Consider the following 101417-nt stretch of genomic DNA (forward strand, 5'->3'; position numbering starts at 1 on the left):
ATGTTTCCTTACCAGATATTTTCTTTTCTCTGGTTTGTCTGCCACTCCTACTGTAGGGTTTCTGTCTCCATGGAGACAAGGGGCTGACTCAGACGCGAGTCACTCCACAGCTCATGCCCGTGACTTGGCTACTTGGAAGTCTGCCAGGTGTAGTCAGGCCAACCCTGAAATAGCTGCGAGTGCTTCATAGCAAACAAGCGCCACTAACATACTTTTTAAAAGATCCTGTAACGAGAACGGGATATTCCAAAAGAGGAAATATTGAAATGAACTGCAGGCCTGAACTCACAAAGAGCTGGAGAAGTCACATTGTCAGGCTGTAAAGTTCAGTGCAGGGGCCTTGTCTTCATAACTGTCTCCATGCTGAAGATAATGAGATATGGACCTTGCCCCAAAGAGCAATGAAGGATCTAGGCATGAGGTGAAAGAGAAGAGCAAACAGCAAAAGCAATGTACTTGGAGAGAGAGAGAGAGAGGTCATGCATATGTCTTACTGGCTCCACTAACGTGTGTGCGGGGGGAAAGTGTATGTACTGTATGTGCAATTGACAGAGAGGCTGGGCACATAGATTATAGCTTTTTCAGTAGGGTAAGAGGGTTGGTGTGGGTGAGTGAGCAGGCTCAGGTTTATAGAAGCTGGGAATGGATCACTTGATTACCTGTTCATTCCCTCTGGGGCACCTGGCATTGGCCGCTGTCAGACGACAGGATACTGGGCTAAATGGACCTTTGGTCTGACCCAGTATGGCCATTCTTATGTTCTTAAATAGGTTTCCCTGGCAAACTAAGTGCATTTTTAGGTGGGATTTGATGGGCTAGAACAGAGGGGAGCACATGCTGCCTATAGGGCAGAATGGACAGAGGCCTGAATGAGAGTGGGAAAGCTATGTGATGGGGGCTGTTAGGTGGCTTCTGTGCAGCAAAGATGGCAACAAAAAGAAGTGAGAACAGAAAGACAGGCAGAAGCCAGAGTATGTAGGCAAGGGGAAAATGCTCTTTCTTCTACTTTATTCATGTCTGACAATACTGATTTTGGAACAGGGAGGTAAAGTTATGTCAAGGCTAGTCATATGTGTGGGAAATGTATTTCCAGGTGGGAGGATTATATGCAATTGTGATAAATGAAGGGGAAGAGAGGGGGAGTAGCTCCCTTTTATGGATCCAGCCAGCCAGTTAGCTCTAAAATCCCTCTTAGTAGCTGTTCTCTACTTGCTTTACCTGTATAGGATTAAAAAATCTCCCTGCATAGGTAAAAGAAAGGAAGTGGGCACCTGACCAAAAGAGCTAATGGGAAGGCTAGGACTTTTTTAAAATTGGGAAAAAAACTTCCCCTTTCTCTGTGTGTGTTGTTCTCGGGGAGAAGCAGAGACAGGTCTGGAACTATGCTGTAAGAAGCTTGGGGCCAGGTATGAAAAATCATCTGAATCATACCTAGAAACTACTCACTTGAAACCCTCCCAATATGTAAATAGCTCAGGAAATGTCCAGGAAGACACACGTAGATTGATTTATTTTTATTTCTTTATGGCTTGTGGACTCCTCTGTGCTAACCCCAACTGCTTTTGTTTTGCTTGTAACCTTTGAGATGGACCTCAAGAAGGGTATTCTTGATGCTGAATTTTTGTAAGTGGGTTTTTTAAATCTAGCAATAGCCTGAGTTTTCAATGTATTGTCTTTTTTTGTTTTTAATAAAACTTACCTTTTTTAAGAACAGGATTGGATTTTGTGTACTAAGAGATTTGTGCATATTGTTTAATTAGCTCGTGGCAACAGTTGATTTCCTTTGTTTTTTTTCTCAACTCTTCCCCAGTGGGGTGGGGAGTGAAAGGGCTTTAGGGTACCCCACAGGAAGGAGTATGATTCTAAGTGCACCTTCTGGGGTCCTCAAAGGGGTTTTGCACTTGGGTGGTGGCAGCATCAACCCATCCAAAGTCAGAGAGAAGCTGTAACTTTGGGAGTTTGATACCAGCCTGGAGTGGCCAGTATTCCTTTTTAGAATCCTTGGGGGCCCCCACCTTCTGCACTCACAGTGCCAGAGCAGGGAATCGGCCTTGACAGCAATGCTTTTAAAATAGAGTAGGCGTTTAGACTCATTAGAATTGCCGATGTACTACTGCTTGTGACAGGTTCATTGGAAGAACAGACCTCAGGTGTGTATTATCTTAAAAAGTGATGGACACAGAACTGCTTATGGCTTATGGGCTCCTTCATAAAGGGTAATTGGAGTTTAGTTCAAGACAGCTATTGACTCAGTGGCATGCACTTTCCTCGAAGGTTGTCTTTTGCCTTCCAATATCATGTCTCAACTACATGCTACGGATGACTTGGAAGCCTTCTTCCCTTTGACTGCAAGGTGACAGGGTAGGTTTCCGCTGCAGCTGGGAGTGAGTCTTCCAGCCTGGATAGACAAACTCGCACTAGCTCAGCCCAAGCTAGCACCGTTAAAACAGCTGTGTGGACGCTGTGGCACAGGTGGAGGCTTGGGCTAGGCACCCAGTAGGCACCCAAGCTCAGACCCACCTGACCCCCTGGCTCCAAGCTTGGGTGGCTAGCCCAAGTCTCTGCTGCTGCCACAATGGTGTCACTGCTATTTTTAGTGTGCTAGCTCAGTCCAAGCCAGTGCAAGGCTGGCTACCCACTCACTCTCAGCTGTAGTGGAGACATACCCAAGCAAAACAAACGAGGAAGTTGGCTTCCTGAAGTCTTTTGTCTTGACAGCTGAGCCCTGGATATCAAAAACAAATTCCTCTAGGCTTTTTTCTGTCAGAGCAAATGTTAGTAGTCAGTTAGTTAGTCAGAGGCACATAGTGCTTTAGTGTAGGGTTGTTTGCACACACAGTGGTAAAAAGTCCATATTAGTTAGGTGAAACATTTTCAAGGGACTATTACCAATAAATTCTTTTGTTAAATACAGTTTTAAAAATATTAGCTCTTTTCACCATAACATTGCTCGAGTGTTAAAATTCTTCCTGGCTGCAGGGTAAGTGCATTGCTTAATACTAAGTTCCTGTTAAAACAATTTAAAAGGAAAAAGCCAATTTTCCGGACCGGGAATCTTAAGGCTCCAGTTTTGTAAATAAAGCCATATACCATTTTACTGTCATATGTTTTCCCAAGACAATTCAATTTCTTTGGAATTTGATTTGTTGCATTTCTTTGCACTGCAGTATAGTCCACTGAAAAGGCTTTGAGTGGAAGCCAGTGCATTTCTCTTTTATGTTATGTTACGCAGTAAAACAACACTAAAGCTTAGTACACTTAGCTGTTAAAAGATAGGAAAGTAATAGCTTTTAGGAGCTGAGCCAAAGTCCACTGAAATCAACAGGCTGTGAATCAGGGCTTTCATGAAGATACCAATACAGTCTTCTAACACTGCACTACTGAGCACTGCTATATTTTTTAAGGCTACTGTTGCGACTGGCTCAGTTGACCTTGCATAGTTCACTGTAGGCTTGAAGGTGGCACGTTTGATATGGGGACTCATTTTTGCCTCAGTGGAAAAAAGCCCAACGTGCTGGTTTGGAAAAGCACTTAATCTTCTGGACATGCTACAAAAGCAATGTATTTGCCAAGATTTTGGGGGAAGTTTGAGGCTGTGTTCCTGACGAGGGCAAGAGAGTCTGTTTTGTTCCTTTGGTTTATTGGCTGTTCAGCAGCATTAAATAATCCTGTATAAATTAACTTGGATAGCCAGGTGATTGCAAGTGCAATTAATTATTTGGGCATGGAAAGCTTCTGTATGGGTGTGGTTTTTAAAAATTTAAATCTAAAATAAAATTATGATGATGTATTTTGAGTGAGCACTGGCTTTTGAGGTAGCTGCATGATGCTCTTAGTACCAATACCAAGAATGATTAAGGAAAAATGGGATATCTGATTACTAGTCTAATTAACCAAAGGCTTACACTGTCATGGGCTAGATATTTTAGTTTGGTTATCCTAATTTGAGCACTTCCAAAGATGTCTGTACTGTACAAAATATTACATGACTCCCTGCCTGAAGAGTTTCAGTCCAAAGATGTCCTGTTCCAATCCTACAGTCTATAAACTCCTGAAACTATTTTTAAACAAAAACAATGTATTAAAGGGCTTGTCTACGTGGTGCATTAGTGTGCCCCAACAGAGGTGTAAATTCTAGTGTTCACAAGCCTGTCCCACACTAACTTGTGTGGACTCTATTGGCTCACACTAGAGTTTCCCTAGTGTGCACAGACATAGTGCTGTTTCAAACAATGCGACAACACTGTACATCAGGGAATTTTTAGCATGCACCAGCAGGGATCACACAGATAGCTCATGCACAACATGCTGGTGCGCACTAACGCATCCTGTAGACAAGCCCCCAGTTGTACAGACAAAATATGCACTTATATATTTGTAAGTTAGCCAGTGGAAAGTTAAAGATCGTGCACACAATAATCCAGTTTTGCAAGTGCAGCTAAAGTCCTTTATAAAAATATGCACCTCCTCATGTCAAACGAATCAGAATGTAGCGTGAATACAAAAAAAATTTAATTCTGTACATACACTCCTCAGTTCAGAATTTTTTTTTTAATATATAAAAAGATACAACAGGCACTTATTGTACCTCTAAGCTTCATAAATATCCAGATTTCAAAGTTGGTAGGAAGTAGTGCAATCATGACCCTACATGGGTGCTTTTGAAAAATTTCACCCAAAATGCCTAATGTAGTTAGGTACTCAATTTCTATTGAAAGTGAATGGGAATTGGGTACTTAACTCCTTTAGTGACTTCTGAAAATTTCACCCTCCCTTGATTCATATTTATAATTTAATAAAATATAGGATGCATTACCACATTCTAGACCTACAGTAGTTGCAATAAATAAATACACAAGTGTAACATATGCATTTATTTTGACAACTGACTTTCAATAATGCAATATGAAAAATTTACAGATATATGAAATGCAAATCTAGTATAATTGATCAGATGTGTATTTTAATTGAGCATTTACTTCTCTGAACACAACTGTAGCTTTAATAGGCTGCTTTTAGATAAACAGTGTAAGAATAATACATTTCTATGTTTTTTACATTCAAACTTTTAGTTACATACAATGCTATAGGATTGAAATTTGCTTGCTATTTTGCACAGTGTAGGTTCTTTAAAGAACTACCCAATTCCTGCTGTGTTGTAGCGGTGGCACCAAAGTGCACACAAAAGTCTTGACACACCCAAAAGAGCAATCCAACAACAAACTTGGGTACAGATAGTGTATATGCTTAAAATAAATATCCAATTTATTCATCAAGAATAAAATGAGCAACTTAATGGATGAAAAGATCCTTCAGAGCAACATTTAAATACAGTAAATTCAACTTCATTGCTTCCATACAGAATTCATACTTTAGAAATAAGCTAACAAAACCACTAGTGAATGTACTACATATACAGTCAACCCTCTTTATGGCCCTGATCCTGAACGTGTGGAAATTCAGCACCTTGTAGGATTGAGCTCAATATCATCACTCTTCATAGAATGCTTATATCAATAGATAAAGCCCTCCCAAGCTCTGGGTATTTAAAACTAGAGATGGAGTTCCCCGTCATGAACTCTAGCAAAGGGTGAAACCACCAGAGAGACTTGAACATGCCATTAAAATTAAGCTGCAAACACACAGTGAATATGAATATAGCGACCTATTGTCAGCTCATTTAAAATAACACACAAAAGACCCTGGGAAATAGACAAAGTTGTTGCTTTTTTGCGGGCATTATTTAGCGAATCACCAACATTCTGCACTATTCCAGGTGACCACACACACAACACACCCCTTGTAATTGGACCACTGAATTTCAATAGTATACTCTTTATTTAATTAGTTTTCAGTGAGCAAGAAGTAAAAGGCCTTTAGTTTAAAAAAAAATAGTCTGAAAGCAGAAAAGTTTAATTTGCATTATGTAGTAACGTTTAGCAGCACAAAATAAAACAACAGAACAGAGGCTGTCTACAGATCTACTGTAGTATACACACTTTTATAGAATTCCTCCAAGTTCCTCATTTTATTATTTCCTTCCCCTCCCAAGATCCAACAAGTAAATATTTTGGACACTAGCAACTAGAAAGTCATCTTATTTTGTCAGCTTTGCTACCATTAGCATCCTGAGTGGTAGGGTATCTTCTACCCATTTGTTTGGCGAGCTCATCATTCTCTCCCATAGGGTGGTTTCATCTAAAGTGGAGTCCATCCAGTCCACTGCAGTACCATAGCTTTTGCCTTGGAAAAACATAAGGAAACATTATGCACTTTTTAAAAACCTGCCACCACAGTTAAGAGTAGATTCTAGGGCAAATCTCCACACATGAGCAAAAATCAGCAATTTCCCCCCGATTCTGAAAGCTTTAGACCTACCCTACAGAGTTAGCTGACAATTTTCTATACATGTACAACTCCCATCAAACCCAATTAATGGGAGTTGTGCCTACATAGGAACTACATAATATCTCAGTATTCTCATGTGTTTGATTATTCTTGATTGCTATTTATTAGCTCATCTTGTCAGGATCCCTAGTAAATAAGAAAGTCAGTCAGTCAAGATTTTCCAACTTTGGTTCCTAAAGTTCAGCATCTAAATCAGTGGCCTTATTTTCCCATTGTCAGAAGCTGTGGTTGCTCAGTACCTCCTGGGAGGAAAAAAAAATTAGCATCAGGTCACTGATTCAGATACCAAAATGTTAGATTAGCTGCTTAATTTCAGGAGCCAAGTTTGAAATTTGTGACCTCAATTTATGTTTATTTTTAAATTTGCTTTTGACTATTATAAACCTAATGTGCTAAGAAGACTCTTCTCTGGGAGAAGTCACTTTTCCTTGAGCTTGCTAGAGAGACTTTAAACACTTTTTACTTGTTGTCTTCAGTTTGGGGAAAGACGACATTTCCTGTCCACAGGCTGAATTATCATTTTGCTGTAAGATGGTTTCACTATGAAAGTGAAAAAGAGTATCGGGGCTGGGGGAGGGGGGGAGAATCAAGTTCACTTTTACTTGGGAAACATTCATATTTTATTTTTTAAAATGTTGTTTATTTTCAACACACACAATTTTTACTATCAAGAAAGGCGGCCAAATTTCTCCTTGAAACAAAACCTTGAGTATTTGGGAACACATTTTAGCAAAATTGATCACTTCACACACCTCTAATGAAAGGGTCTATTCTCAACACCAGAAGCATGTACAGCTATACTTATTTATCACACACTGATGTTGAGCTTACTGCCTTAGTGTCTAGCTGCCCCACAATTTTAAAAACACCAAGACTTCCAGACATAACTTTCAGTTAACTTTAGTAGGCATGACATAGGAGCATTGGGAATTAAGTATTTACTCAAGTTTAGTGTTACTACAGATCTTATTTTTAGACTGGAGTTTTTCACATGTGCTCCAGTTGTCCTTCTTTTAATTTATACTCTGAACATCATACTTCAGTTGCCATAGGCACACTATTTGCCATACTAGATCAGACCTTTAGTCCCATCAAGTCTGGCTTCTGTGAGAACCAAATACAAAGTAATTCAGAGGCTGGTAAGCCGTGCCACAATGTACCTAGTCCATGGTGCATGTTATATATGGATGTAGATGATGGCAATTTACTTCATGATTCTGCAACGTTTGATTTGATTATTCCTATCTTAGCATGTGTCACTAATAATTTCAAGATTATCTAGCCATAGTATTAATGTTCAAAGATAGATTTACCAAATGGGGTACACCTCAAGGAAAATAAATGTATTTTTGAAAACTTAGAAAGATTTAGCAATAACCTTTATAAGATCTCACTTAACTGGGTTTCCACAGGGGGGGGAAAAAAAAAATCTATCATGCCAAGGGGTGCACACAAGAAAAGAATGAAACACACACCTCAGAAATTGGGGTTTTCTGCTTTACATTTATTGTATGCTAAATTCTTCTTTTGCTGCTCTGGTCACATCACTCCTCTGAGTCCCTTCTCTGACTTCCTGTTTTTATACTGCCTCATATTCAGCATCTACAAACCCCATATTCCAGGCCCCCTCCAAGCCTGCCTCAACATGTATCTGCATTTTTATTTCCTTCTTTCCCCACCTCCATTTTTACCAATCTCTATCATCTTCTGTCCACCAAACTTCATTCTGACGTTGCCCCTTCTGCCGAAAGACTCTTCACATTTCTCCCATATGCACCCCTTCTCTTCCTCAATTCCCTTCTTTAAACCCCCTTCTTCCATAAATCCCTCCTCCCAGCACTGGCATCTTCACATCATGGCTGTGTGTCTGAATCAGTTCATAAATTGATAGCAAGTTTTTTGGTTCAGAGTGTGTATTTTGTGCTTTGTAAAGTCCTATGTACATTTATGGAAAGAGAGACAATTTCTAATCTAATCTGAGATCTTCTCTAACTTGCCTGTACCCCTTAACATGACCCTATTCCTGCTCTGTAACTGTGTACTGTATTTCGGGATCCCCGCTGCATGAAAGGTGACTTTCTAAATGAAGCCTAATGCCAGCAAGTTTGCTCAGTGATATTTTGCACACAGAAGGGAAAAAATGGAGAGGCAAGACAAGTAAATGGAGATCCAGGTTGTATTTTGCAAGTTAAGGATTAATTTAATAAATGATCAGTACCTGTTCCCATTCCTATCCTGAGACCTCCCAGAAAGTGATTGGCTAGTTTGTGGTGGTCCCAGACTGTAAGTTCTACACATGCTTCTTTCAAATCATCAGTTCTAAAGCCATCGTAAACCATGGTGTGGTTGAACACCGGGTTTGTAGTTTTCGCCACTGCTCTTGTTTTCTGGCGGCTTTTCCTACTGGTATCTGGAAGAATGGTACTTTGGAACGAGAAAATACTGTCAGATTATATTAAAACATTGAGGGCTACGTTAACATTCTCTTTTATACGAATGTATCTACAGGTTAACATTCTCATTAATATACTATGGGCTCTGAGACTGGGGGGAAGAGGAAACATGTGCCCACCCTCTTCAGAGAACCTGAGGTCAGGGCTGGCAGGGCTAATCACCCCCACACCTCCGAAGATAGAAGAGATAGGTGGATGGGGCAGGGAGGAGGCTTAGGAGAACTCAGTTATTGGTTTCCAGCCAGTGAGTGCCCTGCTTGTCTTGCTGCTGCCAGAGATTCCCCAGCCACTTGTCTCTAATGCCCTCCCTATGGTGTTATAATCCCTTGCCAGGAGGAAGGGAGAGAAGACAGGACAGTTTTCCCCCCTTTCCCACCTACTGCATGGCTTCCCTCCAAGACAGACATCCATCCTCCCATCCCAACCTGGTTTGTTTAAAATGCACAATAAATAAAGCTAGTTGCTCTTAAGTTAGCCCCTGGTTGATGGAAATGGTAGTCAGTTTTCACTAGCCAGTCAGTCAACCAGGAAGTCAGGGCATAAAGTGCAAGGTTGGAACTCGCCATATACATTGTGTCCGATGGGTGGGTGAAATGTATCAGCCTCACAGGGCATCTTGCAAGGCAGCATCTGGGAAGTCTCTCACTCTCACGAATTAAGGGAGGATTAATTAGCATAATTTTATTCATCCTGCTATTGTGGTTACCATTTAACAAAAGAGTTGAGCTTGTTGCCCCTCAGGAGAGGGAGGTCGTTGCATTCCTTCACCCAGATGTGGACCTCTCCAGTGGACGGGGTCTTGTTACCTTTGGAAGAGACAAATAGGAAAGCAACATTCACTCCCTTTAGAAATTAAATGTGAGAGGCAAAAGGAGGGAAGTAGTCAGAGAAGGTGACTGTACAAATTTGGGAGGAAATAAATTCACAGCCATCATACCAAACAAAGGCATGTCTCCATCATTGCATTTGTATCATATGTATGCCAAACAAATCCCGAGGAAAGCAGACAGAAGAAGGACAAAACAATGCATTCCCCTGTTGTTTCAATAGGATGAGGTTATCCTAGACTTCCTGTCCCAAATCCTCATGTTGTTGTACTGTGCCACATTCCTCCTCAGAAATGGCAAAATTTCAATGGTGGGTGAGGTGACTCCTGTCCTCTAATATTTCCCTCTCTTTTGTAGGCAGGCACTGGGAAATAGTAAATAGGTGCACAATTTGCTTATTTTGCATACACAGTGGCACAGCTGGGGCCAGCTTTACCTGCATGCAGCTGGCGTGAACTAATACTTAATGAGCACCCAAAAATCAGATTTAAGTGTACATTGCCAAAGCATCTAAATGGTCACTGATTTGCTCTTGAGAGGATTCGTCTACTCTTCTTATTACTTCCCAAATGCCTCCACCATGCCCAACTCAGCTACCGAAGCTGCTGACAGGAAGGAGTGAATTTGTTCCTTATTGGCCAACTTGTTAAATTAAAAGTCCTTTGCTTCACTGCCAGCCCATCCCAGCCAATTATTAATTGTCAGATAACAACTGACTCAGATCATCGTCACTATTATAAACTAGGTACTAAGGAATTCTTGTTCTTTCCCACATCCGCTGCCTTCTGAGCTCAGTGCCCTGCTACTGTTTGCTTAGCATGCGGGTGTTTGCCTGACTGTTAATGACCACTACGGTAACTAGTGGCGAAGCAGGATCTCATTCCTTGTGCTCTATTAGGTATGTAATCCAGCTAGTCGCTAAAAGCCCATGCTGTCATCCAGGTGTAATTCCTAACGTCATGTGTATAAAAAAAAGCTGAAAATAGCTGAGAACTTAAACTGAATGGTAACAGACGGAATCCCAGTGATGACTGAGCCTGATGATATTGTAAAACAAAAAGACAACAACCCTGCTTACAGTGGTTTCCATCCCTTCATTCTGATTCAGGCATTCTAGATTTTGGAGCGACAATCTTGGAATCTTACTACATAGATTTATATAACAAGAACGTCTTTGCTTCCTTAATAAAAAAAACACTGAATAAGTCATGGTCCTGAAGTGAGTTCATGGTCAGGTTAGCCTGATTCTATAGAAAAATGTCTACTTTTTACAAAAAAGGTAGTTGAACTTTGTGAAATATATTCCCAAGAGGCTATCAAAACTAAAAAAACCAGCCAAGCAAACAAAAAAATAAAGAATGAGCACATACCCCCGACAGGCTGCGGGACATACTGAAGGGCTAGTTTAATCTCTCCTCTGTTTTCTAGTTCAAGAGCTGCTGCTGGAGTCTGAAAATTAAAACACAATACCCCTTTTTATAGCATTCCTTGTGTGTCTCACTTATAATGAGGCAATGCCAGCAAGCAGGAAATTCTGCTTTGATATTTATTAGAAATTCTACTTCACACATGGGTAGCCATTATAGATTACATGTACAAATTGCTCTGCAAAAGTTTTCTACAGGAGTGATAGGTTTTACTGAATTATGACATGAAGCAGAATTTCTCTTTTGCCAACTGAAGATTTTCTTGCATTCTTACCTTTAGATCTTCCTCAGTTTGCAGGCAAACAGGAGAGTTTATGGGAGGAGTTTAACCCCTGGAATGCGCCTTCAGATGTAGATAGGTGCCTCTTTTGCTAAAGTACTGATAAAGACCTATGATTGTAGCTCATTCTCAAAAGAGATTTCTCCACAGTTTTGCTGCCCTCCTACCCTTCACTGGGTCATGTCTAAAATTAGAACATATGCTCTTTGGAGCAGTAGCCTTTTCTTATGTGCATTGGGAAGCACCTAGCACACTCTTAAGCACTGTAAAAAGTAACATACAGACTAAAATACCAAAGCAACTTTCAAAAATAGGTAGGCTCTAAGCAGATAGGATGCTTGTTACTATCCTGTAGAACTACTTTAATTAGAAGACCACTTGCCACCTCTTTGGCTTTTGGCTAAGGCCTTACCCACTTACTTGCTGAAAATTTTAAACCAGTTTAGTTAAAGTAATGCAAAAAGGCTGTATGGACACATTTTGATTTAGAAGTAGTGGTTTATTTAAAATTTAGCTAGAATTGACTTAAGCCCATTGTAAACCAAGTTGTAAACCACACAGCCTTTAGCTAATCCAGTACGACGTTCTCTGGAAGACGTGTCCTTGGATCAAGTGTAGCATCGTTTTAATATGTATCCTGTATATACAAATGACTATCTGCAAGGGGATGCAATTGATGGTCTATGCCTCCAGTGATATTATGTAGCCACACAGGCCACAAAGGCTGGAAGTTCAATTTGGGATTCCCACTCCTCAGGTTGGTTGAGAGAACAGAGTCAGACTCCTGGGGGTACAAGCTGCTTCTCTCTGAAAGCACCTCAATTGGCCAGCCACTCACTGGCACAAGGAAAGGTCTCAAAATTGTATGTCTTATCTGCTTGCCTGCAAGAAGCATTTCTATAACTGTAGCCACAACAAAAATGCTCAAGCAGGAAAAAATGAGAGGATATAAAGATGGGCAGAAGCCTGTGACTGGATAGAGATCACATCTCATTCGTACATACCACAAACACCTAAGAACTTACCCTAGGCTTAAGTGGGAACCAATTCATCTGCTTATTCTGTTTGTCATTCCAGTCCCATGTTCCCAAATCAAGTTCCACCTCACCAAGGAAACTATTGCGCCCAAAGGTGTCATTGTGCCAGACAGAGAGATTCAGTCTCTGGGTCTTTACCAGTGCCGTGTCAATTTTATACTGCAAGAAGGGTGAAGCAAAAGAATGACAATTTAAACAAGGCAGCAGAGGAGCTGGAACAATTGGTACAGTGGAGGTGCGGAGAGCCATTGAACCAAACTGTAAACCCAGTATATAATGGAAAACACTTAAAGCCAGGGGGTGCAGCAGCACATATGCAAGGGACTGTTTCATTAACACTCAAGAATCCAGGAGTGACTGAGATTAGGAGAAGGCCAGTTGTACTGGGAAATCCATTCAACAGCCCATTTAGGTCCACCAGAGACATGTAGAAAATGATGGCTACTGTACATATTTGAGACTTTAGTTCAAACAGTTTAAATTCATGTTCATCTCACATTTGTTAGTAAGAATTACAGAAAAATCAGTACATCTAATTCAGTATATCCAAACATACTGAATACTACTTGGCCAGCTATCTTAAAATATCTGTACATACAGTTATTTAAACTTCACCACACTCCTTTGAGCTAGCAAAATATTATCCCCATTTTGCAGATGGAGAAGTTAAGCTACTTGCTGAGGTTACACAAGTCAATGGTGAGTTTAGAACAGAACTCAGGAGTGTCTGATCTCCATCCTGTGCTCAGACCACACTTCCTTCCATACCTGTTTTCAGAAACCAAGTCACTCTATCCAATGTAGTTGAGGAAATACATGTATAAGTGAAAGGAAAGGATACACTGGGTATCACAGAGTATCTAGTCCCACCTGTGCCATAATAAGTTAGCTGCTTTCCAGCCTATTCAGATCAAGTGATAGCTTAATGGACAACTGGGAGTTACAGAAGGACAGAGAGCTCAGGCTGGGTTGGAACCACAGGGAACAAAAAAGCTGCTGTGGCAGACCCTGAGCCAGAGTCTGCAGGAGGCCAGATACTCCAAGGGAACCAGCCTGGAGGCCAGTGCTCTATATGGCAGCTGAGGAAAGAGGCATAGGTAGCCCAGAAAAGGGCTGAGAACAGGGCCTAGAGAGCCCACTGAAGAGAATCCATAAAGGACAGGAAAACCTTTTTGTTTATTGGGACTTTCAGTTGGACTTTTGGGTTACATTTGTTTGTGATTTGGACAGAGGGCCGAGCTACATCTCTAGCATGGACCAGTGAGCGGAGAGCCAAGGAGACCCATCTTGGGGAAGGAAACTGAGGGAGGGAGTGCTAGTAGGGCCATTCTTGAACACAAGGGGGCACACTGGAGGCAGCCGCATCCTACAATACTGTGCAATAAGAAAGGGCATAGTACGGAGTAGTATCTATAGTTGGGCTGGGCCCTCAAGAAATTTTTGCCATTGACTTGCTCTGTGCTTCTGTTGCCCTTATCTGTGAAATGAAAGCAATAGCCTTGCTTTGAAAAGTGTTTTGCAATCTGTGCACCTAGTAATATTAAATAAGTACCCGCAATATTTCATTAAAGACTGGATTCAATGTTTTCTTTTTCACAGAGGTCTTCCTTTTCCCCAGCTTGTATTTCTCTGGAAGCAGGTAAGTCTTTACATACCTAAAAATTTAAACAAACAGACTGATAAGGGCAGCAAGATATTGTGTAAAGCTGCAAGACATGAAATTTTTTTCTCCCCCAAATACACAAATCCAAAAATGAAATACAAGTTTTACAGAAGATAAAGTTGGTTAGCAATGCAGTTGTTGTAATGTACACTTTTCAGTTAGTGATTTCTAAGTCATTCAGTACTTACCATTTCAGTAGGTCTGAGTTTTCGATAAGTAATCACCTTAAGAATGAACATTAATGGTTTCTACAGTATTGATCAAAAGTAAAAGCCCTCTTTAGAATCACAGAAATTAGAGATAGAAGACCTGTTGGATCATCTTGTCCCCCGCCCTTGCCGAGACAGAATGTCTAGACCAGCGGTCCCCAACCTTTCAGAAGACGCTGGCAGGCGCCAGACACCCCGCCGCCAAAATGCCACCGCCGAAAAGTGGCAGAAGAAGCAGCACCACCGCCAAAATGCCGCCGAGAAACGGCAACACTTCTCAGCGGCATTTCGGCAGTGGGGTGTCCTGTGGGCGCAAAAAAATGCCCCGGCGGGCGCCATGGCACCCACAGGCACCATGTTGAGGACCCCTGGTCTAGACTTTTTGCTGGGATATCCAAATCTCATATTTAGATGTGCCAATCTAAATCTGGACGCACAAAATGGGGAATTTACCAAGCAGATTATTAATTTGATCATCAAAATATAGAATTTGAAGTTCCTAATAAATTGGGTTTCCTATATCATTCTTTGCTATGGAAGTAAATGCACACACATGTACAGCCTATGTGATTTCTGATATGTGTAACAGTTATATCTTTATGCTCTCTACAAATGAGCCTTAAAATCTCTAGGAACTGCTATCTGCAAAGCCAGTCAGCCATTTACATTCAATTCAGTGCAAGGAATCAAGGTGCCACATACTTCACTTACGTATTTTCTCTTTTTTTGTTTTCTTTTTTGAAGACAAAGATAATTGTGACTGAAAGGCTCTGCCTGCACTTCTTGTGCGTGGAAAAATAACTTCTGTTAGGAAAAACTGTGCAACCCTAATTACACTTACGGGTCTGAATGTTGTTTCTTAACATCTGCAATTGCCAAGTCTTTACACTGGGAAACAAAAATATGGAGCTCCTTCAGCTGTTCTACATAATCAATGGCAAACTGAATGTGGCCTTTAACATCCACATTGCCAAAGTCTCCACTGTAGACGCTCATTACACTTCCGCTCACCTGTACACATGAAAAGGGAAAAAAACATTCTTTTAGTCTATGCTTCTGGTCAGACATATATGTTATTAGAATGGGAAATATTTAAGAAATTCATCTACACTCAATTCAGAGACAGTAAAGACACCAACTGTACTCCACTTAGATGTACTTTTGAAACAGTTTTCTTTGAAAAAAGATTGTAATCCATCCAATGAGAAATATTTACATTTCACTAGCTTTTATTATAAGATGGTTGTACGCCTCCAAAAACTCAAGTGAAAGGTGCTATGTAGAAGCGCAAAGTATTATTTACTGCCTAATATACAAGACACAAAGTAAAGAGCACACCATATATACAGCATACTCCAATCAGAGTCTTCAGATATTATTCTCATGTCTCTATATTTTCTTTCCCACAGAAAATGGGGCCTCAATACTCTGATGACAGGTACTCTATAAACACCCAAAAGAGATTAGGGGTAACACTTTCAAGAATACCTAAGTGACCTAGTCACTTTTGAAAGTTTCACCCTAGGTGGATTGGAAGAAGAGTAAGACAGATATAGAGGTGGATGGCTTTTTATTCTCATTGTCCCCCTTCAAATCCCTCAAAACTCTCCTTTGTCATGATGCCTGCAAAGAAAACTTGGCAATGGTTTAGGCCCCTGCCCATCATGCAGACTACTATTGTCTCATGGTTTCCTTGTACTCCCCGGTCTGTCAGTATCCATCTGTTGCCTCTATTCTTCTACTTGGATTATAAGCTTCTTGAGGCAGGGACTGCTTTTTTGGTCTGTATTTGTACAGCGCCAGCACAATGGGGTCCTGATCCATGTCTGGGGTCCTATCCACTATGATAATATAAATAAATCTGTTGTAGTAATTAAAGGCATTTGTAATGGCACCAATCCTTTGATTGGTGAAAATAAAATAAAGAAAAGAAAAATAGTTCAGTTTGTTACATTCATATACTAAGGTCAAGAAAATGGAGCATTAGACAACTTTACATAAACTCTGATACTATAGTGATGAAGTCTAGAGAGAAATAGATACAAAGGACGGGGAACGACACAAAGGTTTAGCAAAAGCAGAGTGCCATTAAAACAAGCTTTGGTTTACATACAGAAGACAAGGATGCCATGCCAGAAGAGCCGCTAAGATTGGTTAGAGAGCTGGGGCTCTTCTTGATTCTGCCATGATGATAACTGCTTTCTGATGTTGTATCAGTGTCTCTGTCATCACTCTACAAGACATCACACAAAGAAATCCAGCATGGGCATTTAGAAATCACAAGGAACACAGTTAAAAGTTGTCCTAATTTTAAAAAGCAGACTTGTAAAGATTGGAGCTCTGTGGATATTGGGAGCCACATTCCACAGTAGTGCAGTGCAAGCAATTAATTCCTTAAATTAGATCATGCTTCTGCTTTGCATGTGGGAAGTTAGTTGTGCTAAAAAAAACAAAAAAAGTTATAGGGAAACGCCACACATTTTAGAATTTGCTACCTGCGTTACAAGTTGAAATCTTGATCTAAAATGTACTTTTACTCCTTTTGTGCAGTGATTAGTTTAATTAGGCTCATTAGTTTCACTTTCTCATGCATTAGCTCAGTATAATAATGCAATTTCTAATGCTAAAATCTTTAACCACTCTGATCAATACAAGTTGTTTAGTTAAAGGAGAATGTTCCTGGTAGAGGAGCATACAAGGAAATAAATGGCTTTTGGAGGATACTTTAGCAATTACATCAGAAGACTTGGGTTCGGTGTTACTCAGCCAGACACACGCCTGCGGAAACATCTGTCCATCCACCTGTTTGTTGCTATGAGAAGCACACTGTCTATCCTATTAAAAAAAACCCATCAAACAGGTGCTTTTGGAGCATGCCCAGAAGGTCACCAAATTCAGGATATTTTGGACTGGGGGTGGGGCCAAATTTCAGACTGATGCCATAAACAGAACACCCTGTCAGCTGTCTCCTCTCTTTTACAGTGAAGGGAACCAGCTCAGGCACCCCATGCTGACTGCAACTGAGGCAGCATGGCATGGGGAGAGAGATGATCCTGCAGGTAGCAATGTGGGTGCTCATTTTTAGGACATCTGTGTCTTAAATCATTGCTGTTCTGGCATCCACTAATGCGACTCCACCAGCGATAGTAGCAGTTGGAGCTATAGTGTAGACAGGGCTAGGCGATTTTTAGATGACAACATAGAATCATAGAATATCACGGTTGGAAGGGACCTCAGGAGGTCATCTAGTCCAACCCCCTGCTCAAAGCAGGACCAATCCCCAACTAAATCATCCCAGCCAGGGCTTTGTCAAGCCTGACCTTGAAAAACTCTAATGAAGGAGATTCCACCACCTCCCTAAGTAACCCATTCCAGTGCTTCACCACCTTCCTAGTGAAAAAGTTTTTCCTAATATCCAACCTAAACCTCCCCCACTGCAGCTTCAGACCATTACTCCTCGTTCTTTCATCTGGTACCACTGAGAACAGTCTGGATCCATCCTGTTTGGAACCCCCTTTCAGGTAGGTGAAAGCCACTATCAAATCCCCCCTCATTCTTCTCTTCTGCAGACTCAACAAGCCCAGTTCCCTCAGCGTCTCCTCATAAGTTATGTGTTCCAGTCCCCTAATCATTTTTGTTGCCCTCCTCTGGACTCTTTCCAATTTTTCCACATCTTTCTTGTAGTGCGGGGCCCAAAACTGGACACAGTACTCCAGATGAGGCCTCACCAATGTCGAATAGAGGGGAACAATCACATCCCTCGATCTGCTGGCAATGCCCCTACCTATAAATCCCAAAATGCCATTGGCCTTCTTGGCAACAAGGGCACATTGTTGACTCATATCCAGCTTCTCGTCCACTGTCACCCCTAGGTTCTTTTCAGCAGAACTACTGCCTAGCCGCTCCGTCCCTATTCTGTAGTAGTGCATGGGATTCTTTCGTCCTAAGTGCAGGACTCTGCACTTGTCCTTGTCGAACCTCAGATTTCTTTTGTCCCAATCCTCTAATTTGTCTAGAGCACTCTGTATCCTATCCCTACCTTCCAGCGTATATACCACTCCTCCCAGTTTAGTGTCATCTGCACACTTGCTGAGGGTGCAATCCACGCCATCTTCCAGATCGTTAATGAAGATATTGAACAAAACCGGCCCCAGGATCGACCCTTGGGGCACTCCGCTTGATACCGGCTGCCAACTAGACATGGAGCCATTGATCACTACCCGTTGAGCCCGATGATCTAGCCAGCTTTCTATCCACCTTATAGTCCATTCATCTAGCCCATACTTCTTTAACTTGCTGGCAACCCTGGTCAACTACAGGTTTTGTTTTTGGCATGCACAGATGAGGCCCAAAGGGTTCACTCTAGGGCCCATCAACAACTGCTTCTTAAGAAGCCAGAGGACTTTCAACTAGCTCAGATGCTTTACCCACAAGAGCAGAGCATGCTGTCTGCAACACTGAGCATCTGTTGATTCAGGGACTGAGACAGATTTCTAACTGAACCCCAGTCTCAGACAGGCTACCAAGCTGATCTCCCCAGCATACTGTTTTGGGAGAATTCACCAGGTGGTACTATTACACATCTTCTTACAAGCTCTCTTTCTTAGCATGTGAGCAGTGTACAGTCTGAAAAAAATACTGTATTGTTAGATGGAGACTTTTTAAGGGAAGCTGTTGAAACAGCAAGAGAGTTTGCTCTGTCTTAATTGCTCAAACTAGCATCAGTTCTTGATGGAGAGTTGCATCCCAGGAACTGAGCATTGCTACTTGGGCTGAGATATCTGAAAGAGGGAATTGCCTACATGCTGTTTGTGGCCACCTCTCTTCAAGTTCTGGTGTACATGTAGTGTAAATTACACTGAGAAGAAATCCCAGCTCCAGACCACTGATTCAAAAGTAAGCTGACCTGGAAGGCCCCAAAAACGAATACATTAAATTACTCCTCTTTATACTATTTTTTTAAAATCAGATACTTGCCTCTTCCTGTAGAAATGCTGGTACTGACTTGCTCAGTCTTTTGAGTTTTTCAGGATTTGAAAACTGGTTATCGGGGTCTGAAGGCACTGTGGAGACTAAAAGAGCAGCAATTCAAGTTTTAAAAATATCCTGCCTTCTGACATTAACCGAACTTGGTCCTAATAAGCAGAGATTGGGATAGACTACTTTGGACAAAAATACATTTACATGCACATGCTGTATCCATGTGTAACTTGTATGCAAGATATTTCATAGATTCATCAATTTTAAGGGCAGAAGGGACCATTATAGTCATCTAGTCTGACTTGTGCAACAGGCTAGAGAACCTTGATTCACTATGTTGTGCTGTACATAAAATATAATTTTTACATATAATTATATAATACACTAACCCAGGTGCTGCATGAAAGTTTTGACCACAAATTTAAAGATTAACTTTAAAAAACCTTTTACCTGCCAACGCTTAAGGTTTCTGATTTCCTCCTAGAACAGAAGGCGGAACCGTGCTTTTTGGACATGAACAATGTCACTAAATGTAGCTGAGATAACAGAACTATGGCTCTTGATCAGTAAATAAAGGCCAAGCCCTGCTCTCCTTACTCATGCAACTAGTCTCATTCATGTCAATGGGATTATACGTTAAATGAGCAGGGTTTAGTCCCAGAAGAGGAAGTCATTTTCAAATATTCTGATTTGGTTACATAATGTATTAACAGATATAATGTATTCTGTTAATGATTCAGTATCTAAAGCATGTCTGTTCACCTTCAAAAGTGTTTTCATTGAATTACATTGCCAAATTCTTAATTTAATACATTGATCATAGCAACAGTGCAGAAGCTAGCCTTGCAAGTAATGATTTATATCAAACCAATGGTTCTCAACCTTGTACTATAGCATGATCTTTTCCATCCCAGGAGTCCAGCCCCATTTAGGAATATGGGAAAGGTAAGGTGACACCCTCCCCCCTAACACCTGTTCAAAGCCTCCGGGTTGAGGATTCGGCACTATACATGATGTTTGCAAAACTGCACTAACTGCTTTTGCTACAATGTCATGCACTATCATTTCCCATGACAGACAAGGAGTACCAATTTGGCAGCATGCCAGATACAACCAAGGTTAAGTATGCGTGCAAATGTTGTAGTAACCATGTACAATTCCTCCCCAGATGTCACACACGTGCATCCCAAAGAAACTTGGTACAAGACAAGGTCTCTCAGTCCAATTACCCCAAAACTGAAATTGTACCTCAAGGTTACACTGAAAATACACAAGGCATTGTTGTCACGCAGTTAGCTTTGTGAGCTGCAGCATTTAGTAACAAAAACAAAGTCCAGACTTATTAGTTAGTTGATATTAAATTAAAGGGATTTGAAACTAAATCAGTGGAGAGTTATATCCACTGGTTGATTGAAAGATCCTGTTACTCACTTCCTTGTACATTTTCATTTGTCTCTTGTTGCTGATCGGTTTTCTGATCTGCTCAGATGGGCAACATTGAGAACAATACATTGTCATTCAGTAGTAAAGATATCAGGTTTGTATAAACGAGGAGTCCTTGTGGGACCTTAGAGACTAACATTTATTTGGGCATAGCTTTTGTGAGCTAAAACCCACTTCATCAGATGCATGTAGTGGAAAACACAGAGGTAGGTATAAATACACAGCACATGAAAAGATGGGAGTTGCCTTACAAAGTGGGGGGTCAGTGCTAGCAAGCCAATTCGATTAAGGTGGAAGTGGGCTATTCTCAACAGTTGACAAGAAGGGGTGAATACCAAGGGAGGAAAAATCACTTTTGTAGTGTTAATGAGGCCACTGTAATCAAGGTGGCCCAGCAGGGGGAAGTTAGTTGTTGTAGTGACCCATCCACTCCCAATCTTTATTCAGGCCTAATTTGATGGTGTCCAGTTTGCAAATTAATTCCAGTTCTGCAGTTTCTCGTTGGAGTCTGTTTTTGAAGTTTTTTTGTTGAAGAATTACCACTTTTAAATCTGTTATTGAGGGTCCAGGAAGACTGAAGTGTTCTCCTACTGGTTTTTGAATGTTATAATTCTTGACGTCTGATTTGTGTCCATTTATTCTTTTGCGTAGAGACTGTCCAATGTACATGGCAGAGGGGCATTGCTGGCACATGATAGCATATATCACATTGGTAGATGTGCAGGTGAACGAGCCCCTGATGGTGTGGCTGATGTGGTTAGGTCCTACGATGGTGTCCCTTGACTAGATATGCGGACAAAGTTGGCAACGGGTTCTGTTACAGGGACTGGTTCCTGGGTTACTGTTTTTGTTGTGTGGTGTGTAGTTGCTGGTGAATATTTCCTTCAGGTTGGGGGGCTGTATGTAAGTGAGCACTGGCCTGTCTCCCAAGGTCTGAGAGAGTGAGGGATCGTCCTTCAGGATAGGTTGTAGATCCTTGATGATGCGCTGGAGAAGTTTTAGTTGGGGGCTGTAGGTGACGGCTAGTGGTGTTCTGTTACTTTCTTTGTTGGGCCTGTCCTGTAGTAGGTGACTTCTGGGTACCCTTCTGGCTCTGTCAATCAGTTTCTTCACTTCCCCAGGTGAGTACTGTAGTTTTAAGAACACTTGATAGAGATCCTGTAGGTGTTTGTCTCTGTCTGAGGGATTGGAGCAAATGCGATTGTATCAGAGCTTGGCTGTAGACAATGGATCGTGTGATGTGGTCTGGATGAAAGCTGGAGGCATGTAAGTAAGTATAGCGGGCTGTAGGTTTCTGGTATAGGGTGGTGTTTATGTAATCATCGTTTATTTGCATTGTAGTGTCCAGGAAGTGGATCTCTTGTGTGGACTGGTCCAGGCTGAGGATGATGGTGGCGTGGAAATTGTTGAAATCCTGGTGGAATTCCTCAAGGGCCTCCTTCCCATGGGTCCAGATGATGATGATGCCATCAATGTAGCGGAAGTAGAGTAGGGGCATTAGGGACGAGAGCTGAGGAAGCGTTGTTCTCAGTCAGCCATAAAAACGTTGGCATACTGTGGGGCCATGCGGGTACCCATAGCAGTGCCGCTGATTTGAAGGTATAAATTGTACAAAATCAGACATCAAGAATTATAACATTCAGAAACCAGTAGAACACTTCAATCTCCCTGGACACTCAACAACAGACTTAAAAGTGGCAATTCTTCAACAAAAAAACCTTCAAAAACAGACTCCAACGAGAAACTGCAGAACTGGAATTAATTTGCAAACTGGACAACATCAAATTAGGCCTGAATAAAGACTGGGAGTGGATAGGTCACTACAAAACTAAATTTCCCCCTGCTGGGCCACCTTGATTACACTTATGCCCAAATAAATTTGTTAGTCGCTAAGGTTCCACAAGGACTCCTCATTGTTTTTGGTGATACAGACTAATACGGCTACCACTCTGAAACCTGTCACCAGGTTTATATAGTGATTGTAGAACCAGACACTTTACGTCAACCTGAAGATCGATCATCTTTCGTTCTCTTTCACAATCATCATTGGCCTGGATTTCCAAGACCCGTTTCATCCCTCACTGTACATTTGGGGCATTTTCCTTTTTTTCACAGTCTGGAGTGCAACCAATGCAACAGGACCTATCAGCAAGTGAAGTCCAAGCATTAAAGGCGAGATTTTCAAAATTGCTTCAGTACTGGCCTGAGGCTGCTCCCTCTGAAATCAACATTTGACCAAGTACTGAGCACTTTGGAAACTCCCACCCTAAATTTGCCAGGGTAGATATTTGTGTCAGTCTTTACCATGACTGACTCGAGCACAAAAATAATCTGGCTGCTTGAAAAGACAAAAAACCTACCCTTTCAGCTCAATTATACGTACACATGTCATATATATTTTCACTGAAATCCACAGCTATGTCCCCAGTTCAGGGAAATGCTTATGTACATGCTTAAAGGCCCACTGATTACTCTCTGCACCATGCAATGGACAGCAGTATAGGCCCAAGTGCACTATGATCAGACTACAGACTAACTACAAAACACAATGAAGCCTCTAAAAGAGTCAGTAATAAATACAACTAAATGTGACTAGTTTTAGAATTCTGGTGCCACTGGATAGCACTTAAAAGGAAGTAAAAATGTGTTCTATACCACCATATTCAGTGTCACTTGCTCAGTGTAACCTAGTAATTTTTGGTTTTGTTTTAAATTCAGAATCTTTTAGTCCATGTTTACAAACACTCACTCAATGACATCAATGGGAGATTTGTGCACATATATGATGGAGAGTTTGGCCCATGCAATATACCAGATGAATTTATAAGTGCACTAGTTGATCATCAGTATCAAGAGTCGGCAAGCCAGTGGCTTATCCATTATCTCAGAGCAAGCAAATCCACTTGTGTCTTAAGTCTTTGCTTTGCTGGATAGAACCATTTTACAGTGCAACAAATTAGCATTCTAATTTGATATTTTAGCAGCCCAATTCTTCACTGAGTCAATACCCAAAGCTCTCATTGACTTCAGTGGCCATGACACATGTGGAATGCCTGAAGGATCAAGCCCAGATGAAACACTGTGACATAAACAAAGTTGTTTACAATAATAGTCGGATATAACAATACTAATATATTGTTTAGAAATAAAAGCAAAGGTGGAGAAATGCTACCCAAGTATTTAAACCATGCTGAAATTAACTAATTAAATTACCATACAGCAGTGATACAATTCTGAAATTCACCAACTCTTTGGCTGGTGAGTGGAGAGAACACTGAAAAAAATACTATGTTCATACACACACAAATAAGATATTTACCATCTTCAGCACTAAGTACTAACTCTTCTTTTGGGATATCTACTTTTCCTTTATCTGTGCAGGAAAAAGTAACAGTTAGTAAAGTTTGCTGTTCAGGAAGGTAGTATGGATTATAGTGCCAGCCACAGAGTTTATAAGAAATAAGGTCAAAAATCAGCAGAGCCACAGCCCAGGTTAAATGCATAAACCACAAGGTTAAATGCTGTCCATAAAACACTTTCTACCTGGATTACAAAATTCAACTAGTTTGCTCTAAAGGGAGCTCTCATGTCATTGTTTAATGCAGTTTACATCAGTACAGTGCTGTACTGATGCCTGAGGTCCTACAGTCAGTTACAAATAAGCAACAGCACATTAAAAATAAAGAGAATGAAGAGTTCTTATGTCTGTATTTTAAACTAGTGTAAGATGCCTGAACTGGCCAGCTCCTTCCAAAACCCAAAGCTCTATTCATGAATATCTACATGCATGAAGTTTCACACATTTTCCCCATTATGCACAGCAATCAATAAGATATTGAAAAATACACAACAATGAACATAGGTGTAAGTGAAATTTTGAACACAAGCATATTTGATTGCATAATTTAAATAGGAACTCAGAGCCAAATTTACTGCTGGTGTAAGTAGGTGCAATTCTACTGAAGTCAATGCAGTTGTCTCACTTGCACCACTCATTAATTTGGTCCATATCCATTTGTAGGTGAAAGTTGGTATTTGTATATTGCTCCTTTGGGTGCTTGCACATCCCCTTATTGTATAACAAGCATAAAGCCCACTACTGAGCAAAGCCAGGCTGATTAAGATCAATTCAATGCATAGTTCTCGGAAGAAGTCTGCTGAGTAGATAAATTTACATGAACACTCCTGTGTAAACTCCATGCAAGTTATTTATAAATAGAGCTGGCCCACAAGAGAAAACTATAACCATGGAGAGCATTTCAGGAGACTCAAGGCCGATCTGGCTTTAAAAAAACCCAAAACAAAACAACAACAAAAACCCATGCAAATGGGAGGACAGGATTAAATGTTTTCTCAGTCACAACCCGGACATTTACAGATTTACAGCTAGTAAACCTTTAAAACTTGCTAGTGGAATTAGGAATGGACATGGCAGTTGCATCCTTGCCAGCCTATTTCCTGCCACTGCAAGTATAAACATTGTTACGAAGATGGCTATCTGAATGGAATGTAAGAGGAGATGAAAGAAGGGGTTGAAAAAGCATGTCTTAATTAAGCGTGCAAAAAAGAAGCCTATTTTATATTCAGCTGTGACTGAGAATGAAATACAGGAGTAAGTGTTCAAAATGAGCATGCAGTATTGAAATCAAAACCTGGTCAAAAGCACCATTTAGACTAGAGCACTGCTCCTTACTTCTTATTCAGAAGTCAAATTATAAAGTATGGTGGTTATTTATTTACTTATTTTGGATGCTCATTCTGAGGACAGTTTTCCTGCCAAAACCCATGGTTGGAATATTAGAGAGTGTCAGTTGGTGAAGATGTGTGGAAGGATAGTATATAAGTATTTTTAAGATTAGCTGGGGGCATGGAAGACAGCAGACAAGCTTTGTGCTCACTTGATGTGGCTGATGGAATGTCCTCTAGACTTTTGGAAGGCCTTTGCCTATCTGCACTCCTTTTCAGAGCCTTCAAAATAGGATCTAATTCTTCTTCTGAACCTGTCACGGGACAAAATACATGAACACTGCACAGACAGACAGACATGCCTTTTTAAATGAGAGCCACTTTAGAAATCAATGGCTATTTTTAACTAATGAGATATTTTTAACCCTTAGCAAAACATTAAAAATTCTAGTTTTCACAACTATGAAAGACCAAAGGAAAAATTAGGGAAAGGTGCAGATGTTTAGTCATGGATTTGGAGACATAATGGAATTCTAAATTACTAGGTAAAAATACGTGCACTACCAAAGACCAGCAGGATCAATAGTCACTGAATTCAATAGCTTAAATTACTTGGACACAGGCTTTCAGGAATACATATTTTAGAAGTGATTTAACTGTAAACTGCCATGGCAGCATTGTATTGACTTGGGGGAAAAAAGGAAATTTAACATTAATTTTAAGAGTTATGGAGCAAAAATTTACCCCGCTGGTGTGTTTGTATAGGTCTCCTACTGATCAACAGATGTGGCACATGGTCATTTGGCCTATTGTTTTGTCTACATACACACATACTAGAGGTAGGCAAACTAATTCATACTTGTTGCTTGAGATGGACTCAGAGTGACTCAGCTGTATCTACAAATAAGGAGTCTAGCTAGAAACCCAAACCCTGTTGTAGAACTGCTTCCTGATGGAGAATATGGGGGTTATTTTAATAATGGGGACGTGTTTCTATTTGAATTACAAAAAAAAAAACAGAGGCAACAATTCATGTCATGTAGTCCAAACAGCAGCCATAGGAAAACTCAACTTCTACCACCATAGGACAGATTCAGATCTTAGAAGTTAATGGTCTCATCTGTCCCAGTTGGCAGTCCCATGTGCCATCTCATCCCTTCAAAAATCCCTTTCTGCCGCCTTCCTCCATCCTCCTCATGAGCAAAAAAGTGACCCAAAATGCTTCACTTTAGCTATGGCGCAAAGCCTGAAGCCCTTGCTCAAGTTTTACTCGTTCTTCACTTAGGCCAGAAGTCCCATTGGCTTCAATTGTGTTTTGCCCAAGTTAAGAGTGAGGAATTAAGGATAAGACCACTGGCAGCCCCTGCAAATTTCACAGGTTTCTCAAAAAGAGAAGGAGTACTTGTGGCACCTTAGAGACTAACCAATTTATTTGAGCATAAGCTTTCGTGAACTACAGCTCACTTCATTGGATGCATGAGCTGTAGCTCACGAAAGCTTATGCTCAAATAAATTGGTTAGTCTCTAAGGTGCCACAAGTACTCCTGTTCTTTTTGCGAATACAGACTAACACGGCTGTTACTCTGAAACAGGTTTCTCAGCGTCTTCAGTTAAGGGGAACAATCCTGATTTCTCAGAACAAATATTAAATTAACCCCTCATCTGAAGCAACTCCAATAGTTTAATTGCATGGGCACTGCCTACCACCATCCTGTACAGGAGACCAGAGCCACTCCAGTGTTGCCATCTCTTCTAGATGCACCTCTATTTGAATACTAACTTTTCAGTGGACGATAACACTAAGTGAACATAGCCCCATGTTCTGATGCAACAGGCTGCAGCAATGAATTGATTAGACAGGGGTGGGCCTTCTCCTTTGCACATGGTGGTATAAGTACAGATGGCAAAGCAAAAGCAAATATCTGGTTTAGCCAGATATCCCTTGCTAACAGGGCCCCTTTCTTACATCAGCCTGTGAAACATTGTTTAAAAAAAAAAAAAAAAGCAGCTCTAAAGCCCAAAGTTTAAATAATAGAACTCACGGTTCCCACACTGAACAAAAACTGCCACAAGGGGAAGAAACAGATGTGGCAAGCCTGACTCTCTCTCTATAGGCATGCAGTAGGGTTATTCCAGCCCAACTCCCCGGCCTGCAAGCCACACTGCATGCATGTCTTTTCAAAACATCTGCTGACTAGGTATTAAAAAAGTTCATTAGAAAAGATGCCTGGATCGTTCAGTTAAGAAAATGAATGAGAATCTCAGTCAGGCTTTTGGTTCCCCATTCTTAAGGTAGGTTATCAAAAAATTCTAGCCATATTTCTTAAAGAATAATAATAAATAATAAATAATCCATAACCATTGATTTAAGAATTCAAAAATGCTCACAAGTTGAACCTGAAAGATCAGAGCCAAAACTTATGGTGTCATCTTGATCATCATAAGGAGATGCTAGGAGCAGCTCCACTTTACTTATTTTGGAGGAGCGATCATCATCTTTAAGTGGCGTGCTTGCTCTCCTGAATACAGATGTTGCCTCACTGTCATCTGCTAAGGAAACGCTTTTATCAACCTCCTTTCCTGCTGCTTCCTCTCTTTTATTTTCATTTTTTATCTCCATCTTATGTGTCTTGATAACAGCCGCACCGTTCTCTCTTTCCTTGGGAAGGGCTTCAGTTGATGCCAGGTTAGTCTGTACTGTTTTCTCAAATGCTACATTTATTTCAGGGAGAGCAGAACCTCTCACTTCATTTACCACATGATCTTCCTTTACGGCTTTGTCATTTTGTTTCAAAGTCTCTCTCTTGATTGGTATCTTAAACTCTGTGCGATAGCCACTTGAAGCACTTGGACCAGAGAGTGGCATTTTAATGGCTAGACTTTCCTTTTCTGCTTGAGACACAGAGTCATTGGGTCTTTCCTGTTTTCCCATCTTCGTTGGCAGCTGAGATGAAACGTCAGATGCTTCTTTAAGAAGTTTTTTTAAGCAGATATTCAATTCACTGCATTCTGCTTTTGTTGGAGCAACAGTTTTTTCTACAGTTTCTTTTATTTCTTGAGCATGGTCCATCTCTTGTTGGAAAGGGGAATACGCACTCAGATTAGGCTGTGTCCTACCCTGTATTACACTATCCAAGCTTTTCAGCTTAAGAGGTGGCGTTTCAGAGGCTTCCCTAAGCAGTTTCTGCAAACTAGCATTAAAGTCTCCAAGCTCAGATTTGGAAGGAGCAACAGCTTTTGCTATGGTTTCATTTACTTCTTGAGGATGGTCAGTATCTTGCTGATAAGTTAAGTCTACGCTCTGATTAGGCTGTACCCCCATACTCTTCTGCATTGCATTCTCCATGCTTTTCAGTTTAGGAGTTTGCATTTCAGAGACTTCCTTCAGCAGTTTCTCTAACCCAGAATTAAATTCACTGAGTTCCGATTTGGAAGGAGCAACGGCTTTTGCTATGGTTTCCTTTACTTCTTGAGGATGGTCAATATCTTGTTGGTAAGTGCAGTTCACACTCTGATTAGGCTGTATCCTAACGTGCATCTCATTGTCAAAGCTTTTCTGGTCAGACGGTGGCATTTCAGAAGCTTCCTTGAGCAGTTTCTGCAAACTAGCATTAAATTCACGGAGTTCAGGTTTTGGCTGAACTGTTTTTACTAGTATTTCAGTCACTTCATGATGGTTACCAGGAGATATAGGATGATCAGTTTGATCCTCTGGCTGAGAGCTTACATTTTCTCCACTTTTTGCATGTAAAGGTAACAGCACTTTAGCTGCCTCTTCATCTGGTTTCTCCAAGCATGTATCGATTGGGCTAACATTATCCTGATATGGAACTGTAGTTCTCTCTACAGTCCCAATTTCATCTGGAGTCCCAACCCTTTGTTGGGCAGCAACAGAAGTACCCTGGTCAGTCTCTGTGACCTGCTTATAAAATCTTTGCCCATCTTCTTCAGGCACACTCTCAGGCGCTCCTTGTTTACTGTTATCTATACTGTACGATGAAAATGAGATTTTGGATGCTTCCTTAAGTAGTTTCTTTAAACCAGCATCCAGATCACAGAATTCAGTTTTAGGTGGAACCGTGGTTTTTTCTACAGTCTCTGAGACTGCCTCTCCAGGAGGCTGTGCTTCATTCTGGGTCATGACATAAGCAGCTATGCCAGGATGCATTGCCTTTGGGGAAGAGCTTGGAATGGCTTCTGCATAAGAACTCTCTCTCTGGATACCCTCGTCCGCATCTGCTGCCTGATGTAATGGACAGGAAGCGTCAGATTCCTTAAGCAGCTTCCCTAGACCAATTTTTAGTTCATGAAGTTCATCTTTGGGTGGAATGACGGTTTTTTCCATAGTTTCTTTTACTTCTTGAGGAAGCGCTTCCTCTTTTTGATATCTAGGATAAGTGTTGTGACTCCGTTCTATCACCTTTTCAAAAAATCTTCTCTGCCCAGGCCAAGAAACTGTCTCTTCGGAAGTATTTTCTGTTACGTTCTGACTAGAAGAAGAGGATGGTATTTGGGAGGTTTCCTTTAGCAGTTTCTCTAGCCCAGCATTAAATGCATTGAGTTCAGCCTTTGATGGAGCAACAGTTTTGTCTACAGTCTCTGCAACCTCCTCTTTAGGAGATTCTGCTTTTTCCTTGGAGTCTGTGGGAGCAGCCTTGCTCTGCATTGTTTTTACAGAAACAATTAGCTGTTCATCAATTCCCAATTCTTCTCTTGGAGAACCTTTATCACCAGCTGGTTGGAATGATGGCAAGGGTGCCTCAGACATTTCTTTAAGCAGTTTCTGTAAGCCACTGTTAAATGTGCTGTGCTGCACTTTTGGTGGAACAATCCTTTTTTCTATATATTCTTTAACTTCTTGCTCTAGAAGATCCACCTTTTCTTCAGGTTTTGAGATCACTGACTTTCCTACATTTTTTCCCACTATTTGGACAGATTCTGCATTTTCTGTCCGTGTCAGATTCACTGACCAAGGAATGGGCTGCCCTTCCTGTCTAGGTGACTCAGGTACTTTGAAGTTTATTTTCTTTGTTCTCTCTCTCAAGGGAAGTTGATTTTGCTGTTGAACCATCACCTCTTCTTCGCTCATCTCTGCTCTGCTTTCTTTAAGTTCCTTTGACTCTCTTTGGTAAGTTGCTGAACTAATATTACCTGGGGAAGTGGTTTCATTTTCCACATGTGATTTAGCTCCAATATCCCAAAAACTTCTCAAACTCTGAAAATGCAATGGGTTGGAAATTTGATTCTTAGACTCCTCATCTATTTTTTCCTTCAAAGACAAAATCTTAAAGTTTGGCTTCTGTTGTGTAGAAGCGGGATTTCGGTCATTTTCTGGAGATACTTGTTTCCAATCTTCACATTTGTTTGATGAAGCAGGAGTAAAATCAATTCTTGGTTGCAAATGATTTGCTTTTGGCAATTTTGTAAATTCATTAACCTTACCATCAGATTGGAGTATTTTTCTGGACTTCTCAACATTATGGTTTGCTTTGGATTTCTCCATTATATCTGGCCCAGTCTTTGAAGACTTCAGAAATTTATCTTTAGATGCCTCATCATCACTTAATTCAACTCTGACAGTAACCAAACTATGCTTGTTTTGAACTTTTGATTCACTTGATAAGGATGCTGCAGAATCAGTGGGTTTTACTGTTCTACTTCCTTTATTGATGTATTGTGCTGTGCTACTAGCTGATGGGGTAGTACTTAAAATGCCTTCCTTATTTGTAAGTCTGGGTCCAGTTTTGTCCCTTTCCCAGAAGGCCCTAATATCCCTTACTCTTCTCTTTTGTTCTGTCTCCTCATCTGAGATTTGTACCTGAGATGGCTGTTTGGATTCATGCTGAGGCAAGACGGGTAGTTTTGTCCTAGAACTACTTGGATCTAGTTGCATACTTCCTTGATCAAGTAAACCAGGTTCTTTTCTCTCTATTCCTCTATCATCAAATCCAGTCTGTGACTGAACATGGTCTTCTTCCAAGAGAGAATTGATAGTGCATATTTTCTCTTCCTCTTTCTGAATTCCTGTTTGCACATTAGTTTTCAATAGTGAACCTTCATTTAGCTTTTCAGGAGAACTGAAACTCTTTGAACCTGGTTTGCCTTTTCCATCTTTAAGAAACGTTGGTTCTTTATATGCTGCACTTTCATCTTCTGGTTTGTATAACATTTTGCCTTCTGCAGCCGATTTTTTAAGAATATTTGTTTCATCTAATTTAGTATCTGGAAGATCAGTGACCTGTAAATGTATCTTCTCTCTACCACTTTTGCTCTTTCCAAGTACAATAGGTCCTTTGTTATAGTCTGTTCCTTGAATCTCTTGACTTTGATTTTCTTTTTTTCCTACTTTTAATATCTGTATGTCTTCTGCATCAACTGCTGCAGGTTTCAAAACATTGCTTGGTTTCCCATGGTTTCCAAATGACAAGTCAATCAGTGGTGTATTTTCATCTGTGCTTGGTCCACTATCTTTTGTAGTTATAACTCTTGCCCTGGATGATAAGTACAGTTCTTCTTTGGACTCTCTCCTTTGGGAAGTTACCGATGGAGTATTCTCATCGCCAGTACTGGAGCTTCTTTTAAACCAATCTAATACTTTTGATATGGACTCATCAGCTGCCTTCATGAACTCAGCAGCATGTTTGTCAGGCTTGGAAGTGGTTTTAGCACTTTGATTCTCAACAAGAACAGGCTTACCTTGTTGAAGGTCTGCAGTGCTGGCATTTGGAACCTGAGTAGATTTTGTCTTAGCAGAAAGTGGCTGCTGATCTGTAACATAAAATCACCTTTCAAGATAAGGAGTCAACAAACGTGATTTTGCTGAAACACATTTTCCACCTTGATTAAAAGAAAAATCTAGTAGTGCTTATCATAGCTTGTTTCCCCTTCCCATTGCTCCTTGTTATTTTAAGAACAACTGTTTACGTGAAAACAGCAATCAAAGCCAAAATAAAGAGCAATAGGATGGGGAGAAGGTGTGGCTCTTGGGAGCCTATCAAAGTTTACCACCAATTTGGAAGAAGGGTTGGAGTGGTCTTCCTGCCTTTGGCAGGGATGAGTTAGCAGTATCCCCGATACGGGGCAAAATCCACAGGATTTCTTCTTGGGGTGCATAAAAATAGTTAGAGATACTTTTGGCTTTCAAAACGCATTATGCTGCAGGCAAGGTATTTATTAAAGAATAATTAGTGGATTAAGAGACTCCTCTAGACATCAATATGCTTGGATGCTTCATTTTCCACCGAGTCCCCACTACAAGTTATACAAGCTAAAACACAGATATATCCCATATGTTTGTTCTTTTAGCTTGAAAAAAATATTTCAAGGGAAGAATATTGATATACTGGCAGCACAGCAATGAAAATAGGCTTGTAGAACAGAACTGGAGCAATTTATGAACGAGTAAAGTCTTAGTCCAAATTACAACCTTACAAAAAGTTCACTATGCAGAAACACTTCTGTTTGCTTATAATTATGGCACTTTGATTCTTACTCAGAAGTGGATTTTTCATTATTTAACTGCCATGTTTTTTATTTAATCACACATGTTAAAAAAAACCCCAAATTATAGTTCCATTACCACCAATAACAGACAATAGTGGACCAATTTCTTCAGTCCTTATGCGGGCAAAGCTACCATTAACTTCAAAAACAGGAGTTTTGCCTGAGCAAGGATATGTTTGGCCCACCAGTGTCTCTCTCTTGTTGTCATAAATATGAGTATCCACACTTTAGCCTGGACATGTTATTAACCAGTTTCTGTTTAAAAAAAAAAAAAAAAAACCCAATCAATGATTAGAGCATATTCCCAAATACTGAATGGTCAGACAATCATTAGAATGTTAGAAAATACTTAAGTGGTTTAGTGTGTGAAACTGGTAAATTAGTATGCAAGCAGAAATATTCTGGATAATACAGAAAGCTCTCTCTCTCTCATGATTGGAATATTAATGGACAGCGGTTTTTATGCCTGTTTTCAAAATTATTATTTACCCTTCTCAGTATTAACCCATTTGACTTGTGTTGTGTTGTTCTCTTACCAATAGTGTGTTTGGATGACTCCAAGTCAGGATTCGGGGACCGTTTGGATATGTTTTGAGACAATGTTTCGTCAACAGTTTGCACTTCCTGGACGTTTGGTGAGATATTACTGGAGGATTTTCTTGGAGTTACAGGTTCCATAGGAAGACTTGTCTTAAAATGTAAAGTTTCATTAACTGGTAGGCTTGACCTGTTAGCATCAGAAGAATATGGTGCTGATGTGTCTTCTTGGGAGGCATCTCTGTCTGTTGCATTAACAGATGAAGCAGAGGATTGGGAGCGTGGAGGTTTTACAGGGAGGGTTTGTTCATTTTGAAGTGCATCAAACCTACTAGTGTCATTTTCCAGTAAGTCAAACTCTCCTATATCTTTGCCACATTGCAGCTGGGGGCTCTGAAGAGGTTGTTTTGTACCTGTCCTGGAAGAGAACCTCACCTGTTTTAGTCTTTCCAGTGAATTTTGAGAGGGGTCTTCTGCAGGAGGATTTGTCTCAGCTACTCTTTCAAGAACAGTTGAAGACGGCAAACCAGTCTTACTCTGATGGTCAAAGATCTGATTAACACGAAGAACTTCTGAATCAGTGGAACTTGAACTTGAACTGCGTTTCAGAATGCCCCTAGGTGGTGTACCAGCACCACTAACCCGATCAGTCCTTTTAGCAGGTTTGGGAAAAGAACCATCTTTCTCCAATATGGGATCTGTTATTCTGTAGATGACTTTTCTAGCTTTTGGTACAGGAGGCTGATCTGCAATTCTCTGTGATTCATCAGTTTGTTCTCCAGAAGCCTGCCTATGTTCCTCTGACCTGTTGTTTAGTAGGTTTCTCTTGGATTGGCTCTCCTTTGAAGGTGACAGTGTGTCTGCAAGACAAGACATGCACACAAGGGAAAGGGTAAAAACATACTGCAATATAGATCTCAAGCTTAAGAACATGCATTTAGTCAAAACATCAGGTGTTCTACACAGGAAAGAGAAGGTGAAGACATTCTTGCAGCTCTAGGGTGCAATGCAAAAAAAGACAAGACAACGTTAACAGTCAAAGCATTCAGCAGTATAAAAAGTACGCACTCTTGAAACAAGTATATTGGAAAACTGAGAGATTATCGAACTTTATATTATATTTAACTTGTTTGTATTATAGAGTGCTGACTGATAGAACATTCCTATGGCAAAGAAACAAACGAGTCAAAATTAGAGCACAGTAAACCTTTAATCAGAGTTCTTATACAGCTCAATTATATTATTGTGTCTTGTGTTTGTGCTTCTATCCATTTCTGTAAACTGTTTTCAGGGTCAGATGGAACTAAGTAAAACTTTTCCACTCTGGACAAGTATTTTTTAAAAATGCAAGTAATATACACTTGTCCTTTCCCTGCCCCCCCACCCCACCCCACCCCACCAGCATGCATCATGGTAGAAAGCAGATCAGTAATTTTCATGCCTGGGTTGGCAAAGTCTCATTACAATTTTGCAAGACTGGATTAAGGTACATCATTTTCTAGCTCCTGTTTGGTTAGGAAGGATATTTTGGGGAAAGGTAGGAATCTAAAAAACAGAACTAAAGAAACAAGATTGGCAAAGATCCTGGGGGGTTTTCGCCTTCCTCTGCAGCATGCGGCACGGGTCACTTGCAGGTTAAAAACTAGTGTAAATGGTGGATTCTCTGTAACTTGAAGTCTTTAAATCATGATTTGAGGACTTCAGTAACTCAACCACAGATTAGTGGTCTGTTATAGAAGTGGCTGGGTGAGGTTCTGCGACCCGCAATGTGCAGGAGGTCAGACTAGATGATCATGATGGTCCTTTCTGACCTTAAAGTCTATGCGTCTAAGAAACAACAGGGGAAGAGATCAAATGTTGGGAGCCCAGCTCGATCCCCTGCTGCTGAGCCAATAGCAGCAATGATTGGGACTGCTGCAAAGGCAGAAAAGAGAATATCAAACTGTTCTTAACTGCTGAGTCACCAAGAGGGCTGTAATATAGAAGCAGCCCTTCTCAGCTAGATGGCTACTGGTATGTCTACACTGCAGACAGACACCTGCGGGTGGCCTGGGTCAGCTAACTTGGGCTAAGGGTCTTAACTGCAGTGTAGACATTCGGGCTTAAACATTAGGGTCCTACAGCTTGGGCGCCAGCCCAAATGTCTATACCAGCATTTCCCAAACTGTGTTCCACGGAACACTGGTGTTCTGCACGATGTGAATAGGTATTCCATGAAAGAATCGTAATTAAAAAAAAGTGTCTTGCACTTGATTTTTGTACTACTTTATATGTGCTTTCCAGTTAGAAACTGTTAGTTCAAGTTATTGTAAATTTGTATTTTTGCTTTGTTTTATAAAATAAAATATATTTGAGCATAAACACCACAATTTTTTATTTGAAAACTAAACGACTACAAAATAATATTAGAAGTGTTCCATAAATATATACCAGGTGTTCCGTGGCCAAAAAAGTTTGGGAAACGCTGGTCTATACTATAGTTAAACAGCCCCACAGCCTGAGCCCCATGAGTCCAAGTCAGCTGACCTGAGCCAGCTGTGGGTTTTTAATTGCAGCATAGATCTACTCTCGATGACCTAATGCAGGTTTAGGGTTGGGGTGTGGGCAGAGGGTAAGGAGTAGACAGATCAGATTATTTGGGTGAAACATCGTTTTCTTAATATCTTCAGGGGTTCATATTTTATACATGCAGATTTAAAATGAACAGCTTGAAGAACAGGCTGGAGACAGGCTCATAAAACAATAGGTAAAATTATGCCATGTCCCGCTTTATCACAGGATTTTAAAAAGGTTTTTCCCCCCTAGAAAATGTATTGTGTGAGGAAAGCGACAGTTAACTTGGTCACAATACCCCAAAGAATTTCAGAGTCCACAGAGGACATGTAAATTAAAAAAAAATTATTTACCCTCATTTGGCATCTGAGATAGGCCAGTTGTTCCACTTTCCGAGTCCCTACTTTTTATGTTCTGTTCTGGTGCAATGAAGTCATTAAATGGATTTTTCCTTTGCTAGAAAAGAATGGACATATAATTTATGTCATATGTTTAACGGTGATAACAGAAACATGAAAACGCAGTCATTTCACCCCTGCAGAATAAGGTTTAAGCAGGCCTTTTATAAGACAGACGGAGGATATGGCAAAATAGTGAAGATAAAGGATTGTCAGAAGTGCTTGGCCTAACTCTGTTCCCTTTGAAGTCAGCAGGAACAGACTTAGGGCATTTGAAAACTCCACCTTTCTGAACTAGGCTACATCTATACTTAAAACGCCACAGCAGCACAGATGCGGCGCACTTCACTAGAGACACTACAGCAGCGGGCGGGATTCTCCTGCTGTTGTGGTTAATCACCTCCCCTCAAGACGATAGTTAGCTCGACACAACAATTCTTTCATCAACCTAGCACTGTCTACACTGGGGTTTAGGCCAACTTAACTACGTCTCTCGGAGTGAGGGGTGGATTTTTCACACCCTGAGACATTGCTATGCTGATGTACGTTTCCAGCAAGGACCAGCCCTTAGGGCCTGTCTACACTACCACTTAAGTCAAATTTAATTGGTTGTATTAATTTAGTAACTTAGGGCATTTACTTTATACTAACTATTTTAAAACTCTGCTATGTGGTAATAAGGAAAGCCCATGTTTCAAATATTAGTTAGTGGTTAGGATTAGAAGCAGAGTCTGCATTTTTGTTGCTTGGCAACTATATCTTTAAAAAAGTTAGTTTGTTGTTTGCTCTTTTCCTACTACAGATGTAACTTATGTCACTCAGGGGTGTGAACCCCCCTTCCCTGCCCCCAAGCATCATAAGTTTACATCGACTTAAAGTGCTGTCTGCGCTGTGCTATGTGGGTGGGAGACGCTCTCCTGCGTCTTCACTAGATGCTCTACATCGACACAGCTGCACCAATGTAGCTCAGTAGTGAAGACAAGCCCTTTGATAGCTTCATTTCTGCTACTGTGACTCCCAAAAGGGATTCAGACCTATGCAGAGGTGAAAGTAAGCCAGTAGAGCTGGCACTTTAAAGGGCCCAGGGCTCCCCGCAGAGGCCGGAACCCCTGGCCCTTTAAAGGGCCCCCCGAGCCCCGCTGCCGGAGCCCCAGGGTACCGGCGGCAGGGCTCCGGTGGTGATTTAAAGGGCCCAGCGCTCCACTGCGGTTGGAACTTGGGGCCCTTTAAATCGCCCCTGAGCTCCGGGGCTCCCAGCCGCCTCTGCCTCTGGTAGCTCTGGGAGTGATTTAAAGGCCCCAGAGCTCCCAGCCACAGCTGGAGCTCTGGGGCCTTTAAATCTTGATTTAAAGGGCCCGGCCCGCCTCTTCCAGTTGAGGCCACGCCCCCCCTGCCCAGGACTCCGGAGTACCCATAAGTCCTTTAAGTTACTTTCACCCCTGGACCTATGAGAAGGTTCAAGTGAAACTGGAACAAACCAAAATGGAGGCAATTTTCTCAGGAGGGTGAAGATGTTGATATTTGCTACATATAGGTAAGGGATGAAGATTTTCTCTCTGCCACACAAACATACTGAACAGGAATCAATCCATCATTTTATACCTCATGCAACATCCTCAAGTTTTTATTCTTCTGTCCAAATACTTCCTGGTTTTTAGTGGAGCGGCGAAGTGGCAAGAGAATAGCTTTAAAAAGTCATCCTTAGCATACCAATGCTGAACCTACCTTTCCTGGTGACACGGCTACCTTCTTTGAGCTTTCCTGTGGTATGTCTAAGGTTGCGTCCAGTGCATTAGAACTGCAAGATAACAACAGCAAGTTACTTAGTGTGAAACCAGCACGTTGCTTTAAGGCTGTAGAAGTGAAAATTAAGCTGCCATATGCTTATAAAAAAACAACATCAGAATGTGAGGTTCTTCTGTTCAATCTGTTCTCTTTGTTTATGGAAGACTGCCACTCTTGGCATAGAGGCTGTTTACCATCCCTACAACCGTTTATGTGCCTCATCTACTACATTTGAAGTCTTCCTTTCAGATAAAATATTACAGAATACCGTTTTCAGAGCCAAAATAAATTCATTAAACATGCTCGAGTGGTTGGTTGCACTATAGCTAAGGAGAAATTAAACAGCAAGGGATGGGAGAGGGGATTGTTTTTAAGTAGTAATTTTTGAAGATTTTTTTTAAAAATTAAGTTTATCATCCCATTCTGAGGTTATGTAATCAGGCCAGGGATAAGAAGCAGCAGCTATTTTCAATAGGCGGAAGCCATCATAGATAAAGAGCTGTCTGCAGGGAGGTTTTGGGGCTGGCTCCCACTCACCACCCTGAGAGTGCACACAGTCCAGGTGCCCCTGCACGCACAGGGAGTGGAGGGGGGATCCCAAAGCAAGGGCCAGAGAGTGGAGTGGGGACTAAGTGGCTGCCCTGCAGGGAGAGGGAGCAGCAGAGCTTCCAGCTCAGCACGGCCAGGGGAGGGATGACCCCCAACATCATGGCAGTCGGGAGCAGCTTCCCACCTGTCAGCTTTGCTCCCTGCTCCAGGCAAGTTCCACACAGCAGCAAGGAGAAGCTGCTGCTGTGAGAGGAGCAGGAAGGGTGAGCACCACCAGGCAGTAATGGCGCTTCTGGCTGCTGCGATGGTTGCCTGCCTACAGCCCAGTTCCTCTGGGGGTGGGAACTCAGATAGATCCGGCGGACTGCAGGGACCTGAGTCAACCAGGGCCACATGCACACAGAAAAGCAACAGAACTCAGACCCAAGGTCCCAGCTTAACACAGGCCTGGACCCTCCAACCCTTCAGGATGCAGGGACCCTAGGTCTGAGCCCTAGGTGAACACATTGGGTGTGGACGCAAGGGGGTTATGTTTGAGCCCAGGCTTACACTGCTGTGTAGATATACCCACAGAAAGCTAGGGACAGTGCTGGGTGGAGCAAGAGTCCAGCTCCCCTGCTAGAATCAATGTACCAAGTCATTTTGGTAACACGCTTAGGTAACGCTATGGCAGTGGTCACCAACCAGTTGAACACGATTGACTGGTCGGTCCTGGAGACTCCCAATCGATCGCAATCTCTGGCAGCTAAAAGTCTGGCAGTGCAGCGGGGCTGCTGCTAAGGTAGGCTCCCTGCCTGTTCCAGCCCCCCGCTGCTCCCGGAAGCGGGCAGCATATCCCCGCGGCCCCAGTGGAAAGGAGGGCAGGGGTCTCTGCACGCTGTTTCTGTCTGCAAGCACCGCCCCAACAGCTCCCATTGGCCAGGAATGGGGAACTGTGGCCAATGGGAGTTGCAGGGGCAGTGCCTGCAGAGAGGGGCAGCACATGGAGCCATGTGCCCTGCACCCCAGGGGCCACAGCAGCACACTGGCCCCTTCCAGGAGTGGTGTGGGGCCGGTGCAGGCAGGGAGCCTCTCTTAGCCCCGCTGTGCAGCCAACCAGGAGCTGCCCGAGGTAAGTGCCACCAGGCAGGAACCCGCACCCCAACTCCCAGCCCTAAGCCCCCTCCCAGAGCCAGCACCCCGTATCCCCTCCTGAACCCCAACACTCTGCCCCAGCTCGGAGCCCCCTCCGGCACCCAAACTCCCTCCCAGAGCTTGAACCTCTCATCCCCCCCTGCACCCCAACTCCCTACCCCAGGCTCAGCCCAGAGCCCCCTCCCACACTGCAAACCCCTTGGCCCCAGCCCAGAGGCCGCTCCCCCTCCCCAACCCCCTGCCCCAGCCTGATGAAAGTGAGTGAGGGTGGGGGAGAGTGAGCGACGGAGAGAGGGGGGAATGGAGTGAGTGGGGCAGGGCTCCAGGGAAGAGACGGGGCAGATCCTGGGTTGCATTTAAATTCAAAAAGTGGTCTTGTGTGTAGAAAGGTTGGAGACCACTGCGCTATGGTAACAGCAATAAAATGCCTACAAATGGAGAGCAGAGGAAGAGAGAAGGCGCTTATAAGGGGAAGGTTATAAGAGGAAAAGATTTCCTTATTCCATGTGATTTTGTAACTCCTCCTTAGAGGAGACCCTAAGGAGACAGAAGTGGGACTTAGTCACAGAAGATGGACAAAGATTTGGAAAACAGGTTGTAGGGCACAATCCTATATTGGCAGGAGATTGACTAGACAACCTTGTTAGGAGGTCTTTTCCCATCTTTAAACTTCTATGAATCTATGGCAATAGCTCAAATCCAACCCAGGTCAGTAACAAGTATGTTCAGCAGCCTGTGAATTAGTCCCTGTCACCCTCACAAGAAACATCCCAGAATTGGGGTGCCCCTTGCTGGCAGGCTCAGCCAATAGGTCAAGGATTGAGAGGGCACAAAGCGAACTCATCTGACCTTAGAGGTGAGTCCTCCAAAATCAGGGATAGGCCACAATGGCAAGTGTATGTGGGGAAGTCTCTGCTGCTGCTGCTCATGCCGTACCTGTTAAGTGGATAAGCAGGAGATCTAGCCCCTTTTGTACATACTAAAGCTCATCTGCATTTTAAGAGTAAGTTTTGGGGCAGCTGATTTGAACATAAGAGACTCTAGGATTAGTGTTCGCAGACAGTGTAATTTATCAGCCCAGAGAGCCTTTTCAGGATTAAGAAACTGATTTTTTTACACGATTCAGAACATAGAAGAGAGAACCTGAACTCTGCCCTTCCTTATGTGGCATATTTTACACTCTCAATCTAGAGATGGAATGTTTCGTCAGACAGAGAAAATATTGACAGATTGAGTCATTCTGTTGAAATTCCTTCTGTAGAAGGTTACACCCCCAAAAACACACTTCACACACCCAGCTCACAAAGGTTATGATATGCAAGAGAAAGTATCATGGGAATTTAAACACCAAGACAAGCACTGGTTACAGCTTGGTTATTGGAGTTAGTCATTAAAGAGGGGAAAAAAAGGAGCACCACCCTACAGCATCAGTGTCCAAACCTAAAGATCCATATTTTGCTCTTATTAAGTCCAGACTAGACCCGAAGTAATGCCACTGACCCTGATGTGTTCACTAGTCAGAGCAGAATTTGGCCCTCGGTCCTTATCCAGGGAGTTCTCCCAATGAAAAGGATTGATCCTTCCTAAGTCATTCATGGTCATAAGTGCAGTTTGTCTCAATAACAGTAACCAAAAATAAGGTTTAGGGATTTGATTTTACATTTCCTACCTACATCTCCCCCAGAAATGCTCAGGGCCAGATCCTGAAGTCAACCATTGTTTTGCCTATGTAAACACTGAAGACTGGGCCTGTAGCCTGCACCATTCTCTACCCAAAAAATGGTGATTGCCATCATTAAAAAGTAGCAGTTCAAATTTATCATTTATCAAAGTAGGTTTTGGGACATGATATAAATTTATCAAATTTATCATAAATTATTTTCAAAAGCACCCTAGCAACTGAGGAGCCTAAGTCCCATTGGCTGTCGGTCACACTTTAGCTAAATGCCGAATCTACTTTTGAAAATGGCTCTGGTGTTTTTGAAACATTTACCCTATTATCCTGCAAAGAGATTCCAGAATTACACTAGGTTCACATTTTTGATTACAGCCATGTCTGAGAGACCAACAGTCAGTTGCCCCTTCCTTCCATTCTGAAATACGTAAGGAGAACACTTCAAGGATCTACTGTCTTTGAAGACTGAACCGAATGCTTCCAATATACAGGTTTACCCCTCCTAGCACCCTATGTAGGCTGTTAATCTCTCATCACACTAATCCAGCAGCCCTGGAACTGGCTTTTCCTTGCTGCTATTGATCAACTGTTGCGATTAGGAGTGGGCACACAGTTATGTCAGAACAGTACTTCAGAAGAAATCCACCCTACAGGAGACAGAAGAAAAGGCCATTTTTAAAGAGTTGGTCTCTCCCTGCATTTTTCCCCAATTCAGTGTTCTGTGCGCTTGCCTCATATATAGAAAAAATAAAAGCCTGGGTGATAAAACTGCACTATATCACTTAAACTATCACTGCTACTTTCCCTTGCTTTAGCTGCACATTCTGGAGGGCAGGAGTTGGTGTTTGCATCTACGTTACATAAATGTGAAATTAAATACTGGGCTTCGGCCTACATATTGCAATTCATTCTCTGGGTTCGGTCTCCAAACACTTCCATTAACCATTCTGTACTGTATAAGTTTTCTGTAGAAGTGGCATCATGATGTGGGAGCTAGAAAACCTTGAATTCTAGTCCAGTCTCTGAAATCAGCTGTAATACACAACAATTGAAAAATGGAAGGTGCTATTTAAGTGCCGAGTATTATAACTAGTTCAACTGCTGTGTGAATTGGACAGCTCTCTAGCCAGTGGAATTGCAGTGTAAATAGGAATTACAGGCCTATGTTTCCCACTGAAGGACACAGGGCAAAGGCAAGTTCCTTTACTCTGAACGTGTCTAAAACAGAATGACATTTTCTGACATGGCTGGAGCAGTAAACGATACGGGTTGTAAAATTTATTCAGCTTCATACTAGTTTGGAACTAGGACCTGAAATAAAAAAGTCATTAAGATCTTCCCCTACCCCCTACAGAAAAACAACTCTACAATATGTGAACTAGTTACAGCTGCTTTTAGAACTAGCCCTTTACATCCATACAGAAAGAAAACTAAATACCATAGGTTGTTGCAGTGAGCATTTAGGGAATAACCAATAGCTTTTAAAAAATGTTGAGATAGCAGCTTACTTGCTTAAAAAAGAAAAAAAAATAGTTAAGTTTGACATATCACCAAATATTGTTAGAGGTTCTCCTGGCAGTTTCTTGCCAAAACTTGTCCTTTCAATCAGTCCCATAGCAGGTACCTGACCAACAAGTGATCCACATTGTGATGGTACAAGTAGTAATGCACAAGGCTTTTGTTAGTTTCAGAATATAGTTTTGCTTTCCATGATGACTGTACAATTAACAGAAGTGGGCTACACAGGTTAGCATTTGAGAAGTTGTGGAATAAGCTTTTATGGTTAAACAACATGAAAAGGAAAAGCAGCAGCTATCCAGTACTCTCCATAAGTGATAAATAATTTGTTATTCATCTTTTAATGCTAAGAACCAACTGAAGAAAACTAAGTACAGTAGCTAACAATGTCAATTTTAGCAGCAACCTTCAATACGTCTCTTATTAAGATGGTCTGTGGAGCAGATACCTATCACCGCTGTTAAACTTAATTATTGGGGGAGAATTGCAGTGACAAAGCAGCTCTGGCATTATCATTCCTCAAATTTATTTGACCCTTTTCAGTCTGGTTTTAGGTCTGGGTATGACACAGACTATTCTGGTTTCACTGGACAATGATCTCCTTTTGGAGACAGGCAACGATCAGGTATCCGTGATGAATTTGTTAGACCCGTCAGTAACCTTTGATGCCACTGACCACTTGGGCCGACACCATATCTGCAGGCTATGAAAGTGGGAGATGGAGCTGCACTTGAACAACTGTTCTTTTCAGAATTCTATTCTGTAATCTCTCTTCTTTAATCTGTAGCCGAGGCTGCTAGCAGATACAGATGGCGTGGGCTGTAGAGTCATCAGCAGACAGATATTCAGCTTTACATATTTTTCCATTGGACCTAGTCAGTGCAATCGCTCAGTTGGCCCACTCTCTTGGATTTAAAATAACTGTTTGAAGATCAACCCAGAGTAGATTAAGTTAACATTGACAGACTGAGAGAAAACATTCAGAAGAATTATTGTTTGTATTATGGTAGCACCCCCAACCTAGATGAGGGCTGCATTATGCTGTGCACAATACAAATTTGTAGCAGGCTTTGTCTGTTACAATGAGCTTAATCAATACAAGGCAGATAAGAGCTTGGAGGGGAAACATACAGAGATAAAATTGCTTGCTCATTGTGACAACTGGTCAACGGTATAACCAGGAATAGAATGCAGGTCTCCTGAGTCTCAAGTCCAGCATCCTACCCACCAAGCCATGCTGGAGGTAATAGCTGCCCTTTCAATTGACAGATTACGCTCACCTTTGGTTACTTTGGCTCCCAGTCTAGAGGTTTTGTTGGTTCCTCAGCTGTTTCTGGAGGATCAATGTACAAGTGGCAGGTAAGAGCAATTTTTTGTTTGTGTTTAGCTTCAAGATTGTCACCTTTCTTTTCAAATGGAGACCTCTATAGCAAAGGTCCCCAAACTTTTTACCTCACATCCCCACTTACCCCGTCTGCCCTCCCACCCCCTGGAACTGGGAGCAGAGCCACAGACGGGGTAAGGGAGCCAAGCCCACAGCTGGTGGTGGGGGCAGGAGTGGAGCTGGATGGCACTCCTCTCTGCCCCCCCGGGGGCTGGCCCAGGCCCCAGTCAAATACGCCCTGAACATTCCTCTGCACCCCCCTTGGGGGACGCCCCACCATTTGGGGACCTCTGTGCTACAGCTTTCCATGTTCCTGTCACCTCTGAACTAGATTACTGCATTCTGTGGGTGTCTCACAAAGAGAGTATATTTCACTTTCACTCTAATGATCATTCCAATTCATTTCCAGCTATCAATGGAATAGGTAGAGATGATTTAAAAAAAAAACAAAAACAAAAAAAAAAAAAAAAACAACAACAACAAAAACCAAAAAAACTGACAAGTCCTCTATACCTCTATAGGTCAGGTCCTGGGCACCTCCGAGCCCACCTCTCTCCAGGCTTTACCACGACAGTTGAAATTATCGGGGATTCTCAACCTGTCTAATTTTGTGAATGTCTTGGACAGGATGTTCTCAATGGAAAAAACTCTATCCTGGGAATTGCTTCACCATTGGTCCAGAAGTCTCAGGGTGCTGGCATCAGATTGAGTATTCTATACTCCTGATCTAGTCCCAAATCTGCTCACAGTCATGCTAGCAGCACCAAAGTAACAGGAAACTGCTCTCAATTAAGCCACCTCCTACTATCTGTTACACTCAATGGAAAAATCCAGTGGCTCTTACCCTGCTATTTGTGGCTGCCAGGACCTTGGCACCTCAGTTTGGCCCATTATCCTAACTGGAGAATGGAAGATCCCTGAGTCACTTCTGGAAATCAACCCAGACTGCATACATCCAAGGCAGCTTCCAGTCTCCACCTGTCCTATGGTGTGTGTTTATGTGAACACGTGTGAGACTGTGTTTTATAAACCCCTGGCTTGTCTCCTCAGAGTGAAAGTTGCTAAAGATGGCAGTCATGGTGCTTCCAGGAACATCTGAATGCACAAACCATGACATGTCAAGCTACTGCAGATGTGAATTTCCAGGCCAGTCTGAGTAAGTGTTGGCAGACCACTGCAATTTGATGACAATGTGATGTTTTCAGCGCTTGAAAGTCCCCTTACATTAAATGCCAGAAATATTTATGTGAAATGCTGAAAAAGGAAACACATGAGTCACAAATTATACGCGGCCCTAATTAATACACAAAAAGTCAAGTTACTGACTCCATCTCAGAGAACACTTTCTTACCTTTGATTGGATTTCACATCCCCTTCTTCTCTCTCTTCCCTGATACCAGATAGCTCTGCTGGGACAGAAACTTCCTTATTGACATTGTTCACCCAACTGTTCTTTGTTTTGTCTGATTTGTTCTGACTCTGCTCAGCTAAAATAGGGAACAAGACCAAAGTTATCTCTCATGTTCATGCAGGTTTCCACTGCAGGTAAATACAGGCAAGTAGTTCCAATAGGTTTTAAAATTATTTCACAAACACATTGTACTAGGATTACAGGTAAGGGTACATTGAGACATCTAGAGTAAATAAGTGTGTGGGGTTCTCATTTTAACATCCCCAATTGTAATATCCACTTACCAAGAGTCCTAAATGTTAAAGCAATTCTAATTGGTAAAATATCCTGCAACCAATGAATTAGTAGCGGTGTTCTTGTATTTCTTACAGCAGCTAAATGCTCATTGAATGTAATGTCAGTACAATGAGGAGTCTTAACCGCACAATATTTGGTGGTCAAATGAAAAGGAGGGTTCTGTAAAACATGGGTTCTCAATGAACATGAGTCAAGGTGGTAGGACCACTTTGCCCCCTTCCTATATTGCTAAATTGGAGGGGGGTCCTGGAACCCCAGCTAATTGGTGTATTTGGGAGGGGCAGGAAGGAGGTTGTCCCTGGATGGAACCTACAGAGAACCACTGCAGTAGAAGAAATACAAACTAGTATGTGAAAACTTGAACGGTGATCATACAATTGAGTTTGGTTGGGCTTTTTTTTCTTTTGGGGGGGGGGGGGGGGAGGAGAAATCCTACTTTGCTGAAGTCACAAAGCATTCCATGAAGTTTTAGGAACATTTTTATATGGCCTTCTGTTGCCTTCTGTACTTCTGCAGTACTCCTGAAAACAAGATTAATTCTCAGTGTGCAGAAATAGAAGTGCCACATTCAAGTGTACATTTTCACAGAGCATTGCTGTGGGGGAAATTGTTTAATCACTTTATGAGTCATTGGAGCTAAACAATTCCTTGTAGTTTATAAGTCAGATTTAAGCCAGTTTTGAATGTCCTAATACGTAACCTTGCCGATTCAAGTAATTGCATGCTTGAGAATAAATGATTGCTCCTTCAAGATGCATGGTGGCCGACACAGAACTTTATGTTAGACATAGAGAAACTCTTTACCTAGAGCTTAAACACACAATCTGAAATGTTATGGACTATCAGTTCTAAATGAGAAAGAATGCAAAGAGGTTTCTTCTTGCCCGTTTCTGGCCCCCTGTATTTCTCCTTGTTTTAGGCCTTCTCTTGTTCACACAGACAGACAAGAGTACTTTTCAAAGTGATCAGGCTACCGCTAACCAAACATGATCTCCATATTTGATTCTACACTTGCACTAAGGACAGGCAAATCAGTTTAATAAGAATTAAGGCAGGATAATCTCAGTTCAGAGACAGGGATGAGTTTTAGTTATGCAAACCTTACAATTTGCTACTTTAAGTCTATCCATGGAACTGACATGAGTAAATTTTCTAGCAAAGCAAATGACTTTACGTAGCACACAGACTAATCATAAATAGGGTCCATGCTAACAATAAGGGTCACAAGTTTCATCAAACACTGACAACAAAAGTACCTTATTTTTACAGGTTCTCTCAAAACCAGAAAGAACTAAACTCAATTAATTAAAGAAATAAACTTCCAATGATCAGAGCTGCTTTCATCATAAAAACTACATGAGAAAAGATATTAAGTTTAGAGAAAAGAATATATCCTTATACCTACATTAATAATGAATAATGATTTTTGAGACTTACATTGCATGATCAGATGACCATAAGCCACCTTACTAACACCTTAATTAATAGCACAGTACTTCCTTTTGCCACAGGGATGTTATCCCCATGAATAGATGAGCAATCAGATACTGAATTCCAGTTGAAGCACCTCTGATTACCTACCACAAAAAAAAGCACCAGACTTCAGGGGTCGCAAGTTGAACACCCAAAAGCTGGGGCATCCCAAATCAGGGGTCGTTTGAGCCCTTGTGATATGCTCAGGGTCACACAAGGAGCCATCAGCAGAGCTAGGAACAGAACCCCAGTGAAAGGGTCCAATTCTGTAAGCATAAGACAATCCTTCCCATCCACATTTCTAGTTAGTATTAACAGGATGTATTGAAAGAAGAATGTACTTCACACAATAAACAGCAAACATACCTCTTCTACCCCAATTCTTGCTCAGGAGAAGATTGCATTATTTTTGTACAGCACCTTCAAAGATGCAAAATATCTTCGGTGCGCTAACTAAGCGGATCGTCACTATACCAGGATCCCTGAAGTAAACTTACCTATTGTTGTGGGTTTCCTTCTTATCGATGCTCTAATGATATCTGCTCCGTGTATTTTATCTCTGTGCCTCTTTGACTTTGCTTCATAAAACCACTGCCCGCTCATATTCTTTAGCTGATTGTCATTCTTAATTTTTTCTGGTAAATGCCTGCAAAAGGGGAAAAGATTGCGCTTATTTGTGTGAATAAAATAATGTCAGGCACAGTAGCTATGGATAGGAAATACTAGGTCAGATAAGAATGACCAAAAAGGGAAGGAAGGAAGGAAAAAGGGGCCACTGGCTCTCTTCAGTACTGAAGGCTATATAACAGATGGGGAAAATATACAGCAGTGGTATTAAAAAGCTAACAGTCAGTTTTCCTGCTGCTTCATCCTTCTTCCTACTCCTACTAGATTAGGCAGAACGTCTGCTTTAAAAATGCAGTCGTCATAGATCCACTCATGAAATCCTTACTCAGTCTTTCGTCAAGCAGAACTCCCACTGAAGTGAGCTGGGCCCTGGGTAGAGCTGGGCAAATTTTCTGGACAAATAGTTTATTCGACCAAAGCTATTCATAAATTTGGGTCAAATTCAGCAAACTGTTTCAGCCAGAGGGAGAAAAAAAAACCCAAAAAGGAGTCAAAATGTTTTGTTTCAACATTGAAGTGTTTCAAAATGTAGCTAGATTTCAACAAGTTTAAACGTGAAATTAATAAAAATAAAACAATTTGCCTAGATTTAACCCCATTTTATATTGGAGTACTTGGTTGATTTAAACAATTAATTATTTATTTATATAGTGCCAAAAAGCATACACAGAAACTAAGAAGAGAGGTCCCTGCCCAAGCAGCTCACAGTGTAAATGCATCACTTTAAACCCTTCAATAGTCTGTTCAGAAAAGAGTTTTGGATAAGTCTTGAAAGCAAGCAATTCAACTTTACATGCTGCATAGCGCATCACGCTTCTTTATTGGAGAGTGCACATTTCAGTTTGAACTCATCTGAATACTTTTCATAGCAGTCTTACAAGTACTACTATCCCTTACACATTCTTAAGAACTAGATCATTTTTGTCCCCAAGCTGAATAGACACTATGTACAGACAGGGGCCTGATTTTCACATTGGACATGTACTTTCACAGGGGCAATTTTGCACAACAAATCAAAGAAAAGCATGAATAAAATCTTAGAAGGGAACTCACTGTGGGAATACAATTAATGAGAATTGGGCATTCAGCTCCCCTAAGTAAACATGAAAAATCCCGCCTTTCATTCTCTGTTGAAGAAATTTGGTTCATGAAGATACTTAAGCACTTTCATTTTAGCAAACAGCCTACACAACATATAAACGGTCCTCAAATTCACCTGAAGCCTTCTCTAAACAGTCCAGTTAACTAAATTTCAGAGATCATGGTTTACGTGTTTGCTACTCTCCAAAAGTGCTCTCAAGCATAAACTTTGATCATGTTCTGTGATCCTTTCCCAAAACATGCATGACATGTGATCATGGTGCCTTACTATTCTCTTGAGCTTCAATCATGCCACTAGGTTACTTTGTGAACTCAAAGGCTTATTTAATTTGAAAGTCAATGGTGTCTGAATTTCTGGCATCTGGGCATGGTAGTTGGAGTGGGATGTTTTTGTTGTCTAACTATCAGACTGGTGATAGCCAGGTTCCTTTAAATGGTGTGTTTGAACCCCAGCAGGGTCAACGCAGTCCTTAAACTTTCCAAGATAAAGAACCAGAATTTATAGGTTAAAAGTCTTGTGGACAAGGCCTTACCCTCATCTGTTTTATACCTACTTAAGAGTTTTCATGTCACTCTTCTCATGAAGAGAGATGGCCTCAGTGCCCTGGCCAAGACATTTCTTCTCTTTCACTTCTGAGCACTGTGCTAAGTGTCAGTTCACCTGGCTGCTGCCCACTGCTAGAGAGATGATGGCCTTTCAGTAGTGGGTGCAGTGAGGAGTGTATATACACAATAGTATAGGTTAGGTGCTTGACCTTTTCATTTATACAGTGCCCCATCTTTGTATTCTCTGACTAGTTACCTTCCCCTCATTAATTGTAATAGGAGTCTACAATGGCATTGCAGCCATGGTCAACACAGAATAGGCTAATTCAACTCTTCACAAATGTGTGTGATCATGATAAAATTTTCAAGCAAAAACAGAGAGACCAGGAACCAGATTGGTGTTGCATCTGGAGCTTCCCACCAGCCAAGCCACAGCAAGACATTTTGAGGCCCCCTGTGAAAGAACGTAGGCGGGCCCCTTTAATTAATAATATTCCATTACCAATTTAATCAAAGTATGCAAACTACATACATAAATTCACAAATAGCAACTGGCTGCAAATACCTTCAAAGCTAAACAAATAAGTAAATAACTAGCCCGTTGTGTTTAACCCTTGTCAGGTCTCTAAGTGATGCTTTGCATCCCTTGGAGTCATACAACCCAGGTATTTGAAGTGCTCAACACACTCCAGTGTCTCCTCAGATTTGGGTAGGAATATCTTCGCTTTTTCAACGGACCTAGATGACACCATTGTCTGTCTTTTCATGTTATATCTTTAGATCTAAATTCTCACCTTCCACCACTATTTGCACCTTCTCTTGTGACAATCTGTTTAAGCTTCATCAGGGGAAGGTTAAGCCTCAAGACTGAGGTATCCAGATCTAGTTTGGATTACCCTGATATTTGACATGGACTGCCTGTTTGGACTATAACTTGATGAACTGATTCTGGAAAGGACTTTTTTCAATTCAGCAGCTCACCATTTCTACTATGAAACTGACCTGGGAAACTTTATTCAGATCTGTAGGTATAATGACCTTTTAACCACAATACTCTCTCTTTTCTTTTAAGAAGTCTTAGTTTCGTTCATAAGAATTGGCTATCAGAGTGTACTTGGGTACGATCTGAAATATTCATTGACCTGGTGGGTAATGTGCCTGATCCCTTGGGATGGGTAGAACTTGATACATGGTGAATACGATTTTAAATCATCCTCACTCTATTTGTCTTGGATGATCTGGGTGGAAGCCCAAGGCTGGATTGCTTTAAGGGAGCTGTTTTTTTTGGGTTCTGGGTAAACAGCAAAGTATTGTAGAAGCTGTTTTGTTGCTGGCTTGGTGAATCTAATTATTAGAATAACTACAGTTTTGGCGATAGTTGCCCCATTCTTTGCAGTTTGCCCTGATCGAGCAATCTCAGTGAAGCTCCCCCTTGTGACCCTGGTCACAAGACCCTAGAGAAATACTGCAGTGCATCGTCTTGAAGAGAATTGTGTCCACGAGAGAGAACTTTCTGGCTGAAGAATAAGCCAGTTTTAGACCCAAAAGAGGTATAGTGGAGCAAATATTCCATCTGCATGTGTTAAGTGAGAAAGTGCTGGAGAATAATGGGAAAGTGGTCCATATTTTTATGGATTTAACTAGACATTTGACAGCTCATGGCACAAACTTCTCTGGGCACTCCTGCAGCTGGTTGGAGTGATGAAAAGTGATGAGGCTGACAAATGCTAGTATCCATCTAAAAACTGCTTTCCTTTTAAGCGTTTATCCTGAAAATCACAATTTCACAGAGAGACAGGACATTGAGGCAGAACACTCAACCATATAGCAAACCCCAGTTTCAAGGAATTCTCCACAATATTCTGGTCCTGTTTTTTTGTGGACTGAGGTGTTAGGCACTACTGCATGGTTCACTATTACAGATGATCCTGCACATGAGAACAAAGTGAGCAGTAACAGGCCTTTGTACTTATATAGCACCATTCACTTCCAAACCCCTCAGTCTCTGTCTTAACTCATCCCCTTCACCCCACTACTGCCCTCACAGTATTAAAAACAATCACAGAACTAACAAGATATGTGACAACCACCACACTGATCACCTGGCTTGTATTCTTTATCCCCTCTACCCTCACCTGCCTTAAACTTCAGACAGGGGCTGTTGCTTTCTATCAGTTTGTATCATGCTTAGCACATTTTGGGAGCTCTTGCAACAATAAATATTTATATATAAACAGCTGTTTGACCCAAAAAGGGTTCACCATTAAAAAGTGAACATGTGTCACTAATGTGTTCTGTTCTAGGCACAGGAAGAAAGCGTGTGGTAACTGCTGGTAAATGCTGGCTTTTTAAATAGCAACCACTTTTTCTAGAAATACCTGTCAGAATCTCTCTCCTGCAACAGCAGTACCAAACAGAGACACAGGGTGAAATTTTCAAAAGCACTCAAGTCCCATTGTCAAGTGATTTAGGCACATGGGAGTGTAAATCAATGGGATTTACGTGCCAGGGTGAAATCACTTGTGAAAATGGGAATTATGAGTCTAAAACACATAGGCACTTGCAAAAATGTTACCCTAGTCTGTGGGACCAAAATAATTCAAGAACAGAAGATGAGGATGTCAGAGGCAGGGGATCAAATGACATGTCAGCCAACAACGTGAAGATAGTTATACCTATTAAGAATATTTTTGTACCTTCAGCAATAAACCTTTAAGGCAGAAGACAGCTACGAACATTTGCAAAGCACATGAATAACTGTTTAAACATTAAGCTGTGCATGAACATTCCTCTTCAGTCTGCATAAGTTTATATAACCTGTATAAACAGCTACTTCTTTGGGACTGCATTTGTAGCTAAGCCCAAAGGTTTTATGATCAGTACTCAAGGCTCCAGATCAGGGATTGTATGTAACCTCTCTGCAAACAGAGTCCTTGAGACTCAGTTTCCATTTGGCTGGTGCAAATGAGATAGCCCTGTGATTTTGACAAGGTAAAGAAACTGTTTCTGTGCTTGTTTCATTTAAATTAAGATAGTTAAAATAAGCATTTTTCTACTGCATAGTAAAGTTTAAAACTGTGTTAAGTCAAGGTTCAGTTGTAAACTTTTTAAACAAAACAACCATAATATTTTGTTCAGAGTTACAAACATTTCAGAGTCACCAACAACCTCCATTCCCAAGGTGTTCATAATTCTGAGGTTCTACTGTATTTCATTTTAGCCTCATTGTTCAATGTATGGCCCTAGGCCTCATTTACTGCGCACTATTTAAATCCTGAAGACAGAATTATTAATTTCCTCATAGGCTTTTCTACGGCACTCATCACTATGGTATCTGAGTGCTTCACAAACAAATGAATTTATTTTCACAGATGCTCTTTCAATGGCTGTGTTCCTGGGCAAACCCCACCCTGAACACTCCAATCCCTTGTAATAAGGTTTTCATTCCAAATCCCTACTTTTCCTTCCCCCCACAGAGGCATGCATCATGCAAAACCACCCCAGGATTACAGCTGATGTTTCTAAAGCATAGATAGAGAAACAAGGGTGCCCTGTAATATGAGGGGAGTGGTATTATCCCCATTTTACAGATGGGGAATGAAGGCTGAGAGATTAAGTATCCACTAATTTTGGGTGCTCAATCTGAGACACCTAGAACCATTTTTGTGGGGTTTTTTTTTTTTTGTTTTGTTTTGTTTTTTAGAGAATAAATAGCATTATATAGGACTACTTCATATGTTCAAATCACAGACCCCATGGACCTCAGTTGCTGCGGTGTGTGCTCAGTGCCAGGATCTCAAGTTGGGCACCCACAAAATGAGACACACCCAGTTTGTGGCTACCTGTGAACATTGTGATTTGTCATTCAAAGCTATCTCTGCCCGCTGTGCAGCATGCAATGTATCCCTTAAACACTGCCATCCATATCCCAAATGTGACTGCATTTCAATTGTACTGTATGTATTTCATTTGTCAAAAGCTTAGGGATCTATTAGGATGGAAGTTGCATGTGCACATTAATTTCTAGCACATTACAATGTACAACTGGCTGTTAACTTAGTGCAGTACACAAAGTGCAGTTCAGTCTTTCACTAGGCAGCAGGGTGGATAAAAATCAATGATTTAAAAAAAAATCCGATTTTTTTAATTTAAATCAGATTTTTTTGATAAAATGTTTTTGAGGAAAAAAGCAATCTAAAGATAGTTTTAATTAAGATACATTATAGCTCAAAGATATCTCCTCACGGAATAGAGATTATAAATCCTAATTCTATAGTATGAGACAATATATTCATGTAATGTTTAAGAAAAGTTTTGTAAATGAGTTCCAATAGTTCATGGATTAGGGACCCAATCTTATGGGGCTCCAGGGGATTCTGTAGGTTAATCTTTCTATCTACCCAATGGGACTCAGTGCTCAGTCTAGAAGATACCATCAGAGATGCTTAGTTTTGCAGTCCTCAAACTGTGGATTTGTGCATCCAGAGATACATGCTTGTTAACAGCAAAAATGTTTTTAAATAAATAAAATAGACGTGAGAAACAACAGACCTCAACACTATTGTCCCTCTGTCAATCCCTTACCTCTCTCTAAGAGTGCAAAGTTTCAAAACGTTCAATGAATTGAAGATTGTTAGGGGCGGAATAGATCTGGACAAGGAGAAGAAGTCTAGAGATAAATGTGAGTAGGGAGGGACAGGCAGTAGAAACAAAAGTGAAACTGTTTGAGCAGCATATTCCAGAAGTCTTGAGGTCTTTCTGAGTGTAGCCTTCATTGATTTGAGATCTACCATACCATTCTCTCACTAGAAGGGAAAACCTATAATGGCAGCAGGCCATAAAAGAAACCCAGTTTGGGAATATTTTAATGAAGTTCCTCTACCTGTGGGTAAGACAGGCATGCATGCAAAATGCAAACAGTTCCACAAAGAAATGCAAGGCCTGGTTGCCCGAATGAAACAACATCATGAGAAGTGTTCCTTCTCAGGAGGAACCGGTGTTGAAGATGATGAAAGGAACATGTACCAACCTGAAGATCCTGCATGTTCAGACATTTTTTTATTTCACGCTTTTCTTAAGGATTGCCTGTCTTCCTTCTTGACTATTCTTGAATTCTCATGTTTGAGCAAAAAATATAGTTGTTACTCTATGGTACTATCATTTTAGATGCAGTTGTGATAAAAAAATAAACAGCTGAAATAGGCAGACCTTCCTTTTACAATTTCACCTTTAAAGTAGTACTGAGTGTCGGTGAAGGCAATGAGTAATACTAAATACGCAGTATAGTAATAATAATTAAATAACTGCATTGACTTTTGTTTAGGAGAATCCATCCTCAACATACAGGATTCTGAAGACTATCCACCTTCAAGATCACCATCATTTTCTATAGTTTCAGAGTTATCTGCCAATTATTGTGTGTCAGTCACATCATGTATGTCACATAGCCACAGTATATCACCTGTAGCAAAAAAAAAAAAAAACTCCATCATCCAGAGACAACCATAGATAAGTTTGTGATAAGAACCAGCAGATTACAAAAAGAGGTAATTGATGAAAAAATTGCCCCGTTTGTTTATGCAACAAACTCTCCTTTCCGTATTATTGAGAACCCACACTTCATTAACATGGTTCAGTTATTAAGACCAGGACACAGTCCACCCAACAGAGCAGATGTCGCAGGCAAATTGCTGGATAAAGTGTATGAAAGAGAAATTGAGCAATGTGCAAAAGGTCTAGGGGGTAAAATTGTTAACCTGAGTCTTGATGGGTGGAGCAATGTCCACAATGATCCTGTGGTATGTGCTTGTGTGACAACAGAAGAAGGGAATGTCTTCCATACAGAAACAATTGATACATCAGGAAAATGCACATAGCAGAATACTTACAAGAAGCAGCAGTAAAAGCTATAACAAACTGTGAAAAAAAAAAATTCAAATGTCCAGTACGCAGCTTGGTCACAGACAATGCTACAAATGGATTCAAGATAAGAAATTATTTAGAAGAAAGTGAAGAGAGTCCCAAGCTAATAGCATACAGTTGCATTGCTCATACGATGCACCTCCTAGCCAAAGACTTCAGCGTTCCAGAAATAAAGGCTAATGTTGTTGAAATTGCAAAATACTTCCGTAACAACCACTTTGCAGCAGCTGCTCTGAAAAACGTGGGAAGAACCAAGCTAACTCTCCCGTAAGACGTGCTATGGAACTCAGTATTGGACGGTTTTGAGCACTAGATCAAGAACTGGCCTAATCTGATGAGAGTTTGTGAACAAAACCGTGAAAAAAATAGATGGCACTGTCAGAGCCAAAGTTCTCAACATTGGGCTTAAGAGAAATGTTGAACACATGCCGAATACCTGAAGCCTATTTCTGTAGCCTTGAACAAAATGCAGGGAAATAGCAGTTTTATTGCTGACGCTGTTGAAATTTGGATGGACCTGAGTGAGATCTTAAAAAGAGAAATATGCGATGACAGAGTTAAATTACAAGCACTAAAAAAAACAAATGGAGACAAGCAGTATCTCCAGCTCATTTTCTTGCAAATATTCTCAATACTTGGCACCAAGGTCAAACCATAACTGCTGAAGAAGAGGAGTTGGCTATGACGTGGACACCCAGCAATCATCCCTCCATAATGCCAACTATAATAAACTTCAGAGCTAAGGGTGAACCATTCAAGAAATATATGTTTGCTGATTATGTTTTAAAGAAAGTCACACCAGTGAACTGGGGGAAGTCACTTAAGCACTTGGATTCGGAGACCGTTGAAGTGATAATCTCACTTTTAATAGCAGTAGTTTCTTCTGCCGGTGTAGAAATAATTTTTTTTTCCTTTGGACTAATTCATTCCAAATTGAGAAATCGTTTAGGACCTGAAAAAAGCAGGAAAGCTTGCTTTTCTTTTCCAGATTATGAACAGGAAAATGAAGGTGAAGACGACTGAGTTACCTGCAGAAGCCAATATTTTAAGGTTTCTCATGTTGACCTGGCTGACACAGTCAATTTAATTTTTGGTTTTTAAAAAAAATATTTCATTTAAACTATTTTAGTTAAACAATTTTAACAAAAACAAACCTGATTTTAAAAAACTTGAATGTTTAACTGAATTAAAAAATTCTTATGATTGTTTTGTTAAAATATTAGATGTTTGCTGTTGAAGAAAAAAAAATCCAGACTACATAACATTATTGTTTTAGTTAAATAAAACAATGTAAATGTCTGTCTGGTGATGTTCTCCTCCTAATACACCATGACAAGAAAATCCTCCAAATATTAATGATTAACCTGTTGAACTGGAGATAGTTCACCTCCCAATGACTTCATAAATATCTGCTTCAATTACCTTTAGTAAATGAAATAACCAAACAATCATTCATATTTTCTGATACAGCTGTAAAACTAAATCTGAAAAGTTTTCAAAATAAATCACTTAAAAAATGTTTGGTGTTTACCTTCTAAAAATGAAACCTACATCTATCTCTGAGTTGTGAAGAATGCACTTTTATGTAGAAATCCATGATTAAATCGAGTCTTCCTCACTAGTGATTTAAAACAATTTGATTTAAATCAAATCCACCCTGCTAGTCAGCACTCCACATACGCTCTCCCGCCCCCCACCCCCGCAACCCTGAGATTTCAGTACAAAGAATCTAACCTGTTGGAGCAATGGAATGAAAAGTCAGTCACGGGAAGTCTGGGATAAAAAACCCAATCCTACAAGGTTCTGAGCATGATTAACCTGCACTGAAAGTTATGGGAGAGTTGAGATTGCGAGGTACTTGACAGAATCAGGCCCACAGTTGGGGTTGGGTTTGTTAGTTCTTTGTTTGTTTTTGGTCCTTATGATATAAGAGTCCTTAGGATTGTACCACACCAAGATAAATATTAATGGACTTGGCCCTGGCACACTGTGCAATGGGTGGTGGTTGCAGACCGAGCTCCTGTCACATCAGAATTTCCATATCATTAGCCTCCCTCTCAATTTACAGAAGTAGTAAACAAATGAGAGCAAAAGCCAACATCTCCTGCGATTCCAAGGGCTTCTGCTGGGGAGGACGGGCACATAGCCACACAGTGTATCCCAACGTGAAAGCAGTCACATTTTGCTGCTCCAGACACCATGGTGCCAGCGGTCAGTCACTCTACCACAGATGACCTCATCAAATCACAGTCTAGAACTTAGGACATCAGCATATTTTTGTATGTTACAATCTACTGAACGATCCCTATGCTGTATTTATGCTGAACCACAAAATAGTAAGGAGCAGTTAGGGGTCATGCAGCAGCCAATCCAGAGCTCTGTCCTTAACCCCCTTTACTGTCAGACATGGCAGCTCACACTGTGTGGCAACTACACTGGCCCTGTGAAGATCGCTTTCCCTATCCCTAGCCAGAACAGGGAACAGCAGAGACAGATTTCAAATTTCACTCCCAATTTTGTTTCTTATGGGGGGAGGGTTAATTTTCTTAGCTTCCTTCTTCCCCTCCCTCCTGTAATAGTATATTTAGGGAAGTAGTGTCGAGTCTTTGGACAGTTCTCCATTAGGAGCTCTCACTCAGCTCGCAACTCCATGCTCCTGGCTCGCTCCCAACCATGGTGGCATAAATGTGCCTGTGCCCCAGCCCCAAATGGGGTGATGGGGGGAGGGGGAACATCTCGCACACACACACAGACAAGGTGAAAACTTTCTACCTCCCAAAGCTCAGACCCCATGTGGGAGAAAGACCTCCACCCTCCCTTTTGGCTCTGCAGGGGAGACAACCACCCCGTCTTCCTGCCCCACACATACCTTGCTTCAGAAAGGGCATGGGGGAGAGGGGCTGAAAGCACCTACTCCACTCTCAACTCTTTGGTGTGTTTCCAGCCAGCTGAGGAAGAGCTGCAGGTGGGGCTCTAGTGGTACTGTGGCACAGTGCTGGCTGGGGGAATGTTACCCAGAGGTTCAGGAGTATAGGCAGGTAGTCCACGTGCACTGAACACATGGGAGGTGGGAAGGAATGATGAGGAAAGCATGGGTCAGCCTGCTAGTCACCACCTTATTATTTTCCCTGGGCATCTTCACAGCTCCAGGCCAGCAACAGTGGGAGCTGCTAGCAGAGATCAACTGTGCAGGCAGGATCCAGTGTAATTTTACAGCTATTTCCTTTTAAAGGGAGTTAACAGCTCTGAGAAGCAGTTTGTGACATCATCAATCACGTAATATGCAGAATGTGGATAGATTAGATTGCTATCGTAGCTCTTTCAACCCTAAGATTTTCTCTCTAGCAGCACAAAGATCACGTGAAGTATAAGAAGTTATTAGTGTAAGACTGCCGTTATATACCCACAAACACCCCTCAGCACTTTGTCAAGGTGTAATGTTTACATGACATTCTTCATCTCAACTCTTCAGGAACGTCTGTGAAGTTTACACAGCCATGAAGCCAGACTTAGTTGAAGACCAAGACCAGGCAGTTATTTACAAAAAGAGGAATTTAAGTTTGTCAAGGTTCATGACCTGGGTAGACAACTCGAGGCATAAACTTCCTGTTTCCCCACCCTGGCCTCTGAGAAAGTGTTTTCTATTGAGGATATAAACCATACCTGCAATGAAATATGCCAACTGATATTATCGGATACATCATCTATAGCCACGCTCATGAAAGCATACTATCTTGAACAGGGCAAAAGCGAAATGCTGCAAATGCATCAGGACTCATATGGTACATTCAGACCACTAGAAACAGCAGTGTGGTGGATCTGCTGTTCCGGTAATTGCTGCTTTCCCTAGATGCTTCTTCCATGGCTGGGCGCCAGGACAAAACCCACCCTGAACACATTCAATCCCTTGTGATTTGGTTTTCATTCCAAATCCCCCTCATATCCTTCCCCCCAGAGGCATACATCATGCAAAACCACCACAGGATTGGATTAGTGCTGATGTATCTAAAGCACGGACAAACAAGCATGTCCACCCTAATTCACTACATGCAAAAGCAACATTCATTTCTGAGGCGACAGGCAACATTATGTAGTTAATATTGTTTAAGTTTCCCTTTCAGGCACCTTTAAGAACTGGACGTTTAAGAACAGATTGTTAGGAATGTATTCTGTAATGGCTTTAAAATTTAGCCCTTCTACAAAAGTTTCTCATCCCAGATCCTTATTTCACTAGAATTATTGGTTTCCTATCTCTATGCTGTTTTTGCTACATACAGACACAGATGTACCACCCAAAGCTTTGCAGAGTAACTGATGACTGAGGCAGTAGACCAGCAACTATGGCAGCACTGTTCTGCTGAAGAAAGGGAAGCAGCTTGCACATCAAGGCAGCAGGCTGCCATCTCATCCCCTATTTGAGATACACACGCTCAGAATGCTTTGCAAGAAAGAGGCCTCGGTAGAAGAGCAGCATCCCCTGCTGTCATTACGGAGTGTTTAAATAAAACATGGGTCTCTGAGGAACATCAACTAAAGGAAAAAGCTGGGATCCTGGAGATACCAGCTGCATTTAAGAACAATTCAAGAGCAAAATTCAAATCCCACCTCAGAAAAGGGTTGCAAATGCAAATTTGTGTTTATAAAACATTCCAATTTTTCAGATTTTTAATTCCCTGTCCCATTTTTCTGGGAACTGTTATAGCACCTGAACTGACTTGGACAGTCTATATTGTTAGTACATGAGCAACTCTTCTATCACAAAGGAAACTAGGGGCTGATCTACACTGTGGATTTCAGCCATAAACATACTTACCTGTCTGGGTAGCAGTCCAAAGCCACTATAAAGCTTCTGTTCGCACTAGCAGAGCTTACTCCTGCTTGAAACCAGGATAAGTTGTGTCCATGAAAGTTGTGGCTGAAAGCAACACTGCCTGTCTACAGTAGGTGCTTGTGCTGGTGCAACTACACCTTGGCTGTAGTGACAGGATCCCCCAGTGTAGAAAAGGCCTAAGAAACAACTTCCCATACACCTTCTGCTCCTCCCTCCTTGCAAGCAGGTAGCTGCCTCCTGCACTAGCCAAAGATTCTGTGTGGGCTGGGATCATTTTTAGTCTCTTACCTGACTCTCTCCTCTTCATTTCTCTTGAGTTCTGCATCCCGTTGGAGCACCTTCATTATTGCCTCTTGCTCCTCCTCCGTTAGGAAGCTTAGGTCAATCATCTTGTTAACAGATTTAAAAGAAGCCTTTAGAATCCTAAAAAGTCCTGGTGGGGGCTGGCCTTGGAGTCAACGTGAAAGATGCAAAAAGAGACAGAAATCCCAGATCTGTGGGATTCACGAAACACTCCAACCGTTGGGACTGGGCTACAGTCAATGGGATAAAAAGCCCTTAACTTTGTTCTCTTGTAGGAGAAATGGCATGCGCTTCTCTGGGCAAGAGGCTCTCACAGAGTGCTGCATTCCTGATTTTTCAGATCACATGCATGTTGCGGAGGTGCCAGTCGCTCAGCTCTGCTTCATATAATAACAGTTCATTGACCAGGCATATAGTGTTAATCCAACGTGAAGCAGCTGTAGTCAGACATCACCTACAAAAGAGACAAGGAAGAATAAGCTCTAGCATTACGAAGCAGGGCAGCATTTTTTTTTTTTTTTAAATACCTCATCACAAGATCTCCAGTATGGGGGGAAAAAAACACTTTGCAAAATGAAGCACTCACTTCAAGTCAAACCTGTTTTGCAAGTGTAACCCACACACCTTCTGGGTGTGGTGTTCTGTCCCATCTAGCAGCACCAAGACCACTTAGTGAGAAAGTTAAAGCTGAAGAGCAGACTCATGTTACCTAACAGGCAGTTGGCTTTTAGCTCATGCGGTAGAAGCTCATGCATTAAGCTCCAGAGGTCCCCAGTTCAATCCCGCCCGACAACCGGGGACTGTCGGCGTTACACAAGCTTATAAGAAAATGGTCATTAAAACATATTTTTGGCCAATGCCATAACTTACATGTTGGAAGATAGAGAATAAGTTCCTCCTGGATGTTAAATATTAAAATCAGAAAAAAAGGAGGGCTAAAAATAAAATGATTTAAGGAAACAAAATCACAACCATAACATTGCTGCTGACTTCTGTGCACAGTACTCTGAAATATGGACTGGGAGACAGAAATAGTGCCTCATTTCAGACTTCCAACAGGACCTTGGGCAAGTCAGTTAACTTCTCTATGCCTCAGTTTCCCCTCATGTAAAATAAGGATATGTACCAGGAGATTTGATTAACCATTCACTGATATTTGCAAAGACCCTCAGACAAAAGGTGCGGGCAGTTGGGTAGACAGAATGAACAGTATTGCCAACATCAAGCATTCAAAAATTGAGAGTCAAGACACCCAAAAATCAAGAGGTTTTTTTTAAAAAATATTTTTGAGGGATTACTTTATTTACTTTCTGGTCTTTGAACCTCAGATAATGGTCATGGTCATGTTTTCAAGTCCTTCTCTGCAGCTTTGAGGTCTTTAAAAAAAAAAAAAAAAAACCAACCACCCACAACACTTCTGTTTTTAAATGAAAGCTGAGATTCATGACTCCAGGAGAGTCTGAGGCTTTAAGAAAAAGACATCAAATATCACAATACTCACAATGAAATTTTAAGAGTTGGCAACACCAACCTATTCTTTTTATTATTTGTACTGTGATAGCCTCAAGGAGCCCCAGTCACTGATCAGGACCCCGTTGTGGTAAATGCTGTACAAACACAGAACTAGAAGACTGTCCCTGGAAGCTAAGTAGCAGGGGACAGTCCAAGACATTACCATCGTCACAGAGACACAGTTTGCTCCCATCTACACTGCAACCTTTAGACATATTTTTTGTTGTGTTTATAGAGCACCAAGCACAATGGGGCACTGGCCAATGACAGGGGCTTCTAGGTGCTAATGTAACACCAACAGACCTCAGTCGCTGGCAGGTGGGACAGAACCTGAGACTTCTGGAGCTTAGTGCGTGAACCTCTACTTTACAGGCGCTGACTTTTCAAACTGCCAGGGGGCGCTCAACCCCTGGCTTCACCCCAGGCCCCACCCCCGCCCCACCTCTTCCCACCCAATCCTTCCCTCTCCCACAAGCATGGCTGCGTCCCCACTTCTCCCCCGTCCCTCCCAGCCTGTTCATGGCAGGTGGGAGTCGCTGATCAGCAGGGCTGCCGGCAGGCGGGAGGAGCTGGGGGTCAGGTGAGAGGGGGGCTGCCAGTGGGTGCTCAGCACCCACCATTTTACCCCTGTGGGTGCTCCAGCCTTGGAGCACCCACAGAGTTGGCGCCTTTGCTCTACTGCATGAGTGAAAAGCCACACGGCCCTTAGCTAAGGCTGTAGCTGACTCATTAATTTCTAAGTGGCCTCGGTGCCACTAGAGAGGACAGAAACCACACCCAGGAGGTGTGTGGGTTACACTACCACAATATAAATAATAATCAATGTTATAACCAGGTCAAGGGACCACTGTGTTATAACAGGGATCCTCAATACAGCTGCAGGATAGATGGATCTTACCGTCTTGATAGTCCTATCTTTAAAATGGGAATACTGCTACTCATCTACCTCACAGGGATGTGGTGCAAATTGGCTAACATTTGTATGGTGCTTTGCAGATGTGAAGTGCTATATAGGCACCAGGTATGAAGAGTTGGCATGAGAGTTAAAGAGTGCTGCACCAGATCAGCACTAATTTGATAGTACCATCAGTTTCTACAGGATTTCATTTTAAAATTTAAAAAGAAAGTTAATAGACTATACAATTATAAAGTCAGTTTCCCAGATTTGACTGAGACAGCAATAGCTTTGACAGGCGTGTTAACTTCCCAGCTTTTCTCCATGGGTGTGGTCAAAATTCTGCCATTTAATACATATATAACTCCCAAAAACTTTAGTGAAAGTTCTGCCTGAACAACAGGGTCAGGTCCCAGGTTTGCCAAACCTAAATTCCTTACAGTAAATGCCTTCTACTGCATGTGTGAGCCACTGCTCTCCAACAGAAGGTATCAGAACTGCTCATCTACAGGTCATGGGTCATATACTGCTAGTGACTATTCTCCTTGTGCTCAAGTGGTAGCGGCCCGTGTTTCCAGAGCAGGGGCATCAGAGTTCTATTCCTTCTGCCATGATGGAGTGTTGAATACCATTGTGTTTGAAGTCCTAGCTTTCCACAGATCTTTTACAATATAGTTCCACAGTAAGTATTCTTATTAATACTACATAATCACATAATAAAACATGACCAAGCTGAGGCACTGCCTGCCCTCCTCCATTACTAGAGAGAGCATACGGAATTTAAGAAAAATAAAGCAAATATATAAAACACTGGAGCTGGCACACACATCTCATTATGTGCCATCAGTGGTTCTACAAGAGCACACCATTTTAATCCCAGTTAACTTCCATCCATAAAGCACGGTTTGAAGTCTTGAATGCTTATTTGTTTCTATTCTCTTCAACCAAGGCTCCAGCCCGTAGGCCAGAGACAGTCAGAACAGAGGGCAAAATGGAGAATGGCTTGCTTACAGGGCAATTCTTGACTCTTGTGGCTAAAACTAGCTGGACCTAACTCAGGAAGGAATGAAGAGGAAGGGGAAAAAAGAAGGCATTGGCAGAGAGCCTACTCCCCAGCTACAACTGGTCATACTAGTGTGAAACATGGCTAGAGACGGGGAAATAAACAACTGGAAGCCCAATGAAAACCTCAAAAACTAGACAGAAGTCTCAAACTACTGGGAGGTAGGAAGTGAACTGGCCTCTTCGCTTGGGATATCTACCTTTATTAGAGGACTGTAAAAACAACATTCTGAGTTTTTTGCCTATCCCCATCTCCTTACACTTAGACACAAACATCTGGCAGGCAGAATCTCCAAATCTGTGATGGTATAATTAGACCAGTCCTGTGACTGATCACCAAGTTTGCTCACTTTAATCTCCTGTTTCAGTCATTTCTAGATTAGGTTGTCAAAGCAAGATAATCATATTGGCATTACACAACAAGAAAACTTTAGTTCAACAGATAACAGGCCTTTCTCTTATAGGCAAAAAGACACCTGCAGCCAAGCTAATGCCTGCTCGTGTTCCAGAAAGTGACATTGTAGGATACAAAACTCATTAAAGAGGATAAATATGGTATCAATTTTACTCCGTTTATAACTTTTCTGAGCAGCCAGCATTGCAACAGAGCCTAAAATCTGGAAAAAAAAAAAAAAAAAGAAAGAAAAAAAAATCAGTCTTAATACCACCAGAAATGAAGTTCAGAAATTAGAATTTGGCCATCAACTCTGTTGGCAATGCTCTAAGGTAAAAGAGAGTCCAATTCAATCGTCCAGTACAGTAAATGATTTTGCAGTTCTAACCAGACTAAAGCCTGTCTCTCCGCTCCCCACTTCCCCTGTGGGCATATTCTTAATATTTGTGATTCTGTTTATAATATTTGTAAATCTGCAATATTGATTTGCAACTCCAGTTTATAACATTTGTAATTCTCCTATGTTCTGCTTATAACATTTATAATTCTTCTATTTGACATAATTGTAAATCTGCAATATTGATTTACAATTCCCCATAACTGCTGCCGATGTCTGTACTAAAGCTTGCAAACTGTCAATTAACTCTAAGTACCTTGCAAGCCGTTAATTGACTCTACTTTCTCTAAATTGACACTTTCTCACTTGTTATTAAGATTGACGCTTGTAAACCTAAGGTTTCAGAGTAGCAGAGTATAAACGTGTTAGTCTGTATTCGCAAAAAGAAAAGGAGTACTTGTGGCACCTTAGAGACTAACCAATTTGAGCATAAGCTTTCGTGAGCTACGGAGGCATCCGATGAAGTGAGCTATAGCTCATGAAAGCTTATGCTCAAATAAATTGGTTAGTCTCTAAGGTGCCACAATACTCCTGTTCTTTTTGTAAACCTAAACCACTCAATTGACTCTACTTTCTCTGAATTGACGCTTTCCCTTGATTGTAATTGAGATTGATACTCAATTGACTCTACTCTGTAAACTGATACATTGTAATGGAGATTGACATGCTTTTTAACTAACTTTACTTTATGTTCAATTGGCTCTACTTTGCAAATGGATACTTTGTGATGGAGATTGACAGCCTTTTTTGTAACGCCCGCAAAGAGCCGCTAATTGGAGCGGCGCTCATAGAAATGTCACATAGAGACTCCCACCCTCTATAGTTTGTATCAGGAATGTTAAAAAATGGGGAGTCTCAAATAAATAACACCTTTGTATGTTAAAGGAAAGTCAATACCAAAGGAATGTTAAGAGACAGGGAGTCTCAAATAAATAACAATACTCGGTGAAATAAGAAATGTATTCTTATTAAAGTAAAGAATGTATGTGAATGAATGGTGGGTTTTGAATAATTGGAGAAGTGCCAGGCTAGGAATTTAATATCAATTGGCCGAAGAAGACACGAAGTGGAGACAACCAGAGGAAACACCCCCTCCCCCCCCCCCCCGGGAAGGCAAACTGGGATCCACCCAACCAATTCAAAGGATGAAGAAAGCTGATGAGCACCTGACAGCCGCCCTGGAGCTGTCATGACTAACAATATGACAAAGCAAATTCCACGAACTGGCACAGGAAGAAATTCCTATAAAAATGGACACTAAGGACTGAGAACTTTGAGTCTCCAGTTCTGCCACTACCCTTCAGGAGCATCGGATGCGCATCTGACACGGACTCGGCTCCACTCTCGTGTACAGGCTACCTGGCCAGTACTCTGTCACGAGCAACTTCTAGGCTGGTAACTATAACCCCTATGCAGAACTGGTATGAATGAATGTCTGTGTATATATATTAGTTAAGTAAGGAATAAGTAACAATACAACAGTGTGAGTTTTATATATATATTTCTTTTTATTATTATATTTACAATAAATGTGGCATTTTGCCTTGTCCCTTTAACAAGATCCTGCTGGTTTTTATTTTATTGGTATAACACCCCAACTCCAAACACACACCACTGAAGCAAACAGGTGGAGACTGTCTAAATTCTTTGAATTCCAGAGGAAGGTGGTGCCATTTTTTCTGTTTTTCTAACATAATTCCACTTTAAACCCAGTGGACAATCTATAGGATCTTATGGCAGCCAAGTATGGCCCTTCTATGTTCTGGTTAAGCACCTCTGATCTAAATACTTCAAAAAAACAAAACAAAACAAACAATCACCTGGGTCTCCCTTCCCTAAGATGGATTCTGGGTCACTTACAGATCTCAACACATACGGTATTTATAGTCCAATTCAAATGATTCTTTCCTTCTTTCACTTGGAAGGAACAATCATCTAATTTATAAACAAGCATGGACATGATCCGCTTTGACGGTCACAGGTGAAGCGTGTCTGTCATAATGTACCAAGCTTCAGCCAGCACCTGTAGTGTTAACATCCAAGGCCCTTGATCTAATTGCAGATGTACATCTGCCGACACAAAGAGTAAATTATGTTGTAGTCAAAAACCCCAGACAGCACTGAACTGGAACGATCAGGTAATTTTCTACAACCAAGTATCTAGAAGGCTACTGTAAAAAGATGTTACCATAAAGGGTCATTCTAGGAGAAATACAGGAGGAGACATGGGAAGAAGTTTTGTGCTAACTCTTAATTTGATTTTAAGGATTTCAATGTAATAAGATGGTCAGATAGCACTTTACTAAGCAGGCTGGACTTCTTCATCCATCTTCCCTGAGGTTGTAATTAGTTAAAGTTGTAGAAACCAGAACCTTACCTCTTCCCCGTAAAATAAAAATTCTGCGAGGCCTGAATCTCTACACAGCCCTGCTGAACTACTAGACAGAGTGCACACCTGACTATGGACAGTGCCTAGAAGCAGATGCTCGCCACTCTGCAGTTACAGTCTCAGAGCTCTATCATTCCACTTTCCTTCCAGAGATTTCCTCTCCTGCAGGTGACTGCTACCGAGTAATAGTGAGTTTCTGTTAAAAACAAACAAACAAACAAACCCACCAAAGACAAAAGGCCACCACTCATGGAAAGATACTGCACACTCTTCTTTCAAGAATGGGGAAATGTACTTTAAAAATAAAAGGAGTACTTGTGGCACCTTAGAGACTAACCAGTTTATTTGAGCATGAGCTTTCGTGAGCTACAGCTCACTTCATCGGATGCATAGCATATCGTGGAAACTGCAGAAGACATTATATACACACAGAGACCATGAAACAAAACTTCCTCCCACCTCACTCCCCCGCTGGCAACAGCTTATCTAAAGTGATCCTCAAGTAGAGCCATTTCCAGCACAAATCCAGGTTTTCTCACCCTTTCTCCCCCCCCCCCCCACACACACACACCCTTTTCCAAAAACCACACACACAAACTCATTCTCCTGCTGGCAACAGCTCATCTTACAATGTGCACAGCAATAATCCAAGTTTAACCAGAACGTCTTGGGGGGGGGTTTGCAGGAAAAAAAACAAGGGGAGACAGGCTACCTTGCATAATGACTTAGCCACTCCCAGTCTCTATTCAAGCCCAAATTAATAGTATCCAATTTGCAAATGAATTCCAATTCAGCAGTTTCTCGCTGGAGTCTGGATTTGAAGTTTTTTTGCTTTAAGATAGCGACCCTCATGTCTGTGATTGCGTGACCAGAGAGATTGAAGTGTTCTCCGACTGGTTTATGAATGTTATAATTCTTGACATCTGATTTGTGTCCATTTATTCTTTTACGTAGAGACTGTCCAGTTTGACCAATGTACATGGCAGAGGGGCATTGCTGGCACATGATGGCATATATCACATTGGTGGATGTGCAGGTGAACGAGCCTCTGATAGTGTGGCTGATGTTGTTAGGCCCTGTGATGGTGTCCCCTGAATAGATATGTGGGCACAGTTGGCAACGGGCTTTGTTGCAAGGATAGGTTCCTGGGCTAGTGGTTCTGTTGTGTGGTATGTGGTTGTTGGTGAGTATTCGCTTCAGGTTGGGGGGCTGTCTGTAGGCAAGGACTGGCCTTTCTCCCAAGATTTGTGAGAGTGTTGGGTCATCCTTCAGGATAGGTTGTAGATCCTTAATAATGCGTTGGAGGGGTTTTAGTTGGGGGCTGAAGGTGACGGCTAGTGGCGTTCTGTTGTTTTCTTTGTTAGGCCTGTCCTGTAGTAGGTGACTTCTGGGAACTCTTCTGGCTCTATCAATCTGTTTCTTCACTTCCGCAGGTGGGTATTGTAGTTGTAAGAATGCTTGATAGAGATCTTGTAGGTGTTTGTCTCTGTCTGAGGGGTTGGAGCAAATGCGGTTGTATCGCAGAGCTTGGCTGTAGACGATGGATCGTGTGGTGTGGTCAGGGTGAAAGCTGGAGGCATGTAGGTAGGAATAGCGGTCAGTAGGTTTCCGGTATATGGTGGTGTTGATGTGACCATCGTTTATTAGCACTGTAGTGTCCAGGAAGTGGATCTCTTGTGTGGACTGGACCAGGCTGAGGTTGATGGTGGGATGGAAATTGTTGAAATCATGGTGGAATTCCTCAAGGGCTTCTTTTCCATGGGTCCAGATGATGAAGATGTCATCAATATAGCGCAAGTAAAGTAGGGGCGTTAGGGGACGAGAGCTGAGGAAGCGTTGTTCTAAATCAGCCCCTACTTTACTTGCGCTATATTGATGACATCTTCATCATCTGGACCCATGGAAAAGAAGCCCTTGAGGAATTCCACCATGATTTCAACAATTTCCATCCCACCATCAACCTCAGCCTGGTCCAGTCCACACAAGAGATCCACTTCCTGGACACTACAGTGCTAATAAACGATGGTCACATCAACACCACCCTATACCGGAAACCTACTGACCGCTATTCCTACCTACATGCCTCCAGCTTTCACCCTGACCACACCACACGATCCATCGTCTACAGCCAAGCTCTGCGATACAACCGCATTTGCTCCAACCCCTCAGACAGAGACAAACACCTACAAGATCTCTATCAAGCATTCTTACAACTACAATACCCACCTGCGGAAGTGAAGAAACAGATGGATAGAGCCAGAAGAGTTCCCAGAAGTCACCTACTACAGGACAGGCCTAACAAAGAAAATAACAGAACGCCACTAGCCGTCACCTTCAGCCCCCAACTAAAACCCCTCCAACGCATTATTAAGGATCTACAACCTATCCTGAAGGATGACCCAACACTCTCACAAATCTTGGGAGAAAGGCCAGTCCTTGCCTACAGACAGCCCCCCAACCTGAAGCGAATACTCACCAACAACCACATACCACACAACAGAACCACTAGCCCAGGAACCTATCCTTGCAAAAAAGCCCGTTGCCAACTGTGCCCACATATCTATTCAGGGGACACCATCACAGGGCCTAACAACATCAGCCACACTATCAGAGGCTCGTTCACCTGCACATCCACCAATGTGATATATGCCATCATGTGCCAGCAATGCCCCTCTGCCATGTACATTGGTCAAACTGGACAGTCTCTACGTAAAAGAATAAATGGACACAAATCAGATGTCAAGAATTATAACATTCATAAACCAGTCGGAGAACACTTCAATCTCTCTGGTCACGCAATCACAGACATGAGGGTCGCTATCTTAAAGCAAAAAAACTTCAAATCCAGACTCCAGCGAGAAACTGCTGAATTGGAATTCATTTGCAAATTGGATACTATTAATTTGGGCTTGAATAGAGACTGGGAGTGGCTAAGTCATTATGCAAGGTAGCCTGTCTCCCCTTGTTTTTTTTCCTGCAAACCTCCCCCCAAGACGTTCTGGTTAAACTTGGATTATTGCTGTGCACATTGTAAGATGAGCTGTTGCCAGCAGGAGAATGAGTTTGTGTGTGTGGTTTTTGGAAAAGGGTGTGTGGGGGGGGGGGGGGGTGAGAAAACCTGGATTAGTGCTGGAGGTGACCCACCTTGATTATCATGCGCATTATAAAGAGGGGTTTCAAAGGGAGATGGGCTGTTGCCAGCAGGAGAGTGAGTTTGTATGTGTGTGTGTGGGGGGGGGGGGGGGGGAGAAAGGGTGAGAAAACCTGGATTTGTGCTGGAAATGGCTCTACTTGAGGATCACTTTAGATAAGCTGTTGCCAGCGGGGGAGTGAGGTGGGAGGAAGTTTTGTTTCATGGTCTCTGTGTGTATATAATGTCTTCTGCAGTTTCCACGATATGCTATGCATCCGATGAAGTGAGCTGTAGCTCACGAAAGCTCATGCTCAAATAAACTGGTTAGTCTCTAAGGTGCCACAAGTACTCCTTTTCTTTTTACGAATACAGACTAACACGGCTGTTACTCTGAAACCTACTTTAAAAATGTGGCTCCAGAACTGCATATTAGATGCACTGAAACAGTTGTAGTATAATTGTGTATGCCTTTTGCTGCTTGCATTAGACAGACTAGCTGATCCTCCTTCAAATAGCTTAGAAGAAAACAGTTTAAAAGAATGCTGCTCTGCTGAAACATGAACCTCATCGTGCATTCAGTTTTACCTCATGTTTTGTTTACTTAGAACCTGTTCCTACTCCCACTCAAGTCAATGGCAAAAGCCTGCCTGGACTTAAATGGTGCAGGATCCTTAAGCGCACTCTTCATGACTTAACACTTGGATCAGCAATGAGAAGTGTGCTGCTTCACGTAAGAAATGGGCACGGGAAACCATTCAAGGAGTTGGATACCCGAGATCACTGAATAAGTAGTTGTAAGTAACCCAAATTATAAGTAACTTCTCTAAACACCTAAATGGTATAAACGCTGCATGACATTTGCCATGATAGCAAGTCAGTAGCTCACTGGAGACATGCTGATTACTAGCAACAACTAGAGAATACACAAGTAGTTTCCTAGAGTCGGCAAAGAACACCTGGCTGCATACACAGAAAAGATTCTGAGCCCATTCAGTGCAAGTTGGAACAAGACCGCAATCTGTTGCAGAAAACACCTCCAAACAACATTTAATACAGGAGTAAGAGGTGAAACTGTTGGCTTAGATCTATATCAAGTACCATAATTTAAAGCCAGATTTCCAAAGGCAGCAATATTTTGACACATCTGTATTTCAAATCATGCAAAATAATAATAATAATAATCGAGTTCACAAAAGACTGGCTACAAATATTAGTCCACCATGTCATAAATTCTGAAAAAGGGTAAGCTTTTCAAAAAACAAACAATCAGCTATTTAACATAGCTAAATGATTTAAGAGTTCTAGTCAAATTTTTAAATTTTATATCCCTGCCACCCACGTTTATGATGATTCAATTATTTCTCTTGAAATGATTAACTCAAAAACAAAAAACCCAACATTTAAAAGTCTTGTGCAAATGATAGGAACCACTGATCCATGATGCAAAACTTGACACTTCCCTGAAAAATGCAGACACATCAGTGCAAGAACAGCTGTTGCATGCCGTATTTTTTCTCTCCACTCCATCTCTGTAGTTCACTAACACCAAAAATACTACAAGTCATTGAAAGAGTAACTCAGTTACATAGGGTGTTGGAGTTCTCAGTGTGCATTGCACCAAGACCACTAATTGCGTGAAATATAGTTAGTTAACCCTACCATTTCTCAGGCCTAAGTATGTGGCAGGTTCAAGAGATTTCAAATGTAACTAAAACAGTTTCCTTGTAACCTTATGATAGTTCTTAAAAAGATATAAAGACGTACCACTTTTCACATCTGTTTGTCGTGCAGAACAGAAGCAAACTCAAACACTTCGTATCAGGTTAAATGCAAGTAATGCCAGTTGACACAGGTGCTGTATTACCTCCTAAGCGTCTCTTCAGAAACTAGAAAGTTTGCTGTTATACAGAGAAACTGAACTCAGTGCTGCCAACTCAAAATTATGAGTCTCTGTATTTAGTGTTTTTTCTTATAGCTCCAGCTTCTGCAGGCTTGTGAATGTGTGACAATCTCAGCTTCTGTTTAAAAAAATATTTCTAGCTCACATGGTTGCAGAGAAAACCTGAACATGTACACCAGGTGTGATTTAAAAGGCTCAGGAACCAGAAATTAAATAAAAAGACCCCAGCATTTATTTTTAAATCATTTTTTAAAAGTTTGGCTTAAAAATCCATGAATCACAATTGGGGGGGGGGGGAGGGGCTAACTTATTATTTTTGACTGCTTTGGGGTTGACAGTACTATGGACTATGTTATTGCACAAAACTTAATTATGCCTTTTAATTCTTCATCCATGGCTCTAACTGGTTCCGAATATCGTAATCAAGTTAATTCAGTCAGAGGATCTTTGTAAACAAGTTACATCCAGACCCACTTCTTTTTTCGGCTCAGAGTTCAAGTGAAAGACTTGAATTCTGCTACCCACAGTTCCAGACCCAAAGAGATGCAGTAACCCACACATCAGTTTTAAACTTCCATATGCCATGTGTGTGTGCGCATGTATGTTGGGGAGCCGGGGCAGGCGGGGAGAAAGGAGGGAGAGTAGCATTGTAGCAGTTAGTACTGACAGATGCTAAGCTTGCCAGTAGGACCTGAAAATGGGGCACAAAGCCCTATAGTATGTTGCCTTGCACCCAAGTCAGCCAACCCTCCCCTTGGATGCAGGAACCGAGAAGTGTCCCTAAGTGCGTTACATTGCAGAATCATTTTTCAAATATTCCTCATGTGGTTGATCCAAGCTGCTAGCATTTCATTTGGGGAAAGCTGCCCTCCAGCCTATGCCTTCTAATAACACAAGCAAATTGGAAGCCAATCCTACGCTTCCTGGCTGCCAGGCTTTTGGCAAGGATGCTGCTTCACAGAGCAGCCAACTCCTTCTCCTGGTATGAACAATCGCAGGCCCTGCAGATAAGCAGCTCTTGTATTTGTGCCCAGCCCATGGTGTGCTCACCTAACAGGGTCCCCTCCGGTTCTCTTATGAAAATGGGGGTTGTATTTATGCATTCGCAAGTAAAATATTTTCCTTCATGAACTACTTTGCTCCTTAAATTCCATGAAATGCCCGTAACCAGAATGAGCTAGAAGCCAAGTTTATTGCATTTAAGGGAACATGGAGCTAGGGGCAGAGTGAAACAATGTGTGCAATAACAATTTGTATCTATACAGCAAACTCTGTTGTCCTGTGCCAGAGTTAATCAAGTTTATCCTGACAACACCCACAAAAGGGAAATAGAATTATCCCTGTTTTATAGACTAAGTTAGGTTTTAATTAGAAAAGTTATGTTAATAGGTTTCAGAGTGGTAGCCGTGTTAGTCTGTATCAGCAAAAAGAACGAGGAGTACTTGTGGCACCTTAGAGACTAACAAATGTATTTGGGCATAAGCTTTTGTGGGCTAAAGCCCACTTCATCAGATGCATGCAGTGGAAAATACAGTATGAAGATGTGTGTATATATATACACATAGAGAACATGAAAAAATGGGTGTTGCCATACCAACTCTAATGAGACTAATCAATTAAGGTAGGCTATTAGCAGGAGAAAAAAAACTTTTGTAGTGATATCAGGATGGCCCATTTCAAACAGTTGGCAAGAAGGTGAGAGTGTAACAGTAGGGGAAAAAATGAGCATGGGGAAATAGTTTTTACTTTGTGTAATGACATTAATAAATACTTCACAAAACTGGGTATACATCAGCCGCTTATGTTATGCAGGAGGTCAGATTAGATGATCTGTTCTGGCATTAGAGCAAAGGCAACCACTCCCATACCCCAAAAACTCTGAATCTACAACTATAGGTATATAAAAATAGAGCCCAGCTATTTTTTCTGCCTAGTTTTCTTTCCCAGAGAAATTTTTGTGCTACAGCCCCAGATAATCCAACCACCGTGACCAAATCTTACAGAAAAAAGAAAGACAAGAGGTGCAGATACACACATCGGAGCCACTCCAGCTGTCTCTATACCTCTCATGCATGAGCAGTTATCAGAATGTTTGCATTATGATAAAATCCAAATGAAGTGCTAATACAGCCTGAGTACTAACAGTGCCTTAGGTTAACCCGTGTGTTTAATCAAGGGGAGCTGAAGAATCTCTTAGTAGCTATCATTTATTCCCCACTTCCCCCACCTAGCGATCTTTTCCACATAACTCAATATTGATTTTTGGGCCAAACTGAAATAAGCCATGTAAACACATGTATACTGAAATATTTCATTCAGTTTTAGAATGTCCTAATCAAAAACTTTCCCCCACACAGAACATGTACATTTCTCTGCAGTTCTGCCCAGCAGAGGTCAGTTCACAATGGCCATAATGGAGAAAAGTGTTAAACCCTTAGCAAGAAGCCTTAAGTACTCTGCTCAGTTATAACAAGATGAATACTGATGTTTTAGACAAAGCTTAGCAATATAATGATATAGCTATCTTCAACCTGTTAGAACAGAAAACGATTGGTAGACCTGGGTGAATAATGGATGTTGTGGTTCTACAGAAGTTTTTTTTAAAAAAAAATTCATTTCAGGTCAAATGAAACATTTCATTTAGACCAAAAAATAAATAAATAAAATCAGTGTTTTGGTTCTGACATTGCTGATTTTTTAAAATAAAAGTAAATTATGAAATGAAGAGTTATTTCAAACTGAAAAATACAAAATGTTCTCTTTTTTAAAAATATGTAAATTAAACTTTTTGGGGAGAAGGCAAAGTGGGTCTGAAGTAAACAACTGATGTGTCCAAATCCGCGTTCTTTACCAAAAAGACTTTTGGTCAAAAAATGTCACCCGGTTCTAGTTATTGGCCGCACAGGGTGGGATTTTCAAGAACACCCATCAGTCAGCGGCAGTTAGGCCAATGTTGAAAGTAGAACTAGGCCAGTGGCTGGCATTTGGGAAAATTCCACTCAAACTCCTCTTCAGTATCACCTGCTTTGCTGGTGGATACAGAGCTGTCTGCCTTCTAGGTTACTATTGTTCTATAAGATCAAAGTGTTCATCACATTGAGAGTTGACAGGCAAACCTATGCTGCTTTGTGTATAAAAAAAACCCAACACACGTGCTGTAAACTGGAGGGCAAGAGGTTAACTACTAAAACCATCAAAATGAGAAGATATTACCTGAAAACTAGAAGAGGACAACAAGGCATTTTGGTTTAAGTCCTCTGCTGAAGTTATGGCAACCTGCTATTTCTCTTACTACAGTTTGGATTTACTTGGCAGAAGTGCCTAAGAACAGAGCTAGCACTACGTGTAAGCAAATTAAGCAATTGTTTAGGGCCCCAAGTAGTTCAAAGGGGCCCCACCTTCGCTTTTTATTATATGTTGTATGTGGGGGGGACCCCCCCGAAAATATTCCTGCTTAAGGACCCCAGTGGACTAGCACCACCTCTACCTAACAATGTCACTTTCCAGACCTATTTAAGAGTATATCATCATTAAGCTACTGATTTTATGGAAGTGATTTATGAACCTGTCCATTTCAGAGATTAAAAAAAACAAACGAACAAACAGAAGAAAGGACATTATAATTACACATTTCCCTATAACCACTCTTTGGCAAAAGGACTAACTTTTTAGACATGCACAGTTAATTGTTAACAACGTAATGGAAACTTACGTCAAAGCTAGCATCTCAATGAGTAAAAATTCCAATTATAAAGAGATCTATTACGCAATTGGTGATGAGAAGCAATATGTTAAGTCCTAGAACATGAGATGATAGAATCTTGCTAATTTGTAATAATTCACATTACCAAAAGACAATTAAAAAACCCAGCAATAGTGCATCACAAGGCATATTTTTATATATATATATATATATATATATATATATATATATATATATACACACACACACACACACACTATATATACACACACGATACCTTATAGATCTTAGGCCTTCATCCCATAGACACTTACATGTGAGAAATGTTATGCATAAGTAATCCCATTTATTTCAATAAAACTACTTGTATGTGTGTTGCAGTCAGTGAAGCAACCACTCCTTGATGTCCAAGTCATCAAGTGTCAGTTTTGCTGTTAACTTCCGAAGGGTGAAGATTTAACCTCTATTAATTCAAGACCCTACTACAGTTCTCTGGCACCAAATATTTGCTAAGTGCAGCAAGACTGATGTACGTACGAGAGTTTTCAGGTTTCTGATTAGCAAAGCGAGAGCAAGCAAGTTTCCACTGTAAATATTTAAATTCTGTCTTTATCCATTCTGCTCACATTCTCCCCTCCCCAGAGTAGTTCAGCTGTGTATAATTATGAACCCTGGTCCCATGCAAAAGTAGTTTATCAATACTTTCTTGTTTTGAGTAATAAATGTGCACTTTATAAATCTAAATAAGTAAATAGAAAACTAGTCAATTCTAGACTGAGGGTAGCTTCAAGATTATTTATAAGCCTGTAGTCTTAAAGTAGAACAGATCTTTTTAGTAACTGCATTACCTAAAACCGTTCCAATTAGGGACTGTGCCAGGACGATGTTCAGTTTCAAGGATCAGTTACATTTCAAACCATAGGCAGCAATTGGGACTTTCCTTGGCCACTGTAGTAATAGCTGTACTACCTAGACATTGTCAAGTACCAGAGGGGCAGCCGTGTTTGCCGCTTTTACAGATCCAGGCTAAGAGTCCTGTGGCACCTTATAGACTATCAAACGTATTGGAGCATAAGGGTATTCACCCATGAAAGCTTATGCTCCAATACGTCTGTTAGTCTACAAAGGTGCCACAGGACTCTTTGCCGCTTTTACCTAGATATTGTATCCAAGGAGGCTCCATGTTTGTTTTTAGGGAAAGTCTGCTTCTTACTTCTCTGGATCGATTTCTTCACCCTTGATTTAAGCTACAATATCCCAACCATGCAATACAGGTTATTCAAGATATTATCATTGTCGGTATAGTGGGCATAATTGCAGTAACTGTAGATATGGGGATACTTGTACCTCTCCCTGAGGACACCAGATACAAGGTAAAATAGGAAAGCTGAACCAGTTGACACAAACAATCAGCATGAAACTTCATTAGAAAGAAGTGGGGAAAAGCAGATAACTGGGTTTTTCAAAGAAATCGTATTTTTGCCTGTGCAATTCTTGATTCCCGGCAAAAGCAGAATAAGACTGCTGTTCTTTTTAGATTACTGGGCTTTAGAAAAGTGAAAAACCAGTTATGTCACAAAAGCCTGTTCATGATATTTGCAGCCTACAGTCTTTGTTCTGAGAGGTTCAGATTATTTATATTATGGTAGACCACAACCAAGATGGGCCCCATTGTATTAGGTGCTGTACAACAGTGGTTCTCAAAGCCGGTCCGCCGCTTGTTCACTTGTTGAATTATGTTTAAGTATTTTAGAAGTTCATTGTACTAAAAATGCAAATGTTTGTGGATTATTGTGCATACACATTGCATGTAACTTCTTTAAAGGGGGAGAACTGACTAATGTAAATCCTGGGAAGTTGTATGACCTCCACAGGACTAGTTGAAATAATGTGAACTTTTAAAGTAAAGTGGGTTTCCTAGGAAATTTGTTAGGTGTATGCAAATGTAAAGCCTCTGGTTATGCAAAAACTCAGCTTTCTGAAGCTCTGCCATAAGGTGGGGACCTGCTGATCACCTGAGGACAGATCAAAGACCCAGACCATATAAAGAAGTGACTCAGTCCTTCAAACTACACCAATGGGTTGGTAACAAGTTGAAAACCATCTTGGCTCAGAACAAGCACACTCACGAAACTGTTACCTGCCAGAGCCCTTGTTGAGCTGGGGTGATCTCTGGTCAGCTTATGAACATGTTTGTAGGTTTTTAATATTTGTGTCTGTAATGCTTTCACCTCAAGAATACATGTGCTTGCTTAAGAAGTGCTGGCATACAATTTAACTGTGGGCAATTACGCTGCTAATAGCTTCTGAGGAAGGAAGGCAAAGCAGGCCTGCTGAGGCAGTCTGTCTTGCTGGGGAATTCATAGTGTAGGCAGGGAATTGTGCAGCCTGGAAATACCCTTGTCAGGAGTGGGAGAGACACATGTCTCGGCCCACAAGAGGTGATGGATAGCGAGCCAGAAACCTGAGAGTGGGTGCCCTTTCTAGACCATAGAGGGGAAATATAGGTGAAGTTGCCCTAAACTATGACAACTGGCATAAATATACATGTAAACTTATAGATGCTTGATACTTACGTGTATCTGATTTGTTGACATTTATCCATTATTACTGCAAAATAATCAATACTTCATGATGTTCTATAAAGTGTAAAATTGCAGTGCAATATAAAAAATGAGTAACAAATTATACAGAATTCTGTCCATAAATAGGAGATACAAGAGATGCGAGTTTATTAAAATAAAGACAATGGCGGATAGAAACAAACCAAGCAATGATCTAGAGAGTATCTCAATTGCTCACCAGATACTACAGTAAAACATACTGTAGGAAAAGAATCACCATTAAAGACACAGATCTACAGTGCTTCTGTGCTTGCAGAATCATGTGTCTGCTAAGCTCAACACAGATATGTGAACTGTTAGATAGCATGTGGTTTGTATGCAAATACGTTTCCCGGACTAGTATCTTCTATGTGGATAACACACAGTATTCTAAAGAGCTACTGCTTCACCCTAAAGTTCTTGGTCCTTTCCTAAGAAAGTTGGTTAGCATAGATTTTCTAATTTTCTATTTCTGTATAGGTCCTTATACCACAATATCAGAGTGCATTCCCATCGTGCATTAAGCGATTTTACTAACATTGTCACATGCAGGTTGTTCCATCTCATTCCATTCCTTATGGGAGAGTTGTGTGTGCAATGTAGTGTTTTGGTTTAATTTGGTTAGTGGGTTTGGGGTTTTTTATATGCATTTGCTCTGTGTTAAAGAAGGCAGGTTGAAGAAACGCATCTTGGAACAGAAAGTGGCAAGGGTTCTGATGGTCCTTGGTTTGGGAGGGAGTTCATTCCACAGGCATGGACCAGCCACTGAGAAAGTTCCATCTCCTCCACAGATAAATGTTTCCAAAGGAGTGGAGTCATCAATCACAATCTTCATCCCAAACCATTAGGTGTTTTAGCTATCCTGGACCCAGGCCACTGAGTACCTTGAAGGTGGTGACCAAGACCTTGAACTTGACTCTATATTCTATGGAAATACATGGGAGGACCAGTCTGATTCACTCATGGTAGCCAGGGTAGGTGAGAAGACATGCTGTAGGGTTCTGTACTAGTTGGAGTTTCTTCAGGGCTGATGGCTTCATGCCGAACTCCCATTAAATTTCCCATAGCAACAGCCAGCACATAAGAGCCTAGAAATGGCCATAGAAAAAGTTCTCAGGGCTAACAGATTGTTTAAGACCTGGCAAACAAGAATCCAGCTGGGAAAAGATTAAGGATTTGAGGGGCTGGCAGGAAATCTAACAACTCCATTTTAGTGTTGTGTCAGCTGAAGTTTCCTTGCATATCATATATATACACACACGCTCAGAAATAATTAATTAATTATTAATTGGCCTGCAACAACAGCAAAAAGACTGCAACCTCCTGTTCACACACTACAAGCAGCATCTGAGTTATCACAATAAGAGGCAGGAAATGCAGAGCTGAAGATAGCTCACAAGGATGTGCCTGTGAAGATAGGGTAGAGCATCCTATGTTGTATCACCATGATCTGTGCTTCCCCTGACAGAGGGCCATACTCTCTCCAAAAGCTGCACACAACAGGGTAGCAGAATCACACAGGTTCAGCCTTCCATTTTCAGTTTCCCATACTTCCCACCCCCCCATTTATCCCAGCATTAAAGTCAGAGACAAACTTCACAAAACCCAATTTAAGACACCGCTGCCCTAACCCCCCATCCCCCGGTCTGTTTATTATTAAAAAAAAAAATTGAGACACTTGTGAAAATTTCAAAGCAAGTTAATTTCCTGACAGATGACATCTCCTGAGCCATTATGGTAATAATGTGTGCAGGGTGTGAACACGGGTGCATTTGGTCACACCATGGCAGATGATAAAATACATATATAGGTCTTGTGTGAGTCAGGCCCATTGACTAGTGCTATAGCTACCCTATGTCATGATGTCACCTCATCACTGTTACCCTGCTGTTGGTTGTTAAACCTACTTATTGCATCTTTAAATTAGAACGTAAGCACTTACAGACAGGGACTGTGTCTAATTATATATTTGTACAGCGCCCAACAAAACAGAGGTACCAGTTACAATCAGGACTGTTGGTCACGATTACAACATATTAAAGAAAAACAACACAGCGTGTGGGCTGCTGGCCTGTCTCAGCAGCCCATGAAAGACTCACTGCCATGCCTGTAATTTTTCAGGCCCCTTTCCTCCAGGGCACTGTTTTATTAATTCAAGCAAAACCTCACAAAGTAATAAAGCTCACAACCCAAAGTAGGCTGTCAAGACTTAGAGGCCTTTCACTCTGCTCCCCTCTTCTGCTCCAGGGCTAGTCACAGGAGCCAACCTCCATCCTGCAGCCCCCTTTCAACTGAGCCCTCTCATCCCTTCATAGGGAACATCTGACCCCTTCCCAGTTGGGTCTGATAATGGAACTGGCTGACCCTTAAACCCACCCTAATTCTGCCCAAGGAGAGGCCTGGATGGTACACCAAGCAATGCTGTTCCCAAATCATCCTAAAGGGTTGCTATTGCACAACCATTGGAAGACCATGTGAAAAATTTAGGTGGAAATGCAAAACACAGGAAAGTGAAACTCACTGAAGTTCATGTAACTCAGAGTTACATGATGCCAGCCTCATTTCTCTCTCTTCCCCCTCCTGTTAGAGTGCCATCTATTTACGTTTTCTTGGAAGGCCTTGTGACTATTACTCTTTTCCCTCCAATAGCCTTCTAGTACAGCCAGCATGCTCTTCCCACCCTGGGCACATAGCAGCAAATCGATCTGCTGTTCCCCCTCCACCAAAAGGGAGGCACTTCAGATGAGTGGGGCTGCTTGCTAACCCCATTCCTTCCCTTTTTCTCACCCCACCCCTCCCATCTTCAGCAGCAGGACCATGAAATGTTCCTTCAGTCCTGCTATTGGCCATACAGCTAGCTCTTACCCAGTTCTATGGCCTGAGATTCCTTAGTGAGTAGACCTGCCACATCTTGAAAAACAAACCCTGATGAGCTCGACCAAGCAGGATTCACACAACCATGATCACTGACTCCACCATACTTACAGCCCCAATCAGAGATAACTCATACATTTAGCTTAGGTTTCCCCTATGAGTTCTGGAGTCCGCAGGAATGAGAATAGATCAGTCTGAGAAAGGCCCTCCCAAAATTATAGGAACACAAATAGACCAGCCTCTAATTTTTTCTGCTCTCTTATAATTTCAACAGGCAACTAACCCTATATTTTTTGTGCTTTTAATTAAAAAAAAAAAATTGCTACCAGACTCTGGTAGCTATTGCCAGAGTTTATCCTGAGCAAATTACAGTCAAATTATGTGGCTTCTGAAATACATCACTTTACAAAGTGGGAATGCTGAAAGAAGTGCCTCTCCCCCTCCCCCCCCCCCCCCATTAACTAATATGTGGGCTCATTTCTACTTGCACTTTGGAGTCAGTCTGGTAGTTACATGAGTCAAGAACAGCAACATGCAAAACAAAGAAAGCAGCTAGTTATCAAGAAATTTTCATCAGAGGCACTGGGAAGTGAGACATTTCCTGGTTTTTTGTTTTCAATTTTAAACACTTTTTTATGTAGTGGTGATTGTTCAGCTAAAGTTTACCTAGCCCCTGGGAGCCAGAGTAGAAAAACAAGCAGATCCACAACATCTCATATAGTGGAACCTTCTAATAAAAGGGTGTTTTTGTGCGGGTTTGACAATGTTACCCTCCAATACTATAGACCTGATATTAAAGATCCCAGAAACATGTTTATATTAGGGCACCCACCAATGCTAACACAGTTCTATGGAGCCAGCAGCAGTTTCTTCCTGAGTTTCCCAGTGCAGATGCAGGCTTGGAGGACAGATCTGAAGACCTCTCCAGTAGGTGGTAATTACTGCAGTCCAAGAGGATTATCAGTGTGGAATCCACTAGAGTGAAATGAAGATTCGCTACAAAGACTTGTCCACACAAGGGAAAATTTTGCAGACTTCCCATCACTGCTAATGTAACCCCCTAATTTACATATGTTGCGTGTCCCCCACCCCTGTGCCTCCACAGAGGATATGCCTATTACGGCCCAAAGCTAGAGAGTCTGGCTCTTCAGATCATGCTGCAGAAACTCATGTTTTCAGCTCTGGAGGTCCCTGGTTCAACCCTGCCGTCATACTACCTTCACTTCAGCACCACTGGTGGTGAATGAGATTCCCACTGTCCCTACCGGCTATCTAACAAAACCACAGCCAAGGGAATGAGCTTGGCAGAATTAGTGGCGAAAGATGACCCTGTTGAGCTTGAGTCTAGTCCGGCACTGTGAAGAGACACATGAGGTACAGAATAAGTGGGAGGCTTCTGGGAGGCTGCCGGTGAAATACCACCACTGGTGTTAGCAACATCAGAAGCCCTAGTGTAGATGGGTTGCTGGCTCGTATCTTTAAACCTGCTGTAAGAAGAATTAACTGACAGAATTTATAACACTGGTGGCAACAGTTGCCTTATGTACATGTGGGCTCACAACACAGCTGACACTCATGGAGCTGAGCCAATGTTAGCAACTCTAAGAAATCATTGCCAAGGTTTCGCTAGCATTTATAAGACTTAAGAGTGAAGCTGTAAAAATGCAGCCTGCAGCCCTCTCGAGGTAGCATATACAAGGAGATACACCATTGCAAGCCTACTGCTCTGATTCTCTGTTGTCTTGCACCTGATGGTGACATTTATACCCATGCAAGTTGAGTGCAAAACACTATCAGATCAGAACGGTAGCATTTTATACCCAGTTTGCAGTGACCGTATGAAGGGTCTGATTCTCCATTGCCTTGCATCTGAAGTCTCTATAGTCCACACACAGCATTCAGCAGAGGGACAGAGTGATTTTGCTTGAGGCATAGTACTAAGCTGAGATCATGCATTATGTTGCCAAAGGCCAGTGTGTCATTATCATGCATGTTTAATTGGATAGGAGGCACAGTGTGGCTAGCCAGATCATCCCTTACCATCCCATTTTAGCTTTTTGTTATAGCCACCCTGATTTGCAAGCATAGCCGCTGCTTTTGTTATTGACACTATAGCTCTGCTGTAACTGATGACTACTCCATGCAAATAGCCCAGGGACTGAACCAAAAGTTCTCTGTCTATTCTTTCCTACATGATGGCTCTGAGCAACTGGAGACTCCTCTTTTGAATGCTTTTTGAAACAAAATATACATACACATTTATAGAGTAAAAGTCAGGGTACCATTTAGGCTTTGGGCAAGATCTCAGGGTTGCAAAGTTTGGGCATCCCTTTTATGCTCTGTATAGCGTATAAGTGAATTGAGCCTTCAATGCTAGTGCTTCAAGCACACACCTATTCCAACAGCAGGACTCTACTTAGAATCAAGTTAGCTGTTGAGATGGCGTGCCAAAAGCACAAACGGGGTGATAGTCTTCAATGTTCCAGCAGTGATACAGACAACAGTGGGATAGGGATGGGAAATAGTACTTCAATTTAGATCATGAGTCAAATCAGCACTTCAAAACGCACATAGTTTGAAAAACAATACTGTGAAATGTAGGCCTCATCCAGTCTTGAACAGAAATTTACGTTGGGGTTTCCAACAAAACAATCAGAAATTTAAAAAGTTAAATAGAACTGTGTCAGCCACAATCCCTTCGACGGAGAAATCAGCATTGATGCATATGGCACATTTACCTTCATGATTTGATATTTCACTAGCTAGTGGATTCACCCTGGCCTGGCGCAAAAATTGAAAACTAGCTGCAGCACCAGTCCCCCTTAGTTGTGATTTCAGATACTGAGAATAACATGAAGTCAGTCAACTGTGAAAATGTCACTCTCAGTAGCAGATTGTTTGAGTTTTGCATGATGTTGCACAGCTCAGCAACACAGGTGTTAGTCTGAATTATCCTCTCCATGTTTCAAATAATTGAGTTCTCTGAAACAGGTGCTCAGTTTTAAAACCCACTTTTGAAGAAAATAAGCCATTTACTTTTAACAAGGTGGGGTGGGTGGAAATGGGAGAGAGAATTGTAGGCACTTTTAAAATCTGTTTTCCTGATACTGCAGGACTAAAACATTTATCTAACCCAGTAGTTCTCAAACTTCCTGATCTAGCATAACATCTAAAATTCAGACTACTTGGCATGCCACCTTCAGAATTACAGTAAGTGTAGTTATAATGGATTCTTATTCTGATAAGCCAGGCTGCACACCACCGATCGTGTCCCACAAGCAAACGTGGGTACATGGTTTGAGAAACTCCCAATTTAATCTGAATATACGAATATAAAGCCTACCCCAGCTTCCAATTAAGTCAATAGCAGATCTTCCAAAGGCTTTAATGACGACAACATTGAGTCCATAGTGTTTGAAATCTTTTCAAAGTTCAATACCGGGTGGTGGGGAATTTAGTTAGGTTGTTGCAGGGGAGGGAGTCTAAGTCTAGTAGTTAGAGCAGACGTGGGCAAGCTACGGCCCGCGGGACCATCCTGCCCAGTCCTTGAGCTCCCGGCCGGGGAGGCTAGTCCCCGGTCCCTCCCCTCTGCCCCCCCTTCCTCACAGCCTCAGCACGCTGTGCCGTCGGCGCTCTGGCTCGCTGCTCCTGCCGGGCAGGGCAGCGGTGTGGCTACGAGCTTCTGCCGCTCTGAGAGGCCTGTTAAGGGGGCGGAGAGGCATTGGATAAGGGGCAGAGGTCCAGGGGGGCAATCAGGGGAGAGGGGGTGGTTGGATGGGGCGGAGGTTCGGGGGGGGCAGTCAGGGGATGGGGAGCAGGGGGGTTGGATAGGAGGTGGGGTCCCGGGGGCCGGTTAGGGGCAGGAGTGTGGTCCCGGGGGGCAGTTAGGGGACAAGGAGCAGGGTTGGGTCAGGGGTTCTGAGGGGGGCAATCAGAGGGCAAGAAGTTGGAGGGGGTGGAGTCCAGGCTGTTTGGGGAGGCACAGCCTTCCCTACCTGGCCCTCCATAAAGTTTCAGAACCCTGATGTGGCTCTCGGGCCAAAAAGTTTGCCCACTCCTGGGTTAGAGAGAAAGGAAGTCAGTAGAGGCAGGGGCAGAACTGGACATCTCATTACATATTCTGTGCATATTTACAGTTTAAGGAGTACAACTTGGCTCAGAACTTTTGGAAATATTAATTTCTGTAAAGTGCTTATGATTCTTTGCTAAAATGCTATAAAAGCAGAGAAATTTTTTCCAGCACTCTTTATTGCTTTTGGGATGGCAAAGCATCAAGAACAGCATCAAATTACAAAGACAAAGCAAACCATATATTTACCACGAGGTGAGAATCCAGCAGAGCTAGGTTGCTGTACCTGGGTGAAACCAGATGACTCCCTACCACAGGAATGAAGTGCTGAATAAGTCTGCTAAAAACCAATACCATCAGCCAATCCTCTGAATCACCAATAAACCAAGTAACTGGAAACTAACCTCAACCCATTGCAGCAAAACCCATGTCATGTCCTAGGCATGCAATGATGTCGAAACATCCTAACACCTGAAGACAGGATCTAGGAGCCTCATTAAATTGATTTGGTATTAAACTACAGTAAAACTTTCCAACCTTGTGTGCAACAGCCGGTGAGCTTTGATCATGAGAAAGTGAACTATTGCCTTAGGAGCTTGGATAGCATGCAGCATCTGAACTGATGACCACCACCTGACTAAGAACAGCACTTCTTTATTACAACAGCTAATGATAGGTTTCATTAGTAGAAGTCATCAGTGCCAACTAGAGAGGGAAGTAAAATTATAATATATAAGAAAACATTTCCTTCATTGAGTATTTAAGCATTATTTTTATATTTCCCTTCAGATAATGGATGCCTGTTGGGGTTTTATTTTAAGTCTTATTCAGAAGAATGTATCTGATACCTTTACAGAAGAAAGAAGTGTTCTATCGAGCATGGACAAGCCAGATTCCTTTTGGTCATGAGCGCAGGAAATTTGATAGAGGGCAGAAAACAATGAATTCTTTTGAGTTCTTATCTTGTTTAGTTTCTCGATTAATCTCCGTTACTAACTGTTGCAGTTTGTATTCCACATTCTGTGCCAGAGAAAAATCTTTGGTCCAAGTACTAACCTGGAACCATATTTGTATCTTATATTGGGAAACTGGCAAGTCCTACGTTGCAGGACAAAATTAATTTGGTACAGAACAGTGGTCTGTCTGGTATCTGGACACTGGCCATGGCCAACATCTGATGCTTCAGAGGAAAGAAAGCCTCTTTTTAGGAGACAATGAGAAGTATGACACCGTTAGATCTAACGGTGCTGTTTCCTGTGTCTTAGTCTGGACAACGATAACAGAATGATCAGTTCCACTCTCTTTATAATCAAATACACTTTCAGGTTTTAAATGCTGCAATTATTGCCATGGATGCCAGAGGACTGTTTCCTTAACAACTTTTCCAATGACATTGTCTAAATATTAAGGGCAGTGTTTTTGTTGGCTTTTTTGGTTTTTTAAAAATAAAGTAACTGCGTTTGTTATTTAAGTCTAAATTTAGTATCCTTTTAAACCTCTGTTTTAGTTTCTCCCACTTCTTTACAATTGGCATAGTGCTTACCTACCTACCTGACAGGGGTGCCACAAAGTGTAAAATTACCATTGCTGCAATGTGATCTGCATTGACAGACCCTTTCAGCCATATACATTAGATTTCATGATCAGGCCAAAGTTTGTAATGTACAGAAGACAAAAAGTGTGATATAGGAATAATTCAGCTCTTATTGTTTCGACTAAGGATTTAAGATTTCCCTTTCAGAAACTAATGACCCTTATGAAAATCCTGTATAATTCAAAACCGGTTCTACAGACATTCAATTCCATTCTATTTAAGCTCTTATACCACCATCCTTATCAGCCCAGTAGCCAAGCCCCTTCCAGTAGTGCAGTAAGTGATAAAATTAACTTCTAAAAACATATAATACTTAAAAGAGAATGAGATCCTTTAAAGTAGGCTCGTTACAAAATCCTATAGAATCATTTATTGTCTACTAAGTTCTGGTAGACTTTTCCCACAGTGGAAAGCATATTTCAACTCCCAATTAGTTATCTAGCTTGGTTTACAGGAGAGTTAGCATATATAATGTAGAGCATTTCTGTTTACTTTTTGTTAACAGCCAGCTTGATAGAACACATACAAATAAATTGGTTAGTCTCTAAGGTGCCACAAGTACCCTTTTTCTTTTTGCGAATACAGACTAACACGGCTGCTACTCTGAAACCATACAAATAATTAATGTTTGAACGTACAGTGTGGCTTTTGTATTAAAGATATCTTCGAGTTTATAAGCAGTCTCAGCAATTACCAAGTTAGCATTCAGTACAAGAGACTTTCAGAGCAATTATGAAACCATTCAGTTGCTCACTGTTCCCCCTTCATTTACAGAAAGCTAAGCAAATTAGACTATATTTGCATGCCATTAGTTTTGTGGTTTTACATTGTTTCAGAATTACCAGGAACGGATGGTTTTAGTGCAATTTTTATTACTGAGTCACTAGGTTAGCAAAATAAACCCTGTTTTTAGACTAGGATAACGGGGTACCTTGAAGGAAGTTAGCTGTAAAGAGCTAAACTCCCACAACCTGGATATTTTTACCATCAAATGCAAAGGTTCAGAGCATGATAAGTCGTTTCTGGACACGCTCAACATGTCATAGCCAGAATAGCAAACTCTTTTCACCTTGACACAGCAGAAAGAAGCTGGCCACTGTACAAAAGGACGCTCACCTTTACTGGACACTTGAAATAACTCCTTCACCACATAGCAGTAACCATGTTTCTAGCTCAATATTTTTAATTAAGTATATTAATTATTTCTGTCTCCAGCACCTTGATTGTGTTTATACTTCTGTCAGTCTTCAGTTTCTCCTACCCTACAGGAGATCTGTTTGTTTTGCATATGCAGAAAACACAGCTTCAGAGTTTAACTACTAGATTGATACGAGGTTATAGTGATAAATAGCCACAATACTGTAGCTCTTTCACTAGCTAGACGTCTTACCACACCCCCATTAATATCTATCGAAGAAAAATAAATATTTGCCAAACCATATGAACATATCTGACAACATTTAGCACCTGTATAGGTAATAAAGAGAGGAACAGCATGGAAGCATTGTTTTCTCTCTCTCTCTCCTGGCTGTATCAACTCTGTGCCAAGAGGAAACACAAACATGCTGTTGTGTCTACAATACTCAAAAGACACCCCCGAATTGGGCGTTAAGGCTCAGCTGGGTGGATCTCCTTCTTCCATACAAACACATTAGCTTCTGCAACCACCTACCGGGCAATTTAAGGAGAGTGTAGCTCAGAAAACTGGCTAAGAGCCGTTTCTGGAACACCAATGTAAGTTAGCTAACTGGGAACTAGCGGGGGGAGAGGGGAGAGGAAAGCAGTTTAACTGCACACAGCTCTCTCTGCAGCCAGTGCCCTGACTCCGGAGTCGCCCCCCGCCGGGCAATGCAGCAGCAGCAGCCCCTGCTCCGGACACTCGCTTGTTTTGCAGCGCACCTGAGACCAGGGACGGGATTTGTGCCTCCTACGCGTCTCATTCCTCCGCTTTCACACCCGCCCTGGGTGGGTCTCTTCCTCCCCCCGCGCACCCCGCAAACCCCAAAGCTCCTGGGCTGCCGCTCTCCGCCTCTGAGGCAGGGCACTGCGCGTATTTCCTGCCTGCCCGGCCAAGGTCCTACTGCACAGGACCTTTCCGCCTCCCAGTCAACCCCGCACCCCAGCCTCTCGGTCAAGCCCGCGCTCGCCCCGGGGCTGGTGCCCAGAGAACGCGTTACCTCCCCCCGGCCAGCTGCTTCCCCGGCCGCCGCCGCCGGCTCTGCGTGGGGAGAGGTGCGCGCCTCGCCCAGGACAGGAGCCGCCTGGCCCTTCGCACCAATGGGAGAAGAGCCTCTCTGCAGGGAGGGGAGGTTCCCTCTGCCGCGCCCTCTCTCACGCCAGAGACCTGCTCAGGCTGCGTGCCGTGCGCTGGTCTCTACCCCTGCCTATCCCTCCCTTCCCCAGTCACCCTCCCCCTCCATTCCCTTCCCCAGTCACCTTTCCGCTTTCCTTCCCCTGCTCCTTCCCTCTCCCCCTGCCTGTGCCTCCATTCTCTTCCCCAGTCACCCTTCCGCTTTCCTTCCCCTGCTCCTTCCCTCTCCCCCTGCCTATCCCTCCATTCCCTTCCCCAGTCACCCTTCCACTTTCCTCCCCCTGCTCCTTCCCTCTCCCCTGCCTATCCCTCCCTTCCCCAGTCACCCTCCCCCTTCCTTCACTCTCCCCTGCCTGTCCCTCCATTCCCTTCCCAGTCACCCTCCCCCTTCCTTCACTCTCCCCTGCCTGTCCCTCCATTCCCTTCCCCAGTCACCCTCCCACTGCCCTTCTTCCCTCCCCTTGTTCTCTCCATTTGCACAGGGCAGACTCCAAATGCTCTGTGCAGGAGAGGGGCTCCCTTCAGTGTATCCTTGTCCTGGAGGGCAGGCCCCAGGAGTCCAGAGTGGGGGCACTCCCGCCCGTGGGTGTTTCACTGCCCTGTGGCATTCAACTTCTGAAACTAGAAGCATGGAGGGGGGAGAGATCTTATGGGAGAAGGGTTCTAGGGGTTTCTGCTTTCACTCAGGAATTTTACTACACAAAAGAATAAATGGACACAAATCTGACATCAGGTATTATAACATTCAAAAACCAGTAGGAGAACACTTCAATCTCCCTGGTCACTCAATAACAGGCCTAAAAGTAGCAATTTTTCAACAAAAAAACTTCAAAAACAGACTCCAACATGAAACTGCAGAACTGGAATTAATTTGAAAACTGGACACCATCAAATTAGGCCTGAATAAAGACTGGGAGTGGCTGAGTCATTACAAAACCTAAACCTAATTTCCCACTACTGTTACTCACACCTTCTTGTCAACTGATTGAAATGGGCCACTCTCATTATCACTACCAAAGTTATTTTTCCTCCCTTGGTATCCTGCTGTTAATCGAATTGTCCCGTTAGACTAACCTCACACTTGGTAAAGCAACTCCCATCTTTTCATGTATTTATACCTGCTCCTGTATTTTCCACTCCATGCATCTGATGGAGTGGGTTCTAGCACACAAAAGCTTATGCCCAGATACAGCTGTTAGTCTCTAAGGTGCCACAAGGACTCCTCGTTTTTGCTGATACAGACTAACACAGCTACCACTCTGAAACCTGTCAGGGATTTTACATTATTTAAAAGACCTGCCCTTTGGTGTCATGGCATATATAGCCCAAAGGCAAGAAATTAGCTTCTCAGATGCATCTTTATGAGCCACCAGGATGATCTGACTACTCCAGCAGTAGCAGGACTATCCATTGGGTGTCAGAATTTTAAAATGAGCTTTTTTGGCCTGGCCTTCATTAGAGACATTCATTTTGGTTTCCACTTCTCAGGGCTGTAACATGTCCATTTTATGCACAGGAGCTCCTCAGCTGCCTTCCAACCATGCTGCTAGTCATGCTGTTATAGGGGTCAACAACAACTGAGCCCGAGGGTGTGTTTTGAACTCTAGATAACTAGCGTGATGTAAAATCTGAGGGGAGATGAGGCACTGTGTTTTTACCTCTATGTAGCTAGTTGAGTTAAACCACACAATACAGGAAATAGGGTTCACCTTGACTAGCTACATCAAGGTAAAACTGACTTGTGCCTTTTCTCCCCTGAGATTTTACAGCAAGATAGCTATCTCAGTGTAAAAACAGTGAAGACATAGCCAGTGACAACTGAGGCTCAATGACTTGTGTACCCGTGTGCACTGAGCTCACTTATGCACACAGTTAAAATAGTCCTACCACCAAATGTAAGCAGAGCTCCTCGCTCTTCTCCTCCAAGAGCTACTCAGCCAGGAAACTTTCTATCGTTTGCTGGCTCAGAGTCCTTTGCCTTCCCACCCTGCTCCCTCCATGGCATCCACAATACATCTGCCATCCCATTATACTTCCCCAGCCACGCTCTCCATGGAGTTCTCCCTTCCCATCGTAAGTGCCTTCCCAGGCTCCACCAAGAGGTTGCCACCAGTTCTCCTTCCCTAATTTCACCACCACTGAATTCCTTCAGATAGCAAGGCAAGATGAGCAGCTGAGTCTTTGGCCATTGTGAATGCTGCCGTGCATGCTTAACAGGTGGCATGCAACATGCATGCAGCTGCATGACTGGCATGTTTCTCTTGGTGCTCAGGGCATCTCATTTATAACACCACAACTGAAAGTCATTCCTGAATGTGTAGTCTCCCACATGGGCTGAGCAGCAGCACTGGCCCTGTGCCCCATAGAGAGTTTTCAAGGTGGCATGTTCAGGTTATGTACATTCTTCTCTGGAGTTTATGATAATTCAATGATTTTATTTAACCTTACATTTTAATTTTCTATACAGTGCCCAAAACAGCTTATGCAAGTATTCTTATCATAGTCAAATGTTAGCATGATTAAGGCCAAAATCTTTAACTAGGTGAATTAATTCATAGTGTTTAAGTGCAGAAGGGACCATTAGATCATCTAGTCTGACCTTTTGTATATAGAATATCAGGGTTGGAACGGACCTCAGGAGGTCATTTAGTTCAACCTGCTGCTCAAAACAGGGCTGTCAAGGTTCCTTTCCCACTCTGAACTCTAGGGTACAGAAGTGGGGACCTGCACCTCCTAAGCTTACTTTTACCAGCTTAGGTTAAAACTTCCCCAAGGTACAAACTATTTTACCCTTTGCCCTTGGATTTCCACTGCCACCACCAAACTTTATCTGGGTTCCCGAAAAAACGGAGTTTGGACACGTCTTTCCCCCCAAAATCCTCCCAACCCTTGCACCCCACTTCCTGGGGAAGGTTTGGTAAAAATCCTCACCAATTTGCATAGGTGACCACAGGCCCAAACCCTTGGATCTTAGAACAATGAAAAAGCATTCAGTTTCCTTACAAGAAGGCTTTTAATAGAAGTAAAAAAAATCACCTCTGTAAAATCAGGATGGTAGATACCTTACAGGGTAATTAGATTCAAAACATAGAGAATCCCTCTAGGCAAAACCTTAAGTTACAAAAAAGACACACAGACAGGAATATTCATTCTATTCAGCACAGCTATTTTCTCAGCCATTTAAAGAAATCATAATCTAACACATACCTAGCTAGATTACTTACTAAATTCTAAGACTCCATTCCTGTTCTGTCTCTGGCAAAAGCATCACACAGACAGACACAGACCCTTTGTTTTTCTCCCTCCTCCCAGCTTTTGAAAGCATCTTGTCTCCTCATTGGTCGTGTGCCAGCAAGGTTACCTTTAGCTTCTTAACCCTTTACAGGTAAGAGGATTTTTCCTCTGGCCAGGAGGGATTTTAAAGGGGTTTACCCTTCCCTTTATATTTATGACAAGGGCCAATCCCCAATTTTTGCCCCAGATTCCCTAAATGACCCCCTCAAGGATTGAACTCACAACCCTCGGTTTTGCAGGCCAATGCTCAAACCACTGAGCTATCCCTCCCCCCAGCATGACTATCCCAGGCCAGAGAATTTCACCCCATTATCCCTGTATTGAGACCAATAACTTATGTTGGGCTAAAGCAGGGATTGGCAACCTTTGGTATGTGGCCCGTCAGGCAAATTTGCTGACGGACCAGGCTGGTTTGTTTACCTGCAGCCCACGCCACTTCCCACAGCCCCCATTGGCCTGGAACGGTGAACGAGGACCAGTAGGAGCTACGATCGGCTGAACCTGCGGACGCTGCAGGTAAACAAACCATCCCGGCCCACCAGTGGATTTCCCTGATGGGCTGCGTGCCAATGGTTGCCAGTCTCTGGGCTAAAGCATATCTTCTAGAAAGACATCAAATTATGTACATATCAATATTTTATCAAGAATAAATTATTTATATATCATTGATCTAATATAATTTTTGTGGGCTTTGAGGTTTTTGAGTTTGAACTGATAGCATATTTGTGTGGCTTTGGGACATCTGAGTTGAGTTTGGCATATTGGTAAAAATCAGGCTTATGTTGGGAAATGAGCTTCGATCAGAATAAGAATATGAAAACTATATTTTGTTCCCTTAGCTGAGAATAATTGTGTTTCTGAGTAGTTCAGAGTTGCCCTCATTGCAGTGAGGTGAAATGCAGTTATGCCAGTGTTTTGAAAGGAAAATGTAGGATGTACTTGATTAAGCACTGTAATGTGTCCTTAAAAGCAATGAGAACATTTTCAAATTGTTTGTTTATCTGTGTTGAGGTAAGCATATGCATTCTGGAAGGATGAGAGATAACAGTATTAGGAAGAGAATTCTCTACCCAGACTAGGTATGGCCAATGCAGCTACAATTTTCATTTTCTATTCCTTCAGCACCACCCTCATTCTTGACTCATTCAAAGCACATTTTTTTAAATGAACAAAAGAGAACTGATTTCACCTCTGTGCTATGTCCCTGTTGGACTTTCCTTTGAACAAAGAGAGTGAATCTTGGTGAAACACTGCAAAGCTAGGTTTGGCTGTGTGATATGGTCAGATGATTCCTATCAGAACACACCAAATTTCAGACTGTAAATCAGGCAGAATTAGGTCACCTAGTATGAATGTAAGATACTCTTGTCCATTATGCTATTCAGTATACAAAACCATTCACTTTAGTCATTTGAAAACAGGGATTGTAATCTGAACATTTATTTTGTAGAAATATATATTATTTGTTTAGCACCAACTGTATTTGTTACTCCTGCCCTGAAATCTTTAAATAACCAGAAACTGACTCCTGGGAACTAACTGTAATCTAAAGTACATTAGTCTAAATCAGAAATAATCTCAACGAAGCCTGCTGTGTAACCAAGATTAGAATTTGGCCCTCTGTATTTAATACATTATTTGCAGAGTTGAGAAGCTATGGATTTGTGTGCACAGTATATAATGTTTTGTTATGCATGGAGGACCCAAATGGATTCTTCATCTCTGCAAAAAGAACAGGAGTACTTGTGGCACCTTAGAGACTAACAAATTTATTAGAGCATAAGCTTTTGTGAGCTACAGCTCACTTCATCGGATGCATAGAATGGAACATATAGTAAGATATATAGATATATATATGTATATAACATATACATACAGATAAGTTGGAAGTTACCATACAAACTGTGAGAGGCTAATTAGTTAAGATGAGCTATTATCAGCAGGAGAAAAAACTTTTGTAATGATAATCAAGATGGCCCATTTAGACAGTTGACAAGAAGGTGTGAGGATACTTAACATGGAGAAATTGATTCAATATGTGTAATGACCCAGCCACTCCCAGTCTCTATTCAAATCCAAGTTAATGGGATCTAGTTTGCATATTAATACAAGCTCAGCAGTTTCTCACTGGAGTCTGTTTTTGAAGCTTTTCTGTTGCAAAATTGCCACCCTTAAATCTTTTACTGAGTGGCCACAAAGGTTGAAGTGTTCTCCTACCGGTTTTTGAATGTTATGATTCCTGATGTCAGATTTGTGTCCATTTATTCTTTTGCGTAGAGACTGTCCGGTTTGGCCAATGTATATGGCAGAGGGGCATTGCTGAGCTTGAATTAATATGCAAACTAGATACCATTAACTTGGGTTTGAAGAGAGACTGGGAGTGGCTGGGTCCTTACACATATTGAATCTATTTCCCCATGTTAAGTATCCTCACACCTTCTTGTCAACTGTATAAATGGGCCATCTTGTGTGTGTGGTTTTTTGAAAAAAGGGGGGGGGTGGGGGTGGGTGAGAAAACCTGGATTAGTGCTGGAGGTGACCCACCTTGATTATCATGCGCATTATAAAGAGGGGTTTCAAAGGGGGATGGGCTGTTGCCAGCAGGAGAGTGAGTTTGTATGTGGGGGGGGGGGGGGAAGGGTGAGAAAACCTGGATTTGTGCTGGAAATGGCTCTACTTGAGGATCACTTTAGATAAGCTGTTGCCAGCGGGGGAGTGAGGTGGGAGGAAGTTTTGTTTCATGGTCTCTGTGTGTATATAATGTCTTCTGCAGTTTCCACGATATGCTATGCATCCGATGAAGTGAGCTGTAGCTCACGAAAGCTCATGCTCAAATAAACTGGTTAGTCTCTAAGGTGCCACAAGTACTCCTTTTCTTTTTACGAATACAGACTAACACGGCTGTTACTCTGAAACCTGTCATCTTGATTATCACTACAAAAGTTTTTTTCTCCTGCTGATAATAGCTCATCTTAATTAATTAGCCTCTCACAGTTTGTACGGTAAATTCCAATTTATCTGTATGTATATGTTATATCTATATATCTTACTATATTTTCCATTCTATGCATCCGATGAAGTGAGCTGTAGCTCACGAAATCTTATGCTCTAATAAATTTGTTAGTCTCTAAGGTGCCACAAGTATTCCTGTTCTTTTTGCAGATACAGACTAACACGGCTGCTAGTCTGAAACCTCTGCATCTCTGGCAATTTAAAAATGGGGATTAGATGTTTTTCTAAAAGATATGCATGAATTCAAATATAAATTAATTCAGGGAAGTCCTATGGCCTGTGCTATACAGGTCAAACTAGATGATCACAGTGTTCATTTCTGGTTTTATAATCTAGGAATCTCTGAAAAGCAACACCTTTTTGGAAGGTGGAATTGCTTTTCTTTAACTGTGTGTGTGTGAGCACATTATTATGGTAGATAAATGACTGCTATGGCATGGTTACTGATCAGCTGGAAGGAGAAGAACAAACTCATAATCTCACGAAAGCAAATAAAGTTAACTGAATTAGCTTCCTCTGCTCCCAGCTTGATGAAGAGAAAACTGGAATCTCCTTTTAAACAGTTAGCCACTTCCTGGTAAGTGCTGACATTGGGCTCCAGTTAGCCCAGTTGCTACTAATTTCACCACGGTAAAGAATTTTTCTGGCTCATCACTTTGACCACATCACCCTCCCTTTGTATCTCTCCACCCTCACTTTGCATCCCTTCTTCACATCAAACACAAAGTACTTGTCTTCTCTTTTAAGGTCCTTCGTGCCCCATCACTGTGTTGAAGAGTCCCAGGGTCTGATCTATGCCTCACCCTTTAACCAGTCTCCTGGGTGCTAGACCCCAACAATTACCACTGTTTTACAGGAGCAGGCCTGTGGCCTCCATAACTCTGTTGCTCTCCGTGGTTCTCTGCAGCTGGTCCAGCCAAGCCAGACTCCTGTGAGAGATTTTTCCTCCCTTCAGGGCACAATATTCTTCAGTCTGTAACTGCAGTGACACCAGGCAGCCCTTTAAAACAAGGGAACAATTTATTAGTTGCCTGGAATACAAAATCTGAAAGCCTTTGGGTTAGTGTGAGAAAGGCAGACTTCAGATAGAGTGCCTGTGGGTGAAGCCAGGGCTTCGCTATGCCCTACTTTCCTGAGTTCCATCCTCACTCTACATCCCCCCACAAGTCTCTCAGTCTCGAGAGAGCTGCAAATTCTGTTTTTATCACAGGTTCCTGACACCTCCAGTGCATTTTCCTCCCACTGCAAAACCACGCTGAGTTCACATGTTCAGCCTGACTGAGCTGCCCCTGCTAATCATTTGGTCATTGGGGTTCCTATTGTCTTCTGATCATCCACTGACATGTGAAGACTCCAGCCAGCTCCTGACAGCTCACATTCACATCACCCCAGACAGCTATGTGAGTCAAACACCCCATGACTTCCCTCTGTCCTAGGAGAAGGATTTTAACCCATCTGCACGCACTGGGCAGCACTACCAAGCCAAATGGGTCAAGTAACATATATATTGTTCTTAAAAATGTTACAAAAAATTTCTTCTTTCATCGAACCCTGCCCTACCTTTCCTATCATTTCTAATAAGCTATAGAGACATAGACTTCTGCTTCCGTTGTGCCAGTGATGCCAATCTTCCTCACCGCTTTGTGAAATTCTTGAACAAGGACCTTCATACTTTCTTCAGTGCTGCCCCGCTCGCTTTGGAGGAGCTCCCCGTAAACCCCTGCCAAGTCACCACGTTGTCCTCCTTCAAATTCCTCCTTAAGACTCTCTTCTATTATGATACCTACCAAAAATTTAAAAAAAAAACTAGACAGTGGTTAGGCAGATAGTGTGCAGTGATTGCTGCTTATCATGCTGACTACAGTTGGTCAGAATTTTTTACCACAAAATGTTCCAGTTGGAAAATGTGGTTTTGCGATTTTGATTAAGTGTTTTGATTTTCTAACTGGAAAATTTAAAATGGAAAAAATTGTTTCTCATCAACATTTTGAAATGAAGTGCAAATGTCTATTTCACTTCTACTTAAAATTGTGGTTTTAGAAAAGGAAAAATTGTTTTTGATTTTCTTGTTTCTGGATTTCTTCATCTCTCTCTTTTTTTACTTCTTCCTCTGCACCTATTGTAAAAAAGGAATTGGTATAGTGTGGGTAATTTTGTTGTACGGTAGGGAAGAGATAAGACTTGATAATGAATATACAGGGGATTCTTTATTGTGTGAACTGAACACAGTCAGGGGACCCCTGACTCTCTTGCTACCATATAAGCCAAACATATAGTACCTATTGCCATCATGCAAGGTTTCTCTACATTTTGGCTTAAATTCAGCAGTCCTAGAAAGGACTATTGAATATAGTACTTTGTGTAAAAGACCCGAAGCCCTACCTTTATGCTGACATTCGCTAGGAGCTGAAGAGGAATATGAGGAAAAAGTCCTAGTGTTGCCTCAAGGGCAAATCAAACATCCTAGATTATGGTTGCTCTTGTGATTTCTAGGAGGCTGTTACTCATGTTTAATTTATCATTCCTTTGTCAGTAAATGTTTTACTTTTGCACCTTGAATCAACTTGTTCTGAGTCATCTGTTTCCAGGCCCTACCCAAGTCACCTGGCTTGTGACACATGCTGTTGTGTCAGTAGCGTTGCAATTATGGTGCTTCCTCACTTTCCTTTGTGAGCCCATTTGTTAGGAGTTCAGATCTTTTCAGATAAATTTTTATTTTGTCAAAAGCAGGGTGGGTGTGTGTATAATGATTTATTTTGAAGTGCTCAGAGTGTGGCAGAATAAAGAGTGGTGGGGAATGTTACACATTAAAATTGTTCCAATTTTTTTTTTTTTTGCACTTGTACTTTCAAACTTTCTATAGTATCAATCTTCAGTTAGGATGGTAGGGAACTTTAAAGAAATGTGGTTTTAAAAATCAGTGTACAGGTTGTAGCTCGGAACAGTGACACCTCTTGTTTTCTGTATACTGTATCTTAAAATTTCTAAGACATGCCTGTCTGCAGAGACAGCCACCATTTTATTCTTTTACAGCTGCTAAATTACAGAGAAACAGGGTCACTGTGCTCTTTGATAGACACTTTTCTTTTGTTCTTTCTTGTTGATTTTTTTCTTAATCTAAAAGGAAGTCTCTAGAGGCGAAGTGCCCGTTTCTGAAGTGCCCGTTTTACTATTTTTGTATGAAAACATAACAGAAATAACTAATCATTTTCAAACACAACTTTGTGTACTTGGTAAAGAGTTCCTGACTCTGTTATATGTATAGAAGCAAGATCCAAAAATAGGTCATTTGTCTATCCTACCTTAGGCCAGATAAAAAGTAGATTGGCTACTTGTCCAGCCTGCGCTTATACTGCAAGCAAGCACCTCATTATGCTTAATGTATTTCTTCTCACAACAGCCCTGTGAGGTAGGGAAGACCCCATTTTTCAGATGGGGCACTGATACGCAGAAAGTTTAAGTGACTTGCCTAAGGTCACACAGGAAGTCTGTGGCAGAACAGGGACTTGAAACCAGGTATCTTAAGTCCTAGGCTAGTGCCTAAATCATGGGACCATCCTTTCTCTGGCTTTCTGGAAGTACTCACTTACTGGAAGGTGAGACAATCCTACCGAAAGCAGAATATGCTCCTTTACAGGTGTTAGCTCTGAATAGCTAGGGGTTTTCCAATTTGGCACAGGAAGGTGGAGTTTATTGGGAATCCACTCTATTAGGATCTTGTTATTTAAATTATGTGACATGACATAGATATTTTTAAGGGTGAGGAAAGAGAAATAATTGATGTACAGTTTTTATGGGCCCTAACTTATAAAAGCCAATAAAAATGTAATAGCATTATTCCTGCAGCATTCTTAGTGTTGCAATGCAACAGAAGGAGGGTGCTTCTGATATGCTGTTGACACTACTGTATTTAGCAATACATTTTACTCTGTCTACGGCTGCTTCCTCTGCTGGTGTTCTTCCCCCATCTCTTCAAAGGGATGCTCAGCACTTTTAAAAACCAGGTCACTTACTCAGGTCCTAAACATGGATTTAGGAGTCTAACTTTAGGTACCCATTCTTGGAAATCATGGCCTGTATCTTGGGTCTAGTACATGGGCACTCACCTGAATAACTTAGCAGGGGTCCCCAGTTGGAACCTAGTCAGACTAAACACACGCTTTGAACTAACATCAGCCTGAACAACCATCTGAAAACTCATAGGGCTCTGTTTTCTCTGGAAAAAACAAACAAACAAACAAACCTGGATACTCTGTTAAGACCAACTGCACCAGCTTCTGGCTCTCCACTCAAACACAGAATTCCAAGAAAAAAAAACCCCCAAAACTCCTCACATAGAACAAAAGGCCTCATGCTCCACACTCACTTCCAGAGGAGTGTGGACTAACCTCCACCCTCGTTTGTGCACTTGGGCACTTCAGAACAAAACTCACTTCAGGGAAAGAGAGTAGTCTGTGTTCGACTGCCTGCATAGGGCATAAATACTCCCCTGCAGCTCTAAGGGGAGGAGGAGGGGAGAGAGACATTGGGTATCATGCTGTTAATACCTTCCCTTCCCCAGCACACACGAAAGGACCAAGTTCTGCCCTGACTTACACTCTTGAAATCATGTTAAAATCAGTAGGGTTGCTGGGGTGGAGGAGGGTGGGTGTTACATCAGGGGCAAAACCTGGCTCTGGATCTTGGGGGCTGACACTGAGCTCCCCTCTACTCAATCTTCTTGCACCCAGTGTGGGAAAGAGGGTATCCATAGGGAAAATACCAGGTTCTTAATCCTGATGCCCAGTCTCTGGAGGCATTGAGGGCTGAGGGCAAGATAGAACCTCAAAACATTCATCCCATTGTTATCTTAAGAGACATACTTAATGGAAACCACAATAGCCCAATTAATGGCAAATACACGAATTCTTTCAAAGCTCTGCCCATTCTCAGTTCTGAGAGGCTGTATAAATAGTTTCCCTCTGTGCGACTAAAGTGTAATTAACCTTTGGCAAATATTGATATTGTAGGAGTGGAACCTTGTAGAGAATGCAGCAGTGCTAGACAAGATGTAATGCAGATTTTTAAATGAATGGGCAGCTTAAATAAATAGCAAGAAAACATTCAAACTGGGAGAAAAGGAGCCAAATCCATCCCATGGATTATGCAATGTTAATGTTTTTAAAGCAACAGAGCAAATTTCTGAATCATAGTAAATGTTTTCACTGGCTTCTTATGGCTGCTTTTCAAGTAATCAAGCTTGCAGTTATACTATATTATCCAAGTTAGCCACATAGGCCTTTGCAGCAGGCCCTTCAGTGTAGTATCTAGAATCA

General features: G+C 41.8%; 1 protein-coding gene across 19 annotated transcripts; it reads right to left on the minus strand.

Moving 5' to 3' along the window:
* Nucleotides 1-4859: 4859 nt before the first annotated feature.
* On the minus strand, nt 4860-89889 carry SYTL2 (synaptotagmin like 2). Of its 19 annotated transcripts, none has more exons than XM_007060598.4 (20): nt 89663-89889; nt 60946-61414; nt 48128-48276; nt 45801-45936; nt 38130-38202; nt 36360-36462; nt 33453-34313; nt 27802-32181; nt 25626-25727; nt 24047-24100; nt 20716-20763; nt 19282-19376; nt 16418-16537; nt 15146-15315; nt 13985-14087; nt 12421-12591; nt 11059-11137; nt 9568-9667; nt 8627-8832; nt 4860-6243 (listed from the first exon to the last, which is right to left on the minus strand). In XM_007060598.4, exons 2-20 carry the CDS (start codon nt 61044-61046, stop codon nt 6098-6100), a joined length of 7197 nt encoding a protein of 2398 aa, XP_007060660.2. In that variant the 5' UTR covers nt 61047-61414; nt 89663-89889; the 3' UTR covers nt 4860-6097. The 19 variants fall into 19 exon arrangements, with proteins under 19 accessions (XP_007060660.2, XP_043384359.1, XP_043384384.1 ...); XM_043528424.1 differs by having other exon boundaries at nt 33453-34318; nt 36365-36462; nt 89663-89828; XM_043528449.1 differs by having other exon boundaries at nt 32110-32181; nt 89663-89828.
* Between the last annotated feature and the right edge of the window lie 11528 nt (nt 89890-101417).

The sequence above is a fragment of the Chelonia mydas genome, chromosome 1, assembly GCF_015237465.2.
Source record: "Chelonia mydas isolate rCheMyd1 chromosome 1, rCheMyd1.pri.v2, whole genome shotgun sequence".
NCBI lineage: Eukaryota > Metazoa > Chordata > Testudines > Cheloniidae > Chelonia > Chelonia mydas.

Bases quoted from the DNA above. Each gene is read 5' to 3' on its own strand.
- SYTL2 (XM_007060598.4), bottom strand. From the start codon at position 61,046: ATGATTGACCTAAGCTTCCTAACGGAGGAGGAGCAAGAGGCAATAATG. The intron at 25,728-27,801 runs GTGAGCATTTTT...GTCCCGTGACAG, and splicing joins TGATCTTTCAGGTTCAACTT to GTTCAGAAGAAGAATTAGAT. The intron at 20,764-24,046 runs GTAAATATCTTA...CCATCTGAGCAG, and splicing joins AGTACTTAGTGCTGAAGATG to ATCAGAAAACCGATCAGCAA.